Raw genomic sequence first — 129,961 nt, 5'->3', positions numbered from 1 at the left:
TACGACACCCCTTTCTCTCTTTCCACTTTCTCTCCCACCTTTCTTCCTTCCCTTACGGTGTGGTTCAGGTCTCCACAGAACAGGTGTTGCAGTTACTGCGCCTTTCCTTTTTTGTGAACCAGTTATTCTAATTAGGTACCTAATTAACTTATTGGCCTAATTATTTTTACGGACACAAAATTACGCCACCCCCTATCGATTGACTATACTCATTAGCCTCTACCACTTCTTGATTACTCACAACTGCTGCGTACACGATTTTGCGGGCACGGACAGAAATCTGTGAACATAGCGAAGTAATGCTTTCGCATTAATAATAATAATTGGTTCACAAGAAAGGAAAGGCGCTGTATCTATCACACTTGTTTCTGTGGAAACCTGAACCACGCCGCAATCGTTGGAGACAGAGGTACGTTGCTCCTGGCCCTGATGGCGCTGGGGCAGGTAGGTGTCACCGCCGCTTGCTGCGGGGGCTAGCCTGCCACCGAATTTTTATCTGTTGAAGGCCGTCATTGCACCCGCCACCGTTTCGATGGTGGACGACGGCTGTTGTTGCGGCGCGCGTCTTTCTCTCCCTCTTCCTTTTCTTCTCTATTTTCTCTTATGTCCGTACGAGGCAGCGGAGGTGGCCCCGCCGGGGTGGTGCAGTGGTAAGACGCCCGACTACTGCGCCGGAGTTCCCGGGTTCGAACCCGACCTCGGCGGCTGCGTTTCGATGGAGGCGAAACGAAGAGGCGTCGTGTGCTGTGCGATGTCAGCGCACGTTAAAGATCCCCAGGTGGTCGAAATTATTCCGTAGCCCTCCTTTCCACTTTCACTCCCGCCTTCCTCTCTTCCCTTACGGCGCGGTTGCGGTGTTCACAGAAAACAAGTGAGACAGTTACCGTGCCTTTCCCTTCCTATAAATAAATCAAAATCAGGCAGCGGAGGTGGCTCAGCTACAGAGCCATTAGCAGGCCCGTGCATTTTCTTTTCCTTCTTCCTACAGCCACAACAATAAGAATAGAGGAAGTTGGGCGTGAAAGTGGAAAGAGAGGAGGAGCCACTGTTGCATTGTTGTTGTGGCTGTAGGAAGAAGGAAAAGAAAATGCACTGGCTTGCTACTGGCCCTGTAGCTCAGCCACCTCCGCTGCCTGATTAATTGATTTATAGGAAGGAAGAGGCGTGGTAACTGTCTCACTTTTTCCTGTGGACACCTCCACTACGTCGTAAGGGAAGGGAGGAAGGTGGGAGTGAAAGTGGAAAGAGAGAAAGAGGAGCCATAGTGGAGGGCTGCGGAGTAATTTCGACCACCTGGGGATCTTTAACGTGCGCTGACATCGCACAGCACACGGACGCCTCTTCGTTTCGCCTCCATCGAAACGCAGCCACCGAGGTCGGGTTCGAACCCAGGTACTCCCGCACAGTAGTCGGGCGTCTTACCATTGCGCCACCCCGGCGGAGCACCTCCGCTGCCTCGTGCAGACAGAAGAGAAAATAGAGAAGAAAAGGAAGAGGGAGAGAAAGACGCGCGCCGCAACAACAGCCGTCGTCCACCATCGAAACGGTGGCGGGTGCAATGACGGCCTACAACAGATAAAAATTCTGTGGCAGGCTAGCCCCCGTCGCAAGCGGCGGTGACCCAGCTGTCCCAGACCCATCAGGGGCGTACCAGCCCCAGCCCCGTAGGGCCAGGAACCCGAGGTTCCGGCACAGTATTCGGGCATCTTAACCACTGCACCCGGGCCTTCCTGTGAGCCAATATATTATTATTTATTATTATTATCATTGTTGTTATTTACTGTTGAAGGTCATTTATACCGCATTTATATGATGTCATTTACAATTCATGTCGCGAGCTAGCCAACTTGGCTAGCAGATGAATTCTTCGCCGAGGTGGTGCAGTGGTAAGACGCCCGACTACTGTGCCGGAGTTCCCGGGTTCGAACCCGACCGCGGCGGCAGCGTTTCGATGGAGGCGAAACGAAGTGGCGTCCGTGTGCTGTGCGATGTCAGCGCACGTTAAAGATCCCCAGGTGGTCGAAATTTCTCCGTAGCCCTCCACTAAGGCTCCTCTTTCTCTCTTTCCACTTTCATTCCCACCTCCCTCCCTTCCCTTACGGCGCGGTTCGGGTGTCCACAGAGCAAGTGTGACAGTTACTGCGCCTTTCCCTTCCTGTGAACCAATTTAACTTATTTAACAAAACTGGAAGTCGAATAATCCCCTAGAAGCTGTATGAAGAATCACTGTATCAAAACTTAGATACAAATTCGCAAAAAACTGGCACCAGATGGAGGTCTACCAGTTAGGCAGTAAGTGGAAATGACATGCCGGAGTTGATAATTGGAGAAAGATAACGCGTGGTCCTTCGAGTTGGGAATGCAGGGGCCTTCGCCGGCTTCTGCGGTGTTCTGTCGTGAATGGCCGTAGCACTCGTCGCTTCGGTGCTTAGACGACGGTAGTTGTGTCAGTCTCTGGGACCATCTCGTGACCTCAACAACGGTCGCCGATGGAATTCGTCTATTTTGACTCGTGAGGATTTCTCCTAGTGGTGGTTTATGCCTGAGTCTAGACTCGCGCTGAGATTATGATGCTAATGCGAGTCAGGGCTCGTAACTTGATCATGACGTCAGTGCAGGTTTGAACTCACGATTACGGTCGTCATCTATAAGTGAGTCCGTACTCACCACTCGGATCATGATCCGAGTGTGAGCCCGAGTGTACTCGAGTGCATAGAGTCATGAGTAATTCTGCCAACCGATGACAATGCATCGGTCGCTCCGTCGCTGCAGCAAGGCACCACTCGAGTTGCCTCACTAGATCAGCTCGAGGCACTTCGCACAGGTTAGAGTTAAAGCCCCTTTGGTTACGGTCACTGGAAATTTTAATGCTAAAGCATTGCTTCGCTATGTTCACAGATTTCTGTCCGTAGAACGTTTCCGCAAAATAGTATCCGCAGCTTTTGAGAGTAATTGAGAAGTGGTAGAGGTTAATGAGTGGTGTTAACCGATAAAGGGTGACGTAATGTTGTGTCCGAAAAAATAATTAGGCCAATAAGTAATTAGGTAAATAATTAGAGGCAAAATGTAAAAGCAAATGCGAAAATGGTCTCATTGGTCGCAAGCGGCGTTGACCACCAGTCCCAGCCCCGTAGGACCAGGAATAGCCACCCTTCACCACCTCCCCTAAAATGGGGGGAGGGGGCGCTTTCGTAGGTGGAGGTGGTGAAGGGTGGCTATTCCTGGCCCTCGGGGCCGGGACTAGTAGGTCAACGCCGCTTTCGGCGGGGTCTAGCCTGCCACCGAATTTTTATCTGTTGTAGGCCGTCATTGCACCCGGCACCGCTTAGGTGGTGGACGATGGCTATTGCGGCCCGCATCTTTCTCTTTCTCTCCTTATCCTTTTTCTTTCTTCTCTACTTTCTCTCTTCTGTCCTCACGAGGCAGCGGAGGTGGTTCAGCTGCAGAGCCAGTAGCAGGCCCAATCTTCCTACAGCCACAACAACAACAACCCCTAAAATGGGTAAACAAGAAGTGAATTAAAAGGGCCATTTGTTTAACCTATCCCAGCTACCCCAGTGCAGGAAATTCCTATACCCACAATAGATTTTTGTTGTACTGGTGTAGCTACTGTAGGTTAAACAAATGGCCCTAATGTAACGTCAAGAATGTGACTTCACAAAGCCGGAAGTAGAGCCGAAAAAGGGGAATAGAAAGAGATTGGCGCGCAATTTGAAAGTACCAATGACTAAAATGGGTAAACAAGATGTGAATTAAGCAACTAGAAGCAACCAACAGCAGCATCCGTGCTTTCGCATTACTAAAATGCAGATTCTGCAGTGCTCTTTAAATTTTTTTTTTCAATGACTCTAGCGTCGGTTATAGTAACTCCTATATAGTACCTCTAGCGCAGGTGTCTTCTAGACATGTTCCTGCCGCGCATTTGGGGAGCGAGATGAACTTGCGCTGCGCTCGGCCTCTGGCTTCTCCAGTTGCCAGTGGAGCAAGACAAGTTCTGGCAGAACAGATCGCTTCACCAGTGCAGAACCAATCTCCCGTATATAGTAGTGGACACCTGCGTAATTAAAAGCGGAGATAGCCAGAAGCAGTGCTTCGCGATGGCGCTCCATTAAAATCATAGCGATGTAAAGGCAGCTGTTTCATCAAATAATATCAAAAGTCATTTCCTTCAGTCCGGTAGTACGGATTGAGCTGCGAGCAAAGCGTCCTTTGTGCACTCTGTCTTCGTGTGGCATAGCTAGGCAAGCAGGTGTTAGAAGAAGTGCCAAACCTCATTGAACCTAAAGCAATCAATTGTGAGTGGTCCAGTGTATCACAGCGTTCCTGCGCTGGCAGCTAGACGCCTAAGCACTGCTCTCTCTGTAAATGTAACGTCATGTCGAACCCCTACTTTCGACTGATCACAAGAAGGACGTCTTGAATCTTTCTCATCAGTAAATTACGTGGTGCATAGTAAGATGGCACACCAGAAGCCTTATAATGAGCGATGTGGAGGAGAGCAGTGAAAAAACAACCCCTTCCCCCCGCAGACTAACGAGGCCTCGCGAAACATGCAGTTTCTTAGGTATAACGTATGAGGGTTACTCTTGAAATAATGCTAATGCACCACGGAGGGTAGGGGGGAGGGAGAGGCTAGACGCTGAAGTCGCCTTCTAGCCTCGGCGTGCGAGCCCTAACAGAAAGAGCTGTGACCCCAATCCGCGGTGGGAGAAGTCACCACTGTGGAGGGTTCAGGCCAAAGAGGACAAACACGAGTTGCGCACTCTAACAAGCTTTAATCTGCCCGAGTAATTATACACGGAAAAGCAACAGTACTCAAATACAACCGCAGTAGCGAGCGAACGTCGCGCTCACGGCCCGTTGCGGTATGTGCGTACAATGACCGAGAAACTCGGTGACAGCGGCGGTCTCCCCGGCGGAAATCATGAACCGCGCGCGTGTGCGCTCCTCCGCCGAAAAGCCCTGAGCGAGTTTCGAGAAGCGCGCTCCTCGGCTGGGACAGGGGAGAGAGAGGTCTCCGGGGTACGTCGGAAGGAAAGAGGGGAACCCTCGGCAGACAAGGAAGCAGTGGAGGTGGCCAGTGTTCCCCCCCCCCCCCCAACAACCTCCCTAACAGCGCGCGTAAATCGCGTGGTAATTACGCGCTGCTGTTATAGTAGGGGAAGATGATTCGTGTGGATCCCACAAACGGTAGCCTGTAATAACCTTATAACCCAGCCTTATAACCCAGACTGCCGGATCATTTTTCGTGCACGAGGTTTATTTTGCTGTGTAGCCACCACAGATGTGTCACATGTAGCAGAGTGGATTGGTAGCGCAGGCAATTGGCGTACATGCCAGAGTTTAACATTATAGCGCAATTGTTGTTCTCTGTCCGTGGCAGACACTGTACCGTGCTATTAATCCTTACATGCTATTAGCCTTTATTTCATTTCGACATCGGACGCGCTGAATAACTCTTGTCCGCATCGCACTTCTGGCACACATGCCACAAAAAAATGGCATTTCCAAAAATACGCACCGGTTTGAATTACAGTGTGTGTGTGTGTGTGTGTGTGTGTGTGTGTGTGTGTGTGTGTGTGTGTGTGTGTGTGTGTGTGTGTGTGTGTGTGTGTGTGTGTGTGTGTGTGTGTGTGTGTGTGTGTGTGTGTGTGTGTGTGTGTGTGTGTGTGTGTGTGTGTTTTGGACAGGGGGTTCAATGCAGACAGCATTTCTTTCAGTGCATGAGAAATTTTATTCTCCTTTTCACGTGCAGGCTAATGGCGAGGGCCGGAGGGGAAAGAAATCTGGCAAGGCCAGGTCAAGAGGATAATCCTTCGGTTATTTTGGCCAATCTACAGGGCGCCAGAAGCCGCTACACATCATCCACGATAGACTACCTGGAGCCCTGCACGGCGACTGACGACGGACAGTGCCACATCTTTCGTCGCCTTTCTTTGTGGAATGAGTTTCTTTCGGAAGCCCGCTTAGAGCTCCGACATCATGCGCAGATCAGTAATCGCCTTTCGCTGGCGACCATAGCGGAAATGGTCAGCGAGTTCTCTGTCGAAGAGCAGCTCCACCGAGGCGTCTCTCTAGCCTACTGGCTGCTGAAGACACATCAATGCGTGGTCACCGTCGAGGTGAACGGGGACATATTGAAAGAATATACACTGATTCTCGTGGAAGGCCTGCGAAGAAATAACTCTATCAGTGTATTGAAAGTCGTCTGGTGTCCTGACATGAGCAAGAGATGCCTGGACACTTATCCACCTTTTCTACCGCCTGGCGTGCTTGAGGCTAGCGTCCACTGGGTATACCCCTTGCACCTTGTGTATGAGATCTCGATGCTCATTATCAGGACAGCTTCGTTGACTCATTTGGATATCTCATCACTAGATTTGCCTCAATGGGACGCTGCAATGCTTTTGCCAGCTTTATGGAGGACAAGAACGCTCAAAGAGCTCTCACTGTGCGGATCCTTTTTAAACACAGAGTCGCAGTATCAACTCCAAGCATTTCGAGACTACATGCTTGACAACACTGCGCTAACATCCCTGACCGTCACAGGATCCTTAGGAATGCGATACGATGTCTTCATGTTGTTCCTGTACTGCCTCCAGAAGAACAGGACGCTCGTACGCGTCTCCCTACGTCACGTGCAAGTCGATGAGGAAAGTGCGCTCGCCGTAGCGGAGATCATCAAGAGCAATGAAATCTTGCGGATCTTCAACATAGAAGGAATGAAAGCGCATCGTCTCCTCGCACGTCCCATTTCGTTTCTCAGCTGGCTTCATGCACTAACTAAAAATAGAACGCTTGAAAACTTCACGCTTCCCATCAACGCTGGCAGTGAAGAGCAGTGGGAACAGTTTTTTGTCTCATTGACAACTATGACAAACCTGAACAAAGTGACAATCGAGTTTTTCCCAGAATTCTACCGTTTTGTTTTGAGCTTGCAAGAGCTTCTCGCCGACTGTGGCGCAGGGAAGAAGGTGTGGTTCCAGTGTTTGGACGAGAGTGTAGAGCGAGAGGAATCGTGGCAGTGTCAGGTTTGGTTGCAGAGTCGCACCTTAGATGCATTCTTGAATATTATGCAACGACATTCCACACTGGCGCACATAACCTCAGCCCAAGTTCTCGTCTCTATGGTTCTTCTGGACGAAACGCTCGTTTCTGCACTGTCATTCTACATTCGCGGAACGCGGACGCTCAAGAAACTGCAACTTCGCACAGAGGATTTCGAGACACCTGCTTTCCCTTTGGCTGAATTCTGGAAAGAGATAACTGAGTCCCTTTCTCAAAACACTAGTCTTACTGAACTCTCGTTGGACTTCGTAGAGAGCAGTGAAGAGATAACACAGGCGTTTGCCGTCCTTTTGAAGGCGAGAAAGAACATCCACAGCGTGGATTTTAACATCCAGGAAATTCCAGACTATAGCGCCTTTATCCAAGAGCTGTCTGTCGGAATAGAAGAAAATTACACCATCCTCAGCGTCAAACTAGGAGACCCCGTTGACGACGACCTGGCCAACCAGTGGTTTCTAATACAGGACACGGCTCGGCGGAATTGCGGTCTGCTGAAGGAAGCTGCCGAGTTCGCAAGCCATGTTCGACGCGACAGGTAAGGACAAGCTGTGAAAGTCACATTACTTTTTGATGCTGGAAGTTGATAAGCACGGGCGTCGTGGGATTATTTGTACAGGAAGTCCATATGAAGAGCATGATATTCTGTACTCGCCACATGGTAACAGACCCCTTAAAAATAATTTATAAAATGTGCCAAAACGGGTTGTTTTGAACAATTTGCGAAAAAAAATTTACGGTGCATTTGTGATGGCTTCCAATAGTCGTACGTATGCGAAATTTTGCAGAAAGTGAGCGGCAACGCCGTCTGCAGTTAGAAATTTGCATGACTCAAATGAATACAAGCACATGTCCATTTTTCTGAAATCATGATTGTATGCCATTAAATAGAGCCATGGATTATTTGCGCAGTGTTGAACGCGTTCGCGGCACTTATTACGACAGCGGCTGCGCTAACTGCGACTTCAAAATTGTCGGCACATTATTCATTGACGGTCAACGTCTCTAAGGAATATTTAAACAAAGACACAGCAAACGGGCACTGCGAAAGGTCGGGAAACTTGAAACAATGAATCCGACGCGCTCCCTTGGGGTTGGTACGGGGAAGGGGTATGGGGCTAAAAATAATAGTGCACCTTTACTGCAGAGGTTCCTTCGACTAGGAGCTTCCGGGCTTTGCAGAGTTCAATACTGAGGCTATTTAGAGCCCTCCCAAGATGTTGAACAATTTAAATATTTCAGGTAATCAAATTTTACAGTATAACGCATTTTATTCTGATACAAAGTACTTGAAGGATGGAAGAAATATTATTTATTCTACAATAAGTACGCCTTTTCACTCGCTGTTGTGGGCGGTTCCACTGCCCACGAGAGACACACAGGTAGGCCGAGGTGAGATAAGAACAAACGGATATTTATTGCTTACATGGCGGCCGTCCGGGCATGAGGTCTGGGGTGTGGAGGCCAACTGCAGGGCAGCAGATAAGAAATCCAGGAGAATGCCCAGACCCATGCAGGAAAGGGAGGAGGTTAGGGTGCAAGGGGAACAAAGGGAAAGCGCCTCCCCCTCACAGGTGACTGAAGCACACTCCTACACTGTTGATCGTAGTCAAAATTGCACTTGCCGACTTTTCCTTTAGCTAGGTTCCTCGAGGAAACGAATGCGTTAAAGGCGTTGCTGATCTGGAAGTGTAGTCCATATGTAGCGACTCAGACAATTTACCTCTGTTTGGCACATCATAATCTCAGGTCCTTAGTTTTCACCAAGTACGAGCTCAATAAGGAACCAGTAACCAAAAGCACTGTAGTTGTAACCCTTGGACCCTTATGCATCACCAAATCCAAGATCAATGTAAATTATCAGGACCCTAAAACACTTCTGACAATCATTAGCGCTAATGCAAGAGGTCTATATGATGCATGAATGGAGAAATGGTTTTTACATCGCGTGGCTGTGCGTAGATTCTTGACATTCATTCATTCATAAACGAATGAATGCCTGCCAGCAAAGGGTGTGTTTTCTTGTTTAGATATAAGGTTGCACTGCGGGCTGCATTGGTTTCTCCCGCTCGATATCGATGCTTCCGAACGAGTCGCGATAGTATTGTAGATATGTTTAGCACTAAAAATTAAAAGAAGCTTAAATGGACAAAACACAGGCCAAAATATGTAATGAGATTATGGTGGAGATGAAAAGTCCTTGCCTCATATAGTACAGATCGAGCACTACAGTATCAATGAGAAGAGGCTTTGCAATTTTAATTTGTCATTGAAAATCGCATATAAACAACTGAGGCGCTATCTAGCGGAGAAACCCTATTACTTTCACTGTAGTACCCGGCCCAAGTGACTACATGTCAGCAAAATTATTATCGCTGATTTTCGTAAGTACACACTGTTCTTTTTTCTTCAAGAAGTTCTTGTCATAATTTTGCGCTCTCTTTCGCACCGCGAGTGGCATACTTTCAGGTTTTGCCACGATGGCGTCACAGTGTTTGGAATTCCGTGATTGAAACGATGATAGTGCCCACTAAAACTTTCGTCGACCAGGCGTTCGTTATTGTGCCGTAACAGCCTTCAGTGTGAAACTGAAAAGGACATTAGTCTAAGAAAAAAAAAAGTGATTACTGTCCGGAGTGTGAAATTTGTATTTGTTTTAAATACGTCTTTTTTGTCGACAACCATGAGCAGCGACCGCGATGCTCATGGTTGCAAGCATCGAACTACATAAAATCGGGCGCATGCACTGATCGCAAAAAGACTAGGTAAAATTTTTCTACAGCGTTTCTGCCAAAACCGCTATAGTATCGAACATTTTAGACATCAATCTTTCCATTGCGCCGAAAAAAATTGAGACCTAAATTCCAGTGTTCTGTCCTTTTAACCTCTCTACGACAGAGGCAGTGTGCTGAGAAGTGCTGGTTTGGCTTATGGTTTGGCTTTTTTTTTTGTCAGTAAATGACAAGGCACATGGCACATGCCCTCGCAAGAACATGGCCTCGCATAGGTAAATTCAGTTAACAACCATGTTAACTGAATTTACCTTGGCCATGTGCTTGCGATATCCCCAAACAGCTTAGTCGGTCAGAGCAAAGGCATTCGCAACTTCAATGCTCGGCTTGGATGATCCTATTAGTGTACTAGTTCTCAGCACACTAAAATGTGGCATCGCCATGCTGAGCAAAGTAAGCGAGGAACTTCAGGAAATTACGAAGTGTGGCGTAGAGGTAGAACATCCTCCTCGCATGCAAGAGGACCGTGGTTCGAATCCCGGTATTCCCGGCTTGCTTAGAGGAAGTATTCGGGGACTTAGAATGGGAGCAGTTAGGGATAAGGGTAGATGGAGAATACCTCAGTAATCTGCGATTTTCTGATGGCATTGCCTTGCTTAGTAACTCAGGGGATGAACTGCAAATAATGATTTATGACCTAGATAGGAGAAGTAGAATATGCAGAAGATCAAGGTGATGTTCAACAGCCTCGGGAAGGAACGGCAGTTTACATTAGGAAGCGAAGCTCTGGAAGTAGTAGATGATTATGTCTACTTAGGACAGGTAGTAACCGCAGATCCGGACCATGAAAAGAAAATAACAAGAATAAGATTAGGATGGAGCACGTTTGGCAAGCACTTGCATATTATGACTATCAGCTTACCAATATCGCTTAAGAGTAAAGTACACAACAGTTGCATCTTACCTGTACTCACCTATAGGGCTGAAACGTGGAGGCTAACCAAGAGAGTTCTACTTGAGTTGAGGACCACCCAGAGGGCTATGGAATGAAAAATGGTAGGTGTAACGTTAAGAGATAGGAAGCGTGCAGAGTGGGCCAGAGAAATAACTCGAGTCACTAACGTTCTAGTGGAAGGCAGGAAGAAGAAATGGGCATGGGCAGGACATGTAGTGCGAAGAGAGGATGACCGATGGCCGCTTAGGGTAACAAACTGGATTCCAAGGGAAGGAAAGCGTAGCAGGGGGCGGCAGAGAGTTAGGGGGGCGGAGGTGGTTAAGAAGTTCGCAGGGGTCAAGTGGATGCAGTTAGCACAGGACCGGGTTAATTGGAGGAATATGGCAGAGGACTTCGCCCTGCAGTGGGTATAGACATGCTGATGATGATTCTCAGCAGACTAAAATGTGCCATTGCCGTGCTGAGCAAAGTAATCGAGGCTCTCGGAGTCAAATTATATCTCTGTAAATGCGAGGAATAACACTTGACTGCTTTGAAAAAGATTTCGAAGGTTTTTTTCTCGCCTTCAAAAACGTCATGTACAGGAGGGACATATGATACCGCTAACCGTTCTTTAGTATCTTCTTTATTGCGATCTTTGTAATGAAGGTTCATTGAGAGAGAAGCGAAGAGTTTCCTTGCGGAAAGTGGATGGATGAACTTGACTAGGACAGGCTGTTCGCAAGTAATGAGAGACGGGCCGTGGTGTTCACAACGGATTTCATTGATGGAAGCCGCAGCCGGGCAGGCTGGATGGGCAAGATGTGATTTGGAAATTTGCAGACAGAGGTAGTAGCTGAAGTGAACGAGGGAGAGAGATTATTATATGGCGCCTGTTGGACTTCTATGGCTACGATCGAGTTGTTACATATGCGAATGATTTATCGAAAAAACACCTTTTCTAATTACTTAGCTTGCAGACCAGAAAAATTGGCACTTTGAATGTGCGATAAAAGCAGACACACTATACTATAGCGCTAATGACTGTCAGAAATGCTTTTGGTTCCTGATAATTTACATTGAGCTTGAATTGTAGGGCACTAGATATCTGTACCCAAGGATACCCAAGGATGCGAATACCGGCCTCAACCATTTTTCGATGGAGACAAAAACCAAGGCGCCCGTGTACTGTGCAATATCAGTACACGTTAAAGAACCCTAGGTGGTCAAAATTTGCGGATTCCTTCACTACGGCGTCTCTCATAACCAGAACCGCTTCGGGACGTTAAATCCCATAAACCGAACCAAACTTACTACATGCGTTTGTTTCAACTCCTGCAGGAGTGGCGCCCGAGCCCTGGAACTGATGTCCCGTCACAGCGCACTGCTGGAACGCATCAGTCAGCTCGCATCTGTCAGCGAGGCCAGTGCGGTCGATTTGATCCAAGAGTCCCTGATGAGCGCTCGGGACCTTAATTCCTTTATGAGATTCGCCGGTGTGGTCAAGGAGCGGGTGGAATGCCACCCAAGCAGAGACGGAAGGCCACAACTGGACAGCCTGGGAGAGTACTGCTGGAAAGTAATCAGGCAACACCTGCTGCTCGACGACATCAGAGTCTAAACGCGGCGGACTTCTTGACCACAGGTGCTCGATGCACCGAGGATGTCACCTCTGGGTTCCGTTGGACAATAAATGGTTGGAAATGGACGTGGCAAAAATGTTCTTTGCGTAAATTTATTTAACTATAGCGCTCATTTTTTAAGCCTTCGAGAATAGACCCATTTTATATTATCGTGAAAGCATACAATATCACGAACATGCATCTAGTCTGTGACACGTAATTCCTTCTTTTTCTCCCTCGTTGTAATGGCACATACCCACAGTGGGGGATTGGCCAGAATTCGTTGTAGGTGACATAATATTTTTGATAATTTAGATTTGACTGTATGATAGATAACCTAATAATTAGGAGCTAGTGTTGCTGAAATAATTTGAAATTTTGAGGCGATGTAATAGAAAGCTTGAAAAAAGGAATAAAATTGTAAATTACTAAAAATAATAAGAAAAAAATACAATTCAGACAGATCAGCGCTAACACACGAATCTTCCAGTAGCAATATTATAATTATGAAGTCACACACTCTGCCTCTGAGCGTGTTAAACGGCGATTGTTACCGACAGGTGTCTGAACGCTGGGCCGCTGGTATGGATTGTAGAATCAGAGTTGGCATGTCCGTGTACCTGCTTGTCTCAGCATGCCTCAAGATGGAGGTAGTTGGGAAATGACAAAGCAGGACACTGATTGATCATATTTTTGTGAAAGCTCACGAGACCACGCGTTATGGGCGAATTTGCAAGACCTGCCAGTTTGGGTAGCATATATTTGGGTTGGAAATCGAACATATAAGTATTCGAGAGCCGAGTCAGAAAATATGCTCCCGAAATATGCTCCCGTACGGGAGCATATTTTCTGAGTACATGCAGGTACGGTCATGTGCCTTGATTAAAGGGGAGTTTTTTTTTAAGAATACATCGCAGTCCTCCACAAGCATTCGTATGGCAGGTAGTAAGGCAGGTGATATGGCCGGCAACTGATTGGCGGGTCGCCGGTGGCGTCCATGAAATGAAAATCAGGGGCGTAAGTTGCACGAATTTCGGATGATATGAAATTTGGATGCCAGCACCAGGCTGCTTTATGGTGCTGCAATGAAAACGATTCTGAATGCAAAAAACTGTGGTCAAAAGGGCACTCTCGATCACATAATTTGGGAATACTCCGATTCCCTAGGCGCCGGCTTAAACATGAATAGCAGAGAAGCCTGGGAAGCTTGGCTGCGGAGCGGAGATCGAGCCATCCAGCAGCTATAGCCATCCGCCTGGCGGCTGAGGTCGTGAAAAAATAACTTCACTAGTCTGTGCACGGGGTATTTCCGCGCCTCCGGCCTGCGTGCCGGGGCCGGGGAGTAGGAGGCAGCTTCTCAGTGGATCAATGAAGTTTTCATACATACATACATACATACATACATACATACATACATACATACATACATACATACATACATACATACATACATACATACATACATACATACATACATACATACATACATACATACATACATACATACATACATACATACATACATACATACATACATACATACATACATACATACATACATACATACATATATACATACATACATACATACATACAATGTATGTGAGATGGCTTTAATATATTAGTGGTTTGGTTTACTATAGTTTACGGGATTTAATCTCCCAAAGTGAGTCGGACTATGATAGACGCTTCGGTCATGAGTGCTGAAACTAACGTCCCATTTAGTGACTCCTCATTCGCACACCCGCCGCAGTTGTTGTAGTGGTTATTTTATTATATATGCAAAAGGAAGGAAAAGATGTTTGTCAGCACCGGTATCCCGGGTCCTGGACAAACCTGGTATCCCGGGTTTGTCAGCCCCGGTCCACGAGGGTCCTGGTTAGTGCACAACCAATCAATACACACGTCTTTCTAAGGCACTTTCGGGTCACCGCCTCCTTGCCCGGCTACACATCCAACATACCACCCTTATGGAAGATCGTGGACGTCTCCCTTTCGAGTGGAGATGCGCCCTCCACGTACCACAATTACAGTGGCTACCACAATGGCCGGCGCCTGGCGCGGGCGGAAGCCCTGGGCCGTCATTATAGATCAAAACCCGGCATTTACTACGTGGACGCCTCCGGCCCCCACCATGGGGGATGGTACACGGCCGCAGTGGTCCACCAGTCCAAAACTGTTAACGAGCTTACATTTCGCGCCCGTGACATAACTCCCGTGGAGGAGGTCGCCATTGCGCTGGCAGCTACCCACACTGATTCCAAAACAATTATCTCTGACTAGCGAGGGGCCTGTTGGAACGTCGAACAAGGCTGGGTGCCATACTTAGCCTACCGACTACTCCAAAACTGCACCTATACCGGGGACCCCGCTTACTGGAAAATAGTACGGGCTCCATGCTCACATATGGGTTTCGAGGGGAATGAGGCAGCCGACGCCGCCACCCGCGCGCTTTCTTTCCGGGCTTCCCATCTCGACCAACTAGATCAGGATCTCGAATTCGAACCCGCGTATTATTTTATAGAAATTGTTCTTTATTATCAATCTTGCCATAGCCTTTACCCTCGCCCGAGTAAAAGTCTATCTAAGACGGAGGAGCGGCTTCTACTCCGTCTTTACACCAACACTCTGCTGTGCGCGGCAGCACTAAAGCATATTAATCCTTCCTTCAAGGGCAGCTGTCCGCACTGTGCGGAGAAGTCTTCGGACATCTACCACATGGTGTGGGCTTGCCCATCCAACCTAGCTCTTCCTCCTCATCCCAACTCCACTCGGGAGAACTGGGAGGCGACCCTGCTCGGCTGCTATGACCTGCAGACCCAAAAGGCCTTGGTCGAACGCGCCCGGGCAGCGACCGACGCCACTGGGGTCCCGTACTAGGGACCCCACCTAGTTTCTGTAAGAGCTGGATCTTCAAAGATCCGGCTGAGGCATACCTCCATCCCTTTAAATCATTAAACGTTTGTCACCACCATCACCATCACCACCCCGCTGTGCGATATCAACGCATGTTAAAGATCCTTAGGTGGTCCAAATTACTCCGTATAGCCCTCCACTACGGCTCCTCTTTCTCTCTTTCCACTTTCACTCCCACCTTCCTCCCTTTTCTTACGGCGCGGTTCAGGTGCCCACAGAGACGTGTGACAGATAGTGCACCTTTCCCTTCCTGAGAAGCAATTATTATTATTATTATTATTATTATTATTATTATTATTATTATTATTATTATTATTATTATTATTATTATGTGCATTTCTTTACATACGCGTTCCTACAGTGGCGTCCATGTGCTGTGCGATGTCAACGCAGGTTAAAGGTCGAAATTACTCCTCAGCCCTCCACTATATATGGCTCCTCCTTCCCTATTTCCACTTTCCCTCCCAGGCCCGCATTCCGAGTTTGTGTCGTTATCGAAGTGTCGCTATCTCACGTACGTGACCTCGAGTCATCTAATTGGTCGAAACGCCGGAACCGGGTGTTGCCACTGCGGAACCGGAAGAGGGGGCAACATTATTTTCCAGCGTTTCCACCAATCAGGTGTCTCGAGGTCGGAAAGATAGCGACACTCAAGATAACGACGCAAACTCGCAATACGGTGCCCTACCTTCCTCTCTTCCTCATCATCCCTAGGGATTTATCATCTATAGGGATCTCTATAAGGATTTATTGCACTACATTTGAAGCTTTTCAATGTTTTGCTAGGATGGACATTGTCTGCAAAGAATGAATAATCCAAGTTGGCAGCACATCACTATTTTACGGTGGTCTCGTTATAAGTAGCAAAAACTATGCATCGAAGAATTAGTGCTCGACCTTCCATGCCAGCTGCTATTTTCTAGCACCATATGCTCGTGATTTTTCGTTCACGACGCCAAACGCTGAGTTTTTGGCGTAACGTAACGTACCACACTCCTTTTAAAGCTGCGCGTTATAATTCCAGTTGGGAATTCAAATCTTGATTGGATTGTCAAATATTGCCTATTTGGAACTAACACAATTGGTATTCGAGCGGCCTCTTAGAACGACCATTTGGAATTTGAAAGCCCAATAAGACTGTTATTTTTCTACTGTGTCCATCGAAGGAAGTGGAAAGCTCAACTGGTCGCAATCGTATTTTTTCTATTTTGTGCTGGGGCGCGGAGTACTAGTTGTGGAATCAACGTTGTTCATTTTGGGCAATGCCGCAACGTGAAGGCAGACCACTTCTATCCTACGGTTCAGTCAGATTGTCACGACTACAGTGAACTCATGCGGACTACGGAATACTTGCAGATATTTAATTTAAATGTCAGAACATAAGAAACCGAAACTAGCCACCCTAGCCGTTCTGCCCCGCAGCCATGCCGTAGCCTTGGTTGCATGGATTTGCATAGAGCATAGCCAAGGCCCTAGCCAGAGCCAGAAAGCGCTTCGGCGGTCTGTTCAGTTCAAATGTGGTTCAAATCATGTCTAGCATAACCATTCGAAACGAAAACGAATTGCGAGAAAGCCCATTTCTGACGCTCAATTTCGCCGTGAGTATGATAATGCTCTTACCTTTAAGATTTTCTTTGCTGATACTGTTTTTTCTTGCGACAGGTCGTCGGTGGTAACCCGTCTCTGAGAAATGACCTGTGCGAGCAGCTCATTCAGATGTCGGCTGAGCCGGAATTCAGGCATTGCACTGCGTATGTGTCTTCGTGAGCACTTCAAGCCGAACGAAGTGTTTGTTCTTAGTGTTACAAAGTCTATTATCGTATTGTTCCTTTCCAGGGCTGGCTTCGGTTCGGCGGAAGAGTTAGCGCAACGTGGCCCTAAAGTCATGGAAAACGCACTCAGCGTCGTTGTCGTGGACACGATGTCTGCGTTGAAGTTTGTACTGAATTTTCTTCTTTAATCGTACGTTTCATTGCACAACACTCATTCGTTAAGTGCCTATCTAGAAGCTGGGAACGGAAGCTGAGGCTTTGCCAATAGCGGAAGCTTTAGTAACAGAAAAATAGACCATCTCCGGACGTATTGGAAAAAATTACTGTCTAATGATGTTATTAAGAGTGAACTGTGGTTCGCTTTCATTCCATAAAAATTACTAACATCGTTAAAAAACAGCTTACTGATTAGACATTTTTCCTGACATGAGGTTGCACGTACAGCTGTCACAGTGCCGTTTTTCATCCCTGTTGAACTCGATCTTCACTGAGGATTTCAAGCACGATGGAAGCATGCAATTAATCAAACCTTTTATCTTTGCCGACATACTTTTGCCGTTTGTATGAGAAGACGCAACTGAGACGGCCGCAGAACTAGCTGACGAACTTGGCAATGCTTTCTTTGTATGCACCGGCGGTGGGGCACGGTCCTGAGAGCATATTTTTAAGTATTATCTTTTTTCATAAAGCTGAAAAATAAATCATTTTTTCATAAAATGTTCTGTCATGCATGTAATTGATCTAATAATATTTGTTTTTATTTCATGAATTTCCTTCCTTCTTAATTCTCAGTAAGGACGTTGGTGTTAACACCCACTTTCGACTGTGTTTGACAGCCTCAAGCGCACTTGGGGAATAACAACTGAGCCAATTAAGCAGGACCGGCTCAGTCTTGTTTGAAAGTGGCCATGTAACAACCTCCTGATCTGCATTGAGTTAATGAGCATTGACCCCATGAGGATCAAAAGTGGTATTGGATAGGGGTATAACGAAGCTGTGTGCAGACACTTTGTAGCAGTTGGTTGCAAAATGCAAGCTCAAGTAAGAGCACTTTCTGGAGTTTTCATTCGCATTAAAAAAATTAAGCCTATAATCAGCGCTCGTGTTGTGCTCTCATTGATACATGCTTTTGATTTTCTGTTTGGCGTGACGTAATGATTTATGACTGTTGTTATGAAAGTGATATCTTATTGCAAATAAAAATATAGTATTCTGTAGTGTATAGTATATAGATGCGGTAGCACCTTTAGCACGGCTTTTTCAATCCACGTTTTTTTTTTTTGTTGTTGTTGGTTTGGTTTGTGGAAAAGGAAAGCGCAGTATATCTATCCCACTTTTGATGTACGCTTACAATTAATGGCATAATTGTATGCCGCACATATGTCGCAGGTTTAAACTCCTGTTGCAAACTAGCCTTTAACCTGACTAGCAGATGAATGCTAAATGGGAAACGAAAGGGTATGATCAACATTAATGCTGCACAATGAATTCTCGCGTCACAATTTTGATACAAGATCATGCGCATATTTTTCTGGACACCACAAGCCGTTGACTGGTCACTTCTCGAGCAAACAAGCTATGCACGTTATAGCCTAATACTTTGGCTTAATAATTAATTTGCTTGTGATAGATTACTAATATTATACCTGCAACACAGCTGTGCAGACATCGGCAAGTGGCTGGCGACACTGCGTGATCTGCAGTTTTTTGGCAAAGTCTGCATTGCCATCTATAATGGTGAGTATGCACGTTTAAATGTGTACTGAGCAAATTTTGAGAAGTTTTCTCTCTGAAGCTAAAAGGAGCATGGTGATCTTTTCAGCCCACAAGGTCAGTGAACGTGCTTGCTCCGCCGAATTCCTCCAGCTCGTACGTTCCAAGCACCAGCCTACTCCAGTCTTCTTTCATGGGCCTGGCAAAGTATGTGAGCTGCAAAAATCACTGCTTGAACACAAGGCTGAGCCAGAGCATATCTGACGCCTCTGAAATTTGTTCTCAGTGTATATCAATAATGAGGCTGTCAGTATCTGTCGCTCATATTTGTTTCAGTGATTCATAAAATGGTCAGTTCCACATTTCTTATGTCAGTGCTGATAATAGTAGCTATGGAAAGTCAGTTGCCACATCCATGCACAGCCTTCTTAAAACATTTACTTGCTTCGGCAACTTCGGAGGGCATTTCGAACAAATGTGAGGCTAGGGCAACAACAAAAAATTCAGAGCCCTAGTACAGCAGGATACTATAAACAAAGCACATCCTACTATTACAGTTTTGAAAACACTTACATCGATACCTTGGGTGATTCAAGCTGTTAAGTGGTTATAGTCAGCAGGGCATGGCGATGTGTAATATAAAAAACTGGTTAATGCCGTTATGTTCTAAAGCTTCTTTGTGGTAACAGTCAGCAGAGTGGCATAGCACGTGTGAAAGATGAGGAATTTACTTTATTCTTGACTGCTGGTTATGTTTAGTTCTGAAATGAAGACAGATGGAGAAGTTTGCATTGCAGAACACATTAGAGTTGTTGTCATCATTAATGGTGAACTAGACTGATGGGAAGAATTATTATCGTCAACAAATAAGTTATGTCCACTGCAGAACAAGGGCCTCTCCTAGTGCTGTCCAGCTGTCTCCATGCAGCACCAGCTGCAGCTACTGCATAATAGCAAAGTTCCTAACCTCATCTGTCTACCACACTTTTGGTTGTGCCCAGTTATTTGTTTCCTCTTCTCATAGTCTGCTGTGTTATCCTGACAGCGTATTGGTTGCCCATTTGCTGCTTTACGTATCTGCAGATTCATTTCCTAGCCTGGTTTTACTTCTTTGTTACTTCTTTGCCACACGTTCCTTATGGGAACTAAAGCTCCTCTGGATGTCTTGTGGTCGTGTCGATATCCAGGACGTCGAAGGGAGCTTTCATTCCTATTCGGAATATGGGGCCGAAAGCAAACTCTGGTTACCAACAACACAAATCAAACCAAGCTGGAAAATAAATTTCTGTGGCCCATGCTATGCAGCAAAAGGGCAACCCATACACTGTCGCAGTAACAGAGTGGATTACAACCTTGGAATGCCCCTGATTCTTCAAGAGGAAGCCAGAGAGAGGAGGACAGATAGAGGAAGAGAGTCTCCTTTTCTCTCTCTAGAGAGAGGCTCTCTCTCTCTCATCACTGAATATAATCTGTTACTAACTATAACTATTGGTCACTATACAGCAGAACCTCACTGATATGAATCTTGTGTACGCATTACGCGCACAGTGTCTGTGGACGCCACTCGTGAGCTGTTAAGGGCTTTCGCCTTAAAACATAACTGGGCCGAACCAAGTCTGGTGGGCATATGAGGTTAATAAGTCTGTTGATACGGTGGGTGCAGCTGATGCAGGTTGGGTATAACTAGGCAGCAAAAGGATAGACCATTTTTCTGCAATGGACGTAACCTGCACATTCTAAAATGTATGAAGGATGTTCAAGGGAGTTACAATGCTCTTTGGGTTGTTTGCTGTCTGTCTCTCCAGCTTGTGTCAGTTATTTTCCTTTTCCTGGCACACTCTGCTGTTTGCAGTTTGGCACATTTCAGTATTGCGCTTCTTGTGCAGGCAACAGGAGGACATCGAAATAAATTGCTTTTGTTTATATTGACGGGGCCTGTTCATATTATTTTCACCTCCTGTCTTTACCCGAAGCAGCACACAACTTAAATTAGTTATGCAAAAGCAATTAGCCTTATGCGCAGCTTCACACACTTCAGTTAGGATTGGCTTGGCGGTTTAAAACTAATCAAAGTTCTCTACAAGGATTATTTTCCACTTTCAGACAAAATGGCGACCATTTGTGGCCAGGATTCTGCGCTGGGGAGAAATCTGCGCCGGGCTGCGTGGAAGAGTAACGATTCAGTACTTGAGAGGTGTTACGAAGTTGCCTGATGCTTCTGACGAGAAATAAGAATGCTTTCTCTCTGCTTTCACAATTTCGGTGTTAGATATTCAGGTGATATGGCAGTGGCATGAGGCAACAGTGCTCAATAATGAAATCTTTTTTTTTTTTTTTGATGACGCTGAATTTGGGGCTAACTATACTAGCTGAGCAAAAGGAATAGTGTAGTGTGTTTTAATTCTTACTGACGAAGGAAGGACTTCTGCAGGTGCATCTTTTTGTTTTGCAATTTGCATCAATTTTGAAAGCAGAGGAAACAAGATAGTAAGGGGAAAAGACTGTGGATGTAACGTGCGACATAAAAAAAAAATTTTTCAGCGAGTGCTACAGGTTCCTTCTCACATGTATATTATCAGCTACCATATTTAAGCTACCTCCACTGAATTAGAATTAATATTGGAGGAAACAAGAAACTTGCATGGCATTCAAGCACCCTTTTCCCTAGTCCTCATTATAATGTATCATGAAGTAAACTATACTGAGTGCCAATACTGCATTTTGCAAATACAGTTGGAACCTCTGCGAATTCATTAAATCTCGCTATACACACTACGTTCTTGACGTCAACTCACACAGATGGTTGCCATCTGTAGCTTAGTTGTGGTGCTTGACATGCTTGAATTTTCAATTGTCACGTTGTACAGTGCATTTCCTTTGCAGTATTTGTTTTTGCATGATGAGCCATGAACTCTACTGTTGCAATGCCCAAAGCAATGCTGCAGGAACGAATTTTAAAGGCAGTAAAAAATTCAAACTGTCTTCGAGATTTTCATTCTTTGCTTACCTTGAGCAATGGTATACCTTTTAGGTAGAATATTATGTTCAGTTTTCCCATCTTGTTGTATAATTTCACCACGTTTCATTTCACCATTTCAACATGTTGTGTTATGGTGTATACTACATGCAATTTTTTTTTAAAACTGCAAGAGCAAGGTACAGACTGGTATTATCGTTAAACTTGCATTACCATTGGTTTGCCAAAAATAATGCAATGCCCCTTCTAGCTGTGCCCTGGGCTAAGATAACACGGTGCTTCAGAAAAAAGATTGCATTCCATTTTCATGTTTCCCACACTTCATCAGGTGTGTAAGTAGAGCTGTGCTTCACTTAATTAAAGGGAAAGTCTACTGCCGGAGACTGGCATAAAAATATTAGCATATTCTGGTAGATCTTACCACTTGGTGGCGGTAATGAGAGCAGAACTCAAAGCTTAAGCAGTAATTAATATTTTGAATTAGTCAAAAAAGTCAGATTTGTGCAGGCGGTCTTACCATGCAATGTCGTTTTGCTCCGCAAGCATGGTAGCCGCCTGGAAAGTCTGAAGTTTTATACTACATTTCAAGATTATGCCGCAGTGTCATTCAGACAGCCATTTTTGTTAATATCAACTTAAGGTTGCCTCCTTTTGTTTCTTTCAATGAATTACAGCTATTTTCATTCCTTAATCTTGCTTGATTTACTTTTAAAATTCATTCCAGAAAAAAATTACACAACCAAAGACTTCATTATAGTACTTGCAATGGCATTGCTATCAGCAGTGCTGCTATAGACAAGCGTCAGTCCGTGACGTCAGCGGAGATGCGGTGGCGCTGGCGACAGCAGTGACTTTCGTGGTGTAGGCAAAAGCGCGGGCCGTCTGCATTGGATGCGCGGCGATTGCTGTGTTTTCGGGCATAATTCCTAATATTTCTACGAGCTGTGGTGCGGTTGATTGCGCCACGAGGCACAAAAAGCAAAATGGCACTTGTTTTAACATGTTTCTTGCGGTAGAATAAAGATGAGAGCGAAGGGCAGCGGCATTGAGCGCGACAAGATAGACTCTTCGGTGACGGATTGCCTTCACGGTGCAGTTCTTCACCGAAACTAGATCAGTTCGTTTGCAACCCTTAATTATCATGACTGCTTTTCGGCGATACGACGAATAGCACAAGAACAAACTCCTGCAGCTCGTGCCCATTTTGATTTATTACTATTAAGTTGTAAGAAGTTCAGACGCGATATATTCCGTGTGCGTATGATCCCGCAGGGAAGCTGCACTGTGAGTTCTATTCACTTGCAGTGCTGCCCGTGCATATGTTCACACAGAAAGGACACCAACGCTGCTGTGAAGGTAATTGCAATTACTTTGAGCGCGGTCACTTCAGTACGATATTGCTGGCTATAACAGGCCCGGACCTGTAAAGTATAGCTTTTCTCTGTTTGTACTTCCACGAGTTTCAACCAGTCTCTTCATCACCGGTTTTATAGTAAACATTGTTATGATCCGGGCAGTCCCGCAGCATTATTTCTCATTTCTAAATTTTATTTTGGAGGTCATTATATGATCCTGACGAACGAATTAAATATCCACGTACAATCTAGCTCTGATCGAGCAGGATATTTAACTATATATGGTACATGGAGTTCAATGTCCCAAAGAGGAATCGACTATGAAGGGTGCAAAATAAGCAGAATAAGATGATGCGCATTTGAATAAAAAATTTCCATTTATATTAAAAAAAGCTCAGCAGATCACGCAAATTTCGCTGCAAGTGATCGTGGAGAACGTTTCATCTGCACTTATGCGTCTCTCCTATAGAGCAAAGAGCTAGAACAAAATGAGAGCTTTCGTACTGGCATTCATGTACATAAATTACCCTGTGAATGACCTTGCTTCATCTGTAAGATGAGATAGACGTCAACGTCTTTTTTATCGGGCAGGCGAAAACAAGTTGGCAGTGCACTTTGCCAACACGTTAAAAAGATCTAAAAGATTGAGTTCTTCTTTTTAGATACGAAATTCTATGACTTAAGTCGCAGGTAAAGTGAGCTAGAAATGTGATTTCTAGTTTACTATATATACTTGCCGATGATATTGTTCTTTAGAGTGAGTGCTTGAAGCAACAGAAAGGCATGCAGTCAATAGATTCGTCATATGAATTAAACACACTTCCAGTCATTCATATTGTCGTCCTCCTTGCATGCGCTCGGAATAGGCCTGGAAGTTGAACAGGGTTGACTATTAGTCTTTCTTATACATTGCGCTTTCTCGTTTTTATTTAACTTAATCACTCACGGCCGTCGCCTATACGTACCGCAGCCGCGCGCTGTTGAGGCCACGGAGAAGGAAGCCAATGCAGCGCTCTTCGCCAAGTAATTCTACCTGTAATCGGCTGATAATGTGCGGAAATACTCTCCGGGCATAAACCAAGCTATTTCTACGTATAAGCGAAGCTTACGTTTCAATATATTCGCACGCGCGAACTGGTTTCGAAGGCAGCGTCGCTTTGCGCAGTGTAGGCACGCCGCGCTTTTGCCTACACCCCATGTCGCTGCCGATCGCAGCGCCACCTTTGTTTACAAACATGACGCTTGTCTATGGGCAAAAACAGTTTTTTCCGCCTCTCTATTACTAAATTTATTTAGTTCATTTATTCTATTTAAACCTACATTAGTACTCTCAATTATAGGTTTAACAAAGTCTCTGCAGAATCTTCAAGCGATCTCAGTGGCATGGCAGTTGCCGTTTCCATAGTTTTTAAGGGCTACTACACTAACTGTAGATCATGTCCACAATGTCTGGGTTTGCGGACGCCAGTTGCCACTGAGAAAACGAGACAACTGTATAGAAGAGCACAATGCGCGATAATGGAAATAAATCTGTACAGGATTGTTATGCCATACAAACCCCAAATTTTACATACTTCTCTTTTGTACCTGTTGAAGATGTCCCATTTCTGCTGACAAACTTTTACTGTTCAATTCTCAGGCAATAAAAACAAACAAAAGCTAGAAACTTCCAACATTTAATCATTCCTAGCCCCTATGTAGCAGAAATAAGAATTGGTATGTTAATAAATTAAAATTTCTTGCATAAGTAAACTAGACTTGAAATCAAGGTGTAATCATGACATCCACACAAGTGAAGTTATACATTTACAAAACAAAGCTACGATTTTCAGATATATTGAGAACAATAAACAGATGTATGCTCATAGCGTATGTGTGGACTAATCAGGTTTGTGCCAACTAAATTGGTAGAAAAATAAAAAGAGATTTTGTCCCCAAACATAGATAAGTCTTCCAAAATATTAAGTAATTGACTTTTGTTATAAGTGGCCTTCCAGCATGCTTCCTGGACCTCTGGCAGCCAGCACTTTGGTCCTGCTTTGAGAGGCTGCCTGTACAATGCTGAAAAAGGTAATGTACTTCTGCCAGCAAAAATGAAAGCTGTTCATTACAGGATTAATTGCTGATTAGCATCAGCCCAGCCACGGGAAACTTCATGACTGAACAAAAATTACTTTCAGTCCGCCTCTGCTTCATACCCACGTGAGTCGCTCTAACAACTTAGCCAACAAGAATAGTTAGCAGGCGATAGGGAGACCCAAAGTGAGAAAAGAGTTAGTCCCAAGCGCTTGGAGAAATCATTGAAAGTATATCGAAAACTGAGGTATTTCTAATCAGCATCCAAGTTCAGAGGGGTGCTGTACATTTTCCTGAAATGTCAGAGCTAAAGAAAACTTAAAAAATTTCTACAATGTATCTTGAAATGCCTTAGATGCCAGGCAAGAAAGTGTCAGTGTGGAATTTTGAACCAAAACAGGCAAGCGAGCAGAGAAATGTGATGCTTTATTGAATGGGCAGGCAAGCCAGGCCTTTTGTAGTGGAGTGTTTTAAATTGGTTGTCGCATTCATGACAAGATGACTGCGTCAATGAGCTCTGTCCACAACACTTCAACCTGAAATGCAGCGGAGTAAGTATATATTAAGTGCCACATCGTTAAAAAAAGAGTCTGCAACAATGTGATGATGGAGACACTCATACAGTCAAGAACTGCTGAATCAAGTTCTGATAAAAGGGGCAACATGGCATCAATGGAAAGTTGCTTCGTCTTTTAAACAACTGAGATGGCAAGCTTATGTTTCTACTTTCCCAAATTTTTTTTTTCAGGTTCCAAGGGATAACAAAACTGCAGTAGGTGGTGCGCTTTAAATATGATTACATGACTGCTTTTTTTTCCCCCACAAGTTCTGGCTTTCGTTTCTGAAGGCTTTGGCTTCATGACCGAGCGTATGGAACTGCCGGAAGTCGCATAAGCTCACAGATCGGGGACACATTCACTGCTCTTTACCCTGCTGCAAGCCTCGGCCCATGGAAATCAAAGCAATTATTTTTTGTTCAGAGGCATCCCAATTTGTCCAAAGGCTATTAAGTGAGAGGAGGGGGTTACAGGATAAAACAGATCATTACTGCAGCACACTTGGCTAAAAGACACAATTCCACTCTTTTACAGTCTTGCAAAAAAAAAAAAAAAGCATAATGGCTAGACTTTCTTACGTTTATTCCTACATTTTAATGTCATGGTAAATTCTTTTAGTTATTAGCTTATGGGGCTTAACGTCCCAAAGCGACTCAGGCTACGAGAGGCACCGTAGTGGAGGGCTCTGGAACATTCAACCACCTGGGGTTTAACGTGCACTGGCATCGCACAGCACATGGGCGTCTAGCTTTTCGCTTCCATCAAAAAGTGGCCACCGATGCTGGGATTCGATTCTGCATCCTTGGGCACTGTAGTCGAGCGCCCTAACCGCTGCACCACCCCAGTGCGGCCGTTCTTCTAGATATCTAGAGCAGTTGTTTAAAATAAGCGTCTTTGTTATTTCCGGTATTGTTATACATATAAAATATCAATTTCAAGTGCAATTTTCTTCAGTGTGAAGGAAGCGCTTCCCATTCCAGCTCGGTTCTCATTTTAGTGCCGCACTCCCCTCACTTGTATCGCCCCTAGAATAAACCTCGCCGCTCCATTTTGTATACGCTCGACGTGGTCATTTTTTTTGCTGAGGGTCCCACAAACAACAAGCATACTCCAGGTTCAGTCGAACAAATGACACAAAAGCAGTGTTTTCTAAAGCAAGAGGCCAGGTTTTCAGATGCTGAATGAAATTCAGCGCTCTAGCAGTCTTTGCAATGACATCATTGACATGGTCGTCCTAGGAACCGTCACTTGAAAATGTTGCACCTAAATATTTAGATTGATGGTTAATATCAGCATTAAAAAAATAGTGGGTTCCTATTTTTTTTTTATCCTTCTCGAGGACAGATGGACATTCCCTTTTGTATTTAGTACAAACGTAAATGTGAAGGCACCACAGCAGGAATATCGTTAATATACCGGAGGCCCCAGCTAACCTCAGCCGAGGGTTAAAAAATAGAATACCTGAGGTAGGCCAGGGAAACTAGTTGCATGCAGCTGCCAGTCGTCTTGAGCACCAACGGCAATTTTTTGTTTTGCAATTCATTAGATAATCGGGTAAATCTTTCTAACTTTAGGCTACAAATATGAATTGCAAAGTTGAATAGCACCTACAGAAATCCCAATTCCATTTTCTTTTGTGATAAAGAAAGCCTCACATGCATCACTTATTACAAGCTCAAAAGAAAGCCCGCAAGATATGAACATCATGTGACGAACGCATTTGCATGCTACGATTGTGGTGCTCTCAGTCGTGATGGGATGGAGAGGGGGAAAGTGACTTCCCATCGAGGAGTCTGATGTGGGAGACTGGAGTGTGCGCTCCGCCTGTTGTCACTTGACATATTCAAGGGCGGAGTGCTGTTCAGGGGCCAGGGAGCGTGCGCTAACACACATACCAAAGAAAGCCGTTCTCCAACATTTCTTCCGCTACATAAATTGGATCGAAAAGCCGATTCATTATCTGTTAACTTTTTCATTTCTTTGCCCTGTGTAAACAGTTCTAAGGGGCACTTTAATACCTTGCTTGGAACACTGCCTCAGTTCAACATGCATGAAACACTTACCACTTTTTCCATTGGCGGCAAGCCTTCTTCCAGGGTCTCAAGTTCAAATTTTCCACCATATGCTAGTAAAAAAAGTTTGCATCTTAGACCCAAGTTACACTAAAGAAAAGTAGAAACTGAACAAAAAAACAATATCTCGACACTCAATAAATGGTGTTATAAGGAGAGACTACCGCTTACTTGGTTTTGCCTCTGGACTGTTCAGCTCAATGCGTATCATGTCGCTGACAGAGTTTAAATAGATAACTTTTCCTTCCTGCAAAAGAAAAAGTGCAACTATTTCCCTGGTAGTCAAGAGAGAAAATTTTGCTGAGAGAGGCATCATAATGAAAAAGAAACTGCAGTCGGTGGCCAACTAAAGAAAAGAAAGAATGAAAATGACATTTTGTGGTTGATACAGGTTCCTTGATCACAGCGAAGGAGGCGGAACAGATGTTTTTTTGGTTCACTTCACCGGCTATAGGGAAAGGAAAATTGACAATGTTTGTAGTATACTATATATAGCGATGCAAAACTTTGCGGCCAAGCAACGGATTGTGTCAAAAATTAGCTTTCATAAAGCAACGGGCTCGTGCTTGCTGACTTGTTGGTGTCTCTTTCTATGCTACAGAAAAAAAAAAAAAAAAGAGGATGTGGCTTTTCTTAAAGTTCGCCTTCAGTATGCCTTACCTAATTTTGTATAACAGTACCTATAAAAAAACTATTTATTTTCTAATTTTTTTCAGTAAATGTGTCCCTTTCACTATGTCTCTGGTCACCGTGATAACATGTATAAACTTAGCTGCACTTAAATGATGCTGCAAGAATTTTTCTCAGAAACAAGACCTTAAAGATGAGGCAGAACTTTTTACATATTTGCTCTTAGCTTAACCCGCATTTAAGTCACCGGTGTGATTAAGCTGCAAGTTTAACATTTCAGAAAATTTTTATTTTACAAATGATATTTTAATAAAGGAAAGAAGAGTGAACTAGGAGAAAAAAAGAAGAATGTTTTAATACTTAAAAAAAATTTGGGAATTCTTTTGGCACATTAAAGAGAACTAACTATATGTAGCCCACTAAAAGAAGTAGAAGAAAACACATCAGGTAAAAAAATTGTCAAAGGTCTATCTTACCTTGTAGTCAGACACGTTTGGACAATAGTTGCTGTCTAGTTCCAAAAGCTGAACAGGAACAAAGAACAATGTCAGAACCCAACATCCACTTCAAATATATGTAGATGCAGCAAAACACCACAATCGTATAGATGTTGCTTGTAATCATATGGTTAATATTAGGATAATTGCTGTAATGGTAATCAATAATTACTCCCTTACTACAAGTCTGCCCCACCTTGGGGGATTCTCCTAAACATTGTGCCAATATTGCTCCCACTTCAAGCCAATCAATTTACTCTCATCTTACCATCTGTTAGCCATTCTAACCGAGGTTGCAACCCCAGGCATAACTAATTTTTCAACTATAAAGTTTCGGTGAAGGCTATATAGTTTTGCAACATAGTTTTGCTCTGTAGCTGCTCACCTGCGCTTGGGTGAATCCTAGTGAGTAAATACTCCCCTATTACATGATAAGCAATTCAATTAACACAATCATGTTCAAATGCATTAAAAGTAATGGCCACTGCAAGACAATGTAAGTTGGCTCTATATCTCTGCTATGACTATCAAACCTAGTTTTTTATGGCTACCGTGCTTATCTGTGCCTGCAGAAATGCAACTTTCATTATCTTTACTTGTCTTTGCACTATATTTTGTTGAGCCCGGCTTTATCATGTTTAATGACGACCTGACTCTATGATAGACGATATTTTTCCCCCTTGTTTTAATTTTTTTTACAGTAAAATTCTGCATGTGCATGCGATTCTTTTTTCTATACAAATACCCTCTCAGGGGGGAGTTTTGTAAATAAATTAATTATTGATATATTTAAACACAAAATGTTACCACAGCACTCCAGGCAGTTTCAGGCACGATGGCAACTGATGATTAATCAGTAATCCCTCAATTTGTGTCTACATTATCTCACACGCATTCATTAGCAGACAGTCGTAAGCTACTACATTATCTGCAAGAAACCCTAGCACAGTGTATAACCTCACTGACATGTTCCCAGTTCATATGATTTCCCGTTTAAAACATCTCCCATAGAGTTTCATTATTTTATTCCCGGTTAATATGTTCCCAGATAATACGACTTCCCGGTTACCACGTTCAAAATTGCAAGAAATTGTGGTCGTATAATGTTCTTTGCCATCAACCGGACATGTGGTAACGAGCACTTGCGACATGAAAAACTGACCAGCGGCACTCATCTGCCACAGTTAGTTTTCTGCAGTCCCTAGATGCAAAGGGGCGAAGCATCAAAGAAAGCCAACCAGCCAACGGAAACAAAACTTCATAAGGAGAAACACGGTGGCTTCTTTGCGGTGCCCTAAGGGCATAGGGGTGAAACACTTGATAACTGTTAGCTTGCATACGAGGGGGCTGGGTCTCGGGGAAGCGCGCATGAGCAAAAACTGCATGAGCATGAGCATGAGTGGCAACTAAGCCATTGCGATGGCGTCTCCATACGTCACTGGTGTACGGGAGCGAAGCATCTGGGTAAAAACCCCAAGGAAGCGATCCCGGCTCGTCATTGACTTCTACGAAGCACAAATATGGACTGAATTCTGCGAGAGTTAAAAAAAGGGCAGTGCATATTTGATGTCTATAAATGCTAATCTACACTTTTATGCAGTGAAAGTCTCAATTCTAAATGCCTTTGTACCTCATCCAGCAGTTGAATTTTTTTAAATCAGGCAGTTCGGATCATATGTTTTCCTTAATAATAATATGCCCCCCCCCCCCCCTTCCCCCCCACCGCATTAAAAAAATATGTATCAATGAGGCTATACTGAATGAAGCTCGGCTTTAACCAGGCCGTGGGAACGTGCCTGCGTGGCAGTGCACCTGACTTGCAATGCAAAGGTCCAGGGTTCAATTTCCATCTCATAGGAGTTACCCAAGTTGGCAGCTCCTGCCAAATCTGTCATGTCAAGCAGTTTTGTGATGTCACAGAACCCGCTGACCAATGAGTGCCCGGCCATGTTGCCTGCAAGCTACCAGAGGTGCGCTTCTGATTTTTCACTTACAATGCCGACAACACAAATTCTGGATTTTCTAGAGACTGGAGCTTTCAATGCTGTCACATGAAAACAAGGCCACTCCTCCCTCACCTTGAAAGCTATGCGGTCTCCCACTTCAGGTGGTACCTTGAGCCGTGGATATGCCGAGTAGTTTTTTTCAACCCCCTTTGGCTGGCTGTCTGCATTTTTTACAGGTAATGCTGCTTCACTCTTCTCTTCAGAACTCTGCAAATGAACAGGAAATGACGTGTTAATGGGTGGTTAATGCCCATGCACTGAAAAATGCTGGAAGAACTTCAGGATTTCAATGTTAATTTTCCCTTCGTAGCAGAAATGTGAAACGCTAAAATATTTATTAAGAAAAAGGTCATATCAGAACAATTAAACTCAGTCAATTTTGATTAAGTCTGGACCTCTAAGGATGGTAAAACACTGCAAGAATGTGCAAGAGCATGCAGCAAGCCAAAACCAAAATTCAGAACTGCTCCATCATCTATCATCACACCTCTCTATCATCATATCTATCATCGCCTCTTTTCATTGCTTGCATTCTTTTGGTCAAATAAACACTGCCCAACTGATAATTACTGGTTCACAGGAAGGGAAAGGCACAGTATCTGTCACACTTGTTTCTGTGGACACCTGAACTGCACCATAAGGGAAGGGAGGAAGGTGGGAGTGAAAGTGGAAGAAGTGAAGGACTCAAAAAAAGAAATACATGCTGCTATTCATACAACTCAAGGAACTAAATTAGAAATTGTGCTCATGATACAGGACATTACAATAAACACATACCAATAATGCTTACATAGGCTTGCTGAGCATCTGAGACTAGGAAAGCTCCGAGCAATAAGTCATGATCTGTGTAAGGCAGCCCTAAAATCTATTTTTCACATCTTGTCACAGGTCTCTCTTAAGATGTAGGCATGTGATCATAAGGCAGGCTCCCCAGTTTTCTTGAAAGCCTTTTTAACTAAATCATCAGTCAAGATAAGATGATCTTAAAACTTCTTAATTCTTCAACGTGCATATGTATATGCACCTACAGTTTTTGTCAAAAGCTTAGAGCCCAGGGCGCCTGCTCCTAAGCCATGTAGTGGAGCTTCTTTAGAATTCATGAAAGTCTTTCCCATTGGAAAGGGAAGGACAAAAAATCTCCCTGCCTTCAGGAGATCTGCAAAGTTCGGAATGCATTATGAGCCACACGGTGTGGCTCAGAAGCAAGCCCCCTCAGGTTCTAAAGATGACGAAGACTGTACCTTCTATGCTTGCATACTTCACAAGGTGGTAATAATATGGCTCGACGTTTGGCCGCCAATTCTAATATGACAGAGGTTGTCGCCAGCTAACTGCCTATGACTGATTCATTACAAATGAGAAAGAGCTAACATTACAGATAGACCGGCAGGCTTTTGCAAACACTCCAATGCCCAAAAGGCTATCAATGCCCCTTTGCATTTCGTTACCTCTTGGATCTCTACTTTTGGCATCACATGTGAAGGAGGCGGGACTGCAGTATAGCTGCCAGCTCCACAAGATGGCCACACACTCTGACCGTTTGTGAGGGTAGGCTGCTTTTCTTGGACTGCCTTGACAGCCGGTGGTGCTGCGTCAGCAGAGTTGGACAGCACACTCTGCTGCAGCCCTGAATCTTGTTCCTCATCCGAAGATGACTGTTCATTAAAACGGAGATGCTTCACCGACAAATCCGTGTCCTGGGCTAGCTGTGGAGCGTTGGATACAGGAAAAACGGTCGGTGGCAATGGCTCGATTGGGCCCACCGCTGATTCGCTTGGCTTTTTTTTCTTCCGTCGTGGTCTGCGTGCCTTCTTCTTGGGCGAACCTGCCTGCGAACCAGTCGCACTGATGTCCAGTGTGGGTGATGGCATGTGCTGTCCAAGAGCACTGCTTGGCAAGCTAGGGACTTGCAGTGCCGGTGAACTGGCTGTGTACTCCTTAGGTGTTGCGGGCCCGACAGGCGTTCTGAAGACTGGTAGCTTCTCGGCTGCATCGTGCGATGGCGTCGACGTGACAGGAACGGTGTAGTTGAGTGGGAATGCATTAATTGTGTCGTTAGCTTGTTCAGCTACGAGTGCGATGCAGCTTTCTGAGGCTTCCCTCTTCCTCTTGGTACTTTTGTTGTTGCTCGTCGCTGCTTCTTCAGTTGCTGGAGTCGGTTCTGAGCTGTTGTCAGAGTGACCGGCGCTATTTGATGGCTGCTTGACTCTTGAGACGACTCTGGCAGAATGAAAAAAAAAAAAAAAGAGGAAAGAATAAACCACAAAAATATTGTGACAGAACTTGCCTTGAAGAAACGCACTTGTGGGAACTGCGATCAAGCCTGTGCTTCAAAGCTACAAAATGTTCCCCACGAACAGTAAAATCGGCATAACGATGTCGACATGACCACGTTACTAGCAAAAAGAAATGTGCAGAAGGGCCAACAAGCACTACAACGCCCCAACAGTTACGTTCACATCGCAGTCTCATCCTGGTTATTAAAGGAAAATGCTTGTATCAAGAAGAAACTATGCAATTTTAATACCTCACGAGATCTCTGTCTCTCAAGATCTGTATGGGTTCCTCGGGCGGTAGCCAAGCGTCTTCGAGGTATAGTTCATTCCTCTTATCCACGCCGTACTTCGTTCTTATCAACTTCGCAAACTGTTTTATCGTTGCCGTAATTGACCGGTCAACGACGATCCAGACCAGGTTGTGCTCATCGCGACGTGGACTCGCGCAACTCAGATCGAGCTTCACTCTCGCAACAGGGCAGTCCGCCATGTTCACCACAAGTATGTGGTTTCGTTTTTAAAGCCCGCGCCTTGGCCTTTGTGCGTTTGTGCTGATTAACCACGCAGTTATCAAATGCCAAGATTCAATTCACAACAAATTAGTTTATTTAGAACGTCTTGTTTATAATTTAATTTGTTTGTGACGATGTAAACAGCTCACTTTCTTCCAAAGACTGTTTACACAGCCAATAAATAGCGTTCCGGTCGCTGTCGAGACAATCTGGAATCGATCAAAGCCGGCCCAGTTGCCGCTTTGCGTGGTTTGTTGCATGCATGCCATGTCACGTCGTGGTATTGCGATCCGTAGTGGTTCGAAGTCGTGCAAAAACGGTATTGTTTCGACGAGGCGGTTCAATAACACCTGAGGCTAAAATACTAGCCTTCAACCTTCGCGTTGCTTGGCAATTGTGACCGGTCTGAAGTGCCCGCGTAGCCATGTCTACGCCTTCGATATTGAAGAAACGTGGTTCATCGGTGGCTTCGCCCACTGAGACCCGTGTTGGCTTCAAGTTGCCCACCGCCGACGAGGTCGACGTTCAGATGGCTTTCAAGGGGGTCAACACCATGGACAGCAACTACAGACAGCTGGTCAGCGTTCTCAAGTCGGCTGACACCGACGTAAGTTGCGCGCGCCACGCGCGCCGGAGGCCTTCCTTGCTCGGACGTGCTTATCGGAGACTTCAAATAAACCACTTTGAGTTCCGAATAAACCGAGTTAGGTTTTGGCAGTTTCTTGTTGGATTTTCCGGGGTTGACACTTCCACTGTGCTGAAATATTTTTAGAATAAGAGACTATGAAAACACGACTCTTAGCTAACAGAGTACTAAGTTTTGTATGGGTACTGGGGCGAATGTGTAGTGCTTAGCTCATTCATTGTTCCGTGGCAGTTCCTTTACACGAATGCATAATTAATTAATTCAGTTTGTCTTTGTTTTCACTTCAGGACGATGCATTGGTGAGGTTACTGAAGCGCATCAAGAACTGTGCCCCACTGATAGAAAGGCACAATGATGAAGTGTTGGAGTGCGTCTTGGTAAGTGCTGACAAATTGAAGAGGGAATATTTTCAATCTGCATTTTAGTTAATGCGTTTAAGCGGTAATTTGATGTTCTGTCTCTGTTGTTTACCATAACCTTGTGCTTTTTTCTTGCTTCCTTCTTCAGAAAATTGACCTGCTGAAGAGGAGCATTCACGTCATAGATGCATTTGCACAGTTGGCATGTGACATGGTCTATATTCATCCTGTGTTTCTACGGAATGTGTTTGTAACTCTTCTTCATACCTTCATGTCTCCAGGTTTGTGAAATGCTTTATTTATTTTCCATACCCTCAAGTGCTGAGGCATTACAGAAAGGATTGGGGGAAAAAAAAAAAAAACAAAGGAAAAAGATAAAAAGCTCTAATGCAGTGCAAAGGGCAATGTGATGAGGGTCCCAAATGGGGGCGGCATATTCCAGTTTGGGAAGAGCAAGTGTTTAATTTACTTATAAAGAGGCCGGGGCATTTCTAAAAATAAGACATAAATGACCTGACTTTGATTTGTGCTGCTAATAATTAGTTGAAACACTGGCAAATCATTAAGGTAGATTAAAAACAGAAGTGAGCCTCGTGTGGACCCTTGGGGGGGCATCTGAAGTTACTTCAATTAAGTAGCCGTTAAAGCTTTATGGCTGGCACACTCTGTCCGTGCCACCCATGAGCCAAAAAAGGTGCTTGCCTTAAAAAAAAGTCATTCCTGGGACTTTTTCTTTTTTTCTTTACTATATTTGCAACCACTCAATGTACACGGCATGTCAAAAGTTTGCGAGACCACAGGATTTGCTTTTGATCGTTATAACGCACTTGATATGCTTTTGAAGCGGTAACCGCATGAGGCGACAACCCCTAGCGATCCGTCGCGCGACGCCGCCGCCAACGCCTGTCGTCGCTGGTGCATACCGCACAGAGCGACGGCGCTCAGCGGCAGAGGCGCGTTTTCAGCGTTGCTCTGTTACTGCCGCCTCGTCATTCGGTCAAGGGGAATGCAATCACGCTATATCCCATTTTTAACACTAAAGAGCATGAAGTACGATAAAACACTGATGAAATTTCTAGTAACGCATCATATTTTAAAGGGTCACAGCGCAGCGGTGCGTTACTATACAGTGCGATGCCGACTTGCATTGCAAGCAGCGACTTTCTCCTGCTCCTTTCGGAAATTAACAATATCAAGCCACGCTAACCTTTTTCTTTCTTTTATTACCCTTCCAAGCTTTTACTGAATTATCTCGATGCACTCATATATATACACGGATCAGACGAAGTGAGCGCGTGAAGGCACCAGGTTCTTCGCCCAAACCGGACTAGGAAAACTAACTTCATACGCAATAAAAAGAAAAAGAAAGCCAGAACGGAAGTTGAGCACCCTAAAGCTAAAGCCCTCTGCGATTGGCTGCCTCGCGAGCTGCTTCCGGGCGACACGCGAAATTTTCTAAAAACCCAGAAACCGAGCGACGGCGACGAGCGGCAACGCTTTGGCGGCCCTCAGCCCGTCGCGCGACGGCGTCGCGCGGCATGTCGCCGCGAATTGTCGCCTCATGCGGTTAGCGCTTGAAGGTATCAAGTTTCCCAGAGTTGAGAGTGATATTCCTCCTGTCTGACGCAGAGATTTTGAGCTTTGGGGCTGTCGTAGATGCTTTGCTTGGGAACTTTTGACTGGTTTATAGAATTGGCTTATTCAGATCCCATATGCCTTATAAAGAGCTTGCTTGTGATTTGGCCATTGCAGACGCCATCTCAAAGGAAACTCCACAGCGAGAGGAAAAATTGGAGAGGCTTCACGAGTTGTTCAAGCAGCTTTTCAAGGTGGTTCCCACGTGAGTCCCAACAAGCTTTGCTTGTCTTATTTTTGTCGCTTGTGTTGTTTGCTTTGCTGTACAGCTGGTCATGTTTATGCTGGGAAACAAAGGTGTAGGATAAACTATGGTTTAGCTTTCATTGGGTTTGATGTTTTGCCACTGCAGCCGTTTATTCTTTTTTTTTTTGCCCTGCAACAATTTTTTGCAATGGCGGGAAATGTACTGGAAACTTTCCCTAACACACACACACTGGAGGATCGTTGGTAATGAACGCAAATCTTATCATAATGATTGTCTGCTGCACATAGCCAGTATTTTAGATTTTTCTCTACCTTTGTTGTGGTCCTCCTATTTGTTGGTTTGTGACGATGTATAGCATGTTTAGTTTTTTACATCCCAGTTTCACAGCGGCTATCAGAGACGATGTAGTGGCAGGCTCAGGACTGACTACGATCAGCTAGGGTTCTTTGGCCTACGCTGACACTTGCAGTGCGCACATGCTTTTTGTATTTTTTCCCATTGAGATGCGACCACCACAGCTGAGGTTCAATCTTGCCATCACCTTTGGTTCGCTAGGGAAATGCCCTAAGCCACTGAGGCTAGTTTTACTGCGACAGTTCATATAAGAGTCACTGTCATATTCTGCAGCATTGGCGTAACATAGACAGATGAAGCGGGAAGGGGAATGGCACCCTCGGTGTGCAGCAGCATGAACTAACGCTTGTGACTCTGTGCATCTTTGAATGGTCGCAGCTGTGACTGAAGCATATTAATGTGTTAGGAGTAATATCCATGTTCCAAGAAAAAGCTGGCATGGATCATTTTATGCACCAGCTTCATATACCTTGGTTATATATCGGCGCTCGACCGGGTGAAGTTATCTTGCGATGCCATCAGCCCCTCCTGACCAATCAGGAAACTTTGTAGCCAAGTTGGCAGGTGACATACCAGTGTTCTGCCGGGTTCTGGCATCATCCACAGTGTCGTAACCTCAGCAACACGGCACTACAAAATGCCCCTGAAGAAAGAAAAGCACTTTTTGCTTAGACAGAAAAAAAAAAAGAAAAATTGTCAAGTGGACACTTGGGCTTCGAGCCAGACACACCACCTCAAAATCACTGATGGGTGTTTGCTCAGTGCAATAGTTTAGAAGTCTGATGCACCTGTCTCATACCATAGTGAAATGACTAATTAGCACTACTGAGTATCACTACTGCTTATTACTAATAATTAGCAATATTATTGTATTAATGACAAATATAGTTACTGTTTAGTTATTATTATTTTTTGGGAACAAAGCAACGATGCGTAATATCTATGTGGCAGTGCCGTCATATCACTCTGTCTCGAGTTCTTTGTTTTCTTGCCTGTTTCTAGCCACTTCGGTGGCTGAGTGGTTAGGGCACTCAGCTGCTGAAGCCAAGGACACGAGAATAAATCCTGGCTGTGGCGGCCACTTTTTTATGAAGGTCAGAAGGAAGGCGCCCTTGTATCACGTGGTGTCGGTGCACCTTAAAAGAACCTCGGGTGGTCCAATGTTACTGACTTTACTATCCACAACGGCATCCTGCATAAGCCGAGTCGCTTTGGGATGTTAAACTCTATAAACCAAACCATCACCAGTTTCTTGCATATGTTGCGAACAACTTCATGCCTTTTTGTGTTGCTTCCTACTATCCCTTGTGCAGTCACTTGGGAAAACTAGATGCTTGCTTCTTTCACACTTGGCCCTGTTGTCGTGCCTTTCTCTGTACCATTCCTTTTCGTCTTTGGTGCACTGCAGTGCGTTGCGATTGAGCACTGGTGCTGTCCGGTGTGCAGGGCTCCCGCTCATCTGGTGGAGGTTCTGGTAGCGGTGTTTCCCTACATGAAGCGAGAGGGTTCCCAGCAGGCGTCTCTGGTCGGACATCTCCTCCGCATGACCTCCTACATTCCGGATCACCGACTGGAGCTGCTGCAGCTGCTGGCACACAGAGCACTGCAGATCGATGTAGGCTCCCGTCATATTTTAAAGCAGCAGCGCTGAGTGTCCCATTCTCTTGGAAATTCGACATCAGTGTCGCTGGTGTTGCGGTCGAAAAATTATGAGCATTCCTCCGGCAGGTGGTAATTGGCAGGTGACATGGTTAACCACTGATTGATTGGCGGGGGGTAAGCGAGGTGCAGGGCTCCCGCTCATCTGGTGGAGGTTCTGGTAGCGGTGTTTCCCTACATGAAGCGAGAGGGTTCCCAGCAGGCGTCTCTGGTCGGACATCTCCTCCGCATGACCTCCTACATTCCGGATCACCGACTGGAGCTGCTGCAGCTGCTGGCACACAGAGCACTGCAGATCGATGTAGGCTCCCGTCATATTTTAAAGCAGCAGCGCTGAGTGTCCCATTCTCTTGGAAATTCGACATCAGTGTCGCTGGTGTTGCGGTCGAAAAATTATGAGCATTCCTCCGGCAGGTGGTAATTGGCAGGTGACATGGTTAACCACTGATTGATTGGCGGGGGGTAAGCGAGGTGGGAATTGAGCCTGTTACTCTTGGATCCTGAATCATACATGCTAACCGTAGGTCATGCTGGCATGTTCATAAGGCTTGGTTAAAGTGTGGCCTAACATATAAGTCGGGGGTCTAATGTGGTGCCTTGCGACTGTATGCTAATGAATATGTGCGAGATACTAGAGGTGCAAATAAGAGATAACGATTAAAAAAGTAACAAGGTACTTGTGTGTAAATGAGGATCCGCAAGGGGAACTGTAGGCGGGAGCCATTAGGGCTGTCGTGTTACGCCTTCAAAGGGATTGCTTAAATGCCCCCAAAGTTACTTTTTACTCTGATACTTTTTTTCCTATTTAATCATCTGAGCATAATTTTAGGGGCACTGTAATACATATTACAGGTTTTGAGGGGAAATTTTATGGAATGCAAGGCCACATTTCAATATAACTCAAGAACCTTTGTGGTCTTGGGGGTTATTGCTGCTGGTTGTAGTGGTGGTGCAGCGTTGACAAGGTGGAGACTTAATGCGTTAGTCAGTTGAGCTATGGCAGAATGTACTTTTGGTAAGCTTTTATCTCGGTGCAGATGGGTTTCACTGAGAAGATAGGGGCGGCCATATTTGAGAGCAGAAGTGCGATGAGAACCTGTGCATTTTTGTGATCAGTTTATTACCGCCTGCACTATGGAAGCTCTCTGCTGCACTTCATTGTAGTGCCTATAATGCTGCATACAGCCCATCTGAGTGGTCATAGAAGGGACATAGCCTTGAAAAAATTTTGTTGGCTACCTCTGGGACGCATATCTGGCAATTTCGGACAGACTAAAAGCATGATGCAAATCAATAATTGGTTTATTTCTCTGCCACATACACCAGAGAACTTAACTGCAACTTTCACATCCACAAGTATGGTCTGAAACTATTGGCTGATAAAAAGGCTATCCGCTTTGGTTGCCGTTCATGTGTTACGGGGCCTTTTGCTCCCAATAATATGTACTCTTCATGGCAAGGCAGACCTGCATTCTTTTCTTTCATTTATCGTACTTGGTAACCTTTATGATTTTATTGGTAAGTGCCAAAATTTCTGGGTTCTTATAGAGCTGCATACCTGCCTACCCTTCCAATTTGACCGGGAGACTCGATTTTTAATGAATCTTTTCAACTCTATGACCGTTGCACTACGTTCCCTGTATAGTAGCCTCTGCCCGCTCAAAAATAGTTTTTGCTAAACTGGCACTGCGGAATCTGCAACTGCATCATAATAAGCAGCATCATTATCAATGGCTGTACTAGCACCATATAATCATCACCGGCTAAGGAGCCAATCTGTGCATAAATGCCAGACAAATGGCACTTCAGGTTGGCTCGGAGAGAGCTGTTGAAAGAGTGCAGCAGTAATTAAATACGACAGTCACTTATCCTCGAAAGAAAAAAAGATACACTTGGAGATGAAAGAGGGAGCAGGCAGTCCGGGCCTTTGCTCTTGGAAGGCAGCTGATGTCCTTCTGAAGTTCGCGCAGATTAAGGAATCGATGCCTATTTTCATTTGCACAAAAATGGCTCGGATTTTTGAAGCTGGCAGGCCTCATCATACACCTCTGCAGTGTTTGAGACCCCTGGCCTCCAATTTATATGCATTACAGTGGCGCAAGCTAGTAATTAGCAGTATGTAAGCATATAAAATATGGACTTTTTTTTTCTTTGCGTCTTTTTTTTTTAATCTTCTATTTTTCCCCAGGGTGTGGGCATTAACTTTCTCGGCATTATTTTTAAATGTTCATTTCAGCTCCATTGCCCCAAAGATGAGATCATGGATGCTGAGGACGACGCAAAAGAGGATGATGCCATGGAAGAGGGCGGTGACATCCTTGAAATGGTGGGTGAAACTGTTTTATAGTTGCAAGAGCTATGGCTCACAAAAATGCGAGAACGAATTGCGCTGTTTCAAATAACAAAATTGGGGAAACAAGTTTGGAGCAAGCAAAAATGACAATGTCTTTTCATCCTGCAGCGTTGTGTTCTTTGTCTGTTTATAATTTGCATTTAGTGTCACCTTACAAGATTATAGCCTTCATAACCTTCAAGAATTCTTTATTGCCCAAGGTCTTTGAAAAATTAATTGGCGTTAGAAGCAAAATGAATAGTTTATTTTGTTTGAATAGTTTTGAAGCGAAGTGAATACCCTGCAGTTGGAAACGTAAACGAAAAGGCAAGTCATTGGCGTACGGTGAAAGGTGGTATTGGCAGAATTCACTAAGGTAATTGAAATAATTAAAGTAAAATGCATACTTTAAAACTTTCATAAGGCAGTGCTCAAGCAGCAAAAAGTTGGAAGTGCACTTAGTATTATAGTAGTCTCAAGCCCTTACCAGGCATTGGGGTGACTCCGTGACGGTCTTAATTAAGCAAAGTTCCAAATTAGCATGGAGGCCAAATTAGTGAGTTCTTACTACAATAGTTTTGTTAGCTTGCATCATTTGTGTTGCTGTAGCTCTGTTACTGCATGCATCAGTTGCTTTTAAAGCGTACATTTATGGAGCTTATTTTGGGTTTTTTTGCAGGAAAAATTCGAATCTGATGCTGACCGCATGCAGCATGCCCTCGCTGACATTCTCGACAAAGTTCTGAACGAGTTCTACCTGTATTTCCAGCAACACTGCAACATTAGAGGTAGGGTCTTCTTGTGTTTTTATTATTATTTTTTTGTTCCTTCTCTTAGGTGCTCATAATTCAGTTTTGTCTAAAATAGTTTATTTTTTGGCTCAAAATACCCAAGTGTGACTCTCGACTGGATTTTTGTGTTATGTAGTGTTTTGTTGTGCATGGGCTTCTGGCCTCATCAAGTGCAGATGTCTCTGTTCTCATGACCCTATAACTTGAGGAATCACATCGCTTAGGCTCAGTTCAATATTAATTTTTTTGCTGAACTGGAAGTTGCCGAATCGATGGCTTTATTTAGATGCGCGTCTTCCCCGAAATGGGTACTCACTTTTCTTCATTGGAAAGAAGGCAATTATTATGGGATTAAATTGTCATGTGCATAGTAGTTGCAACAACTGGGCAGGCTGGGGCTCGCAAATACGAACGTTTTGTCGGGTGAATCTCTGCCGTAGAATGCAAGAAATTCTGCGGCTGCCATGTTGGCAACATGTGCACTTGGCAGTCACCTTTAGTTTTTCTTTTTATTGCTAAACGGGTGACCCGTGCGAAGGGTCGGCCATCTTCATCGTCGTCACCCCAGAATTGGGCCGTGACAATCCTTGGAACACTGTCTAAAACTGACTGAACTTTTCATATGTTCTTGAGTCTTAAAATGATCTATGCATTGGGTCACATCTAGCGAGCACATGTTCGGAAAGCAGAAAACAATAAGGCTTCTTGCCAGTGTGGATAAATGAGAGTGCTGTTGAAAAAAAAAAAAAAGAAAGTGACAAGTTTTTCTGCAAGGTAGAAAATAGCACCTTTAGGCCTAACTCTGAACTTCTATGTAATCCCGATTCTTGCAAAATGGCAAAAATAATTTTGCTTGGTTGGTGCTTTGTAAATGCGAGTGTGCCCAACTGGTGGAACTTACAAGGCGGTGGGCACGGCCTTCTCATTTTATTAGCCATCGATTTCATTCTTTGGTGGCCTTCATTGATTTCGGGGGTTTCATTTGCTGCACAGTTCGTTGAATTGCTGCCACCTCTTGTGCTATGGCGTTAGGTTCTTGCGTTATGTGCCACTAGTTTGAAACGTGCCTCCCTCACTCAGACGGCGACCTGTCCAAGCTGGACTGGGAGAAGACGAAGGTGCTGTTCAAGGACTTTCTCACCATCTTTGACAAGATCATCCTGCCAACACACAAGTGCTGTCACCTGCAGTTCCTTCTCTTCTACCTGTGCAGTTTTCGGCCGGTAAGGGGCGATTAATACTGCTTCTAAGGTGATTGGATCTTGTAGTGAGTGTTTTGTCGTCATATTTTCAATGGTTACAATGGTGAATATTGTCGGTACCTCAAGCGGCCAGCTTTTGAAGGTCAGCAATGTGTGTCGGCCTAGAAAGCCTAGCAGGCTGTCACTTTGCAGCCTTGTTTTTCTCTGCAGTTTATTTAGAACAGCCCTCTGTGGTTCATTTGAATGTCACAAGAGATGTGGTAGACTGCAGTAAAATAATTGTGCCCTGCCACACCAGCTTGATGGAACAGGCTAAGATGTGTGACAGTCAACCAGCCCCCATATTTTGGGCCACTTATTACGCTTGGTTCCCAAAGATGTCCAGTTATTGTCCTCACGGGCTATGTTAGGCTGTGCTCCATTCACAGTGTTTTGCTGTCTGATGTTTCGTCCCTGTTGATGCCAACCTGACTTCACCAAGTTTGATTAACTTTGGCTTTTCTGTACTTGCGTGCATGTTCACACCGTCTCAGCAAGGTCGTGATGCGAGGACAAAAACACGGCGAATGAATGTAGTACATTTGTATTTGGTGTGGTGGGTCTTGTTTTGTGCGATGTTTGTTGGACACAAAGTATATGCACATACTTGTTGCTTTATCTGCTTTGTAAATTACGCTTTTACATTCTTTTACATTTACTAACTCATTCTTTACACATCTTTTACAGTATCAGATTCCAGCTGAGTACAGGACAAAGAAAGGGCGTGTGAACAGTCAGCTTATTGATAAGAAGTGTTCTATGATTGACATTGCAGTAAACGTAACGAAGGAGCTGTAATTTGTCTTAATTCATGACTAAACTGAATTCCCCACTCTCAGGGCATCTTATTGGGCCCTCTCTGCAATCTGGTAATAGGACGACCAAGTTGAAAGAAATCTTCTGTCCGCAGGCGGCTCTAGCAGTTGCGTTCCTGGACTACCTCTGGAAGAAAGTCCAGAACCCGGCCACATCAAGCGTCATCCGCCAGGCTTCTGCATTCTATGTTGGGAGTTTCTTGGCCAGAGCAAAATATGTGCCCCTCAGGTGAGGGAATGGGAATGAAAGTACAGTCGGTGCTGTTGGCGGTTCATTTCCCAACATCATTTCTTCTGCTTCAACACTGTATAAGGCTTGCTTTATAGTCGCAGGTGTTTTAGATGTAACTGTTCTTTAATAAGCACATATGAATTAACTTTCTATGCTTGTCCAGTTGGAAGCAGGTTGTTGTGAACTTTTGTTACAACACCAGTCTCTGTGTGCTTGCAGTGAGGTAATTGGAGAGAGTGCCACAGATAAATATTTAGAGCAAGGTGGTGAGAGTGCTGCTAGCAGATCTACTACTGTTATTGAAAGTTTTCTCTTTGTCTTTTATCTAAGATGGTTTCATTGCGCCCATGGAGATTGAGGGAGACTCCAACTCACAGGTACCCTTTGATGCTTGAGCTATTTTCATGGCACTCCATTGTGCAGTACCCATCGTGGCGGCCTAATGGCTTTGCCGTTCAGCTACTGATCTCGTGGCTGCAGATTCATTCTTGGCTTCGACAGCCATGTTCGGCAGCCGTGAAGGCAGAATGTGAAAGCACCTCCACATGCTGTGCGATGTCAGTGCATGTTAAAGAAACCCAAGTGGTTTAAATTAATGCGGAGACCTTCTCTGTGACATTCCTTGCGACCTTTATGCAGCGTACCATACCAAAAGTCATCATGTATATTTATCATCTGTCATTGAAACTGGCTCAGCTGGGCCTAGTCGTGTCTGAGGGCGCAGCAGCTGAAGGTCAGTGCAGTGTGCCAACAGTTGTCGCTGCCTTGTGTGTTGCAGTACGGTGTGCGCCTCCCTCTCCCTGATGTGTGACTGGGCCCACAACTACATGGCTTCCCTGAATGATGGCGGCTTCTGCCAGCCCCAGCACGACGTCCAGCGGCATGGTACCTTCTACGCCGTGTGCCAGACGGTCTTCTACGTGTTTGCCTTCCACCACAAAGGCATTGCGAGTGGTGACAAAGGTGGGCCACGCACCCCCTGCGCACTTCTGCCGTTCGCTGCAGGGCAGTCGACACACTTTCATGCTGCAAGTTGTTCTTTAGGGGGGGGGGGGGGGGGGGGGGGGCTCTTGTGCTTGGTCCCTAAGCACCACATTTCGCCCTGCCTTTGACTTAAAGAGGGAAGTGTGTTGTGTTTAAAAAAAAGTTAACTTTTCAGCACCTACCACACTGCTTCTGTACTGTACTAAAATGTTTCGTACCATAAAGTATAATATACCTAGGCAATGTTCGCTAGTCTACAACTTTCAGGCCTGCTTTCTTGAAACTTTGTTTTCTATTTTTCCCCTTGCTCGTGGAAAGCAGAGTACAGCAGTGGATGCATGGATTTGAATGCCGTTTGTTTTGTTGTCACTGCTGAAATGGCTCTATATCGATAGTCTCAGATTTAACATTTGGCTCACATATTTTTTTTTATATGGTAACTAGAGCATGATGTATATTTTAAATGCAATAAAAAAGAGAGGGGTGCCTAGTGTGTCCTCTCCCATGTGGTAAACACTGAAAGCATTTGCAAACCTGTAACCAATTGTATTCTCATGTTTGGTTTTCCATGGGCAGGCAGCATATGAACAACATGCAGTCAAACCTAGCTATAACAAACACTGATATAGCGAATTATCGGATAAAAAGAATTAAAATAAAAGTTTGGTTGGTCTATGCTTTATTCCTATGGAAATTTGTGTAACGAAATGAAAAAATTCAAAATTTGATGCTAGATCGGTTATAACAAAGCAGTTTGTTTTTCATTAAAACTGCAAAAGTGCGTAAAGAAGCCGGAAAAACATAAGAGAAACTCAATTTTTCAATCGATCGAAGCGCCCACCGCAAAAGTGTGTTAAATCGCCCGCGCTTTCGCATGCCACGCCATCTAGTAGTGGCAACAAAAACTACCGCCTATGGCTTATGGTCTCCGGGATCACAATCCCGTATGCGGGGATCTCGGAGGTCATGAACGGCCATGGCCGGACTCGACCAATAGTACGGTTTATATGGTAATACTGGTTTGGGATTGCTTTATGCCATTCTAACACCTACACATATTTTTTTGCTCTCACATCCTCGTGCTTCCTACTCTCTTCAAGCACACTGACTCTTCGCATTTTGGGGATGCTTCACTGCATGTATGCCACTCACTACACAGTTCGTGCAGTGAGGCAGCACTGACGATTCTGGTCGACATTCCCGGTAGCGTATGCAAAGCAAAGCACTTGATGCAATCGCGAAATATTGCTGATGTCGCTTAGCTTTCACCTCAAGTGTATACAGATGCATATTCCAAGAGCTCACCAGCTTAAATTACTGTGATGCAAACAGTTCTTGGCAGGCTTTCAGTGATGTTCGATAATTTGAACATTTTTTTCTTTTCTGCTCCCTTGAAAACCAAATGGAAGTCCTTTAAAGGCGAAGGCGCTGGATATGTTTGGCTCTGGTGACCACAGTTCAGTATTCAGACTGTAAAATATTTCATTCTCTACAGTTACTATTGGCATTTTTTGACCCTTTCTAAGAATTGACAGAAGTCAAGACATGCAGGGCACCTTAACATTTGAAAGCTGTTGGAGTTTTCCCGGGGCTAAAATGGTGTTGAGCCCCTAAATGTGTAGGTAAACACTTGAAGCCCACTAATGTTCCAGGTGTATTTTCTCATCTGTAAGTTCCATGCATTGATTATGGCTGTCACCGTGCTGTGCAGGCCTTCAGTACCTGCGCGACCTCAACCTTGAGGGCCTGGTGATGTGCCCGCTGAACCCCCTGAAGTCCTGCTTACCAGCAGTGGTAAAGCAGTTTGCCTCGATAGCACGTCACTACCAGCTCGTCTACTGCTACAGTGTTATTGAGCGCAACCAGCGCCTCGCCCTGCCCACAGCCAGCTGCGACGATGACGGCGTGCACGGAGGGGATATTGTCTTGGACGCATTCTTCCCTTTCGATCCGTACCTGCTCAAGCGGTGAGGAACACACACTCTCCTAGGCATTCCTTGTGCGATTGTTGCAGGAAGAAAAACTGATGAATTGTGGTGGTCAGCCCTGAAATAGTGCTTGTTCTTTAAACTTGATACAGATGTCAGCGTGAACCACCTGTAAGCCTCTATGGCACACACGTGCCTTTACTCAGCACTGGACCGAAATCATGGGTTGTTTCAGGATTTTAATATTAAAATGTACATTGAATTTAAATCTTAAGTTTGCTGCTGGCTCAGGGAGGATTTCTCACATTACTTTAGCAACGGAAGTTTCTTCAGGTGAGGAAGGTGTATAACTAAATTTGAAATTTTCACCAGCATATTTATTGAGCTCGGTCTCATTTCTGGTCATCCTGCCTGTTTCTACATGCAGAGCTTTTCGTACATTTATTCTGCGTTTATGTGGGGGCCTCGTGGTTTAAAAAACCACTATGAGAAGCAGACAGCAGATGCTCCACTGTTGATTAGATGCTAGAAGCCTAAGCATGCTTCTACGTGCCAACATTTGCCGCATCCGCTGAATCTGTCATTTCCATCTTCCTGCTACTCCTGCCCCCTCCCCTCTTTTGCACCGTAGGACTGGCAAGTGGATAGATCCTCTCTACAGGAAGTTTGAGAAGACCGAGGAGGACCAAGTGTTGGACGACGAACCCGAGGTTTGCCTTTTGTCATCTCCGAGTGTTTGGTATATGTGCAGGTAGATTTGGTTCACGAATAAATACTGGATGCAAGGTAACGTTTACTGTTTGGGCTGTTATAGGAGGCTGGAGACAGGCACAACGTAGGCATCATTGAGCTACGAGCAGCGTAGGTGATTTTATCTGCACAACCTGCATACAGGCATAAAAGCATCGTGCAGAGGCCGAAGAACTTGCCTAGAGTGCTTCTGCTTTGTGCACCAGGTTGCTCTGCAATGTGTACGCGACATCTACAGATAACGCCTGGTTCGAGATGGGCTGTATGTGAGCGTGCGTGAGCAGACTGATAGCATCGCCCATCTTTTGGCAGCTTGCTGGCTGTCATGGCTTTGCCACATCCTTTTGCTATCACAGGCGCTGTCTGCAATGCCAGCTCTGAAACAAGAATGGACTGGTTGGGTGCAAAATGCTTTGCTTCGCTTTCCTTCTTCCTCTTTTGTCCGGAAGATGTGGCGAGCATTATTACATCATATTGTCTCCACAACAGCATTTATGGTGACAGAAGCAGGTGACAAAGCCGCAGCACCCAGCGAGCCACAAGATGGCCAGTGCTGTTTGGCGCCCGCGCACTTGCAGCTCATCCGTCTCGAACCTCAGGTGTTGCCACTAAATGCATGCACAGCCCGAAATGGTACTGAGCACACAGTTTGGCAGTTGTACTAGACAAGCTTTTTTTACAAAACTGGGCCACCCAGCACCTGCTGTCAACAGTGGAAGGGACATCGTAGACGGGCTTAATTTGGCATGTAAAAGGCCAGAACTGAAATGCACATCACCATCTGAAGTTTTTGCCAGCAAAACTGCCACAATATTGATACCTTTTTTTTTTTTTTTTTACCCATTAATTATGCTAGGCCTCACTTCCGTTCACTTCCAAACAGCGCAATTGGCAGGAATGTGTTCTTTATTGACAGCAGGTTTTTCCAGCAGGTGTCTTTTTTTGTTGGCTAGTAAATGCCTGCAGAAAAGTTGAGCCAGTAACGGAAACAAAAGTGACCCATCAATGTTTTGCTAAGAACGGCTCAGTCTTTTTTGGTATATACCCTTTACAGCTGGGCCATGTATTCCTGCAAACTAGGGCAGTCATACAGGAACAAGTATGATGCAGACAGTTAACTTTTTTATGCAGCATAATTGAAATCAACAGCAAGGTAGCAGCTACCAAACTTTTTGCCACATCAGTTTGCTTACCTGCACCAATTGTCTTTTCCAGGATGAGGAAGATGAGGCGATGTGCAAGTCACCGAGCTGCGTTGCCGAAATGTTCAGTTATGGCACATCACCGGGTTTCAAGCGCAGTCTATCTTATGGCCACCACCGGTAGCAAAGCCATTTATTAGGACATTTAAAAGTCATTTTAGTAGTGAACAAATTTCCGACACACGGCAGAGAGGGTGCATTCTGAGGCTTTAAGAGTGGATTGATGGGCTTAGAATGCACTTGGAAGGGAGAAACACTCCCTAGGCATGTATAGTGGAAACATGGCCAATCTGTGCTTGCTGCTGTGTTAACCTGTTACATTGTAACTTATTCTTAAATATAATGTTTTAAACTGTACATGACAAATGCAGAGTAATAAAAAAGTTGAATATGCTGCTGCTGTTTTTATGGTCTTTACATACCGTACATTTAGAGATACTACCTTAAAAACAATATTCTAATGCAACAAGTCCATAGAGGTGACATTTGTAAGTATTCAAGTCAAATTTAAAATCTCTGGGAGGAGGAGTTATAATTTATTTCCTTATTGCGTGGTGCCATAGAAGCATCACATTTGATATCCGATATTTTTGGCGTTTGGTGAAGCTAGCTTAAAAATTCGTGCATTGGGGAGAAAATTGATGGAATACAGATGTTTCATGCATGTTCTCTAGTTTTTGTAAATAGCTATTCATGATCCCTTTAAAATTAATATATATTAAGATTACACATCCTAAGTTAAGACATTGGAGTGCTCAATCTATGTAATAAATATGAGGTTGAGGAGTTAGTGAAGCTAGCTTAAAAATTCTTGCATTGTGGAAAGAAGACATGGAATGCAGATTGTTCGTGCGTGTTTATCTAGTTTCAGTAAATAGCTTTTCATGGTCTCTTTAGGATATGAAAATTAGGTATAAATCCTCGTTTCTTAAACTTTGGAGTGCTCAATCTGTAAAGTATGAGATAACATCTTTTTGTTTGTCATAATCTCATTCTGATCAGCTTTTGGTCCCTTTAAAGGGCCACTGTCCAGGGAAGGACCTTTTAAGCAAAGGAGCCCAGTGCTTCGATCAAGTACCAGAGATAGTCTATGTAAAATGCTACAGCGATACGCGCGCCGCAAAGCAGCAAAAATACAAATCAAAGTTCTCTCATCCTCCCCGTCAGGAAACCACCTTCCCCATTCAGTATGAGCCGCAAGGTAGTTGAAAACAACATCCATTTGTCAGTCTCGCTGTCTGACGGGTGAAGGATGGGTGCGCTTTTCCCTTGCCACGGCGGGACTGAATGCAGCGGCGCGCACTCTCTTGCCCGTTTTTTTTCCGCGCACGCAGACTACCACGTCCCACCTCCCGCCAAATGCGGAGAAGGAAGGGGAATTTGTCTTGCGGAGGCTAGACGACAGGGCAGGAGAGTGTAAAACCTTTGCGGGAGGAGAGAAAAATTACAGAATCTGTCCATTGCGGTGGTTGTAAATGCGTCATTAATTACTCTCTTCAAAAACATTTTGCGGCCTTGCGTTCTGAGGGCGAAGTCTTAGAATCGCCGGGGAAGAAAATATTTTCGACTGGAGGGTGGATAGTGGGCCTTTAAAGCACTGTTGGCATAGGGTGTATACCTTTTTAATTCGTTCCTCACTACAGCATAGCTCAGGCAACTTTTCTTTCATCACTGTTTCCATCACTCCACTACTTTCAAGTTACCGTGTTTCTGCAATTATTTAATTTTGCTAAACACTGGATTCTCTGTGCGACACGTGACGAAAAGTAAAATATGAAAGTATCGACATAATTTTGTTTAAAGGTCCAGGAGGCTTTGCTGCATTGCGGGAACTGCTATCATGTGCAAAAACACAGCACATTTAGAATGATGCCACTTCAGCTGTCAAGGTTATTGTGTTTGTCTGTTTGAATGATATTTTTGGCACATTCACAACGACAGGCACTAACAACGGTGAAACCTTGAGCCATATTTGCAGCGATAGTTTTTGCACCTTCAGCTTCTGTGCCTTCAGACCGCAGCAATGCTACGATCACAGACATTGAATTTGACTTTGATCATGACATCGCAAAGTGGCGACGATCACTAAGAGGAGAGGTGTAGGAATTCAGACTAGTTTATTAGCATAATACGATCTACTCAGGGGAGGCCCAAAATCTGCATGTGAAAGTGCAGACCTCCACCTATGAAACACCCGCAAAAAAAAAATCTGTAATGCTGAAATAGTTCACAATGGTTTCGGACCAATTTCAAACAAGCTGCATCTAGAAAATGGTGCACTCAGAATGTGTATGAATTCTTTTATTTCTATGCTATACAGGGACGAGATTAAGGGCAATAAAATGGGTGTGAAAATGCCCAGCTTCTTGGACGAAAATGATGCACCTGGACAGTAAACAGAGTCCCGGCACTTCTTCCTCGAAAAAAAAAAAAAAAAAAAAATCTGTACAGTTTCTATGCAGCACGTGACACTCCTCAGACAACTTCACACGTTCCACCGGCCATCTCGATGCTTGCTTTTAGCTTTTCAGCTTCATCTTTTGCCAAGTCCGCTTTCACTATTTGGGGCACACTTTCCACAAACTTCTTGGCCTGTTAAAATTGAGAGAAAAAACATTTTGCTCATTAAGCAACACATGTTAAAATAAGCGGCACAGAAAATCCAACAATAACGAAACATGCAGAAACAAGGAGACCATTACCGTGCAGCAATCGTTGCTGGCTATCAGTTGCAACATCACGCCAAACACAATTCTCGACTACTGCACCATTATCGGTTACAAGCTACAGTCACTGAAGCACAATCTCAAGCTCGTGGAATGAGGCTAAATCACAATATATGTCAAACTCTTACCATATGTGCAACTGTTCTTGAATAGGTGCAGCTTTAAGATCATCTTAACAATACAGCATCCATTCTCAGAGGTGACAGAACTGCAACACAGTTGCTTACAATAGCTCTGCGAGAAGTTCATCACATACCTAACAAGATATGGCTACTGGAAAAATGCCATTTGGCAAAGCATACCACCACCATCCGGCTATGTCTCATTATGTCAAGCGCTGGTGAAGCTGGTTTGGTATGGTTTATGAGACTTACGCGAAGTGGCTCGGGCTACGAGGGACACTGTAATGAACAGCTCATGAAATTTTGACTATCTGAGGCTCTTTAATGTTCACTGACACCACATGGTACATGGGAATCTTGCTTTTTGCCCCCAATAAAAAGCCGCTGCAACGGCTAGGATTTGATCCTGTGTTCTTGGGTTCAGCATTCAAGCGCCATTACCACTCGGCCACCATGGTGATGTGTATTCAGTTACTTTAGTATCGGTACACAAAGTTAAACTTACACCACGATTATTGAAGCTAAATATTGTTCCGTTCTCCAACAAAGGGGCACACAAAGTATACTATGACAATATGCACAAATGCACCAGAGTGACGTACCTGCACCAGGTTCATGCCTTCCATGAGGTTCTTCATCTCCTTGATAAGCTGGATCTTCTTGGTGTCGTCAAATTTCACCAGTTTCACAGTGAATGCCGTCTGCACCTTAGCCACTTTCTCGCCTTCATCCTCCTGCAGGGGTCAGGCGTGCGTTACTTTCTTTAACAAATGAAACAATGCTCTGCACATAGACGGAGAAAAGCTACAGCATGAACAAGAAACGACGATACAAAAGAGGAAAACACAAAAGAAGGGCTGCACATGTCATTGTTGTTTTCTGATCTTCTCTTTACGTCCTTCTGCCCATTCGCACTGAAGTGTTTCCAAGTGGTATATTCTAAAAAATGTATACATGGATACAACATACAAAGTTACTCTGGCTATGAAGGACTCCATAGTAGAGGGATCCAAAAATTTTGGTCATTTGGGGTTCGACATTCACTGCCATTGCACAGTACATGTGCCTCTACAGAAACGCAGCCGCCGCAGTTGGAATCGAAACCAGGTAGCCTGGCTCAGTAGTCAAGTGCCTTAACCGCCGAGCCACAGCAGCGATGCCCTTTCCCAATACAATGACACAGGTGGCCCCATCTAGTCTCCTACATTGCTGGTAGTCTTTTTATATTGCACTGGACTTAGTTCAAGACTTCACTTTGGCTAACCTCACTACATGTGGTCTTCTTTGTCCCCTCTTCCATCCCTTTCGTGTCCAGCGAGAGAGGAACAGCTACGGCGTCTTTCCTGTCCTGACAAACCACCTATTACCGTGCCTTCCCTCCCCGTCACAACACTGCCACCCTTTCAGAGTATACTGCTCTAATTCAGCGATCACGCAGGCGCTCAAGGCCATACATACTAACCTCCTGCGCCGCTGCAGGCGCGGGCGCTGCCCAGGCTCCGGCCATCATGGGCGTCTCCTGAATGTGCAGCGTTTTCTGTAAGGAGAGAAACAATAAAGATGAGCGAAATTTTTGTTCCAATCGATGTTTACATCGCCAAACTCTCAAGGCGCCACGGCACTCAACACAATGTAGACCGGAAAGAGAACTGAAAGCATTTATTTAGTTGCTCTCCGATACACCTCAATAAAACTGCGATTAACTCATTTAGCACGTTTTTAGGGGAAAGCGCGCGAAACTACATGTAGTTTAGTTTTAAATACCGCGCACTAACCATCCACCACCGATGCGCACCATAGCTCTAAGCACCACGAATGCAGCAGCTCGGTAATGTGTGACGGGAACAAGTTTAGAAGAGATGCTGGAAAGCCTCATTACCTTGAGAAGGTCGTTTAAGTCGGCGACTTCCATAAGTGTCAGCTTCGCGATGTCGTCCACTATCCTAGTGATTTTTTCAGGGTACTGCCTCTCCTCGTTGCTAGGTGCCGGTTGCGCTAATGCTTCCGTACTGTACTTCAAGGCAGCTATTGGTGTGGCCGGGGACCTGAAAAGAAAGTGAAACGGGTGATACTTTCCCGACCCATTCAAATCGCGCTTTGGGGAAATGTAACGTGTGTGGTATCAGCGGCGCAGACATGTGCTTGGGGACGGCCGTGTGCGCTTACCTTCTGTGGATAGCTCGCACGCAATGCCTTCCCGTCGATAGGAACGACCCCCACCTCCGGGCCATGACGAGTGAAAACGACATGTTTTAGAACTGTTTGTAATGATACTTATTCGTCCGCAATTATTTAACCCTCAAGATCTCACACCGCAAAACACATGCTCGGCAGGCCGTGAAGCAGTTCCGCAGCTGCAAAATCCAAGTCAAAATAAAAACTTAAATGTCAAGTTACACTTTTACAAGCCCTTACAAACTTTGCTAAAAAATAATTCTACATATGCTTTGGAAAAAAAAGTTTCAAATGTTTCTTTTTGCCTTCTTTTGCATTAGTAATAATGACTGCGATCCTGCTATGCGTCTGCTTGTCTGCTGCAGTTTTGTACGCAGCCATGTCTGTTGACGACCGAATCAGGAGCGCTTCGAAAAAAAAGTAAGCGATTACTGCGCGCAAAATACGTAATGCGCGTTTACTGAAGCGTTCATGTCGTCGTAGCAGCAGTTTAGAAACGGTGTGGCTGACAGCGAGCTCCTTTCAACGTGTCGAGGCAATGACGATTGGCAGATTCGTCAACATCATGGAGTTGAACGCCGAGCGAAGCGCGCCGACGGGGGAGGTCTCGGCCCCCACGACGTCACCGTAGCAGATGTGAGTGCATCTCCGGCGTAACTCTCAACTTTTCCATCGTCATTTGGTTCCTTTTCGATGCTCTAACGTGTACTAATTGCGCGCAGTTGCCTACTGCAGCTTCTAAGCTAACTGGTTATGTTTCCAGCGGCGACCAACTGTTGAAGCCACGACTTAGATCCGCGCGCTAGCAAGTTTCGCCGCTTGATGTAAGGTCGCTTGAAATGGGCAGCCTGACGTTTCTCGGTCTTGTACGCCACTCACCGGCGGTTGATGCCAGTTAAGTTCTAGCCCAAATTTGCTATGTATACTGACGGCCACTAATTGCATACGGCGTAATTGCTGCATATTCAGCGTACCCTTCGATCTGGCATATATAAATGCCCATTCAACCTAAACTATAAAGGGCAACGGCTGATTTCAAATATACAGGCACGCGATTTTGTTTTCAAGAATGTCATTCCATTCTGCAGCTGCTTAATTTCGTTCCAGATGTCACATATTGATGCCGGCGTCAGTAAATTGAGGTTTAAGAGGACCGTGGGTCGTCCAGACCCTGCACAACGGAATGCTTTCGTAAAGGGTGACATTTACGGACCTATCTCCACGCTAAACGGCTTTCAGTGATCAAGTGTGCCATCGGTCCATGCCGCGTCGCATATGTGGCGCACTGGGTGCGTTTGCGCTTGGATTATTTCCTCCAAGTTTTTGACAAAAAGTAAAGCTTTCAACTGTGCACAGATTCCGTTGCAGGGGCTCATAATTTTTTGATGGAGGGAAATGCAAAAATATTCTGAACTTGTATGTCGTGTGGGAATGAACTTCTGGTAATAGTGAACATTAATTTGTACATTTCAGTGACCTTATTTTACCTGTTGCACGTAACGTTTCTAAAAAGGGCCAGCTCAGTAAGTGTCCACTGTTGCACGGGCATACTGTGATTCAAAATAGCTGCTTCATATTTAAGTGTTCCTGTTAGGACTGGCAGGCAGGTGTTCCGCACCTGGAGCTTCAGACCTGCTCAGAATCGGCGAACTTTTCGTGCTTTCCTTTTTCTTTCTTTTTACTTGTTTTATGCTGTCTCCTGCACTGCCTGTAATTGCAGAACTGCTGCGATGTCAAACCTAAACAACATGCTGTTGCTGAACTCGGTCGATTTGTCACGTCATGCAGACTAATGAAAGAGTCACTGAGTAGAAGGGGAAAATCTCTAAAGGGATTGCCTTTCCATTGTATAAGCGTAGTTAGTATGCATGCACTAATCAGTTTTCTTTGTGTGCTCACTTCAGTCACGTACATAATCTTGCTTATCTTCTCATTTGTGTTATCTGCTGTTAGAGCAGGTACCAGCACTGATGAGCAAAAAGTGCTGAAGCTGAGAATAAAAAAATGTGAGCAGAACAATAGAGAATACACTGAGGACTAGGAAGGGATTGTTCTGTTTGGCATTCACGGGTCGAAAAAAAAAAATTAAATATGATGCACGAAAAACGGTGGCAACAGATAGCATTAGCATGTGAACGTTTATTTATACACTGGAGTAAACAGAAGGACTAAATCATATTTTCAAGTAACCTGTTCTTGATAATTCATTTGTGGCAGCTAATTATCGTTCAGATGCAGCGCAAGGCTGCGAGATAATTCGTGCATTTGTTCATTAGTTAAAGCCTTCTTCAGAGAGATTGAAAGACTACAGAAGCTAACAAAAACAGCTTAAGTTTAATCAGTGTTGAAATTAGGTGGGTTAGCGATATTCGGTCATGACAGTAGGCGGTACCTTCTTGAATCACAATTGTAGGTGGCCTGTGGACATAACTGCAGCTCAGAAAAAGAAAGCTAGCTGGCGTTCGAATACGTAAAGCAAGCTAGTCAGGAATTTTTCAGCATACTAGATAAGACTTCAGTAGATGCCATTTGAACAGAGGGAAATGGGAGATAGAATAAATGAAATGCCAGCATGATTTGCCTAATCAAATTAAATGATATGAAATTTATATCTTGACAGTTGCTTAATTTTTGCTTGGCTTATAGTGCCGCATCTGAGATAGCTGTGGACTCCATTTGTCTGGAGGTATAAGCATTTTGAAGTATATGTATACATACCCTTGGAAGGAGGTCGGAAACCACTGTCCCTGCAAAGGCTTCTTTCACCATGATATGCCTGAGGCATTTAGTGCTTGCAGCGTAGCTACGTGACTCAACACCTGTTGACAAAAATTTGCAAAGTAATGCATAAGCTCAAAGCATGCAATAATGTTCAGATGACTGAAAATCGAAATGTTAAGGAGTATGTACCGCTGTTTCTGTTGTCTGTCTTGCATTTTAGACAGCGTGTGAAGGCATTGTTATCAACATGTGTGTTTTGCCACTGTACGAACTGTGCACCCAGCATGCAATCATAATTTCTTGGACAGGTCCCGACAGCGTGCCACTGAGCTGAATCCCACCACAGAGGGATGGCCTCTCTGCATAGCCTCATTCGGCGTGCATCCGACTTGTTTCGGTCTAGCTCGACCACACCACAGCAACTAAAACCGCCGGCCGCAGATGGTGAGGTGGTGTTCTGCAAGAACAATGTGTGTGTCCACCCGCCGCTGTCCTTCAAGAATGGTGTGACCCATCACCCCGGTTATCTCACTATCAAGGTTCACCATGACGAGGTGGGTTCACTGAACTGTTCACCAATTGCAGTACCCATTGTCATCGCAGTACTCGTCAATCAAGGGAAGGGAGCAATTGACAGAATTGGGTCTGTATTCTGAGTTTGTGGCGTTGCCAAAAGTGTCGCAGTCTCCCCTGACCTTGAGTCACATGATTGCTGGAATTGCCGGAACCGGAAGTGGCTACTACTTCTGGTTCCTGTGTTTCCGCCAGTCAGATGACTTGAGGTCAGGGGGATAGCGACACTTTCGGTAACAACGCAAACTCGGAATACTGACCCTATTTGATACAGAAGAACTCCAATCCTTTACACCTTCTTGTGTGGCATACTGGTGACAGCTGTGGATTTACTGTGTGTCTAATTCAAGGGGTTAATGATGCCGATGCACTGTAGTAAGTTGCATGAACCTAAGACTTTTATGATAGTATGAATGCAGATATAAAAAGCATGGTTTGGAAAATTACGGGGACACTTAATTTTTATTAATGCGCTCATTTACACTAGCATTTGGCCTTCTTCTTGCTTTAATTGCTTCTCTTCTACTTCTTGTCTGCATAGTTTTTTGTTTGCCAAGTCATTTTAATTTTTGCTGACTCATTATTAGTCATCGTCAGTTTTACGGAGTCATTGTTACAAAGGGGGAGGGGAGGGGGGCTCTTTTTATGGTAGCCACCTTCCGGCCTCTGCTTTCTGTCTGCTCTGCCACCATGCGAGGTGGTGGAAGGTGGCAAGTCACAACGTGACTTACTGGAACTTCCAAGGGGCTTCTAAATATTCTAGTGCCTTATAATGCGCTGTGGTGCACAACTGCAGGTTCTTGGCCTCAGTCTGCGCCTTAGCTGGATTCCCAATGCGTCGCTCAAGAGAAATCCCCGCAGCCTCGAGAACCGCACCCCGTGCAGTTCGCCTTGCCGAAGCCCCAGCGTTTGCACCAGTGTCTGCCCAAGCCCTACGGTTCATCACCGGTTCCGGCTCGGCTCCAATGATTCTGAAAACCAACAAGGAACAGATGATGGCTCCACATGTTACCTGTGAGTGCCTATATATCTGGGGAAAAGGTTGCGTTCAGCAGTCGTGCATTTCGATCAGCACCTTTTGAAATGTATGCGACTTCATGCGGCAGATTTCTAAGTCAAAGCTGCCGCCTGTAGGCAGTTGGGGAAGTGTAAGATAAAGCAGCAATGCTCATGCACTTATCACATATTCTTTATCTGTGATTAGTATGTCTGCTGCCTCTTCCTTTCATTTTTGCCACCGAGATATCGTGTTATTGTGCTTTGTTCCATCTCTGAGAATGCACTTGGTATCAGATTGCTACAAACAGCAAAGATTTTAGCAGCTTCACGATAACTTTTTGCACTAGTTTTTAGTCTGACATCATGCTGTGGTCGTAACTGGCTGTGTGATTTGAAAATCATTGACTCTGTTTGTCACTGCTAAATTTTCTTTGTTCAGTAAGCACAGCCTTAAGCCGACGGATAGCTTGTTCTCAGGTTCATCTTACTGCACGTTCTACAACATGACTGCCATCGGCTGTGTCTGGGGGTGTCACTGGTGTACGGTGCAAGTTACACTTGCGGAGCCCATCTCTAGCAGCTACTTGGAAATATAGAAACATTCGGGCATCCCTACACCTTGTGCCTGGACATAATCTTCCTGAACGATAACTTTTGCTTTTTATGGGCTAGTTCAGTGCTAGAATTATGCCCACTAAATCTTTTTAGAACTGGTATATTTATTTTTTGCACAAGCACGGGCTTAGATTACTTGTCTTCAGCTGCTGTTTAGGGGGATTTGTGCAGACTGTGTGCCTTTTAGTAGCAACGGCTGGGAAGCTTAACTTTGATTCTGAATACGTTCAAAAGCTTTAGAAAGGCTGTTGTAACTGTCGTGATGGTTTTGAAGTTGTGTTGTAGTAACACAACTACCAATTATTCTGCATAACACAAGAAGCGCACAGGATGAGCAAAAAGGACTCATTTGTGTGTCCTATGTGTTTGAAGTAAACATAATTTATCTTGTCCCCCTGTAATCTAGCATGGAAATATTGCACTAAACTGGTGCAGGAAGACACGCCATGCATGGAAGCAAGAGGCAGATAAAGCACGCTTTGTTTATCTACTGTTTGCATACACGTCCAGTTTTTCGGTGTTTAAGCACAATATCTGCGCTTCAAAGCGGCAAGTAGCTCCTCTCTTGCCTTGTTATCCAGCGAGAGGAATATTTTCAATATTTTGAAATGTTTGAAAGAAGCATGCTTAGGTTGCACAGAGAGAAATTCCATCCTGATTGATGTTCAGGCCTTTTGAAAGGCTGGTGCTTGGAAAAAGCTAAAGTAGTTCATGCTTTTCTCCGGAACTACACAAATGTTTCTAAGTGGAGTTCGTCATAAAAGCAGTTTTCTGTTTTCGTAATGCATGCCTGGCTTGAGTTGGTTCTACATGCCTTGTCAGAAAGCGTTTGAAATGTAAACTCCAGTCATTATATATATTACATTATATACACTGAATCCTATTATAACATTATATCCTAGCAGTAACCAGAATCTACACAAAGCAAGTTGTACGCTTTCAAGCGGGCTTGACATTCACTTCATCTTGTTGACTCTGCCAGCAGCTGCCCAAGGCAGTGCACGGAGTGGAGTTCGATAAATGGGAGTTCGGCAAACGCAAACAACACTGCTATACTCTTGCATAGGATTTTCAACAGGGTATATTGAGACTTCAATATAAGCAATAATTCAGTATATCAGGTTTCGAAATATCTGGGACAGATTGCATATTGCATCATATAGTATTTGTAATGCTATACCCCAGCAGTAATCAGAACCTACACAAAGCAAGTTGTGCACGATTGCAATGACACTAGGACCGAAAGAAACTTTTCCAGGCCTTTGGCTTCACATGAATGGCATGCAGTGTTCCTGAATGCCAGATGCAGATTTTCTTTCTCCGCCACCAATACTCTTGGTGTTACAGGAGCTGTGACCAGCAGAGCGTTAGCTCAGCCATCTCGGATATGGGGAGCCCCCAGGAAGAACAGGGCAGCTTAGATTCCTGGACAGCCAGTGACCAGGCCGAGATGACGGCCTCCACCGCAGGCTCTCCACCGGGGCTGCCGCTCGACCCCAGCAACAGTGACCTCTGCTGTTCTGGAAGCGCGAGTGCTACCTTGTCCAAGTTTCCTAGTTGCGATGAAAACAGCAGCGTGTCGGGCGCGGACTGCAATGGATCATCCTTCTCAGCTATTGGACCGGAGGAAGTGACGGCGGCTCTGGAGTCCATGATAAGCGGACTAAATCAGATTGATGCAGGCAGCAGCACAGGTAAATTATTGTCTTGGAATGGTTGTTTTCCTTCCTTTTTGTTTTTAGGTTGCTACTTTCTTAACAGCATGTGTTTGCACTTGACAGGGAGTTAGAAATTATAGTTTCACGTGTTTTCATGTATTTTCACTTGTTTTCATTTTTGCCTGGTAATGCTTCAGGGTGATTTTAGACAGTGGCATGTCAACTTAGCCTACATATACATTGGAATCTGTTAGGCTGTTTATTTATTTATTCTTTTACCCACAGCACCACATGTGGCATTACGGTGGGGGGGTACAGTTCTATAAAGCGTTATCTGTGCCTAACAAAGATCATTTAGCAAACGAGTATAGATGTGTTTGATCGCACTTGTTCGCATCATGATGTGAGCAATGGTATAGTCCTGTAGACATCCTAGTAACGGCTTCTGAAAGCGAGCCATCTGGTGTGTAAATATTTATTCAACAAATTTTTTAGCAAATTGCTGCCATCTCTCATTGGTCTGGGTAATACTGGCTATAGTGACTTTAACAATAATAATAGTAATAATTGGTTGAGGGAAGGAATCACATATTGTGGGGCGCATACGGGGCCGCCGCACCCTAAAAAGTTTATTGCTGTTGCTTGACCAAAATGATTGTGACCTCTATACATTCATGTCCCTTACTTGGTGGCAGGGGCGGACGCTTATACCAACAGTACAACTGCAAACACAAAGGAGCAGGTTGTGTCGCCCGCAGAGAATGGCGACATGCTGGCTGGAATCGAGAAAGACAGAGCGACCATGTCTGACGCGCCCTGGAAGGACGCCGGAGATATGAGAGGTGGCGGTGACACGATCTGCGGCCAGTCATGGCACTCTGAGTGGAACGGCAGTGTTGAAGAGGTGAGTGTCTTTATCGAGGTTTTGCAGTTGCTAAGCTTGGGCGGTACACTTGAGTCAAAGGGCCGGCAACAGGCGGTATATTCAAATGAAACAAACAAACAAAAAAGTGAAAAGCCAAGGTGAACATGTTTAGTGCTGGCATTGCAGAATCTTTGTTAGTTAGCAGGCTGTAAAATTAGTAGGGTTAGGGCACTTATGCTTGAAGGAAGATCCACCCATTGAAGGTGACTTGAGAGGCACTGTTGACTTGCAATGGACTTGTCTGTCAAATCGTCTTTGTCTATTTGATCATGCATATATTTACTTTTTGGTGTTTCCATTAGTTTCTATTTTTGCAGCAGTGCCCTCTCACAGTATTACTATGCTTAGACTGTATGTTTTTAAGACGAAAGCCTTTCTTGGCTCATTGACTGCTAGAATGTTCGCCGGAAGTGTCTACAGGAAATGTCCATACGAAATGTCCACACAAACGGACATTTGAGGAAAAAAAAACTTCTCCCTCCGGCTTGTGAGAAACAGACTGTAATTCTCCTTGTCTAGCATGAGGGTGGCAGTAGTGATGACAGTGATGATGAAGTTAGTAATAGTGATATGTAGTGATGACGCTGCAGTTAAGGATAATGATAACGATGGTAGTAGCGATGACGACGATGGTGCATTTAATTGATAACGATGACATTAGTGATCGGGGTGGTGGTGGTGATGATGATGGTAGTAGTAGGAATGACAGTGACGATGCAGTTAGCAAGAACAGTCCTATAATATGGCTTTTGCCATTTCTTCTCATAAGCAGACTTATGTGCTGTCTTGTAATTTATTTTCACTTAGCTGCATCCCCACTGTAGCTCTATATTTCTTGCACTGTTAGGAAAGTGTGGCAACTGGAAGTGAGTGCCAGTAGCTTGACAGTAGGAAATCTGGAGTGACCTTGAGAGGCACCAGACAAGTGGCGGCGGCAGAGAGGCTGCATTCAGCGACCCAATAATGCATTCTCAAGGTGTTCAAAACGAAAAGGTGCACACTTTCTACTTGGTCATGGACACTAGATGGTAGGAAAAAAACAAACAGGAAGGAGCTCAAAGCGAGGTGTTTGACGGGCAGTCTGTCCCTGTCAATATAGTCGCATAGCAGGCTTCTATGACTTTTTTTCATTGAGACATTGAGTAGAAGTTTGGGTCAGGGCTGCACACCTTCCATGGCATTTAGGTTTTGTGCATGCTCTCTTCATGCTCTCCAATGTCTGCTTAGGCTGCAAGCTCTAGTTACCAGTATGGTATACAATGGTACAACATAGATTGCAGCTTTGAAAGGTGCCTTTTCTAACACATGGCTATATGCCATGGAGGCATCCTACCGGTACTGACCTACAAGGGTTGAAACATGGAGGTTAACGAAAAGGGTTCCATTCAAGTTGAGGACAACGTTGAGGGCCATGGAATGGAAAATGGTAGATGTAACGTTAAGAGATAGGAAGCGGGCAGAGTGGGTCAGAGAAATAACTCGAGTCACTAACATTCTAGTGGAAGTCAGGAAGAAGAAATGGGCATGGGCAGGACATGTAGTGCGAAGAGAGGATAACCGATGGTCACTTAGGGTAACAAACTGGATTCCAAGGCAAGGAAGGCATAGCAGGGGGCGGCAGAAAGTTAGGTGGGCAGATGAGATTAAGAAGTTTGCAGGGGTCAAGTGGATGCAGCTAGCACAGGACCGGGTTAATTGGAGGAATATGGGAGAGGCCTTCGCCCGGCAGTGGGTATAGTTTGGTTGATGATGATGATGATGATGATATGCCATGAGTGTCATACAACTAAGCTGTTCTTAAGCTTGATAAGCCACTACAGTCAAACCCGAATATAACGAACTCGGATAGAGCGAATTATGTTTTATATCGAACACTCGAATTTCCGCTAGCATTATGCATATAAAATGTATTTTTTATAATGAACTACACATCGGATATAGCGAACTCAGCGCGCGCGATCGGTCGCCAAACGCCCGCCAACGGGCGGGCCTTTGTGCCGGCTCCGAGTTCTCTCCGGGCAGCCCACGCTGCCGGGCCGCAATACTTCTAGCGCATGCCGTTGTCAGATGGGAGGGGGATTGGCGACGGCTCCGTTCCCCAAGGTCTCACACAGCGCATACGTCATCACGTGCCCGCTAGGGTGCTTCTGCTGCTTCTGCGCCGATGCCACGCTTCCGTAAAACGCAGGAGGGGCTCTCTACAGCAGCTTTCACGAGGGACCCTCCTGTACACATGCGCGGCCGTCGCCCGGAGTAGCGTGAGTAGCCTTTAAAATCCGCGCCATCGGCCAGCCTCTCTTTGCAGCGCTCCTATTCGGCAGCTGCCTACCATGTGATCAAAGACGTTCGAGCAGCTCCGGACCTATTGCGCTTCGAGAAAGAAGCAACACCGGCCAGAACTGGTTTCAAGTTTGGGCGAAGGGAAGGCAGCCTCCGAACAACGAATGCGTCTGTGGCGAACTTTCCCGCATCCTCGGAGCTTTCTTTGTTCGCGTTTGCAAGTCGTGCTGCTGCTATCCTCACGATGCCTACGTTGCTGCTGGCTTGCATTCCGGCGCTACATCCTGCAAGATGACGACGAAGCAGCGGCGTGCCGTACCGCTTTCCGACAAGCTGGAGATAATTCGCCGCGTTGGCCGCGGCGAAAAAAAGTCTGACGTTGCCGCGCATTTCAAGATTCCGCGGAGCACGTTAAGCACCATTTTGAAAAACCAGTCAGCCATCAGAGGCAATGCACAGGAACGACCAAATGGTGACGGCTTTCGCCACCGCAAGCCGGCTTACGACCAAGTAGAGAAAGCGCTGTACCAATGGTTCTTGGACGTTCGCGCGCGAAATCTGTCGGTCTCTGGCCCCATGCTACAACAGAAGGCAAAAGATTTTGCCTTCGTCCTGGACGTCGAGGGGTTTACAGCGGGCAGTGGTTGGCTCCAACGATTTAAAGACCGCTACTCCATCACCGGGAAGGTGGTTGCAGGTGAAAGCCAAGCAGTGGACGCTGAGAGTGCTGAAAAATGGGTGCAAGATGTGTGGCGTGCTGTCACGGAGAGATACGAACCGTGCAATATTTTTAACACCGACGAGACTGCCTTGTTTTGGCAACTGCTGCCGAGCAGAACCTTGGCGCTAAAGAATGAGAAGTGCCATGGCGGCAAATTGAATAAGGCCCGAGTCACCGTTCTTCTCACGACAAACATGGACGGTTCATCAAAGCTGCGGCCGCTTGTCATAGGCAAGTTCAAGTCTCCTATGTGCCTGCGAGGATGCACTTCACTCCCAGTCACATACAACTCAAATTCTAAGGCCTGGATGACCAGAACGTTGTTCGAAGCGTGGCTGCGTGGCTGGGACGAGGAACTTGCAACGAGCGGGCGAAAGATTTGCCTCCTTCTCGATAACTGTTCTGCGCACCACTGCGCCGTCACGCTCAAGAACATCGAGCTTTGTTTCCTGCCACCGAACGCAACAGCGGTTTTGCAGCCCCTCGATCAGGGGATCATCCGCGCTTTCAAGCTGGGCTACAGGAAACGCGTCGTTGAGCGGCTGTTGGTGAAATTGCGGGTTAACGACGAGCTCAAGATTAATTTGCTGGCCGCAATAGAAATGATTAACCGTGCCTGCAGAAGCTGCTAGTGAAGCGCGCACTGTGCAAGATGACAGCGATGTTGCCATGCTGTGGGAAGAACTCGCTGATGTTCCGGACCCTGTGCCCGAAGAAGTTGCCCTGGAGGATTTTCTCACTGTTGACGACAACGTAGCCGTGACAGCGAGCCCGTTGGACTCGGAAATTGTTGCCGACATGCTGGCATCTGGTGCGAACGAGGAGACCGAGGAGCCGCCGCCGGAGGACGATCGCCCTTGCCCGACGTTGCACGAAGCCCTCACTGCTACCGATCTGTTGCGCCGATACTGCTCCGGAATACAGGGAAGCGGACTGGAGTTTGTGGAAATGATGTCGCGTGTGGAAAGTGCGATTCTCGCTGATGGAGTTATATGCAGTGTTCAGGCGAAGATCACTGCCTACTGCAAATAAGTGAGCATTTATCTGCAATAAATTTCTTTTGTAGATTCATGGTGAGCGGCACGGTTTTTCTTTAGTTAGTGCGTTTTCGCTGCGCTGTCTGGACATCGTGTATAACGAATTTGGTACTGAAGTTCGTTATAAATGGGTTTGGTTATAGCGAAATACTTTATATAGCGAACAAATTGCGTTGAATTACGCAGTTCGTTATAACCGGGTTTGACTGTAATTTCAGCCATTCTTAGTAGCAAGGAGCTGTACAAGAACTTTTATTGCAGTGCTGGAAGTAATAAATTTGCTCTGGATTTCATTGCTGTCTTTTACCTCATCTTTTTTTCTCTTTATTCTTCTTGCTTTGTTAAACTTCTTATTATGAAGCGGAACCTCTACTTCATGTTATGCAGCCAACTATGCATTGATATAAACTTGGAACTGATCCAAATTTTCTTCTTTTAAATATATTTGCAATTTCAGTCAACAGGAGCTTTTTTAATGCACTTGATGTTGATTGACGCTGGGACTGAAGTGTCAATTCAATTATGGATATATTCCTAGATTTTGTGAATTTAGTCGGTTAAAATTTGTTGGAGGTCTCTGTATTGAGTAGGGTATATTCATTATTATCGCCATCATATACTTGAGTTTGCCTACTGCTTGACAAAAGCCTCTCCAAAAATGGCCTCTAATTATTCCTTTTAAGCATTTGGTTTGACACATATAGGTTAAATGGGTCTGTTACATTCACTGCCATTGTTTCAAGGTGTCACCTATGTTTCACTCAGCGTCCTTCTTGCCTCACTTGTACAGAGCTGTTTGACCAACAGATTTTTCACCATTCATATGAGCGGGTGAGATCCCAGTCTATACCTGTTGGCTACCCATTTTCCTTTTGTTCATGTACAGCTGCCATCAGGTAGCCAAGCCAAGCTGCAGCCGGAGTCGCTTCGGAGTATGACTGACTCTGGCATTGCCTCCGGCCCTGCCATCATGGTGAGCCGGCACAGTGGCTGCTCCAGCACTGACCTGGCCACCTGTGAGTCCGGCCGGAGCAGCGGGCTCGCTTCATCCGGCTCCTCTGAGGGACCAGACTCTGGCGAACAGAGTCCTTTACCCGGTATGCACTTCTCCTCTGCCCACCGACCCAGATTTTTTTTTTAGCTGCTTTTGTCACACTTCGTAAAGTGGGTCTGTCACAAGCTTTTTTGTGACATCCCTTTCAGATGCTGGTTAAGAAAAGGAGGAATCTTCTAGTTCATAGACTTGCGTAAGAAGTAAGCCAGGAGCATAGAGAAAATATTTAGAAATCTGGTGAGTTTTGATATAAATGTATGTAGTGACCTACTAGAACTCCAATCCCGTTATGCCACTCTTAATATGCCCTTCTTTTGATTCATTCTTATCGTGGAGAGTCTGCGTATAAACCAGCCACTGCGTGTTAGGCATATTAACGAACCCGTGCGTGCAAAACAGGCAGACGAAAATATTCACTCGTTTTTTAGAAACGTGTTGATTTTGCTGTCTTGATTTGTTTCTGCATGTTACCCTTCAAATCTCAGTACATTTCGCTCCATACGCGTTGAAGGGGATATCGCAAGTTGGTATTTGGCCGTACAGTGTTTGGGGGTCACAGTATTGCGCACTAATATTACCAAGCATAGCAAGCTATGTCACTAGTGGGACGAGAAGGCCTTACAAGAATATACATTTCAAGCTATGTCATATAATCATGACTCTCATTGCTGGAAAGTTTTCAGGAAAAATTCTATGAAAGAGCTGCAATCATTTATAGTTCATGCAGTGAGTGTCTTCAGAGTAGAAGTGTCTGACCGTGAAACGTCACTGCTTTTAGACTTGAGCACCATTCTCACCTTATAAGCAGCACAAAAAATGTTATTGCAGTTTTTTTTCTGCTCAAACCATTTTATTAACCGGGCCCTTGTGTTTCTAGTTTCATTGTCATTGCTGAAAGATTTGGGAATACTATCTGTTCTCTGCTCTTGGTAGATCAAGCATTATTAAAACTGAAAGGAGCTCTTCAAAGCGAATTGCTCACCAATGCATTTTTGTACTGTAAAGTTACAGTTTGCAAATTACGCAGTGTATGCATTTAACTGCTGTAGCACAGTGTCAAGACATTTAGTGTAGATGAAAATGTTATGTTAGCGCAGTTTTAGAGCAGATGTTGGGCCCTTGTCATGCAGGGGACGAAGATGGCTCAAGTCGGCTTCTGGGGCGGCTACGGTCTGGCTCGCGGTTTTTATTGGAAGAGGGCACCCCCGAGCAGCTAGCACATGCCCGCAACTTGAGCTTCCCCGACAGCGGCTCCCTGAGTGGGCGGAGCCCCTCACGGCTGTCCATGTCAAAGGAGAACCCCTGTGGGCTGTTCTCGGTTGATCTCGGTGAGTACTGCGGTCCGGTGCTATTTGCCCAGATTTGCTGCTAGACTGAGGTGTCTGTTCTGCAGAGCTAATAGTATATGTTTTATATATAATCCTATACTATCATGTATGTTATGTGCGCTAAGGACAGTCAGGTGGGCAGGTGGGATAGCATTTGGAATTAGGTGGCCAGAACTGACAAAGGACAAGATTAATTGGAGGCCTGTAGGAGAGGCTTTTTCCTACAGTGGACCTGGTTAGGCCGACTGTAACTTAACCGTGTGCTCTTAGATTGCAGTTGTGCGAATGTCAGCTTTTATTCCTGTTCTGTTTGCATCTTATTTTATATGTTAATCGGACGCCCACCCCTCATGTAATGTCCCAGCTGGGGGCCCTTGAGGTTTTAAATAAATAAGTATTTTGTACACATGCCTAGTTGTTGATGTACTTTTTGTTTACTCCTGCCTCGGCCACTAATAGGCATCCAGCAGCATTGCAGAAAAGAAGAAAAAGAGACAATACTAAGTAAATTAATGAAGCAGGGTTCATATCTATCTAAAGGCGCAGTTTGTTCGGTGTCAACCAACACTCTGTGCATGGGCCACCCACGAACAGGGCAGATGCGCTCGCTACGGCTGCTGTTCAGCAACCGCGAGTGCACGTGCGGCCAGCTGGTGATCGCCAGCCGGGAGAGCCAGTACAAGATCTTCCACTTCCACCACGGGGGTCTGGAGAAGCTGGCGCTCGTCCTCGGAGACTTTGACTTCCTCACACGGGGCAAGAAGACCAAGGTGGGCTGCACGTGTTCCTTCCGTTCATTCGAGGGAACGTGGGCGGACACTATGTACAACCTAGATTAGACCCACGCTCATCGTAATGTAACAATCCTGAAGCGCTCATTTTTATTGTGTTCGTTGTAAGGCGAAGGCCTTTCATGGTACATGACTCGCCGGCGTGCCCGTGTGTCCCCGGCAGCTGTCAGTCATCTTCAGAAGGATTAGGATGGTTGCGGTACTGATAGATCATCAATGATGCAGTAGTAGGTGTACGAATGTTAGTTAATAATTGCTTAATTAGTCAATGTTATTGAGTTAATTAGTCAAGTCTAACTAGTTATTTAGTCAGTTATAATTAGTCAGCAATACCTAGTTAAACAGCCAGTGGGGTTAATTAGTTAATTAGTCAATGTTATTGAGTTAATTAGTCAAGTCTGGCTATTTCGTCACTGATAACTAGGTTATTAGACCATGATAATTAGTTAATTATTAAGCTCTGAGACATTTTAATTTCATGCACTGCACATGCGCAGTGTCCTCATACACAAACCTCAATCGGCACCGTAGCCACTGCAGCTGCGCCCGCGCAATGACATCACAATTGACAGTCAGCAGCAAGAGCCGCCAAACGAAACCAGGCAGTGGCCAAACAGAGGGCAGTGACAGGGGTGGTTAAAGGCTTTCGCCTCTGCGCACTTTAGATCGTCAAAGTGCCCCTGAATTTTTGTCTGTCATTGGCTGAAACAATGCTATGGCCTTGCAGTTACTGGGCTTTGAGGTAGTAGAGAGTTAACGAGGGGCATGATATTGATTCATTCAGTAACGAAGGCCAGAAGTGCAAAAATGAATGAAACGAAATTGGTTGCAAATATAAAGGTTGGTTGGTTGGTTTGTGGGGTTTAACGTCCCAAAGCAACTCAGGCTATGAGAGACGCCGTAGTGGAGGACTCCGGTAATTTCGACCACCTGGGGTTCTTTAACGTGCACTGACATCGCACAGCACACGGGCGCCTTGCTTTCCGCCTCCATCGAACAGCTGCCGCCGAGGCCGGGATTCGATCCCGCGTCCTTGGGAACAGTAGTCGAGCGCCGTAACGACAAAGTATCTGGACATTGCGTTAACAGCGACGTTGGACTGGATGTCCGACCTAAACAGATGTCTTTTGCACCTCTTTCAGAGAAACTTCGCGTTTGCACCCAGGGCTTTGGAGGAGACATCTTTTACCTCGCAAGTATTAGACCAGTGTTAAAATATGTGTACATAATGTTGAGAACTGATCTTGAAGATAAGTTTGACATATTCAAAAAACGGCTGAAAAATTTCTTGCAGCCATCTATGACTACAACAAAGTGGTTCGCAAAACAAGGAAAGTCTGGGGTGGTGGTTACTATCTGCGTGCAGCAAAATATTGAGATTAAAGTTTTTGCTCAACATTCGCATAATTTACTGGGAGCAGGGAAAAAATGAAATCAAGTTAAATTGCTCTACTTGCAGCACGACAATCACAGCACAGACACAGGAATTGGCAAAAACAAAACAACTTCATTATTAGTCAAGGAGACGGGACAATTCGAAGAGAATCTGGTCATACCGAAGTTGCATGAGGATATTTAATTGTTTTCTTTCTTGCCACAAACAATTGAAGGATGGAATCATTTTTCTTGACTGGCTAGTGTCAGCACCAGATTTTTTCATCTGCTGTAGGTAGCCTCAGAAGATGTTTTATAGACAATATACTTCTATTGTACTGTTATATGAATTGTGTAAGAAATTTTGTATCGGATGCCCTGTGCTTGCTGCTGAATTCGTCGTCTTGCCTTTTAGTGTAGAGATTGTATTTTTCATATTGTATCCGAAATTATATGTTTGTTCGGATTTGTTTTTTGCCTTTCTATGTGTAAATAGACCCTTGTGGTAATTTTCTATGGGCGCCGCAGGTATCTGTTATAAATAAAGAAATTGATAGTGTTGCTCAGTCAGTCAGTTGCAAAGCATGTCATGGTCTCACCTACCTGTGGAGATTGCATAGACTACAAAATTTTTTCTTTGGCTCGAGGCACAGATATAGAAATTTTTTTTGCTTTGAAGTGACCTCAAAGCAAATATAGCAATTTTCTTATAAATAGCTTTGAAGTGAGTGTAGTATTTAGAGTATGCCTTTGGCACACAGTAGAGACTGACTGGCTCAATAGGTGTTTTCAAAGCCATAGATGTTTTTGACACCCATGGCCATGACAAAAGAAAAAAAGGAGATGGTGCATTGAAGATTTTTGCACTCATTTAAGCTGTGTTGATATATGGCATGTACAGCTTTGAAACTATTTGAATTTCAGTAAAAAATAAATGGGCAATGCAGATTGATCCCACAGACGAAAACTTAAACCGAGTGCTATATAATTGGCTCATTTGCAACAACAATCACTTTCCTGCGTGAGCGGTACGCAGCAAAAGAGCAAAACCTCTGGAGTGTGTGTATTGCTGCTGCTTGCCAGCAGTTTGGTTCTCTGTTTTTACCTGTGGGGCTGCAGCACAGTGCAAGTATGCGTGTGGTGGGGGGAAGGAGGGGCATGAAATTTAATTGAATTTGAATTTTCTCTAGAAACGTTTTAGGAGGATCGTTTTTTGCATTTTATCTACTGCTTGTCTTGTTCACCGTTATGTCGTCTGTGGCTTTCTCTTTGCAGAATGAGAACTGCCCGTACGACCACTTCTCAGTGTCCAAACCCCAGGTGTCGGCCGAGGAGTGCCACCCGGAAGAAGGCCTTTACACCACACCGGTCAATGAGGAGGTGTGGCGGCAGTACATGAACGACGACGGAAGCATTGACGACGATTTTCAGCTACGCAAGGTGGACAACTGCTTCTCTTGTGCGCTCGCTTTTTCCCGTTCATGAATCACACGAGTTTTCAAATGCAGAATGCTTTTAGCATTCTCACAATCGGCATCCTTCTTTAACTTTGCTTTAAGACAATGTACACTCTTCAGTCTTTTTCGAAACCTATCTGTTCATGTCAACCTTACTTGAAGCAAACATCATTGCCTATTATTTATCAGCTTTGCATGCAGATACCGTGTAAATCGTATATAGGTCGAGTGGGAACATAGGTTGACCCTTTACCTTGCAATGCAGGAAAAAAAAATGCGAGCGCATGTATCTACAGTTTTGGTTGTGTCTCTGCATCACCGGAGCTACCATCTCGATCCAAACTTCCAGAAGCATCATTTGAAGACGACTCTGTCACTCTCCACCCCTCAAAACAAATATGCCAGAGACTAAAAAAATAAATGCAAGCAACAGCAGAATGTCAACATGGCTTTGGCTGTCCTTTTTACAAGCAGGCGCGCCACATATTGCCAGACTTTGTCTCGCATTCTGCTAAATACTGCCATGTAAGACGAGGTGCGACTTTAGCTTGCTTTTTTCAAGAGAAAATCTTGACTTACATTCCGGTTTATGCAGTATAGCTTATGCACTCCAATAACTTTCTTGAGCTGTGCATTCTCATTGTTAAACCAATTTAATCAGTGTCAGTAAAGAACATTGTGTGAGCTCTGAAATCATATATTGCTCTTCAAAACTTCACAGCTTGGTTTGGAGCTATATAATGACTGCAATAACATGCAAGAGGTATGACTCAGGGCACCCATCATGGTGGTTCAATGTCTACATCATTCAGCCCACTGTTCGAAGTCGCCAGCTTGAGCTGAGCTGCAATGGATGCGTGCTGGTGGCAGCGAAATTCTAAAGATGTTCATTGGCCGGACAACACCAGCTCATGTTGAAGAATCCCATCAATGATCACATCAATGTGGGCATGCTGATGGCAGCGAAATGCTAAAGATGTTCATTGGCCGGACAGCACCAGCACATGTTGAACAATCCCATCAATGATCACATCAATGGGTGCATGCTGATGGCGGCGAAATGCTAAAGATGTTCATTGGCCGGACAGCACCAGCACGTGTTGAAGAATTCCATCAGTGATGACATCAATGGGTGCATGCTGGTGGCAGTGAAATGCTAAAGATGTTCGTTGGCCAGACAACACCAGCACGTGTTGAAGAATCCCATCAGTGATCACATCAATGGGTGCATGCTGATAGCAGCGAAATGCTAAAGATGTGTATTGGTTGGACAACACTAGCACATGTTGTAGAATTCCATCAGTGATCACATGAATGGGTGCATGCTGATGGCAGCGAAATGCTAAACATATTCATTGGCTGGACAACACCAACACATGTTGAAGAATCCCATCAATGATCACTGCCTGTAATCTGAGTTTGTGTGGTGGAATTGATGGAAACCAAACTGGCATGCGGTTGTGGTGTTTCCACCAATTAGATGACTCAAGTTGAGGGCAGAAACAACAGTTTTGAAAACAACACCGACTCAGAAAATAGATCCTGGTGACTTTGCCTATGACACATGCCTTGTAGCTTCTCCATTTATTGTTTAATCTGCCAGGGTGGTCCTATTCAAAGGAAAGGACAGCTTTTTCTTTTTCTCAAATAAATTTTCAATATGTCATTTGACCTTCCAGAGAGTTTCAACTATTCAGTTCGCAGGATTTCAAAATGACTCTATCTTTATTTGGTAAGAGTAAAATGTGTAGCATGCTAAATCACACTCGCAGTTCTTACTGGAGCACGTCTCATGTCTGCAGCGCATGCAACTAATAATGATCCTTGTCAAACACTTGCATACTGACATTGTGATCAGTAGTGGTCTAGACATAGCTTTCTCGGCGAGAATGACTTTGACGGAAAAGATCTTTTGATCTTTTTTTATGTAAAAATGTGTCTGGCCCCGAGCGACAGGTTACTTGTACGGTGATAGTGTTAGTGCAAATTGCAGTGCTCGGAGCAAATAGCCTTTACTGCCCGATTGCAGGCAATCTTCTTCAGAGGTCTGGACCCGCGGCTTCGAAAAGAGGCGTGGCCTCTCCTACTGCAGCACTATGCCTTCTCGTCGACGTTTGAAGAGCGTGAGCAGGTCCGTAACGATCGATTTCTCGAGTACCAGGATATTCGCAAGCTAAGGTAATAGTTGCACCCGCGCTAAGTTGTTGACATTCATTTCAGCGAGAGCGTCTTTTTTTCATGCACAGAGAACGGATGAGCCCGGCGGAGCGCGAGGTCTTCTGGCGGAACGTTGAGTGCACCGTGGAGAAGGACGTGGTGCGCACGGACCGGACTAATCCTTTCTATGCAGGCGACGACAATCCCAACATCGAGATCATGAAGTATGCTAAACCTTCTTTATTATTTTTTTAAATCTTTCTCCCTAAACTTTGTGATGACAATAGCCTCTTCCAGTGAGCAGAATTCTCCATGCTGCTATTCGAAGACATAAAGGGGCCCTTTATGTCTTCCTTGGTATTGGTATCTGATGTACCATTTGGAGACTGCGTGCAAGACAATGACTTATCACTTAAATGCTGCCGCCGTAAATGGTCACCGGCGTTTTGGAGGCACATGCTTCACCATGTTGTTGACGGACTCTTAGAAGTTTCGTTGATTTGGTTTATATGACAAGGCCTGCACTCCTCGTTTATCTTGTATTGGTCTTGGCTGAACATGTTTTGCACATCTTTCTTGGAAAACAAGGTACACATGAAAAGTTCATATACAGTGTTGGTAGCAACTGCCATACCATGTTGAGACCCAAAGGAGGCCTCGGTTTTATGTGATAATGTGGAATGGGAAGCTATTTTTGAGGTATGACTTTTGATCGTAAGCATTCACCCGCCTATTCATATAAACTGCAGCCTCGTTCCTCGTGTGGCGTTCATGTGTTTTTCTTTTTTTTTTCATGTTTCATTTTCACAATGTTGTCCCATGCATGGTAATCGTGGCTGCTTCCATTTGGGTGAATATCGTAATTTAGATTTAGTTTCTTTTTTTGTGTTGTTTCAATTTGCGTCTGAGCTACTGGTTGGCAACTGTGCTGTCAAAATTCGGCTGATGTGAGACGCGCAGAAAGAGGAATGTTATAACCACTTTTATTCATAATTCTCGCTCTTGGTGCAGGCTGACTTATGAGTTGGAGTGAATTAAAATGACCATGTAGAGATATTTTAATAATGTTTCTTATGTACCATGTTACCTGTAGTGAACTTTGAGATTGGAGTCACCAGTCAGCTTTTGAAACCAAGTGCAAAATAGCATGGGAAGGAAAATTTAATTATCCAGCAATTATTTGGAATGCATATATGAATTTTATATGATGATTTATTCATACTAATTTCTTATGCACCATTATAAACGTGCAGGGAAAAGTCATTATAACTAGGGGCTGAATGCACCTGAAGAGTTTTACCTTTGTTCATGAAATAATAACACATTGTTTCAGTAATGGTAACTTCCTAAACAGACCATTTGCAGTGCCTGAGAGATTGATCTCTTCTTGTCAGGAACATTCTCCTCAACTATGCGGCTTGCAATCCGACCCTTGGCTACACCCAAGGCATGTCAGACCTCCTGGCTCCTGTTTTGGCAGAGATCCAAGATGAATCCGAAGCCTTTTGGTGCTTTGTGGGACTCATGCAGAGGACCATCTTTGTCAGCTCACCCAAGGACGGTGACATGGACTTGAATCTGGTTGGCATGTCTTTCTTCTTTTTTTTTTGCCCATGTTAGGGGACATTGTAATTGAATGAATATCTGTTTAAGCATTTTTGTAGAATCTAATGATCTGCCTCAAGGGACTATGTGACAAGAGAAATATTGAACCAAGTTAAAGATTATTTTCGTAATCATGTTTTATGGAATCAATAGTGCTACATGTGAAGCTACATGTGAGGGATCTAGACTTTTTTTAAATTAAAAAATGAATTATGTCAGGCTTTGCGTACAAAGGCAATCAGCAGCAAAGTGGCTTTTTTTTGTGCCACATTAAAGCTGTTTTAAACACATTTAAACAGCCTTGCGCTTGTTTGTGCCATGGCCAATTTTCATCTTGGAATGCTGCGCAAAACAAAAAGGGATAGATGGGTCGACACCAGGGGAATTTCGGACACCGAAACTTAATCAGGTCGTTTTCATATTTTTTTTCTAAAGTTAGGTTTTGAGAGAAGGAAGGCTCAGTATACCTTTAGGTGGACACCAGGGAGTTAAGGACACCCGCAGTTAATTAAGTCAAGGTCATTTGAAGGTCAGACTTGCGGCCAGGGTGACCTTGGCTTTACCTAGTGTAGTGAACCTTTCGTTTCAAAAAAAGAATGCCTTCACATCTTTTATATGCACAGGAGTACATGCGAGAACTGCTGCGATTGATGACTCCGCGCTTTTACGCACACCTGGGCGGGCAGCGGGCGCTCTACCCTGACGCGCTGGAGCTTTTGTTCGTGCACCGCTGGCTGGTGCTGTGCTTCAAGCGTGAGTTTGCTGAACCCGAGGCCCTACAGATGTGGGAGGCATGTTGGGCACGATACCAGACCGACTGGTTCCACCTTTTCCTGGGCGTGGCCATCGTGGCCCTGTACGGTGCTGATGTGGTCGACCAGGGCATGCGCCCTGACGAGATGCTCCTCCACTTCAGCTCTCTGGCGGGCCACATGGATGGAGACCTGGTGCTGAGGAAGGTCAGTCACAGCGCCATTTTCTTGTTTTAATTAACTATGCCAGAATTCCTTCACTTAGAGTCTTGGAAGATGTGGGTATGTTAAAGGAGATTGTAAACAAGTCACTATCTGTCACGCACTTTCTGTTTGACAATTTTTATGCCTGTTATTCAGAGATGCTGTAAAGTCGAGGCTTTATTCGGACAGCAGCATGAACATACATGTAACAAGGATTCAGCAGCTTCGTTTTGTGAAAGAAGCCTGGGTGCAACCGAGGCATGCTATTGGCTAGCGATACAGTGGCACACGTGAACAGTGACAGCGTACATCAAATAGCGGCACACAGTAGCAAAGCGTCAACAGGCTTGATAAGCGTTGTGCCGATATAACAATGCCGAAAGCCTTGGCTCGTGGGGAAAATCTCGCTTGGGCAAGATCTGTCCACGAGATCTGTGCAGGAGTAAGCTTCAAGAAAAAAAAAAGAATCATCCGCCACCGAGAATCGAACATCTACCCCTCAGATCATCAGCCTAGCACGTTAATCGACTATGCCACGCCGGGCACGTGACAAACACATATTTGTTCTCCTTGTTTAGCGTTCCTGCTGCCTCCATGGCAACGTACGGGCACGACGGCGGCACCTTCACCCCAGTCTCCATGAGGGAGCATAGTACACTCCATCTTCCACCACCTATGAGACCAAGCGGCGCAACAAGCGCACGCCGTCGCCACTGAGTGAAGCTACTCGCATCAAATCCAGCACGGAAGAAGCAACTGTCTGACACTGTGTTCGGCGGGGTTCTGTCAAACACTACAGCAGAACCAGCCCCAAAGACTTTCCCCTTATCGCTCTTAAAGTAGCTAAATAATTTTTTACTCTTGCAGGTGTGAAACTTAACACAAAAATATTGACATGGTTTCGGAATAGCTTCCTAAAGGCAGTGGACAGAGGTGCTCCATGTGGGCTGGGCAGTCTAATAATATGGTGCCCCTTTAACTTTATTTTTCCACCGTTTATTTTCCACTGAACTTCATACTTCAGACCAATCATAGTCCCAAGTTTCGATACCTGGCCCTGTATCAGCATTGTATAGGTTATGTATCAGTCCTATAGAGGCATCCTATTGGTTTTCGGAGGGGGTGCCTCGATTCGTATTCAGGTGAACGAACAGTTGGTAAGCTCCGTCCATTATGTTGACGATCCTGTCGCATCACCTTGGCACGAACGGTTTAGAAATGTGTCGCCTTTGGCCATCAACACTTTGCGTTAACTGCTGTGCCAACTGTTTGTGAACATCCTGTGACGTGCTGTTCCATAGTGCAACAAGGAGATGAGGGACAGGACACAGAGTACTTATAGACACCGCAACCTTGTGTCACTGCCTTGTGACACAGTAAAAATTACTGGGTGGTTGAGCTTGGGGCTAATCGCAAATTATTGTGCACTAGCATGGTTAGCCCTGTTTTTGCATGGTCTTGCTTGATTTGAACCGGCTTACCTGAGTTGGTATAGTATGAGGTATGCAACCTAAGCTGGCAGAGAGTGAAATAAATATAAGACGCCCCTTTAGCCAAGCTGTATGAATTTGCTTGCGTGGCCTTGGAGTAGTGTATCTGACTCGATGGGTTGTCAGGGTTCTGATGGGTTTGATTTGCATTCAGCTACCCCATGAGGTCTTGTGATGTTGCACAACTTGCCAGCCAATGAATGCGCAGCCAGGTCACCTACCTTGTGTTAGGAAATGATGGTGGCATTTCTGCCTGCCAGAGGTATGTTCATGAGAATGACTAGACAGACGTAGAAACAGACAATGGCATTTTGGTCTTCACCACCTTTGTGGTATTGTCATATGCATACTGTCCTCTCTATTCTATTGCTGTGTGTGTGTATTGTGTTGCTGAGCTGCTTGTGCTTATGTTAGTAGAGTCATGGACCAAAAATAGAGAAGGGTCATGGGACTAAAAATATAGGGCTACATATGGGCTTCTGCCGCACGGGGCGGACTTATGGTTGTCTAATGGCGGAATGAATCACTGACCCATCGGCGCAACGTTTTGGTCCATGACGCCTTTCCCAGGCATTTCACACTAGAAGAGTCGAGCACCAGGCCAGGGGAAAGCTTGTGTGCATTAAATACCGGTGGGCATCCGGCGGTACTGAGGATCGAACCTGATACTATCTCCCGAATGAGAGGCGGGTGCTCTACCACAAGGCCACCGCTCCGGAGTGAGCTAAAACTTTGAGAGTATTGCAAAGACTGCATTGGAGAAATGTGAAAGCCTGAGCGTTACTGCTGAGCACAGTATATCGTGCACCCCTTGTAGTTATAGCTTTTGCTAGTAAGCCAGGGCTCTTGCCACACAGTAGAGAGTTTCTTTCCTTGGCAAGCGTTCATTGCAGTGCTCCTGCTAGTGTGGGTTAGTGGTATGGCATCGCTTCTGTCGTGCGGTGTTCTCAGTTTTCATACAACTTGACTGTTACGTGATCTTGTCATGTGATACTCTCATAGCCATGTAACATCATGCAACTTGCCTGTCATGTGACAAGCTCACGTGATGGTCTCATAGTAACGTGACATTTGTGACCCATGATTCATCAGTATGCGTGACCCAATTTGGGACCTACGACTCAGCACTTTGTGTGATCCACAAATCATGACTATGACTCACAACATGTATGACTGAACACAAATCTTTAATCATGTCTTTAGCCATGACTCCTAGGTTATGACTGATCATGACTATGACTCATGACTGCAATGATTCATGTGACTATGACAATGACGTGGCATACCGTTTATGTAGCATATGTCATACACATTCAGACATGGCTATTAAGTCCACCATCTGATGACTTCATATCACGCGTTACATTTTTCTTACACATTTTGCTTACATTTACATTTTACACTTGCATTTACATTTTACATTAACATTTTGTAAACACATTTGGTGCCAATATAGCCTAGTAAGGCTTTCACCTTAATAAGGGTGTAAGGCCAAACGAGCAGAAAGGAAAGGAAGGTGATCTACTCCAGTTCCCGGTGGAGATTTTTTTTTTTGAAGGGGGCAGCAATATGGCTACTGTCCCCTTTTTAAATTGACAACAGGGTGTCTCTAGCTTGTGTAACAGCAACAGTGGCCACAGGCTCCGTATCGCTCGGGGAGCACAATACCAGCACGCTTTCCATTTCCGCGCTGTAATCTGACCTTTAGCGTTAATCCACATTGAATTTGCATTTGCTATTGTTGCTTGCCCACAGGCCCGCGGCCTCCTGCACCAGTTCCGGCTGCTGCCTCGCATACCTTGCTCGCTGGCTGGCCTATGCGAGCTATGTGGGTCAGGCATGTGGGACAGCGGTCACGTGCCGGTCGTTGAGTGCCGCGGGGGCCACGGAGACCAGTCCTGTCCGCACGGGGGCCAGGACCCCATAGCGCTCTCTGGAGAAGCCACGGCAAGTGACAACCGTGTTCCCTGATCTTCGGCCAATGCAGCGCCAGCCGGCGGCAGCTGCATGTTTCCTTTCTTCCGCTTTGGGGACGAGGTGCAATGGAAGGGAAGTAGTAGCAACATTTTCTCATCGCCAAAAGCCCCCGCATTCTGGCAGGCTAGAGATTTTCTTTCGTGAAAAAAGCGCACAAAGTGCTTTTAGCGATAGTAGCTCCGTAGAATGAAAAACTGATATGGAGCATGGTATCGCTAACGGAGGTGGGCGTAAATGTTTACGCCACCTGAACCGTGAGCTTGTTTGAGCTTGGCTTTTCACTCATGTAGCAGTCAGCTGTAATTTTCCATCATTACCAAACTTTCTGACTGAATCTAGACACCAAATTTGAGATTTATTCAAACATGTTTCATTGCTTATAGGTAGGTTGAAGCAGCAAATACAGTTTTGTGTAGGAAGGAGCGTTGAAGCCCTGTATTTCCAGCCTATCATTGCTACTGAGGCCATTTGGCTAATACTACCAAATGACGGCGCCTAATGCAGTCGTAAGCAGTCCCATCACCAGACACCGCATCCGTGGGAAATGCGAGCTCTGGGGAGCCTGCTATTTTGGGACGCATAGGGTTAACACTTGTCTTCGTTAACTCCGTACGGCTCAGTGTGCGAGTCCATAACAGCTGTCTCGTTCTTGCATTGATGCGCTCATGGTTAAAAAATCATGTTTCCAGTCATTTCTGAAGCTTTGCTCGTTTTGCGTCCTCTAATCATTAAGGCTCGAAGGATGTGCGGTTTTATTGCCCTTGTTAAGTTTAACTTTAGCCATGCCCGTTGCTCGTCTCTTTGAAGATAACTCTTGCTTTGCTGGATTTTTAAGACTGCATCATCAGAGATGTCAAGAACTTCTAGCTTAAGGAGGAGTTGCTTCTTTTTTGGGCACCAGGTTTAAATTCATTTAATTCCACTTCATATGCTGCAAGTGATGGCTATGCTCTAGTAGGGGGGGGGGGGGGAGGGGGAGGGGATATATTCACCCTAAATGAGAAATATTTTCAACTAATAAAGTCCAAGAAATAAACTGTTAAAATGAAACTACCCCCTCCAGCTTCCCCCCTCCAAGAATGACCCATTAATCCTCTCCCCTTGTAATGTGCATTGGGTGTAGACCCACACTGACTTGATAATCTTGGTCATGTTCTACGTGCATTTTCATGAATGCAGAGATCATTGCTTGCGCACTCTATTATAAGGGCAAACCAGCCGCTGTAGCAATGTGGCAAGAGCATATGTAGCAAGTGCAAGCCGTAGCTGGTGTTGCAAAGCTGACATAATTTCATCTTTTTTTTTCTAATCTCTTTTGTTTTACCCATATCACGAGGGCTTTCATTTTAAGCAAGGGTCAAGTTCCTCACTTTTTGTATATACTTGGAAAATTGTGCAGATCGCATTGTTCTGCGTCCCTGCTTCGTTGACAACGGGCTATCCTGACACACATTTAATGCGGCATTGACTGCTCGCAACTCTTCCGCCAGATGTTACTGGGTGACCTGTTAGCGATTTTCAAAAATGGTGTCACTGCCACTTCGCAGAGCTTGCACAGACACCATTCACATGGTTGTACAGGCACAATTCTTTTGTTCCAGATATGAAGTGCTGGGTTCAGTATTTTGTGGCAGCTGGGAATGTAATGTGAACGGGCCAGACGCGTAGTCACAAACTGTGAAATCGTTTTTATCGATCGATGATCACACTGTTTGCCTTCGGCTGTAATTTCCTTCTAGGCCTGCCATTCCAGATCAGCTGAGATAAACGGACAGATGCCTTTGCCGTATTGATAAGCATTGTGCCTCCTAGCGGGAAACTTGCATCACTCGAGAGAGAGGTCCGGCAATGGCAGGTCTGTAGAGTAACGCAGTTAGCTTGTTTTGGCACCTCGCTGTTTGCTTTACGTATAGTGGACTGCTTTCTTGGATGGCCTTTTTTCTGATGACGATGTAGTTTAGTTACCTTTGCAGAAAAGTATTACTGGGGTGTCTTGCACGTTTTGACGAAACGTTTTCGAGCCTGGTCGTGCTTGATGTTGCAGGGAGGAAGAGGTTGTGACGAAAGTGAAGATTCTTTTTAATTCTCGCACAAATCACTCCGCCTCTGCTCGCTCAGTGCTTTGTCGAGCATCCGCTAGGGGCGCTGGGGTTGTTTATTCTGGCTGCTGCTCTGGGGCAAACCCCCGTTTTCTCCCTTCTTTCGGTTGGTGGTGTGACCACTAGGGGCGCTGCGGTTTTATGCCGACGTTTGGCTGTCCCTTACAACAACTTCTCTTTATTTCTAAAATTGTTTTGCAGTGAAGAGGAGGAGTTACAGGGGTGTTGCGTTGGTAGCTGTGCAACTTCGCGAATAGTTCGGTCTTGAGATGGCCACTTGTCACCTTGGTCACCGCTCAGTTGCTGGTGTAGCTGGCACCATATTCATAGAAGCTTCTTGCGACCAGACATACCTGAAGAGGTCATTGTAATCGGAGGAACTGTTTTTGGCAGCATCATTTTTCAAGGTTTAAGCTGTGCTGCTTATGCCTCGAACGCTAATTGGCGTAAACAAATGTACTGTGTATGTATCTGGAAAAAAAAGCTATTAATCGTATCTGGGGGCTGTAGTCTGATGCATAGGAGGATAGGGTGCGTTTAGGTTCTGTAGCTTTGACAGCATTGCCTTTATAATAAAACGAACCTTGCTAAATATTGTTCACGCCTATTTCAGAGAGGTGTGCGGCATTTTATCTCGTTTCACAGCAGGTCAAAATGAGAGTGTGAAAAAAATTCCTAAACTGCGTTTAGCTTTTTTACTTTTCAGAACTGATTTTTATGCCCAGAACTTTTTATTGCTGAGATTACATGCTAACAGCATGCGTGTTGACATGCGGGTTGGTGATGTTTTAAAATTTTACGTACAAATGGGAAAATGGCGTGTTTATTTCGAGGGCTGCACGCTTGAGAACGCCATGGAGTACTGCTCAGTATGACGCATGCAGCGGTCTTGCTCATAGCGTTTAGCAATTTAATTTGCATTGTGTTCAGCAATGCACACTGTTTTAGCTGTTGGCATTTAAGCTTTGTGTCTGGAATTTACAGCCAGAGTTAAATTATAATTCATATTTGTTGACAAATTAGCATTGTCACGATGCAAATTGAAATCACTTTCTACATGTTAGCCTAGGAGTTTGTGGGCTTTACGCCTTGTCTGGCTCTACAGTGAGACTTTGCCAATCATGGCAGAGCTTTTGAAAGTTTTTTTACCTACACTTTTATAGTCGCGCAAAGCCATGATGAAAATCGGTAGTCTAAAAGCGCGGTCTCTGTCTCAGAATGTTTGATATCGAGAACAGTAGAAAATTAGTGCTCTAAACCTGTCGCAGATTTGAGCTCAATTCTGTGCTGGTTACGCCTGCAATGCATTTTTCATTAAGGTTTAAATTAGATGCTGGCTTCACTTTTACTGTGCATGCGTAAACCTCAGCTACATTTCATGGCAAAGTTAAGAATATTCTCTCTTGTTGCTTTAGGCTTAGCCTAGAAATTGTTTTTATTGTTACAGCACATGAAAAAAATATAGGTCCTGACTTTATTTTCTGGTTGTTTCGGTACATGCCCTTTTGCTTTTTATTTTGGAAACTGCACTTTTTCTCCACTTTGTTTTGTGACACTGTATAGAGGGCTGTCTTGGTAAAGTCGATGACCCTGTTGCTCTGCGTTGTTTCTGCCTGTGTGTCGTATTCCTTTATGGCCATTTTTACTCCTCAAGATGTTTCGGCTCATTTTGAAACAAGAACTTGTCAAGAACTCTCAGATCCTCCTTTCTCCCAATTATGGTTAAGTGTTCGAGATTAAGTGCTTTGAGAACTTGTTACCATATGCCGAACATGAACACGCCAAAGTGCAGGTCGCACATTTTATGCCGCTCTGTTGCCACTTGGAACCTTGAATTTTTTTTTTCTCCTTGATATTCATTCCATCTTTGTCATGTTTTTGCATGCTCTGCTTCCGATACAATCAAATGTGATACAAGAGTACAAGAAGAAAAAACGAATGACAGCTTTGTAAATCATTCCCCATTTAGCCCCCCCTTTTTTTTTCTGCCCACTGTGTAGGTATTACAGCTTTGTAAATCATTCCCCATTTAGTCCTCTTATTATTTTTTCTTTTCTGCCCGTTGTGTAGGTATTGTAGCGCGTCATAGTTCAGGTTGTACAACTAGTGCAGTTGTGTAAAATTTTTAAAGTCTGTAGCTAAGTTTTGTGTCGTCTAGTGGGCTCAAGGGTAGGCAGTTGTGTACATACATAAAGCTTTATCAGGACTTGGCGTGTGTACAAAAGGAAAATTTGGGCTGATGTCGGAAAAAAATGCTCGGGCAACCTCGAAGGGAGTGCAAGTGTTCAGGCGTTCTGCCGAAACCTACAATGGAAGGATTTTTTTTCCCTCTCACTGTACATACAGTCCTTGTATAGTGTGCTGGTATACCTCTTTGTGATCTAGTCTCATGTCTGACGTTGTTTGCATTGTGATATCCGTAGCTACATAGAAAGTTGCGTTTTCTTCTTTTCCTATGAGACTGTGCAATTGTGTCGCTGGTGTATATGCATCGACATAAACTTTTCCACTATTCTGTCTCGCTGGACAGGAGATGATGGGCAAAACGAGCTCTAGTCAAAGGGCATCAGTTTTTCGCACAAGAGTTCTTTCACGTGCGGGAAAAACAACGGCGTCTTGAAGAAATTGCTCCGAGGTGCCAAACTGGGTGTTACTGCGTGCACAATCGATAGCACCACTAGTAGTCTGTCTTTGTGATGGAGTCGAGAGGTAGCTTGCGAAACTGCTTGAATGTTTGAGGTGGACTTTTGTGACAGTCTTTCTGTTCTGGTGTAACAAGGCTGTTGGTAGGCTTCATCACTACAGTTATGGATGAAGGGAGTAGCTAGAAGTTAAGTCTGAAGGAATTTCCTTAATCCTCATGAAGCAGTAACATTCAGGTCTATTATTAATTAGTTTGGCTTGTTGTTTGTAGTGTGCTTTTTTTTGCTCCAGTTGTGGCATCAGCAATTGGATGCGAGGAAAATGCATCCTCCGTTTCAGTCGCAACTCATTTGAGAGCTAATTTCAAGACCAAAGTTGGCATTCACTTGTCGGCATTGGGGGAGTTTCTGTATAAATCGGCATGTGATATTATTTGGTCACGGCAAGGTCTGAAAGTGCAAAAAATGTCTCAGGAAGTGACCTTAAGGCATTAGCTCTGATAGCGTAGAACTAGAAGAAGAGATTTTTTTTTTTTCCAAAATATATTCATGCATCCATGTCTGCCAAGAGTTTTGGACCATGGATTGTGAAAGTACAAGTTTACAAAACTAAACATGTTTTCTCATGTCACACACATTGAGACGCATCCAATTTCTAGTCAGTCACTTCAAGCCATCTGTCTGAGACAGTTCATGCTGCAATTTCTGTTTTGGTGTTTGCACTCGGGAATACTGAAGTAACCACAGCAAGCAGCTAACTGCCCTCATAGTGAATTCTTGTTCAGGAGTAAAAAATCTCATTGTAGTTGTTTTCTTTGCATTGCTTTTTTTTTTTTTCAATTCAAGCATTCATTTTTGGAGATTGCATTACTATTATGTTTACCTAGTTTATGTATGTAGGCATAAGTTTTTGTCATTACCCTGTAACCTTAGTTGTCGATAAATTCTGCTTCTATCCATCCCATATTTCCTGCATGGGACTGAAACCTACATTACTTATTGTGGAATAATTGCTACTTTGGCACCAATAAAATCAATTTTAAGCATTATCAGTCTTATACTACTAGGATCGAGAGGTCTTAGGTGTTTCATTGATTCTGGTATTAGCACGAAACTCTCATTAATTTTATTAATAATTATAAATTCTTGTTTATCTGAACTGATATTGACAGTGTCGCTGAAACCACCCCCATAATTTGAACTGCCCATTATTATCTGATGAAATTTTCTCTCCTCTTCCAGTTTGAATTATTGAGAGTTGATTCACAACTTTGTTCGTGAGCAAGTTCATTTCACTTGACATTATTTTATAGTGTGTTGGGAAAAGAGTGATAAGATAGAAGCTGAATGCTTATCTATGACAACTGCTCTACATGTTTACAACAGTCAATGCATTCTGTGTACATGGTATGCAACATAGGCTGTTTTGATTACAGCTTGAATGAAAATTCACCCTGTCCATCGTGTTACTTTGAGCATGAATATTTCTCAAAAATAAACATTTCATTGCGTAGCATTAGGTGAAGGAAGGTTACTTTGTAGCCACGAAGTGTAGCAGCATATCTTGTTTTTATTTTTACGCTAGGGTCATCTGGTATATATTTGTTAGTCTGCATCGTGCTGCATCGGAAGTGCGGAGGCTTATTCTCCCAGGTGCTTTTAACCGCTATTAATATTGACCACTTATTTGATGATGACTGCCTACTCATTGAAAACAGCTGATTACCCTATGTGATGTTAAATTTACCATTCATGCTCATCGGGGGCGCCTATATTTAAGCTAACATGCCATGCCGGTTGGTGTTGTTTTGATCATGTTGGCCCGAAACTTTAGCCTTGAATCGGGCCATCTTTGACCTGCTTAAAGGAACTTGCTTGTGCTTGGTGTGCGGTTCTTCAAGCTTATGGAACCTGTGAGAATTCAAAAAGTATTATATGATCAAATAGCTTCCTTGAATGGTGACCTTAGACAGTTGGCAAGGCGAAACATTAGGGCAACGTCCTCTGCCAAATGTGCCCTTTGTCTGAGACATCAGAAATTGGGTTGGTAAGCAAACAAATTAAGATGCAAACAGTGCAATCACTTTCAGCTGCATTGTTTGAGAAAAGATGCAGTATACTTTCAATAACTAGAGCAGAAAAATGGAGAAATGGCATGAAAACATGCCTGAGCACATTTATGTGTTATTACAAAATCTGTGCACAAGTATTGCAGGCAGTCTGTGTTCTCACACACGTGAGTTCGGTTCATTTCTTTTCCCTCACCTAGGTAATATTTTCATGACCGAGTGCACCAGCGGGCACCCGTGCATGATGTTGTGTCTCGTCTCATTCGCTGAGACTTTCTTTTGCGCAGCCTTTTTGCTCACTGTGCGTATGCGTGTTTTACGCTGTTTGTATGCAGTGACTGTACATAACGGTGTTTTATTTCAGTCGCAGTTGTGATCATGTGCCTCCAGTATGCGCGCATATGTGTACAGCTATGCATATAAAATAAAGGTTAAAGAAAAATATATGTTTTGTGTCTGATGTGCTTCACTTGTAAAGGATGATGTATTTTAAGCATTGTAAATTTAATACTAGAATTTCAGTGCTGGTAGACAATTTCCAGTTTGCAATACTTAATGATGCAGTTCGCCTTTCTCTGTGAAAGTGTCATTGAATAGGCCACTAGTATTTACTGCACTGCCATAGCATTTAGAGATGTCATTTGAGACGTCATAGTATCATGGCACTATTAACCTCTTAACCGCTTCGGACGAGCTGCGCTCTTCCTTGCCAAGCCGTCCCCAAAACGTTTTGGATGACTATAGCTTGTCCTCACTGAATAGGTTCTTCCCTTCTGCATTTCGAACGAGCAGCGCTCGTTTGTGGCTTAGATGGCATTTTGCTCGATACATGGCAGCACTGACCTGTTAATTTCGTTTTTTTTTTACCACATAAACGTCGTATGGCAACATGGGTTTTAAAAATGGCATCTGGCGGAGGCGACGTGTGCATTGCTGGCGCGTCTTCTCGGAAACGACGCTTTTCTTCGTCATCATCTTCTTCGGACGATCACCATACCTCGATGTAAGAGTTAAGAAATTGTTGGCTGGGGTCATTTTTAATTTTTATTGCTCATTACCAGCAGGAAGTTGGGTTTTCGTATTGTGAGAAATAATAAAATTCAGTATGCTAATTTGACTTCGTGTTTGCTTCAAATATTTTTTAAAGATCAAATGCAGGCTTTTTATGGCAATAATAACCGAAATCAGGAATAAAAAAAACAAGCAGTTTGTTAAGAAATTCGCTGATATAACAAAACGGTGAAGGTGCTAAGCAAGGCCCGAAATAGCACGACTTATTTTGTTACATCCGAGTTTTATTTTTCAGAAGTGACATACGCTTTGATGGATGCTGTAGTGGAAAGCTGCAAACAAATTTAGACCACTTGAAGTTCTTCTATCCACATGCAAGTGACGTGCGTCGCACAGTGCCAAGGCATTTTAAAATTTTGCCTTTATTGAAGTGGAGCTGTCACAGCCTGGATTAAATCCAGTGTCTTTCGCTATTGGCTATTTAGAACATTTTGTTTGATGGCTTTGAAATTCTGCGTGGTTCCTCCACCTGTATTTGCAGACATTTTTTTATTAATTTGCTTTTGTTCGTCGGAGTAATATAATGAAGCGTGAGATTCAGTACTAGTTGCGCATTTTTTTTTTTTTTTTTTCCACCCTCTGCCATATATTTCAAGCAGGGGCAGTCAGTGAAAACACGTGGCCATTGTCACCATCTTAGTCTGCATGCTTCTTTGAGGACCCAGTTTCAAACTATTCAATCAGAATGGGCTTTTTAACAAGAACAAAAAAATTAAGCCAGTATGTAAACGAGCTATATCTTGTGGTCGATCTTTAAATCCTTAGTATAAGTAGACAGCCCAGCTTCCCGGCATATATGTGGTTAAGGAGGCTGGCATATATTGTACGTCACTAATACAGCAGTGCCGTGAAAAGCGCGCAGTGGAAGATTAGCTGAGCTGCACTTACTTCAAGCACAAAGTGTGAAAAATACACAGAATAAAATCTGTTTTTGTTTTACTGAGTCTCCTCATTGTGTGTGCTTCCAGCCAAAAAGAAAATCAATGGGCTCATTTGGGTCCAATGGGAACCAACTGGCCCTAATAGGTCTCCCTAGTTCATCTGGACATTTCAATTTGTTCTGCCATTCCAGTGAAATTAACCAACCATTTCCTGAGGTTCCATTTGGTTTCATTATTCTCAATTTGACCTTTAGGAGCCAAATGGAGCATCCAATTGAAACCCAGGAAACCAATCGAAAATGCCCATTGGTTCCATTTGGTTTTAAGAAAATATGCTAGTTGGAAAATGAAGTGCAAGTCGGTGATTGACTGAATTCTGCATATATATAGCTCTAATTGAGAACAAAAATATGTTTTTGTAAAAAGGTGTTAGCAGATTAATCTTCTTAATCGATTTCAACAGTTCTGCATTATTGCGGCCATAATGAAATAACTCGTCACTCACCCCATGAGGAGAGTCCCACGTGTGTCTTATATAAGCTTGTGCAAAACTGTTCTGTGGATATATATTGGCCCCACGCTAGTAGTTCCTTATGTGTGATGCATGGTTGTATTTTTTCACTTCCTTAAAGCTTGTAATTTTAATAGATTTATTCTCCTTATAAAAAATTGGCATAAAGATTGAGTTCCCCAGCAATCCCAGAAGGAAAACAGACACTGGAAATTGTGACAATTGTAGTATGTGAAAGTGGTGTTGCAAAGATATTGCCCTTCTCTTTGTTGGCTGAAATAAGACATTTTTACCAATTAAATCTGCTTTTATTGATTGGCTGCACGACTGCAGCGCCATACTGGGGGCTTGTCATTGCCTCGGCAACGCCTATGGAGCTGACCTACAAGCATGACGAGGTTTTGGTCCATGGTTAGTGATTTCTTACTAAATTAAACTTCAAATTGAATTTTATTTTTTAAGAGCTTAAGCTCCTACTACTTTGGTTCGCACATTTAGCGTCAGTCTGTCTCTCCGATACACCACGTGATCAAATTTCCGCATCATTTTAGTTTCAGTGCTGCAGTTGTAACCACGTGACCACCTCACATATAGCGAAGTCATCACGTAATTGGGGTATGTAATCGTACGACTAGGGCAGTCATGTTGCAACGTCATCACGTAACTAGGTTATGTATAGTATTGCATGACTGCATTGTCATGTAGCGTCACCACAGGTTCTCTCGCGCGCGTTGCCGCTGGGCCAACAGTTAACTTTAGCCGAGGGTTAAAAAATAAAACGTTTTGAGATATGCCAGGGAAACCAGTTGCATACAGCTGCCTTGTAATTGGAATCTTGTAAAGATAGTTTTTCTAAATGATTAAACATTGAGTTTAGAAAATAGATGTTATTTGAAAAGTTGGCGAGAGCCTTCAAAAACCCCCACTCCATTCATTTGTAATGAAGAAAGCTTCCCGTGTTTCTTTTCCCGAGCTCCAAAGAAGATGCTGTCTGAGTCCTAGAACTACCGGCCTGCTACTAAGGCGACTGCCCCACCTTCCCGGTCTAACCCCCCGAAGGGCGGGATAGTCCTCTTTTGGAAAATAAAAATTCTGTCTCCATGTTCCGTCGCGCCGCGCGTCGCTCAACCACAGCTGGCGCGCCGTCGCTATGGCAACGCCGTTGTCGTAGCAACGCGATGACGTTCGCTCGCTCCGCGGCGGTTTCGCAGAGGCGGCAACCATGGCACCCACAACGCAACATCGGAGAGGGGAAAAAAAGAGAGAGGGCCTACGGCGAATCATGACACGGCGTCGGTGAAATCCGAGCTCTGGTTGGACGGCGTTCCAAACGGCGTCTCAAGTGTCCGACAAATGAGCGGCGCGCAGCAGGGAGGACGCTGGTAGACCGGCGCCGTCGGAAGCATTTTAACGCGGTAGCGTTAAGGAGCTCGTGTCGCAGAAAAGCCGGTGTCGTCGGCGTCCAGTGAGCGATAAATCCCGGCATGCACTTCATAAACAAATATGCACTTCATAAATAAAAAGCAAGTTCCAAGTGTGAGACGGAGACGCTACCGCTCAGCCACGAGTTCGATGCTTGAAAGCGGTACAAAAGCGCTTCTAGTGAATGCGGTGTTGCCTTAGAAACACGCCGTAGAACGTTATACTGCAGTGTATATCGGTAATTATGAGCATGTTACTTACAGAAGTCGCAGTTACACGAGTAGCGAAGTACGTTTCCGCTACATTTCTTCTGCGCTCTGCGCACATGCAGAGCCATCTTGCGGCAAACACAGAAGAACCCCTCCTCGCAATGTGCGGCGCTGCCCCGACACGTGGCGCGCCACTCGCCCCTGACGTTTCGCCGTGCACCCTCACAGGTTGTAGAATCAAGCGTCTTTCCTTTCTCTAGATCACTATCTTCGCTCACCTGCTTCTCCCCTTCGGGCCGCGCGGGTACCGGTGCGAGGATGCCCCAATACCCTTGCGTTTAGTAAGTTTTCTCGACGAGGTGCAATAATGCTATCGCGTTCCACTCTTGAAGGCGAAGCTTAAGCGTCCTCCAAATTTTTTTGTAGTTAGTTTCGAACCGCCCAACGTTATGGCGTCTCCGCAAAACAACGTTGCCACAACGGCCGCCTGCTAAACCTGAGAGTGAATAGGGTCTATAATATAGCGATGCGCTAAGTGAACCCTGCTCAATCGCGTTCGCTCGCTCATGTGCTCACTCCACAGGCAAAGATCAGACTGTTTTGGTGAGTGGTGGTGGTAAGAACATTTATTACCTATACAAGGGCCTAGAGGTATGTTCGGATCGGCCTATATGGGACCGGTCCTTACAAGCACTAGGTGGAGGTCCCGAGTTTGGGACCCCAGTGGCGGTTGCCGCCGCCCGGGTGCGCCCGACTAAGGCTTTGGAAGTGATCTCCACTGGTATCTCTGGGCGCAACGAAAAGGAGTTCTCGTGACTGGGGACATCAACAAAGACAAGGACTCCTCATTCTTGCCCAGCTTCCACTGCAGAGCCACGAAAAACAGTCCGTGAACATGATGTTCATACAGGCGACTATAATTTGCGAATTTTGCCTCTATCCGAATCTCTACGCACATCACCAGGTGAAATCTGGTTAGTGAGGCGCCGCATTAGTGCTTTGCCCTTGCCAAGGAAAAAAAAATGAGGGATACTTAAGCGTGGACTTGTTAGTAGATGCGATATCGCGCTTTCATTTGCTTCTTCTATTATAGCATTAGCTGTATATTTCAAAGTCGAGTGATTCAAACAAACGGCGGTCATAACAGGCGCGCTGCGGTTGTGCTCGAGAGCCTTCCTGGCACGTGGTCGCTTTTTGGGGTGCTGTTGGACCCTACACACATCAAAATGTCCCAGCGCAAGGATATCTCCCATCTCCTTCACTCGTCCCCACTCGCCGATATGTAGTTTCTGGAGGCCCTCCGGGACCGCTACCTCCGCACCGACCCTCTACACGTCTTCCCGCTTATTCCGGATCCCCCATATCAACCTTGATGCGGACATCTCCCTGGGTGAGGTACGTGAGGCGCATTGACGCTCCGCATCACCTCGGGCCCGGGTGCAGACCGCTTCAATAACAAGGCACGTTGCAACCTAGAGAGAGAGAGAAATCACATTTATTGGCACCCTTCAAAAGATTGGCGAGGATTCGAAGCGCAGCTCTGTCCCAGCCTTTGCATCCAAATCTAACGCACGTGCTACCATGTGGTTTTGCCGCGCCGGGGTGGCGCAGTGGTTACGGCGCCTGTCCCCAAGGATGCAGGATCGAATCCCGGCCTCGGCGGCTGCTTTTCGATGGCGGCGAAAAGAAAGGCGCCCGTGTGCTGTGCGATGTCAGTGCACGTAAAGAACACCAGGTGGTCAAAATTTCCGGAGTCCTCCGCTACGGCGTCTCTCATAGCCTGAGTTGCTTTGGGACATTAAACTCTACAAACAAACCAACCAACCAATTCCCTCCCCCTCAGCCGTCGACCTGGATCTCTTGGATCTGAGCAGCGGCCAGGGCGAGACGGATGACTGCACGTTGCCCTTTCTTGTTCTGTTGGAGAAGTAGTGCTTCCGAGGACTCATCTGTTCTGTCAGGTTCTCCAAATCTAGGACACTTCCACACCATGTGCATCATGTCCGCTATGCCATCGCAACGTTTGCACCTAGGGCTAAAAATTTCCGGGTGCCACTCGCTGTAAAGTTGGGGGTTCGGGAATACTCCAGTTTGTAGCTTACGCCACATAACCTCCTCGCTTTTGGTGAGTTGCTTACACGCTTTTGGAAATACTGATCTGCCTAATTTGTAATGATTTAGAATATCTTGGTAGGTATTAAGCTCATAATCAAACTGTAGGGGCTCCACATCGCGCAAGGAATACGGGGTTGCGCATAAGACGTCACTGGGATCCCGGAATGTAGCTAATCCTCGGGCCAGTACGTGCGCTTTCTCGTTCTCCCTCAACCCCTGGTGCGCCGGTGTCCAAATGAGTGCGACCTGCTCTGCCGGGGGTGGGCCACTGGCCAATACTCTTTCTGCTATGGCCAAAATGCGGCCCGCGTCAAAGTTTCTAATCGCTGATTTGGAGTCTGTAACTATAATTTTGACCTGTTGTTGGGTTAGAGCTACGCAATGGCGACCTCTTCCGCCTCCGTTGCGGTCGAGTGTCGGGTGCTGCAGCAAACTACCGAGCCCCCGTTTTCTCTAGTTGCTACTGAAACACGTCCTATGCCGTCCGCACATTGTGCGGCGGCCTGTCTGCCCTCAAAACGGGCTTGCAGCGCTGCCGCTCTATCACTCCTCTGGCTCTCATGGTAGACGGGGTGCATGTTTTTGGGGAGCGGAGGTATTTTTAATTTGTCCCTAAACTGTCTAGGAACCTTGTATGTACGTCTGGAGCATGCTTGCGGTTCATAGCCCAGTTTATCCAAAATGCTCCGACCAGTACGACTCTGGTATTGCGAGGCCGTTGCAGCCTCCATGGTATTGGAAACCCCTAGTCTCAAAATCTTGTTTGTCGATGTATTGGGTGGTAAACCTAGTGCCGTTTTGTTCCTTTTACGAATGAGAACGTCAAGTTCCTCCTTTCTCGTCTTGTGAAGCCGTAAATACGGCGCCACATAGACTATCCTGATTATGTAAGACTGGACTAGCCTGTGGAGGTTAGCTTCTTTCATGCGCGCACGTTTGTTTGCGATCCGCTTCAGGATACCAGGAAACCTAGATACCCCCTCTCTAGAAGCCCTTACTGACCTTTTCAATGCAGCTGGAACTCTTCCGTCCTTCTGGACCCATGCATGTGTTTCTTTCATCCCCGAACCCTGCAAACCTATGGCCTTGGAATACCTTCGCCCCATCTGTCTCACCTTCTGTCTCAGCAAGCTTTTCGAGCATGTCATCCTGTCCCGCCTCCAGACCTATCTGGAAGACCATGACTTGTATCCAGACACCATATTCGGCTTTCGCCCCCAGCTGTGAACCTAGGACGTCATGCTTTAGCTTTGTGAGGATGTTCTGCATCTCTCCCACGCAAGCGCACTCGAGCTGTACTTGCGCTGGACCTTACTAAAACATTCTACAATGTACAACACACCGCCGTTCTGGACACTCTCTCATCTCTCCATTATCGTATCCCGTGTCCATGCTTACATCAGTGCTTTCCTCGCCCACCGCACAGCCGAAATCTCATACGGCCCATGTTTCGCCTTCCTTCTCTCGGTAACAAAGGTGCACCTCAAGGTTTTGTCTTGTCCCCTCTTTTTTTCAACATCACCCTCTTTCCGCTGGCGCATTCTCTACGCAATAATCCCATCCCTGTCGCACGCATTCTACGCCGATAATATCACCCTCTGGGTGAACACATGAAATCCTGGTGATATGGAGACCCTTCTTCAGGCGGTTGTGAATGCCGTGGAGACTCATGCCCGGGATATCGGTTTGAGTTGCTCCCCGGCTAAATCAGAGCTCTTGCTTTTTCTACCTCGGTGCGTGGCTCCCCTATCGCCTTCTCCCGTCACTGTCTACCTTAACGGCACACTCATTCCTCTCGCCTCTACCCTCCGCATTCTCGGACTGTTTCTCTATCCCTTCCCACGTTTTCCCCCTCCTAACAGTAAACCCCCTGTCTAAGAATATGCATCCCGAAAACCACTCCTCCCACAGTGAAGCGCGAGCCTTTGCGCTGCGCTCTGGCTTGAGTACGGATGGCAAAGAGCCGTGGCTTATGTGGATGTCGCCCCGTACCGCTGCTACCCAGCCCACGCTTCACGATACCACGATATCTCTTTGGACTACCGCCTATCTTGTCTCGCCTTATCCCTGCCCACAAATCTCTTTTCCAGCACCACCAACACTTGTGGCGCCACTTTCAGGCCTACACTTTTCTAACTGGAGCTCGTCTTGCCCTCCTTCACCCCGGGAAGTACTCGCCGGCCTGTCGTTTCTGCGACAGCTCCCGCGCCGATTATTTTCATATTCTCTACTGCCCGGCACACCTTTCCCCTGCCTCTTGGCACCTTACCATAACGCAGCAGTGGGAGGTGGCTTTGTCTAGCACCGACTAGCACCGAGCCGGACGTACAACTTCGGCTGGTGACGTGGGCTGAGGAAGTCGCGACTAGGCATTCCCTGGACGCCACAACCTGTCCGTCATTCAACACCAACATGATGCACATACGTTCACGCGAGATAATATGCTCTAAATCTTGGACCTCCATTGAAACTGCACTAGGGGCAAGAAAGAAAAGGCAAATGTTTAACCCTGATAAACCTGAAAATCTTAGTATTCCTTATTAAATTCAAATAAGAGACCTAAGTAAATTGCAATAAGAAAGGTAATTATATCAAAGAAATATCTCAAAGGCAGCGCTAGGCGATCCATCCTTGCCGAATAGACGCACTTACTCTGTGTCTGCAACAGTGTTTTCCACTGTAAAATGTAGACGCAAGGTTGCTATGAATTGGTCTCATTGGCAGTGCGTGGAGAAAGGCGGTTTGTGCTGTCTTATTCTTGCCAATGTTGCAATGTCCAGCCTGATATACGTGCTCATATCATACGTGTAACCAGAATGGAAGCGGCGGCATGTTTTCCTCTCTTCGTCTCTTTGCGGGGCAGCCTCTCGGCGAGCCACGTCCACTGGATGATCGGATTCAGCCTGTCATCTTCGCAACCTCGGAGACGCAGGCAGTTCACGAGGCGTCTCGCCAGGATCATCCATGACAACTGCTGCTGTTAAATTGTCGAAAGCTTTTACGACCCGTTGGTGCCGGCTAAGAGGCAGCGGAGAATATCTGACCGTGCACACAGTGAATAAGCTACGGAGGAGAGTAGTAAAAGCTTCCGCTTAGGGCGGCAAGTCGAAAGCCTTTGGGGCTAGTTCCACTGTAGTGTTTGAAAACCCTGGCGGTGAAAGAGGCCATGAGAACGGCACGTCCACCAAGTGGCCGTGGAACCGCCTCTTCCATGCCGGATTTGTAGGATTTGAGGTGAGTAGCTCTACTCGGCGGTGATGGCGCGCGCTCGTTACGTCGCTTGGTCATCATAGCTGGCGGCAGATGGCATGCGCCACGCTCCCTTACGATAGAAAGGGGGAGGTGGTAAAAGGTGGCTGTTCCTGGTCCTACGGGGCTGGGACGGTAGGTCAACGCCGCTTGGGGCAGAGGCTAGCCAGCCACCGAATTTTTATCTGTTGTAGGCCGCCATTGCACCCGCCGCCGCTTAGGTGGTGGACGACGGCTGTTGCGCGCGCTCTTTCTCTCCTCGTCTTTCTTCTCTACTTTCTTCCGCATGAGGCAGCGGAGGTGGCTCAGCTACAGAGCCAGTAGCAGGCCGGTGCATTTTTCCCCTTCTTCCTACAGCCGCAACAACAACGATACATATATTTCACGTGCATGGCATGGCATAGTTGGGTATAGCGCGTTCGGATGGTGATCGATGCACGGTAGAGGATTATCCTCAGTTTTTTTCTTTCTTAAACGTTAAATAGCACGTGAGGCTGACACTTCTTGCGGACAGATCTTGCGCGCACTCATGTGACAAGAAAGGCTTTCGCTTTAATGGATGTTCAGGCTTCGCCTTAAGAGCAGAGAAATAGCGCATTTAATACCGCCTTTTCACCCCACGAATTTCACGCGATAGCGCAAGTGCCAGTATCGCAAAAAGGCCAACGTCCGCACTGTCGTGATCTTGACGCAAAAATTAGCAGGAAGCGAAAGAAAGGCCTTGCAAATCTACGGAACTGATCTCGGTTACACGCACGTGATGTCATATAAAAATTACGACGCAACTTTTCTTTGTCCAGCTTCGAGCTGGCGCCACACAATTTCGCACCCCATTTAGCATCCTGCACTCTTCCTCGTGTTGAACTGTAGACCCAACTGCTCTGCGTCGGGCTGATGATGACGATGATGATTTGGGACTGTTGTGGGAGGCCACTATCGTGTAACAAGTCCGTTCTGCATGGTTGTACCTTGCTTTGCGCAATTCGTCTGTGCTTGGAACTCAAGTGGATTGGCTCCAAGGCAAGTCAGACAAGAGTGGAAGAAGAGAGGAGTAGCTACGTGGAGGTTATGGATTTCGCCAAATTCTGCGTGCATGATTTAGGAACGTTTTGTGCCTCTTGTTCTGACATCACAGCTAGCCCGATGAAACTTAGATTCTTTGCGGTTCCTATTGCCTTGTTCCATCGCTTCTTCACTTTTTCGTGCGGCTACTCAAAGTTCCCAATGCTGATGCAGTTGAATCATGAATGGCCTGCTTTGTAAGCCGCTCTGCCCTAAGTTGTTGTTGTTGTGGCTGTAGGAAGAAAGAAAAGGAAATGCACGGGCCTTCTACTGGCTCTGTAGCTGAGCCACCTCCTCTGCCTCGTGCAGGCTGAATAGAAAATAGAGAAGAAAGGAAATAGAAGAGGAAGAGAAAGACGCCGCTCTACCCTAAGTGCTGCCGTCGTATTTATAAGTGCCTTCCTTGTTTTCGGAGAATGACGAGAGTGACTTGCACAGCAGTATGACCGATCCCTTTTCTGTCCCATCAAAGCTGAGGTGGCGAGCCATGCAGGGACGTCTGCGACAGCTTATGAGCTTTATTGAGATCATGCGCAACAAAGAAAATTCTCACAGGGTAATGGATGATCCGTCACCTTTCATCAGTGAGTCTTCACCATCTTTCTCGCTGAGATGCGTAATGGCAGAGGCATCGATCGGTAGGCCGCCATCTCGTCGCTGCATCCGGCGTGTCATAGAGCGTGTCACAAATAACACGTTACTTGTGCGGTGTAGTTGCGTGCGCTCCTGAGTCGCTTACTTTTTATATAAAACGCGAACATTTTCGCCGCAGCCCGATTGTGACTGTAAATAAAAAAATAAGGACGCTGCGATAGAGCGATTTGAAATGACCAGGTGGAACTTAATAGTTGCAACGTGGTACCGGATTGTACTAGATTAAAAACGTCATTTTACTATCTTAAAAGCGGTGGTAGAAAAGTACAGCAAAAATGTAGTTTTGTTTGCGACAAATCGTTGTACTATTTTTGGCCATGAATTTGAAGTAACAAATTATTTCTATAGTCGGGTACAATTCAGGTGTGTAGTAACCGCCATACAGTCCCTAGTCCGCTGTAAAGCTTTTTTTTTTGTTGCCTAAATGAAAAGCAATTCATCCAACTTAATTACATAAGCTCAGGAATTTCGGTGCCGCTCGCTTGCTCGGTGTCGTCAAGTATCAAAAACTTCGTTTCATTTTGCTGATCGGATGAGTAATATGCACACCGCGTACTGTGGCTCATATTTAGCATCTGCTGTTTTATTTTGATTTGTGTCCTTCGACAATAACAGTATAATTCTCTGTAGCGTTGTGCTGTCCGTGGTCACAGTCACAGAATCATATGAGAGTATACTGAAGAAAAATACTATAACATTAATAAAATTGGCCGAGATAAGCTTAGAAAATTATCTCATTGAAGAAAATAAGCGTTGCTGTGCTGCTTTTTTCGGGCAGTGTTGTGTAAGTGGCAGTTGTTCGGGAAATGGTGATGGGCTATAATAATTTCGGAAGTTTACCTGTGTTAAATCTAGAATATCTGATAATAAGCTCTGTTAAGCATGGTTGCATATCAGCCTGGCGCCTGTGCCGAAGAATTCACGCATTCGGACCTGGGCGTACCTAAACAATGGGCGAGACTGAGCAACCAAGCGCCCCACAATCACGTGGTCAGTGTTAAAGGGCCACTGTCCAGGGAAGGCCCTTTTAAGCAAAGGCGCCCAGTGTTTCGATCAGGTACCGGAGATAGTCTGTGCAAAATGCTACAGTGACACGCGCGCCGCAAAGCATCGAAAATACAATTCAAAGCTCTCTCATGCTCTCCTTTGGGAAGCCAGCTTCCCCGCTTCCTGCGCTGGCCCGACGGGCCACGATAATGACGTACGTACCGCGAACGACGTCAATTGGTCCGTCTCGCTGACTGACGGGAGAAGGATGGGTGTCTACCGCTCGCTGCGCGCTTTTCCCTCGCTACGGCCAGACTGAATCCAGCGGCGCGCGCTCCCTCGACCGTTTTTTTTTTTTCGCGCTCGCGGAGAGCCACGCCCCACCTCCCGCCAAACGCGGAGGAGGAAGGGGAATTTGTATTGCGGAGGCTAGACGATCTCGGGCAGGAGAGTGAAAAACCTTTGCGAGGGAACGGAAGGAGAGAGGCATGACAGAATCGGGTGATTGCGGTGGCTGTAATTGCGTTATTAGTTACTCTTTTCAAAAACATTTTGCGGCCTTGCGTTCTAGGGGCGAAGTCTCACAGTTACCGCGGAAGAAAATATTTTCGACCGGAGGGTGGACAGTGGGCCTTTAAATAAACTCGGGCACGTTCAAAATTCCCAGAGCCCTTCATTACGGCGTCTCTCGGCTCAAGATGAAACGATTTGATGTACTTTGGGCTCAATTCTGACATTTTTTTCGAGCGAGATGTCTCGACTTTTTATCGCGTCCATCATCATCAGTACTATCATGGCGAAGATACCGCCATTTTATTTCAAGAAGCCAGTTTTTAAATCTTAGGATAAACCGTATGGCGCGCGTTTCAGTTTCGCTTGTCTGGTAAATCTCCATAAACGTTTCTGTTTTCGCCTTAGGAGGAAGTGATGTCACTTTCACGCATCTTCTTACACCAAGAAGTTAGGGTTTCTTTAAAAAAGCTACGCACAAAGAATGACTTGACCAGTGGTTTGGGTGTTCTGCGAAAAATAAATACTTTATTTAGCCCCTTAGTGCTCAGCTTGTTCATCAATTGTTTTTACCATAGGACACGCACCATCACTGAGTCAACATTAGCACACAGTTTCGTACCGTGCTAAGTGTTCATTTTCGCCATTGGGCATGTACGCTGCCGGCCCGAAAACTCGGAACTGGCACCTTCAGATCTATTTCCATTCAAGGCTTTTTCCAGCTTCATGCGAGTCCACTTCTGTCATGGTGTTCTTAGACGTGATGTAAGGACACCAGACTTTGTCTTCTGGAACACGCGCACGGAAGGAATGCATCGAAAAATCAGGGCTTGTTGATGTAGGCGCACTGAAGACTGCAGTCAGCCAGGACAAGACGCGGGACTGCCCTATCATGTGTACCATCTGCTGCGCAGACTTGAGGCTTGTGGATGAGCCCTTCTGGAGGACTGCGTAGCGACGCCTACTAACGATGACGTGTAGCTGAGTACACCGTCATATGGCAGTGATACTCGGCAGTCTAGCAGTGAACACTCAGACATCCCCCGAATGAAAGCAATCATCCGGCGACACTTCCTCAACAAGATATATCCTCAACACGCAGAGGATTTCATCTCTGGCCCTGTCAGAATCAGATGTTTCTCTTTTGCAGATGCGATTGTTGGGTCGGGCAAATCAGACAAAGTGACGACAACACTGTCTGTTGACGTCATGATGGGTGATGAACTGCGTACTGTGCTAGCCGGAGGTCGCTGCATGGCGACTGCCTCATCGTAGCTTGGGGGTGCCTCGATGGTCCACACCGGTTCGTCGCTGACTCTGGGCACCTGCGAGACGTTCTGCACGTGGTCGCATATGGCAATAAAAGAGGACATCAGGAACAGCGTTCCGCCGAGGCTGACCAGGCTGAGACCGGCCAAGAAGACATTGTCCATCCGCGTCCGGGACGTCACGCTCAGCAGGAGCGGTACCATGCCGATCACGATGAGGAAGAGACCTGCGTTGAAGGTCCTCCACGAGTTGCGGGCCACTGCTGACGGTAACCGAAACTTGACCATGTCGCGGCCTCCTGCCCTGCAGAAGACAAGAACGGCAAAATGTGTGTGCAATGCATAGTGAATCTGAACTCGTTGCTATAAGCAGTAACTTCGAGAGCACTTTAAGGCCGGCGCATCCCAACACCCTATACGTCACGACTCTGGGATGCGCCAGAAAGGTCATCAAATAGCTGTGAGCGCGGATCGAAGTCGAACCAGGAGGCACGTCCTCGCCACTCAATCATAACCGCGCGGGAGGTCGCATTTCCTGGCCTATTACCGCAAATCCGGCACTCGTAACGTTCGCCGCTGGGACTGAAGGTGATGTACTGGCGTTGTTTAGGTTTTAGTAGAGACGTATAAGGAGACATAGCAGTGATTACAAGCACAATATGATTTACTTTTGGGCATTTGTAGCAGTTTTAATTACGTTTCATAAAATTATCACTGCCCTTTGTGTCGGCAAAGATTTGGTCTCTCGTATGTCCGTTGTGCTTCTTCAAGCTATAGGAACGACTCGTGGCGAGAGCCCGTCGGTAAATATATCAGCGAGTACAAAGGAACTCAGCGAGACCGTGCTTTTAAAACCACGGGTTTATTAAGTTGTAGAGTCGCATCTGGGGAATGGTCACCGCCTGGAGTATACAAGGGGTAGACACGAATGCATGCGTCGCAACACACGAACATCCCCCGAGCAATAAATTGTAAGGCTGTGCTTATGGTGTATGGTCGCTTAGGGTAACGAATTGGACCGAATCCGGATATTGGCGAAATCAATCGTGGTAGGCTAGAAGTGCCTTCGCACTAAAATAGACATCATCAAGGTTCCAAAAAGTTTACCTACGAAGTTCCTCGAAACACGGCGAAGACCCTGATCCGCAATAGAAACTGAGACGAAACACGATTGACATAATCCTTTCTTGCTGCAGAAGCAAGGTCTAATATGCGTTGACTACAGTCGACTCGTAATGACGTCTTGTGTTCATTTCACTTTCCATACAAATCCAAACCGTTTGTCTTTGCATGCTTTCGTTCGTGGCTGGCTTTGGATCATGAATGACTATTCCCATTCTCGTCAATGGTGAGATAGCACGTATATCATACTCATCATCATCAATACTTTTGACAGCTGCCACTGAAATTTGCTGCACCAAGGGATGTAGCCTGTTAATATTCGAACTAGCAAATTTGTAAAGCATTACTCAATGAAATCCACGACAACCCTAATTTTCCTACTGTGCATATCTGTGCCTCAAACGCTGACCTCTTTACGCCCATATTTTTCACATTTTATGCTGGTCACTAACTATACCACGCAGTTGGCGCGTGTTTTCGAAACGTACTTTCTGTTTGCAGATTGACCATATCAAAGCACTTTCCACAAACGGAAGAAGAAAAAGCTCGTATTGCAGTTCTGCGCTCCCAGATTATGGCAAGCAAGTGGAATGCTATCAGTTCGATGCCACTACGCCCTTCTATTGTCACTACGACGTGAAGTTGAAAACCCGCGATTCTACACTTTCTTTTTGTACCGAGTCCGTGCACTGGCAGTCGACGGGACCCTATCGCGTTCCCATTGTAACCGCGACCACAAAAACTTACGTTTTGCATAATATTAGCGCATTTTTGTGGTCGTTGCAACAGTGGGAAAGCAACTTACATGGGATTGGTTAAAGCTAAGTATCTCGGGGAGGAATGATATATGCATTAGGAACCAGAGTTAACGGTCTCTCGAGGTTTATGGTGGCGATGGTAGCAAGACGTCACTGTGTGACTACGACGCAGCCATATGCGAGATTGCGTGCAATCGGCAAAGCTCTATTCAAGTTAAGGTGCAAGGCCCATTGTACATTTTACAGCTACAAGCTCACTTTACACCTACAAGCCAGCTTCACTGTGAGGCAGAAATTCATGCACAGTGGCGGCAGAACCTGACTCAGGGACAATAATTAGGTGCAGTGCATGCATCTACTACAGTCCACCCAGCTTCCGATGCAGCGCCCATCGCACAGGCCATTGTGCGAGGACAGGTTTTTGGGTATTTTTGACGCAGGAATAGCACTCCCACCTTGGGAGTGACAAGAGTACGGGATGGATGGAATATAGGAGCGTCCACTTTGAAACGGGGTGGTAGCAGTAGCTATCATGCTCATTTTTCTCCCTATATCTTAATTATTGATTTAGATTGGTTAACTGAACCATCTTTCTATTTATTAAATTTTTGTTTCTACATTACTAACATTATGCCACTTCTCTGCTTTTAAGCCACCAATCTTCCAGTCTTTTCTTGCTAGTTTCCACCGCCGGTTTATTCACCCGGCCACTGGTATCTCTAAACCCCAGAGCTTCAGGAACAGTGATTGCGCCTGCATCAACTTCCGGATGGATACCATTACATTCGAGTATAATATGGTCAATTGTTTCACTGGAGTTACCACATACAGCACATGCGTCATCTTCATTGTTAAATTTATTTTTGTAGCTGCGTGTTCTAAGGCACCCTGATCTAACTTCAAAAAGTAGGGCACTGCCTCTTGAGTTATCAAAGAAGGCTTCATTTCTGATCTGCATTTTCCACTTTCGGCGCAATTCCACACTCTGTTTCTTTTCCATCGAATTTATCCAATTTTTACCTTCTGTTTTACCCATTTGCAATAGGGCGACCCAGCCGGTTAGGGGATGAGGTAATAACGAGGCGCAAATGCGCATGCTCAGAGTGATTACCGCATCCCTCGCCTATTCATCACTGCACACCGCGCGTGCGCATTGTCACCACGCTATTACCCTATCCCCCTAACCTGTTGAGTTCCTTAATGTGCTAGCGCGGAATGCTGGGACGAATGCGAGAGGGGTGCGGCAATTACCCTGCACTCCAGGGGATGTGCCAGCGCTGATCCCAACAATTGGCCTAAGTAAATCTATGTCGCCTTTGTGCAGGAATTTCTGCCATACAGGGAAGCTGACTTGTAAGTTCTTCAACAGTTCATTGGGTATGTATGCCTATCACCGTCATTAAAAGATCCGTGAAAAGCTATTTACTAAAACTAGAGAACACGTACAAACAACATATATCCAATCAGTACTCTCTGAAACGCAAAAAAATATCAGAGAAATGTTTACCTTGCTAACCTAAGTAACCAAAGCGAAAGCGGCGGCACGTTTCGCTCGACAAAGCGAGAGCCACGGCTCCAGCGTAGCTGCGGTTGAGTGAAGTCATGGTTGTCACGGTGACTAGGCAGAGGCGAGCGCGCCGTTACCTCGGTTTCGGCGGTGGTGGCTGAGTGACGTCATAGCTTCTGTGGCGGAATCAAAGAACGCCGTCGGGCCTATGTCACTTATGGAAGCATCTTCCCGAGCCCATGCGCGAAGACGGTGTTTCGTCTTTATTTTCAGTAGGCACCTATATTCAATAGGTGCCACGAGGTTTAAGGTCAACACGCGCACACGGCGAAGAAGTCCTACGGAGGTGAGTAGTAAAAGCTTCCTCTTTTAAAATTTTTAAGCTAACTTCGTTAGCACCGAACACGCCGGGTGATCGAATATGATACTCCTGCTCTTCCCTCTGAACTCAGCGTGCACACCGGCACGCAAGAAATGAAGAAACCGCTTCGCAACGTTGTCCCACATCAGTTGCGAGCGTCCACTGAGTGGCGCACCCAGCAATTTCCTATGACGTCATCGGGGACGGAACGCGCGGGGAGCTGCCACCCTAATCGGTTGCGAGCGGTAGCCAGTAGAACTTTTTCAATCTATTTGTATACAGTGTATGTATGTATGTATGTATGTATGTATGTATGTATGTATGTATGTATGTATGTATGTATGTATGTATGTATGTATGTATGTATGTATGTATGTATGTATGTATGTATGTATGTATGTATGTATGTATGTATGTATGTATGTATGTATGTATGTATGTATGTATGTATGTATGTATGTATGTATGTATGTATGTATGTATGTATGTATGTATGTATGTATGTATGTATGTATGTATGTATGTATAGGCTACACGCAAAGCTTTTAAATTTGACTCGAATACTCACACAGACCGCGCCCCTATGAATTTCTTGCATTAGGCTATTACCCCAAGTACCGTTTAAGAGGCCCTTTGACACTATTTTCATAACAGGGCTGAAGGTCGCGGAATTTTCGCACTTTTGGCGACGTGTTATTTTGCTATCGGGAGCGTTATCGATCTTTTGTGACGTTTATTTTATCCCCATATATACACATAGCCGTGCTTACTATTCATTTCACTCGCCCCATATTGTTCTAGGAAGTGGCTTCTGAAATCAGCCTTTTTTTTTTTTTTTTTCTTATCTGGGACGTCCCGATGACACGGCCTGCAAGGGGCGTAGTGACTTCGCTGATATTCCTGTCGAGTACTGCTGGGTGCGTTTGTTTATATTATCGCCGCCGCTGATGCATTTCATGTCTTGTACGCCTCGTGGGAAACTCAGTGCACTATGACATCATCAACTGAAACCTTCACTCTCCTACTTTTTCTCTCAGTCCCATTTTTTTTAGTATGGTTAAGTCATGCAGTTGAGAGCCGAGTCCCTTCAGTCGGTCTAATTTTCCTGCCACAAATGGTTTGGTTCGATTCATGGGGTTAGCATCCCAAAGCGACTCAGGCTATGAGAGATGCCCCTAGGGAAAACTCCGAAAATTTCGAACACTTGGCGTTCTTCAACGTGCACTAACATCGCACACAACAATTGCGGCATTTAACGCTGTGTATCGCTTTGTTTCCCGAAGTGCATGTGTTTCAGCTCTGAAAATATGAACTGGACGCGGACTCGTGCAGTTAACACACTGTATATGGTCGATCATTCTTAACAGTGATGTTTTCATTAGAGGCTTATTGGCCGTGTAGTTCGTTTTCCGTCTGTTATTCACTTTGGTCCCGTCCATGGCGACTGTCTATCAGCGGAGTCGGAAAGCGAAGAGCCTATATAACGATGACTTCAGTGCACAAGAAAGAGGAACACAAAAGGTGGAGTCTAACATAGCGCCTGCAGCGTGGCGTTGATTTAGCGCATACTCACGAATAATGCTACATAGAACCTCTACAAACTATTTCGACTTCCACTCATAGCTTGCGCTTGACGTCACTTGTGGTTGTTGTAAGAAACGAGTTAGGGTAGTCTTGCTTGGCATTCCTGCCTTAAGGTTGAGGTGTTATCTTTGAGTGGACAAAACGCGCTAGCTTATCGCTATCTTAAGTTGTGGGTCATTCTAGAAATTAAGATTAATAGCGGCAATAAACATATGTGCCTTGGTAGCACCCGAGGTCTCTCAAGAAAGAGATAAACGATGTCAACAGTCTGACGTGAATTGCAAGAGTTCGCAGAGGAAATTTCCCAATTTTGCAAATCTAATCGACTACTAGATGAAAATACTTAGCAAGCAGACTATGCAAAATAGAGGAGTTCAGGAAGGAAAATGTAAGGGAAGCTCTTTCACCCGAAATTGAAAAATCAGTGGACTATGAATATATGAAGTGATTTCTCCAAGACATTAATTCACACGGAGTGAAAAAATATTCAGGAGCTCAATTTATGCGCTACAATTTGTGCCTGTCAGAGTATTCGAAGCTGTTTCTTCGTTTCGTAAAGCTTCGAGTCTGGTCGCGACGATTATATTCATCTCACTATAGTTATAAGATTAGCACTACCCTAAACTGCATACAGGTTTTTCTAATTCTGCCAAGGTAGTTCCAGAGCAATCTAGATTAGATTAAATTTTCGGGAGATAGTTGACTAGTAAGATCCTGAGGTTATGGAGCAATCTCATACAACATTTTAAATTTCAAAACACGTTTTGAGTGGCACGGCGTGATTTCGAGGCGAGCAATCTCTTATGCGGCCTTCCAAGGCTTGTCCCTGCTTGCAACACACTGTGAAGCTCATAAACCAAGCTTGCGGTGCTAATGCAAGTACGAGTGAACTCATATGCATGCTCCAGAAAGGAGAAAAGTGCTATCTTGGCTTAGTTCTTAAGAAGCATTTGTCCGTCATTCTTTTGACACGAATATGCTTCTGTATTCGTAGGTGTGCTCCCGGATAGCCAGCTTGAAGTTACACTTCTCGGGAAGCCAGGCAGTCCTATCTTTCGATAAGCAAGAACCCGTCCACTTTCTTCCGATATGGAGCACTCGTCATCCCTATCACTTCAAGTCTTGGCACGACGCGGTGGGCTTATTGTGTATTCCAGGAGTTATGCAGACTGGCTTGTTGTCAAAGGTAACCTGATGTGTTATCTAAAGTACGCTGAAAGACGTCTCGTTACGCGACTGCACAACACACCTTGCAAACAAGGAAAACACGTGGCAAACGTAGAGCTTATGCTGACTTCTTCGTTACCTTGCTGCACCCTTACTCTTCAAAAGTAATTTTAAAATTATAACGATCCAACTTTGTTTTAATGAAGAGTTGTAATAATTGTTACAAACCAGAAGTTATGATATTTGCTTCTTTGTCTGTGGCCTGTGGAGAACAGGAAAATAACAGAGCGTTACCGTCAGGAAGCAAGCTCATGAACTCTGCAAACCGTGTTCGATGGTATTTATATGGGCGGCTCTCTTGCCTAATTCATACCATGTCTGTTTGTAGCGCACTTTAATTGATGCGCCTTCACCTTTGTCTTCTCACCCTCTGCGTAATTTCTCTTCTCTCTCTCTCTCTTGTAGAGCAGGCAGAAGTACGTTATGCCTGCTCTGGTGACGTTTTCCGGGCTTCTTTAATTTCTTGGAACTGTCTTCGGGGTGTAAAATCAACGAAAAGACAACGTATATCATGACCTCGTAGTTCTTCTTTCTTGCCTCACGAGCTTGTGACATACTGTGAAGCTCTCAAACCAATCTTGCAATGCTATAGTGCAAGTACATGTGGACCCACATGTACCATAAAGGACAACAGTGCTATCTGGGCCGTAGTTCTCGAGAAGCCTTCGTTCGTCGTTTTCTTGGCACCAGTCATCTTATATTGTGTACGTGTGCTCACGGATAAGCAGCACGTAGGTGCACTTCTCGCAAAGCGGGGCGATCCTATCTTTCGATAAACATGAACTCGTTCGCTTTATCCAGATATGGCGCCCTCGTCATCCCGACCGATCTTGGCACGACGCCTTAGGCTTATTGTTTATTCCAAGGATTATACAGACCGGCTTGCTGTAAAACGTAATGTAAGGAGTTATAAAAAAAAATCCAGTTTTGGTTCTTTCAAGCTTCTGTTGTGTCTGTCTTTGTCACAGTGTACACCAAATGTGTTAGCTGCAGCCAGGGGCTTCCAGTCAAGCCTTCCATAAGCCTCCATTTGCATAAACTACATGAAATAAACAGTATTATTATTATATGTTTAATAGCATTGCTCCTGGTTATAGGGTGAGATACATACAGGTCTCCACGACAAATAGCAAGGTATACGTAGAACGTGGTCGATATTGAGAATACGTGTCAGCTTTCCTTAATGAAAAACCTAAATTTCTAGGGGGCAATAACCTCATACAATCTCATCTAATCGCATAGACCTTCATACGATGCACATCATTATCATAAAATATCGTACATAATGTATGATAATGTGCAAGAAACTATGAGACCTTATGCAATTATATGCAACTTGTATGTGATTTCTTATGTGAATTGAGTGAGATTCTGTGAGAAAATGTGAGGGTATTGCCTCATAAAAGTTTTTCAGTAGGGTTGTACAGCGAGACTTTGAGATTCGAGTTGCCAGAACTGACGTTGTCTCTGCTCAAACTTGCGGAGGAAATGGTCGATATGATGATGGCCTGTCGACATGTGCAGGCACGTTAATGTGTAACAAAGGGGCTGCTTGCCAGAAGTCGTGGCTAAAGTGGATGCATTGTGCGACAGTGACATGAGGTCTGAGAGCACCACGTTCTCATAACTTCTCAAGTCTCCTTCCCCGTCTCTTTTTCTAAAGATATGGCTCGCTTTACGGGAACAGTCTTACAATAAATTGTTCAACATGCTTTTTTTTTTCTTCTGAGAGCGCACGACCTTTATGGATGCGGTCTAATGCGCCGGTGAGCTTATTTAGCCCGCGAATTTTGTGGCAGAAAAATTACGGCGGCTTTTCTGTATTGCCAACCTTGCAACCTGGACTTCACGCCGTGGTAACCCTGGTTGATATTCAAGGCAAATCACATCTCATCCCACGTTTAGGTCGCTAAAGTATTGCCTCTTTTATATTGCAGCAACTCTCACTATTTTCCAGCAACTTGCAGGTACCATTGAGTGGGTGGCTGGAGCACATTGTAGCTGGCGGAAAGTATCGAAAAGCGATATAAAATCAAATCAAATATCTATTATCGTGTTCGACGCGCACATACGAAGAGTAAGAACAACAATGTTTCAGCACACTTGACGAGTACGTGTTCCACATTCATAATTAGGGCAGGGGTAGTGTAGAGGACGCTAAATAGTATACACACAACTTATATACCGAGCGTCCCAGCTAAATGTAGCCAAAGTTAACAAGAACAGCAACAACAATAACAAAAAAGATACGGTGAGCCTTAAGCCAGTTAAACCGACTAAGAGCTGTTCAGAGTAACCTATGCTAAACTGCAGTAATCTTTTTTTCGTTCACCAATGGCAATTAATCAGTGAACAGTAATTATATATCTTTAATTATCGGAGAGAAAAAGTGCCTATGCAAAAGTTGTATATCTCGAAAAATGGCTGGCTACGTTGTTTTATCAAGCTAGCTTGAAGTAAAGTGATTTTTGACGAGCCGGAAATGGCACCTTGGGGAAAAAAAAAGGAAAAAAAAAACTTATTTTGCCTTTGTCTTTCGCTCTAAAATGATTACTGTAAGAACTTAGGTTAAGAGCAAAAGTTAAAAAAAAAATACAACTCACACGCACGCACGCACGCACGCACGCACGCACGCACGCACGCACACACACACACACACACACACACACACACACACACACACACACACACACACACACACACACACACACACACACACACACACACACACACACACACACACACACACACACACACACACACACACACACACACACACACACACACACACACACACACACACACACACACACACGCACGCACGCACGCACGCACACACACGCACGCACGCACGCACACACACGCGCACACACACACACGCACGCACGCACGCACACACACACACGCGCACACACACACACACACACACACACACACATACACACACACACACACACACACACACAAACACACAGGTGTCTGTACAGACAAAGGGTACAGGTGTCCGTGCATTGTGCGATGTCAGTGCACTGCACGTTAAATATACCCAGGTGGTCGACATGAACAGAGCCCTTCACTACGGCGTCCTTCATAGCCATGAGTTGCTTCGGGACCTTATATAGCCCCCACAAACTTGTATAAGTTATAGATTTCTTCATTTTTATGCCTCCAGTGCTTGCACCCCAGGTCACAAAAAGATACAGAACACCAACAGGTGGCTTAAACACTGATTAGGAGCCGTTTGCAAAAGCATGCACAAAAATGTGTCACAGAAACAGGAAACAAGAAATACAGAAACGCGCAATAATAGCACAAGCTGCGTTACACTTACGTATACATTTCACCAAGCCGTGTCGCAGGTAGGTTTATCACACCAATGCATTAATTTTCAATGGACCTGCTTCAGTGATCTTGAAGCCAGGCAACGAACACTGTCACTGCATTTGAGTTAAATACATTTTTATATTGTCGGCATGTCGCCTATAGAATAGGTGCGTATGTATTGATGCCGACTTGAGTACTTGAGATCAACTTTTGTTTTAATCCATTGCTCAGTGCTTTGCAGAGCACCAGTTGCAGCTTAAATAACTACGCCTAACACTTCTTTCTGAACAACAGGATACCTTGATCTCTATTTCATTTAACTTTTATCCTTTAGTAGAAAAGGTGCACATCATGAATCAGAACTTATATTAATATAAGCCCCGCCGGGGTGGTGCAGTGGTAAGACGCCCGACTACTGTGCCGGAGTTCCCGGGTTCGAACCCGACCGCGGCGGCTGCGTTTCGATGGAAGGCGAAACGAAGAGGCGTCGTGTGCTGTGTGATGTCAGCGCACGTTAAAGATCCCCAGGTGGTCGAAATTACTCCGTAGCCCTCCACTAAGGCTCCTCTTTCTCTCTTTCCACTTTCATTCCCACCCTCCTCCCTTCCCTTACGGCGCGGTTCGGGTGTCCACAGAGCAAGTGTGACAGTTACTGCGCCTTTCCCTTCCTGTGAACCAATTTAACTATTTATTATATTAATATAAATTGGTTCACAGGAAGGGAAAGGCGCAGTATCTGTCACACTTGCTCTGTGGACACCTCAACCGCGCCGTAAGGGAAGGGAGGAATGTGGGAGCGAAAATGGAAAGAGAGAAGAGGAGCCGTAGTGGAGGGCTCCGGAGTAATTTCGACCAACTGGGGATCTTTAACGTGCGCTGACATCGCACAGCACACGGACTCCTCTTTGTTTCGCCTCCATCTATAGTGCCTAGAATATTCTAGGCACTATACCTCCATCGAAACGCATCCGCCAAGGTCGGGATCGAACCCGGGTACTCCGGCACAGTAGTTGGGCTTCAATTACTGGGCGCCATTTTTACATGTTTTGGAGCACGACTAACGATCGCAGACATAAAGCCGTCTTTTAATTATTAAATAATACCTTATTTTACATATCGTTACACATTCCTTTTATGCTCTGAGGCAATAAACATCGTTTTAAAAAGTAGGCCAAAAATAGACGCACATATCTGCTTTCTTATCGTTTTTTGGCAGCAAGAACGACTGACCTTGTTCGTTCACTTCCATTCGAAGTACACTTCTCTGCTATCGGATGCAAAACAAGGGGAACAATGCAGCTACCTTGGCAGGGCTCAGGAATGAGTACATATTTGCTCGTTACCGTTGCAAGCTAAACAGAGATACCTGATTATACCTTGGTTGTGTGATACCGCCACAACACATAACTCTACCGTTTGGTCTAGTAGTGCACTTTCAGAATTGGCCAATCGTCGACCTGTTTTGATTTGCTGATGTCGTAATGCCGTAGTGAACGCGATCCATTGTTCAAAGAGTTTGCTGCTGCTCCTGAAGCTTCCCAGTCGGAAAAAAGTACAGAAAATTTTCTGATGGTACAACAGAATTTCTGTGCGGTTTTTGACGGAAAACTTGTGACAACAGAACATTCTGTAGTAACATCAGAAATTTCTGTAGTTACAACAGAAAAGTACTACAGAACTACAGACAACAGAAACATACAACAGAAAAACTACAGAACTACAGAAAATTACTACAGAACTACAGGAACATCTGACGTTTACGACATAACTACAGAATATTTAGTCGTATTTTTGACACGGTTCTGTAGTTTTTTTCGACTGGGAGGTCATTTCCATTGTCTTTGTGCACTTGTTACAATCGTAGACTTGTACAGAACGGAATTTCAAGCACACGTATTTCCCATTTCAGCTCTCTCGGCCGATGCTATAGATCGACGGGATTGACTGTTCATCGGGCTTAACAATCAATCAATAAATCAATCAATCAATCAATCAATCAATCAATCAATCAATCAATCAATCAATCAATCAATCAATCTTTATTTAATGTGCACAGGAACAACCATGTGTTCTTCGTGCTGCAGCAGAAATAAAAAAATAAAAAATGAAATAATAATAACCATAATAATAATACTAACAAATTTTTAAGTAACTTGTTCAGATAATGGCACCTGCTTGGTAAATAGAGCTACAGTGATTTTGTTTTGAAGTATAAAAAGTTTTAAAGCATGTAGGTCTCCTGTGCGAGCCCTAAAGTTGCCGTCGTGCTCACATTTTCTGAATATTTCATGCTGCGCGAGTGCAAGTCGGTTACGGAGTAAATTCGCGCAATTTGTCTCTCTTGTGAATTCTAGCGTATTTACATATAAGCTGTGGAGGCAGTTGCCGTCCGCAGGACCTCTAAATAGGCTTCAGTTCAAACTCTCCGAGCAATGAAGGGGAAAGGCTGAACACCTTGCCTAATACGGGTACATAATGCTGATCCTATCGAAAAAACGTGTCTTTTTAAGCTTTACTGGCAACTCAGGGGTAACTGCCAACCCTCACTAAAGATAGGTGGCCATTGCACTGCCAGGGACGAAAACAAAAACAGCTGCGCAAACAGGTATACGTATAACATACCCAGCGCTCGTGGTGTGTTATTCTCTTCTTTCGTTCGCGCGTTTCGCGCTGTTTTTTTTTTTTTTTTTTAAGTCTTTAGGTATACGTACTATATGCCCGATATCGCATTACACCCCGTTGCAGGGGTGTATGGTAACAGAGTGTCACAGTGCTGCACGGCAAAGAACTTATTTTTAATCGCCGATCGGCCTTTCCTAATCGAGTGAACGTGCTCCTTTTTTGCTGCTTTCAGCGCAGTTTCTGCTGCTTTCCTTTTTTACACCAGAGTGTCGGCATTGGAATGGAGAGATAGCAGGCATTCTATCAGGGAGGCTGGTGCAAATAATCGCATTGTGGTGAACATCGCATTGAGTGGACTCGCGAAAATCACACGACGATGGACGTCACACCTGGCATGTTCTAGAGGGCTTCTTTTACGAAGCTCCAATCAGACTATATAGTCGGAATGGCACGATTGTCGCCTGACTAAACTCGGAAGAACTCGAAGGAAGCGCCACAGATAAAGGAGCGCAAAGATCTGAAGAACTGGGGTGCTGAACAACCGCTTTCTAATGAGGTTTAATCGGCTTTCTGATAACGGGAACCTTTCGGAGGCGTTTTGCCGCAGCTGATAAGCTTTTCGAATCTTTGTATGTATTTCACTGATTGACATTTCGTCTAGCTTCCAGGGGAGTCTTTAAAAACACTTTTACAGAGCATGTTTGGACGTTTCACAAAGCTGAACTAATGTCCTAGATTTCGGCATGCCATGATCACTAGCACAAATAATGAATGATTTCTAGACTATGCCTGCCATCGCCTTGTCAAGAAATACTGGCGGGGAACAGTGAGTACATTGCTTCACTGGACGACGCCGTGTTTTTTCATGCAGCAGCTTTTCTTTCGGCAGTGGTGAATTATACATGTACTTAGAAGAACTGGGGTGTCGAAAGAATGTGAGAGCGGGTTCAAATTTTTGGAAGACTCTTAGAAAAAACAAACAGACAATAGCATATTTTTCTAACTATACGTTATATATGAAGAAATTAAGAAGCGGACATCGTGTTGAAAAGACTGAAGGTTATGACGAAAATGACGTGATCAGTAAGTATAACTCCTCATGCCTGCACTAAGTTGCAGCTGCTTCATGCGTGCTCATAATCTATATTGACGCTGGAATTGCGGCGTTATGTGGTCTTCTGAACACGTTCTGACCGAATGGAATGAAATCTCATCCTTGTGTTCGCTTGTCATCCAATGTGTGTGTGTGTGTATGTGCGTGTGCTTGCTCGCGCGCGCGCGCGCGTGTGTTGTGCGGGTGTGAGTGCGGGCACCACCTATGGATGCACCCCTCTCCTGTACACCCCGCCAATAGAGTTGAGATTGTAGACAAGCTGGAATGCTAAACTATACTCTGCCGCCGCACAATACTAAGCGATCAGCATGCCACTAACCTTCATTTAATCAAGAGTTCGACGAAACATCGTCTGGTCAGGTGGTGACATAAAGAAAAGTATAGGGTCACTGACCAAGTCAAAGTTTAATAAAAACGAAATGACGTTTCGGAAGCCCTACGGCTTCCTTGTTCACAATCCTGTGAACAATCTTGTGAACAAGGAAGCCGTAGCGCTTCCGAAACGTCATTTCGTTTTTATTAAACTTTGACTTGGTCAGTGACCCTATACTTTTCTTTATAACCTTCATTTGTAACGCAGAACTGTACGATGATGTGTACATATGTGTATAGCGCATTACGGACCGAGATGATCAAACACGAGCACTTTAATTTCATTGCGAAAGCATGCATAGGACACCAGATCCGAACAAGAGCCTTGTCGACAGCCGTTATGCCCGGCTCATCATTGGCCCGCCAGATCGTGACATCACAGTCCACGTGTTCTGGCGCGGGTAATTCAAACAGTGCTTTCTTACGGTATCATTGCTCTAACCAGGTTAAATTCCAGATAATAATATTACATGAAACACTACTTGATATGGCCAGACTAAATAATGAATGTCGTGGCCCATATACCGAATTTGCACACACAAAATAATAAGAGCGATGGAGATCGAACTGGGAATTTTTCATGGGAAAATAGTACGAAACGCTGTAGATATCGCTATCGTTGCGTTTTTTCTTTATTTTCTGATTTGTTACACAATATTTAACAAACAGAAACCCCAATCGCAATATAAACAGCACATGGTTACGTACAGCCTTTGTCAAAAGTATTGGGGTTTGCTTCTGAGTCGTGTAGTGGCGCTGATTTAGCATTCGTGGAGGTCCTTCCCGTTGAAGAGGGCAGGGCAAATATCTTCCTACCACCAAGAGATTCGGAACAGTGGAAACGCTTTACAAGCCGCATGAAGTGGCCCAGAAGCAGAATCCCCGGGTTCTACAATTGTGACAAATACTGTACATACAGGTTCATTACAACCAGCCCGTGTTAGCCTGGCTTCGGGACATTAAAGCTCCTTTAGTGATAACAAAACAACAACAAAGACTCTACCTTTAAAAACCATTCGAGAGGTTCCGCAGCCGCTTTTTGTATGGCGACAAACCAATGCATACTCCCTTGAAAATAAATTTGCGCAGGTCTTGTATACTTGTCCCAGTGATAGCCTGCCTTTCTAGACCGCCGTATGGAGTGAAGGCCCAGAACCTCATCCTCATTACCTATGCTTAAATACCGGATGCCGTGCGAGTCTAGTGGAAAATCCTTCTTTATTACCCGTTGCAATAAATCCCGAAAATAACTCCCTCGTCAGCAATGTAAAAAAAAAGCATGACCTATTGTTTTCGGTTTCTTGCAGATTTCACAGTGCGTTCCCCACGGTAGAACAAAGTCTCTCATCCAATAGCTTCTTTGCTGATAACGTTCCGGTAAGTAATTTAAAGAAAATAAAGTCTTAGCTCCTTATGGCACGTGTATTGTCTTAACTCTTTTGAAGACATCTCTACGTTGGCATCCACTGTATGCGTGTAAGGTCCTGTACAACGGTTCTGGGAAAACGCTATCCCATGCAGAGATAGCGGTAAAGCTTTATCCGCTTTACACCGGCCGAATATTCCATACAGAAACGCGCTCAAAGAAATCTAACACTTGCGACAACCTCCCTGTAATAATAAAAAATCCTACACGCTACTTCTTCGACGGGGACGACAAACTCCGGCAACAGGTGCCGCAGCCTCTTGGCAAACGATGAGCAAAAATGGATCGAATACTTCGAGAAAAAAACAAAGCAAGATTTGGTTGACCACATGGCGGTAAAAAAAAAAAGGTGCCCAAGCCCCAGACCTACACCCCACCGGGGTGGCGCTCGACTCGAGTGGTTACGGCGCTCGACTACTGTTCCCAAGGACGCGGGATCGAATCCCGGCCTCGGAGGCAGCTTTTCGGTGGAGGCGAGAAGCAAGGCGTCCGTGTGCTGTGCGATGTCAGTGCACGTTAAAGAACCCCAGGTGGTCGAAATTTCCGGAGTCCTCCACTACGGCGTCTCTCATAGCCCGAGTTGCTTTGGGACGTTAAACCCCACAAACCAAACCAAATCAAACCCAGACCTCCACATTTAACCCGTCGGAACAGGTTCGTCCTGCTGCAACGTTCCCATTCTGAATCCCAAACGAAGACGGCCAACACCCTATGAAGCTTCTGTATGTTTACACTCGACCAATACAGTCCTTGCATTAAGTACAAAAGCTTTCTGACGAAAAAAAAAATCATAAGGCAGAAATGATTGGCATTGCAAGAAATTTCTGTGTCATTTTTAAAACCTGAAAGCTTGTTAAAAAGCTTGCCTTCCTTAAATGTAAAAATACAAGTTCAGAAGGGAATCGTTTCATACTAGTAAACAAGGGTGATATATTAGGCATTCAGAATTAAAGAGTAGAAATGATTTTTTTTGTCAATCTGTATAGCTGTGCGCATGAACATAATATGTGATTCAAAGTGAGCACTTCTCCATACAGCTCACACGTTGGTGTCTTTTCTTTTGCACGAATAAAACTGTGTGATGTGTGCGTGTGTTGAATGCGAAGACGACATAAAATGACGTCAATGAATCGTTCCTGCTGTGCGCACGACTTCCATACTGCCAAGATGGGCTTTATTAGGTGTAAATTATTTACTTCTGCATTTCATTCAGAATGTCTGAGTGTGCTAACGTCTTTATCTTATCTTATCTTGTGAACCAGGCTTGCGCAGCACATACGTCAGCTTTTCCGTTTCCTTATATTCCGACATGGCTCGGAATCAAGAAAAATTTTTGCGTTTTGTCAACGTGCCGTGCTTCTGCTTACGTTGTGTGTTATGTCACCGAATAATGGTTTGACTGCACTTTTGGGATGAAGTGAGGTGAGTATGCTCGGAGAATCAGGTAGAAATAATGCTGTTCTTGAATGGCTCATTTGTTATTTTTTCTATACCTACAGAGACAGCATACCACTAAGCTGTAAAAAAGATAAGCACAATGAGATATGTAGCCCTACTGTCTTTTTGCCAATTCCTCGTACCACTTCACTACCGGTAAGAATGTTGTATATTCCGTCTATTTTTCGTGTATTACCAACATATTTGAAGTAGGTGTTTATGTCAGTTTGTTGGGGGAAATTCCATTATACTGTGAGGTCACATACAATGAAATGGCGGGCGATACCAATGCGGGAATGGGTCAGGTTTTCGGGGGGGGGGGGGGTTGCAAGGTGTTCATTACGACTAAATATTTGAATTTGAATCTAAATATTTGAATTGGATAGAGAAGGAGTGGTATTATTTCTTGAGGTTTGTTGGTAACCAGTGTTCGAGATGGGCGCTATGCGACTGTTTGGTAACAAGTATGATCTGGCATTGAACGGATCCTTAGAACGTAAGAACATTTCATTGCAAAATGATAGCTCCCTTTTGGTTTAGTTCTTATGGGGTTTAACGTCCCGAAGTCGCTCAGGATATCGGAGGGATGTAGTGGAGGGCTCCGGAAGTATCGACTAACTGGCGTTCCTTCTTTAGCATGCGCTTTCAGTCTACACCGCAAAGCGGACACCGCGACCGAGATCAAACCCGCGTCTTTGTGTTCCTCAGTCGAGCGGCCTGAGCACTGAGCCTTCACGATGGGGCCGAGAAGGATAATTTATTCAGCGTATCCGCAAAATCCCTCGTGGTTACGCAATTTATACTGGAGGCGTATTTGCGCTTGAAAACGCGACTACCATCCTAGATGCGTTCTGGCTGCTTGGCGTGCAATCAGGGTAGCACAATGAGCGAATATTGCAGCGGTGACCGTAAAGAAAAGGCTCAGCATGAAATCGCTTCCCATGGCAACAATGAAGATAATATCGCAACTCTCGAGGTGCGTTTTATTTGTAATGGAACACTTATCTGTGCCGCAATAGCAATTTATTACGCTGACGGGCGTTCATGCTTCGGGAGCATACATGGCAAAATTACTTTTGAAAAGGAATAAATTTCATTACTAATTACTTTGCTGAAAATCGCAGAAAAGTAATTAAATTACATTACTCATTACTGCTCCCCCAAAAGTAATAAAATTACATTACAATTACTTCTACTGAGTAATTCAATTACTTTGAAATTACTTTCTAGTTTCCATAAATGCAAAAACTAAGTAAAGCTATTAAACGAAACAACTTGTTCTCCAGAGTATTCTAGTTCAGCTCAATTCTGTCTCCTTTTGCCAATCCGTTACGCTGGCTTCGTATTGCAGCACGTCGTTCCTGCTTTCGCGCACTCTACTTTGTTGTTTATTGAAGGAGTGATGGCGCACTTTAGTAAAAGTAATTCCGAGAGGAATTAATTACTTTGCTGCGAAATTACTGGCAAAAAGTAATTCACTACATTACTGAATTACCAAACTGAAAAGTAATTCATTACATTACAAATTACAGAGAAAAATAATTGAATTACAGTAATTTCATTACTGTAATTCAATTACTGCCATGTCTGTTCGGGAGTAATGCTGCACATTGTTGCAAACCGATACTGTTCGGGCACATTTCATCTATCTATCGACTTTTGTATGGCATCCTATCTATAGATCGCAACATAGGTAGCGGTTCGGTCACTCTGTTCCACTCTTGGAGTGTTATGTCAGGAAGCGCTGACGTAGAGATTTTGCAAACAAAGAAGTCGCTTCTATCTTGAAGTGGGCAGTAAGGAGTGGAAAAGAAGAGTATTGTATACGCGAGAGATTACATAACCACGTGTGGGACGAGCTTTCACGTTTTTCGGTAAGTTAATGAGGTGCCTTTCCCTTTCCAATCGAACTTCGTGGCACAACAAGCGGCACTTCAATGGAATGTGCCGCAATATTTGCCGTGACCGTGTAGGAATCGCCACTTGGCAATTGGACCGAGGTTGTCGCTGCGATTTGAGGTGAAACTGAAACAACGCACATTCGGCAATAAAACTTTACGGTGTGCTCGAAAGATACTGTATTGCAGCGCTTGCCTCGCCATGCTTTCGCCTAGTCGTGACACCATCGGATGGTGTGTTTATATACTCCTTATATATATATCTATGAGCATTTAAGGCTAGTGTAACGTCACCGATATAAGCTTTCTTCCACACACCTTATGCAGTCAACTCTTTGTAATGGCACCATAACTGCTGCACCCCATAATGCTGTACAAATTGACACGCAGTACAAATATATTGGCTGCTTGCCTACAGATGCATACCCCGTAAACCCCGCATACCCTCTTTGTCATTGTAGATGATAGGGCTGCACCTGTTTGTTATTTAGAAAATATTAATAGACTTCCTTAATGAACTTTTTCTTCCTTTCTTAGCCTTTTATCAACAACCTATTGAACACCCTGAAATGCCTCTGTAAGCTTAGGCTGTCAAATGTTTGTCCGAAGGGATAAGTGAAAAATGTTGGATTGCTTTCATGAATGGGGTAACCCTTTGAAACTTGTAGTCAGAGGGCAGATGGTCTAACGCTACGGGTTGCTCCCTACGGCGCATGTAGATTTGGCATGAACTTCGGTACGTGTGGTAGTGTTCAATAGGTGGTGCGGTTTGAATCAAGGCTACATTCCTATAAACTGATAATTTTTCTTTAACAAAGATGTTTTGGAAGAAGCTTAGTTTAGTCTTCTTTTGTAACTGTTTGGCCATGCCCATGTCTATGCGATGCTGATCGCTGCATATTTTATTAATTCTGCCGTCTACTTTATGGACGTGGAGTTCCGTATAGGCACTGAAGCTGGCACCTGTCCGGCACTTCAGATGATATATTGTCAGCACCGGGTGGCCGTATTCAAGTGCGTCATCAGGGTAGGCTATATGGCATGCGGGCAGTTCACCCTTATCAGTTCTATATGAAGCGAACAGGTTTAGTTTCACTCGGCTCTCAGCCAGATGTGTAGGTGCGGCAAAATACCGTCTTTGTACGCAAAGGTGATTAACACTTAGTGAAGGTCAAACTGTTTTCAAACAGGAGCAAAAGCAGAAATCCGCACCGCATGTCGCTCTCATCAACAAACAGATAAAAGGAAAAAACGAAAGGCAGTTGTCACGATCTGCATAGTAAAAGGGAAAGGGGGGGGGACAGTGGCGAAATAAGGGAAATGCTCTCGAAGTTCTACAGTTTTGTGCCGAAGGTATTAGCGATTTGTACGGCATCGAGAGGGCGCGTTATTGATTCTACATGGCGGTGCTAATGGGAACTTGGGGACTTCTCCCGGGGTCAGCCTAGATAATATTCATCATGAACAACCACACTATAACCACCGCAGGGCGAATGCTTCGCCCATGTCACTCCCATTAACTCGGTTTACCGTGCTAGCTGCATCCACAATTGACCCCTGCGAACTTCTTAACATCATCCGCCCACCTAACTTTCTGTCGTCCCCTGCTACGCTTTCCTTCCCTTGGAATCCAGTTTGTTACCTTAAGCGACCATCGGTTATCCTCCTTTCGCACTACATGCCCTGCCCATGCCAATTTCTTCTTATTGATTACCACTAGTATGTCATTAACTTGGGTTACTTGCTAAGCCAGACTGCGCGCTTCCTGTCTCTTAACGTTACGCGTACCATTTTCCGTTCCATAGCTTTGTGCGTTGTCTTCAACTTAAGTAGAACCCGTTTCGTTAGCCTCCACATTTCAGCCCCATAGGTGAGTACAGGTAAGATGCATAAGATGCAACTGTTATATACTTTCATCTTGAACGATGCTGGTAAGTTGCTAGTCATAATGTGTGAGTACTTGCTAAATGCTCGCAATGCTAATGTTATTCTCCTAGTTATTCGCTTTCATCAAGTGGCGCAAAGCGTTCATTTGCCTACATTGCATATAATTCCCAGTGAGACCTTTCAAAAACTTAGGAGCTGAAGCGGACATCTCGACGGTAGACACTATTCGCAAGGTTTTCTTTGCAGACACTTCCAAACAGATACTTGCGCGTCATTGTCATCGCATCATCAGCCAGGAATGGACCAAAGTACGTGAGTTTCCATAGCGCTAACAACGAGAGCAAATAAGACAAAAACTCTATGCCTTGTCCCGTTCTTGTTCGCGTTGTTCTTCAGTTGACTACTAGCCCGAACACGGACGTTTGTAGCCAACGTAAGGAAAAGGTGTGTTCTTTTTATCTCCTTAATGCCTCATCCTTTGTCACTCACGGCCATCTCGATCCAGCATATTTCGTAATTTTATTTCCCTCTCTGACTATGTTGGCCCCGGCAATGTTTCCGTCTCTCCAGAGCTCACTTCTTATGCCCTGACGTGCTTGCCCCGGAAATGTTTCCGTCTCTCCAGAGCTCACTTCTTATGCCCTGACTATGCTGGCCACGGCAATGTTTCCGTCTCTCCAGACCTCACTTTTTATGCCCTGACTATCTGGTCCCGGAAATGTTTCGTCTCTCCAGAGCTCACATCTTATGCCCTGACTATGCTGGCCCCGGCAATGTTTCCGTCTCTCCAAAGCTCACTTCTTATGCCCTGACTATGCTGGCCACGGCATTGCTTCCGTCTGTCCAGACCTCACTTGTTATGCCCTGACTATGCTGGCCCCGGCAATGTTTCAGTCTCTAAATAGCTCACTTCTTATGCCCTGACTATGCTGACCCCGGCAATGTTTCTGTCCCCCCAGAGCTCACTTCTTATGCCCACTGACTGTCGGTTATCCTCTTTTACATTACATGTGACGTGCAGATTCATGTCTTCCACTTGCTGTCTGCTAGAATAATTTTATAGCAAGTTTGTTCCCTAACTCAAGCCACTCATTCTATTTCCTAACGTTACCCGTGCAATTTTTCTTTCTACACGGGGGCTGTTTCCTCAAGGACTGGTCTCGAGTTGGCCTCATGAAAGACTGCAAGTACTGATGGATTTTCTGTCTCTCCTCACGTATATTTCATGAGGGAAAAAGTTATCATTCTGACAAGATATTCTAGGGCGTTATCGGCTGTATTCTTTATGTGTTCATTAGAAATGAACATCTATTTTCCATTTCATTTGGAGCGATGTGAGTGGAACGGAAGTATCACGTGAAGGCATCAAGCGACCAGGCACGGAAATCATACTGTAGCGGGTGATCACAGTGATGATAGAACGGCACTCGCCGCAAGTACTAGTTCAGCATTGGCTGCGATATCCGTTCGCCAATGAACCAATCATCCGACTGCTTCTCACAGACACTTCAAAAGGCAGCTGCGTCATCAATTATAATTGACCACTGCCAGATGATTAAATAGGTTGAAATCGAAAATGGATAATGGATGCTTATATAATACAGCTCCTGTAGTATTTCAGACTCAATTTCATTATCACGCTCTCTGCTCCCTTTTACTATAGATATATGGACATGTGATAGACTCCTTTTCTTGGCGCCCTTTCTTTCCTTTATCTCCCTTTGTTCCCCTCCCCGCGTGTAGGGTAGCCTACTGCGCATCACCAAGTGACAGACTCCTTTCTTTCGCGCCCTTTCCTTCCTTTTTTTCCCTTTGTTCCGCTCCCCACGGGTAGGGTAGCTTACTGCGCATCACCTAGTGACAGACTCCTTTCCTTGGCGCCCTTTCCTTTCCTTTTCTCCCTTTGCTCCCCTCCCCGCGTGTAGGGTAACCTGCTGGGCATTACCTAGTTACCCACCCTTTCTATTTCTTGCCTTTCTATACTATCATGTCTCTCTCTCTCTCTCTTTTCATTCTTGACGAAATAGTCTGTTCCTGGAAAGCATCTAGACCCTACAATAAAGACAGATCAGTCCTCTTGTGACGACGCGAGACTGCAGTGCCACGGAAAGGGACGCGAGAGCTTCTGTTCTGCCGTCACGACGCGTATTGTGTTAGAGTACTTGTCATTATATGTATCAGCGTGGCCTCGAACGTCGACGAAAGCCTGTCAATCGCCATCGTTGCAATCGATTCGGCGTCCAGTTATGAACGCCACGCAGACACAGAGGACGTAAACTAACGCTGAGGACAACTGAAATCACTTGAAGTTATTAAATTGAGATTTTCTTGCCTTTTTGTTGGCACGCTGATTTATCTGGTAGTAAATTAAGCATTTATTTCTTAGATCTAACAATAATCACCCCCCCCCCCCCCCCCCCTCTTCTATTACGTCGATTGCGATTCCTAGCTACGTGACCTACGGGTACACCGAAAGTGACTCTGTGATGCCCGTTTAAAGTGCACTGGAACCGCCTCCCCTTCCCCCCAAATAATGCAGGTCTGCTTCGGCGTATGTAGTTCACTTAGGAAGTTGATTGTGGATGCCAACACCTACGTTCATTTGTTTGCGCATTTCCAGCTTGTATAAAAGCTCTGCTTTCGATGAAATTAGCGTCTTTGTAGTCAGAACGAGGTAACCAGCTACAACAATAGAGGCTGACTTCAGTTTGCCTTCAGCGCTTGTGAGTCAACATGAAATCAAGCGAGCGTTTATGAACCAACGCCCCTAAAACCAAATCAAATGAGTGCACATCAATTGCTTTAGTCAAGTGATGACATACCAATGTATGCGAGCTGGCGCATAAGATAGCGCGGATAAGATACGCCGAAAGGGAAGTTATAATTAATTCAGCACACTCTTCACGATAGAATGTCTGTAACAAATGAGCACTTAAGCTGATCACAAGCTCATTCCGGGAGAGCAAAATGCTTGACATGATTTTTTTTGCAGTCTCATTTTCCACTGCGCGATTTTGATTTGTTAAAAGTGCCTGCAGAAGAGATGGTAAGACTTTATGGTGTTAGTGAGAGGAAACTTAGCTCTGTGATAAAAAGAAAAGCGTACAGCAACCGTTGCTGTCACATTATCAGTACTCTACCATGGAGAGAACGAGTTATTTCATGCTTCTAAACCACATTTCGATGGATGTAAAATGCAAGACGCATGTGTATTGTGCGATGACAGGGTAAAGATCCTCAGGTAGTAAAACTTTATCCTGAGCCCACTACTGCGTCCTCCTCTTTCTCATTTATTTATTTCACTCACGGCTTACGCTCGCTCAGAGTGTGGTTGAGGTTTCCACAGAGAAATGAGACGATTACTGCACTGTTTCCTTTCCCTAGAAACTCGGAAACCATTTTTTTCCTGCGATAAAGCATTGACATTGATAAAAATAAATAATTAACTTCCAATTTCGACGAATCTTGTCATCTAGAAAGCAGTTGGCCCTTTTTCTATATGTTCGGAATGGTAACTGACCTGCTCAATCTGGAAATGCACAAGAAGGGCCTCGAAAAATTGAGTTTCGATTGAATGGCATAAGACCCGGATTTTACTAATATTTCCGTATCGTTATGATCGTAATGCCCTATCACTGCTCGAAACCTCACAACGCGGGCAGACTGGTAGGATATATGAGGAGCCTAGAGGCAGGATGTGCATATCAGCTCGCAGGGAATTTGAAACACGTTTCTCACCTTGCGTGTAGACGTAATGTGGGAGTGGTCGCGGACGCCGGGAAACGAAGACTCTCCCGATGATGGCAGGTCGTAAATCACGTAGAAAACAAGTCACACTATAAAGATGACTTCCGGATAGCTTTTCTTTCCTTGGATGCAGACAGACAGCGTCAAGCAGACGACTGCTCTTAAGAGTTGCAGACGACGGCGCTTGGCGGATGGCTGTCGGTTATAGGTGAATGGCGGGGCAACGGGATAGCTGCATGGAGGAAGCTGTGATGGATGCCCGGCTGTTGAGGAGGGAGTGGGCATGCTGAGAGAAGGGCAGAATGCACCGAGACTAGGCGGCGCGCCGGTGCAAAAGAATGGCGGAGTAAAACAAAACTGCTGGCGTGAGCAAAAGAGGCGATTGAGTGAGCGTTGGGGGAGAGATTTCCCACCTCCGTCACTACGTTATCGGATGACGTTGTCTTCATACGCCGTGCCAGCGCGCGTACTGGTATCGGAGTGTAGGTTTGGCCGACTCTGTCGTGGAGACAGTTGCACCTTCTGTGACTGTGATAACATCACTGTAGGGATCCTGGTTTTGCATAAAGTTACTCAATCTTTTGATGACGAGCTACGCGCGCTCAGTAATCGATGACCCCTTGCAGCTTTCTTTTAACTGTTTTTCTTACACTGGGACGTAATTCAGCTAGCGAACCCTGTGCATCGGTTAATGCTTAATTTACCTTCGTATCACCCAATAACCATAATCATAATAATCATCCTCGTTTTGGAGCAGCTGCCGAATCCTTGAACACTGGCACACCACGAGTTTTGAGCCAGTTCTTGAATCAGATTTAAAACATCGTCCAATCGAGGAATTTCGTGACTGGTGTGAAGGGTGAAGCCGAGCAGGAAATAATCTAGTTATGCTGGTTGTGAAACATTTAACAGACTGTGTGCGCATAAAGATATCACAAATACTAGGTCTAAAAACTAGAACTCCATAAAACAAATAATTCTTGTGGGATAGATATCGTGGAAAGTCTGTTTGTCCCTTCAGCATTGCTCGATATGCCGTCACGCTTCGGGACTGCGTCAACAGGGCGAGGGGGTAATAGATAAGTTTTGTTTCCGTAGCCAACGCAAATAATGGTGGGGAAATCCTCTACTATCGTTTTTTCAGGGTCCAACTTTCTCCCTCTGTTTCACTGTTTCACTGCAGTCGGTGTGTTGACACCGCTTATCTCACAAATTTGTTTTTCGACATCGCATATTATACGATGTCATCCATCGAAATAATTAATTTCAGGGGTAGGCAGCGAATGCGATGGTTAGATGGCATCCTCGAGGCGCTGCAGATGAAGTTATGTGCTGTTAGGAAGATAGTGAGAGACCGGAAAGCATGGCGTGATATGGTCCATAGGGTCACGAAGAGTCGGACACGACTGAACGACTGAACTGAACTGATGCTTCGATTTATAAATGCGAATTAGAGGGCAGCCTAAGTAGTAAAAGAAAAGGCGTAACATACTATGCACGTGCTGAAATGATTTGTGCTCGAAGTGGAGTTTATACGTCGTGTGCTAGGCCAACTGGCAGTATTTGAGGTGCTTTATAGAAGTGGACCTTCCGTCAGCTAAACTCTACAAGTTCAGGGATATCGCAGTGTGGCAAGAAGCCAGTATATAATGCCCGAATTTGACAGTTAAATTGTTAAGCTCTTTCAAATACAAGCGCATGCAACCTGCCGCAACACTTACGAAGAACAGCCAGCTTACGTCGGCAAGTCAACTACGACTGCACACGCTTAACATCGAGGATTGCCCCATTTCTGCACTCGCGTGACGCGTTTACGCACAGCATTCTGCTCTTGCGACGACGAAGCATGATCAGCGATGTGGAAACAAATAAATGAGTATAGAATAATCGATACAAGCATCAACTGCACAGAATCAGTGGTGTAACAGAGATATTTGGAACCAGATATCTAGCAGAAGGATTCCCTGCAATCCTTTGCACTGACTTCGGAAACGACCCTCCTACATGATAAGGGAAGCTGAAGTAGCGACAGGAGCGCGCCCCCTAGATGTCCACGAGGATTCGCGCAGACGGACGATCAGCGTCTCTATGTATCCGGGGTTGACACGTACGGCGGTAATCGCATGCTTTGAGTACTCAGCACTGGCCAAAATCAAAGCTACGGCTTCAATGCATACGTATCTGAACGTCTACCATAAACACTTATTCTTTTCTACCAGCTACATAGCCAAACGCCCGAGATGCCAACAACACCGACGCACACTGTACCCCTTAGTTACGGCCTACCAAACACACCCAGGTGGTATCCAATCCGAACCCCTTGCTTCCCCTATTTTTCTGGAGGCCGCCTTGTCTATAGCACGAAGTCGAATGACCAGCGAAGACTGCTCTGTCGTGGGCCGACCGGATAGCGTTGGCCAGCGGGGGCCCTCGACGGAAGGCTCCGACCAAGATGGAGACGACACTGCAAGGGGTTCTCTGAGAGAGGTCTGTATAATTAAGTTTCTTCCATTACCACCAACGCTGTTTCTCACGGCAGGCATTTAGGAAGAATCGAGCACTGCCGCCGGTCTTCTGGACACGGCCAGCAACGCGAGCGATAGCCGCACGCCTCCCCAGTCTTCTATCTCCGAAGCGAGCGGTAAAGAAAGCATGCTCTCGCCGCTTCCTTCGGCAAGCACCTGGAGATTGCTGTGCCCGAAGAATGCCGGGCATGCGGAAAAACTCATCACTCCCCCCTGCAATTGTTCGATGCTAGCGAAAGCTCACCGCCGGGGTCACGGCTCGGCCTCAGCCTAGAAGTCGTAAGCCCATTTCACGCAGCCTTCTCCTTCCAAAGATTACCCCGCAGACGTTTTATACCTAGTCGTCGCAATTTATGTATTGCTGGTAAACTAAAAAAATCACGGGTGCACATAAGTCTGTTTAAGCGCAGTAATGCGAAAGCATTGCGAGTTGTTCTTCACGCCGCCTGGTGGATGCACCCGACATATAGCGGGCCTCGGCCACACATGGCCAGATGACGTATGTGTATGGCGTATTTACCTACAGCCTAAATGAAGGAGATGTGCCGATGGAACTTCGTGAAGACGATTATTTTCACTGCACAGCTCGATAGTGTATTGCAGTTTTACACGAGGCGTCATCGACTGCGGCGATAATGTAGTGTTCCCTTACATGGGGTAAGGACGGTAATCTCTTTGGATGGTGGCTTGATTCCCGGTGGTGACACGATTTTTTTTTCTTAAGTGCCAATCCTTGTGGACTTGCTCTGATGACACGCAGGCTCTGTCTATGTCATTCGTGAGACTACTGTTCCCAAGGGCGCGGGATCGAATCCCGGCCTCGGCGGCCGCTTTTCGATGAAGGCGAAGAGCAAGGCGCCCGTGTGCTGTGTGATATCAGTGCACGTTAAAGAACCCCAGGTGGTCGAAATTTCCGGAGTCCTCCACTACGGCGTCTCTCATTGGTTGGTTGGTTCATAGGAAGGGAAAGGCGCAGTATCTGTAGCTCGTGCTCTGTGGACACCTGAACCGCGCCGTAAGTCTCTCATAGCCTGAGTTGCTTTGGGACGTTAAACCGCACAAACCAAACCGAACCCACCATTCGTGAGACAAGAAATGCTTTCACATTAATAAACATTTGAATGTACACGTGTTGTGGCGCCTTTAGTTCCCTTGAGTACCAACACTTCGACGTTAGCGGGTGAAGATGCATCATCACAGTGGTAGTGAAGTGCAATACCATCCATATATAACAACTGCATCAGAGACGTTCGACTTTAATTTAGGCGTCGATGACTATGTTGAAAAAGTCGCCAAAACCATGGAGGCGTATGGTACAAGAAATCGCTCCCAAAATTACCAGCCAGTGCAGCGTTCAAACTGGATATCGGATTACCGGAGTAACTCTGTGCAGCTAGGCGTTGAAATTTTTATCCTTAGAAGTGCGCCTTCCTAGTCCTTGACTCGCCCCCTTGCACCTGCCCACCAAAATAGGTGTAGAGGATGGCTGTCGTAAACATACAGTGGGGTCTGAAACTTACTGCTACCCCATATTTTCGACTGCTTTGTAGCGCCTCAGATTTTGATTGCTCTACAACTGCACAACCACTGATTACGTGAAAAGGCGCAGGTTGGTTTTGCAGTGCGTGCGCTTAGGAAGGGAAGTTGAGAATTTACGTCAAAAACTGCCCGTCATCGGTCTCAAGTCAGCTGAACTTATTCACCTCCAACTATAACACGACATGCAGATACTTTTCTCATGGTATGCCTTTGCCTGTCATCCATGTAGTGTCATTACCGACGTCCTGATAAGCAGAGCTCTTAAATATCACCAGCTGCGGAGCTTCTTCAAATAGAGCCCATATATCAAACAATGGCGGTTTCAATTGGCCAAAATTCGTGTCTTCACGGATAGTGGTGGAGCCCGCGGCCATCAAAGAAAACTGTGTCCAAGTTGCAACTTTTTGGGTTGTTGACAAATGCCCAACCTACTGGCATATAAACTCCGTTGAAGAGTTCCAGTAGCGAAAAGACTTACTCGTTAAAGCCGTAAAAATAATAAAGATGGTAAAGAAGAAAGAAAAAAGAAAAGCGATTTTCGGAAGGCATTCATTCATTCATAAACCTTTCTTCATGAGGATGACCTGAGGCCTAGAGGGGAAGGGGGTGGGTTAGGTGAGGTTGAGGGCGCCAGACTCCGACATGAAGTCTAGCAGGGCACTAAGCGCCGCAATCCATTAAGCATGATGGTTTAGTTAACCATTCTAAATCAATAATTAAGATATAGGGAGAAAAATGAGCATGATAGCTACTACTACCACCCCGTTTCAAAGGGGACGCTCCTATATTCCATCCATCCATCCACTAGGGTGCCTCGATATCAGCGCGGCGGCGCTACATCGAGGCACCCTATTAAGCACCGAAAAGTGCATATTAAATGCTACATTGAGGAACCTTATTAAGCACCCGAAAAGTGCATATTAAAGCTAGTCACTTTTTGAAGCAAATATTCCGAACTGGCATAATAAAAGGCTGTGCTCATATGACTAACTTCGCGACTGTTTTCAAATGTAGTATGTCCGCTTCGAAGATCTGATTTTTGCAATAGGCCCTCTTAGCGCTTTTTATTAGTTTATGAAGCACATTGAATATTTTCTCAAACGGTCATGGAATGAAGATTTTAATGGTGTAGTTTGAGTTTTCCGGTGCAGGTTTTATTTCTTCCGTAGGCTG

At 45.1% G+C, this 129,961-nt stretch overlaps 6 protein-coding genes across 8 annotated transcripts; 3 read left to right on the top strand and 3 right to left on the bottom strand.

The window, feature by feature from the left end:
• Nucleotides 1–16,709: 16,709 nt before the first annotated feature.
• On the top strand, nucleotides 16,710–21,735 carry LOC146189750 (uncharacterized). The gene is made up of 6 exons (XM_084604510.1): nucleotides 16,710–16,867; nucleotides 16,932–17,020; nucleotides 17,106–17,204; nucleotides 18,699–18,778; nucleotides 18,864–18,961; nucleotides 20,858–21,735. Exons 1-6 carry the CDS (start codon nucleotides 16,799–16,801, stop codon nucleotides 20,984–20,986), a joined length of 564 nt encoding a protein of 187 aa, XP_084460636.1. The 5' UTR covers nucleotides 16,710–16,798; the 3' UTR covers nucleotides 20,987–21,735.
• Nucleotides 21,736–25,572: 3,837 nt separating this feature from the next.
• Nucleotides 25,573–33,717, bottom strand: LOC146189749 (uncharacterized). Its single transcript, XM_084604507.1, has 7 exons — nucleotides 33,452–33,717; nucleotides 32,373–33,144; nucleotides 30,997–31,131; nucleotides 28,898–28,945; nucleotides 27,963–28,038; nucleotides 27,783–27,844; nucleotides 25,573–25,698 (listed from the first exon to the last, which is right to left on the bottom strand). The coding sequence occupies exons 1-7, from the start codon at nucleotides 33,688–33,690 to the stop codon at nucleotides 25,651–25,653; spliced, it is 1,380 nt and encodes a 459-aa protein (XP_084460633.1). The 5' UTR covers nucleotides 33,691–33,717; the 3' UTR covers nucleotides 25,573–25,650.
• A 209-nt stretch (nucleotides 33,718–33,926) lies between these two features.
• Nucleotides 33,927–49,242, top strand: Tif-IA (RNA polymerase I-specific transcription initiation factor RRN3 homolog Tif-IA). The gene is made up of 13 exons (XM_084604509.1): nucleotides 33,927–34,319; nucleotides 34,646–34,735; nucleotides 34,866–34,998; nucleotides 36,470–36,557; nucleotides 38,361–38,529; nucleotides 40,810–40,899; nucleotides 41,585–41,693; nucleotides 42,777–42,919; nucleotides 43,848–43,981; nucleotides 44,763–44,947; nucleotides 46,680–46,935; nucleotides 47,528–47,606; nucleotides 48,862–49,242. The coding sequence occupies exons 1-13, from the start codon at nucleotides 34,137–34,139 to the stop codon at nucleotides 48,970–48,972; spliced, it is 1,770 nt and encodes a 589-aa protein (XP_084460635.1). The 5' UTR covers nucleotides 33,927–34,136; the 3' UTR covers nucleotides 48,973–49,242.
• A 2,032-nt stretch (nucleotides 49,243–51,274) lies between these two features.
• On the bottom strand, nucleotides 51,275–54,063 carry mRpL12 (mitochondrial ribosomal protein L12). Its single transcript, XM_084604506.1, has 5 exons — nucleotides 53,863–54,063; nucleotides 53,576–53,741; nucleotides 53,159–53,233; nucleotides 52,299–52,430; nucleotides 51,275–51,440 (listed from the first exon to the last, which is right to left on the bottom strand). Exons 1-5 carry the CDS (start codon nucleotides 53,943–53,945, stop codon nucleotides 51,324–51,326), a joined length of 573 nt encoding a protein of 190 aa, XP_084460632.1. The 5' UTR covers nucleotides 53,946–54,063; the 3' UTR covers nucleotides 51,275–51,323.
• A 166-nt stretch (nucleotides 54,064–54,229) lies between these two features.
• On the top strand, nucleotides 54,230–80,008 carry TBC1D16 (TBC1 domain family member 16). 3 transcript variants are annotated; one of them, XM_084604504.1, is made up of 15 exons: nucleotides 54,230–54,291; nucleotides 54,355–54,507; nucleotides 56,901–57,146; nucleotides 57,962–58,179; nucleotides 60,127–60,473; nucleotides 61,133–61,341; nucleotides 66,287–66,497; nucleotides 67,585–67,782; nucleotides 68,377–68,552; nucleotides 71,223–71,387; nucleotides 73,434–73,582; nucleotides 73,651–73,785; nucleotides 74,956–75,142; nucleotides 75,790–76,125; nucleotides 79,368–80,008. In XM_084604504.1, the coding sequence occupies exons 3-15, from the start codon at nucleotides 56,943–56,945 to the stop codon at nucleotides 79,581–79,583; spliced, it is 2,751 nt and encodes a 916-aa protein (XP_084460630.1). In that variant the 5' UTR covers nucleotides 54,230–54,291; nucleotides 54,355–54,507; nucleotides 56,901–56,942; the 3' UTR covers nucleotides 79,584–80,008. The 3 variants fall into 3 exon arrangements, with proteins under 3 accessions (XP_084460630.1, XP_084460629.1, XP_084460631.1); XM_084604505.1 differs by having other exon boundaries at nucleotides 54,236–54,291; nucleotides 54,358–54,507; XM_084604503.1 differs by having other exon boundaries at nucleotides 54,232–54,507.
• Nucleotides 80,009–99,579: 19,571 nt separating this feature from the next.
• Nucleotides 99,580–124,896, bottom strand: LOC146189745 (uncharacterized). The gene is made up of 2 exons (XM_084603321.1): nucleotides 124,716–124,896; nucleotides 99,580–100,642 (listed from the first exon to the last, which is right to left on the bottom strand). Exon 2 carries the CDS (start codon nucleotides 100,624–100,626, stop codon nucleotides 100,162–100,164), a length of 465 nt encoding a protein of 154 aa, XP_084459447.1. The 5' UTR covers nucleotides 100,627–100,642; nucleotides 124,716–124,896; the 3' UTR covers nucleotides 99,580–100,161.
• Nucleotides 124,897–129,961: the final 5,065 nt, after the last annotated feature.

This window comes from Amblyomma maculatum, chromosome 5 (assembly GCF_055883805.1).
Source record: "Amblyomma maculatum isolate TAMU_Amacu chromosome 5, ASM5588380v1, whole genome shotgun sequence".
Taxonomy (NCBI): domain Eukaryota; kingdom Metazoa; phylum Arthropoda; class Arachnida; order Ixodida; family Ixodidae; genus Amblyomma; species Amblyomma maculatum.
Note: the sequence above shows the minus strand (reverse complement) of the source record. Positions and strands in the feature narration are given on the sequence as shown.

Bases quoted from the DNA above. Each gene is read 5' to 3' on its own strand.
- LOC146189750 (XM_084604510.1), top strand. From the start codon at position 16,799: ATGTCTAGCATAACCATTCGAAACGAAAACGAATTGCGAGAAAGCCCA. The intron at 17,021-17,105 runs GTATGTGTCTTC...GTTCCTTTCCAG, and splicing joins GAATTCAGGCATTGCACTGC to GGCTGGCTTCGGTTCGGCGG. The intron at 18,962-20,857 runs GTATGTGAGCTG...TTCCACTTTCAG, and splicing joins TCTTTCATGGGCCTGGCAAA to ACAAAATGGCGACCATTTGT.
- LOC146189749 (XM_084604507.1), bottom strand. From the start codon at position 33,690: ATGGCGGACTGCCCTGTTGCGAGAGTGAAGCTCGATCTGAGTTGCGCG. The intron at 28,039-28,897 runs GTAAGATAGACC...TTTCTTTTGCAG, and splicing joins CAAACGTGTCTGACTACAAG to GAAGGAAAAGTTATCTATTT. The intron at 25,699-27,782 runs GTAAGTGTTTCA...GCTGCATTTCAG, and splicing joins TGCCGCCAATGGAAAAAGTG to GTTGAAGTGTTGTGGACAGA.
- Tif-IA (XM_084604509.1), top strand. From the start codon at position 34,137: ATGTCTACGCCTTCGATATTGAAGAAACGTGGTTCATCGGTGGCTTCG. The intron at 36,558-38,360 runs GTGAGTCCCAAC...TCCGGTGTGCAG, and splicing joins CTTTTCAAGGTGGTTCCCAC to GGCTCCCGCTCATCTGGTGG. The intron at 41,694-42,776 runs GTAGGGTCTTCT...TCCCTCACTCAG, and splicing joins GCAACACTGCAACATTAGAG to ACGGCGACCTGTCCAAGCTG.
- mRpL12 (XM_084604506.1), bottom strand. From the start codon at position 53,945: ATGTCGTTTTCACTCGTCATGGCCCGGAGGTGGGGGTCGTTCCTATCG. The intron at 53,742-53,862 runs GTAAGCGCACAC...CTTTCTTTTCAG, and splicing joins GTGCGAGCTATCCACAGAAG to GTCCCCGGCCACACCAATAG. The intron at 53,234-53,575 runs GTAATGAGGCTT...CTCTCCTTACAG, and splicing joins ACTTAAACGACCTTCTCAAG to AAAACGCTGCACATTCAGGA.
- TBC1D16 (XM_084604504.1), top strand. From the start codon at position 56,943: ATGGCCTCTCTGCATAGCCTCATTCGGCGTGCATCCGACTTGTTTCGG. The intron at 57,147-57,961 runs GTGGGTTCACTG...GCACAACTGCAG, and splicing joins TCAAGGTTCACCATGACGAG to GTTCTTGGCCTCAGTCTGCG. The intron at 58,180-60,126 runs GTGAGTGCCTAT...TTGGTGTTACAG, and splicing joins GATGGCTCCACATGTTACCT to GAGCTGTGACCAGCAGAGCG.
- LOC146189745 (XM_084603321.1), bottom strand. From the start codon at position 100,626: ATGGTCAAGTTTCGGTTACCGTCAGCAGTGGCCCGCAACTCGTGGAGG.